Consider the following 144179-nt stretch of genomic DNA (forward strand, 5'->3'; position numbering starts at 1 on the left):
ACACTGTGATGGTGATGGCCCCAATGACTTGTCATCTAACCACATGGTGTGTGCATCAAAAGACCAACAGGCAGAGAACTTCTCACTGTTGGGGGACTTGAGCTCAGCTGAGTGCCTGCCGTTGATCTGTTGACACAGGCTACTTGGATTGCCATTTATCTGTCACTCCATATGTTCATCTGGATCTAGACCTGTCCACTGCCTCTTCAGCACACACACACACACACACACACACACACACACACACACACACACACACACATTTTACTTCTGCTTGCTGTGATCAACTCTTGAGTCTGGGTTCAACTCTTACCAGTTGCCTCAGTATCTCCAGAAGATGGGAGAGCTAGTTACCTGACCGCTGGGGAGCCTTCTTCCCTGTCCCTATCAGCTCCCAGTTCTGCCTCCCAGTCCTCTCAGAAGATCCTTGACTCTGCAGTGGCCTTTTTAATACTTTGTGGTCATTCTCTCTCTCTCTCTCTCTCTCTCTCTCTCTCTCTCTCTCTCTCTCTCTCTCTCTCTCTGTCTCTCTCTCTCTGTCTCTCTCTCTCTGTCTGTGTCTCTCTCTCTCTCTCTCTCTCTCTGTGTGTGTGTGTGTGTGTGTGTGTGTGTGTGTGTGTTTACTGTGTGGTACATAAGGTGTGGTCCAAGAATTAACATTAATAGTTAAGACAGGAAAAAAGAAGCTATGTTTGCCTCAGCAGGCTGTCAAGGAAATAGAGATTTGGCAAATTGAAGCCAATGAAACTACCTTATCTAATTTATTATTAGTCAATAAATTCTGATACTATGGAAGGACACAGACATATTTGCCTGTTTCTGACATAGCATGCTTATGACACAGACCCATTTTCATTGATCAATTTGTGCCTTGATTTTTTTTAGGATGTGGTGAGTGTTTGAATCTAAATTCACCCTATGACATCACTACCCAAACCTCTGATTCCACTAGGGCTATCCACACTGAGAAAACTTGAAAGACAGGGACCAGGACAAAGGCTGTAGCCCTCTAAGCACTGCAGTATAGTGCTAGAAAAAGAAAATGAGATGACACCAGGCTAGACCACAGAAGTGTATGGCCATACATAGATGCCATGGGTGTACTGAACAGGTATGGAAGCCAAGCCGGCTTTCTGGTCCTTTCTACTAGTGTCTTATTAGCCATGGAACCTTGAACACATTACTTGGTTTTAGAGTAGAGTTACTTTATGGTCTCTTCTGTACATCTTTTAAAATGCTATAATTCCATTGAAAACATATCATGTGTGAGTTTCAGACTTAAGCTAGACCTACATTAGAAACATAAAAATCTTATTCAATAATTTCAACTGACCTATAAAATCAGACACATCTTTGAGTCCTTCTTACCTGGAGTATTGGATGTAGACAATGATAACATGAAATTACCTAAGTGTGAGTGGAAAACATGCATAATGCTTGACTGACATAAAAAAAAAAAAAACCATCCCCAATGACAAGTGCCTGGTTACAAATCCAATTGACCTACCAATGAAAAAGGCCATGTTGAAAACTTTGACTGTGTCCCATTTAAATCAGAACATAGAGTTAGGACTTTCAGACTTCTATTTTTCCATCAGTGTGTGCATGAAGGTGAAGGTGGCGTCCTTAGCAAATAGGTGAAGTATTTTTATTAAGAATTGATTGTTGTGCTCTGGTTTTCATTTGAATTGTCACAGCAGACAAAATTGTGTGTAGAGGATCCATGAAAGAGTTCTAAGTGCCCTATAAATATAAGATGATTTGAAACTGTCCTGGTTTAATTTAAGGCCTGCAGCTGTTCCTGTGGAGAAGCATCAAGTTTCAGAGTTACAAAGACACAATGCAAATAAAGAGAGAGGGAGCCTCTGTCTCCCAAGGGGAAAGTAAGTTTAACCCTGTGCGTCCTGTGGCCCTGCTCCATCTACGCAAGGTTTGCTGCTAAGACATAAATCTCAAAGTATGTCATTTAGTCTGCTTTACTTCATGTTGCTAGGCAGTATACAAATAATGCAAAATATAAGATTAAGATGATTCAAAAGGTTGATATATTTATGACTGATAAATTAAGTGATCTAAATATTTTTTAAATAAAGACATTTAGCATCAGATGGTTACATTCACATAATTTGTTAAATGGATGTATTACCTTCCTTGAAAATAGCTATCATCATTTTAATATATGTAAAGTTGATTTACCTTCTGTTTCTTATGGTAACCACGATGTAAATTTCTTTCTCAAATAATAAAGTTTTTTTCACTTACAGTTAGACTTAAAGAAAGTGTTTTTCAAAGACAGACTGTTTGTTATTGGATAGTTTCCTCGTCTCTGGGTAAGAAAGGGAACCCTTAAAGCAGGGAAGCCCAAAGTCTGAGGCTGTGAGCTACTGCGATGTGATTGGGGTGAGGCTTGGCATCAGAGTTCACCAAAGAGGCCTGCTTACTCTTTCTCCTGCAAGAGAAAGATTCTTTTCCAAAAGTGGAGCAGGGTTCACATGTCAGGGTGCTGGCTTTGCAGAAACGGTTGGGATTCTGTGTGGCCCTGGCTTGGGTTTGGCACACCCGAGGGTATGGGCTGGAATTGGTTCCCAGTTTTAGGAGAGTCTGAGCGATTGAAGTCATGGGGTAAAATTAGATTCGCCTGTTGCTGCAGGAGGGGCAGAAACTTGAGCTGAGGGAGCCTTTTCTTGGGGCAGAGCCAGTGAAGTCAGTGTCCGCCTCGTCCTACACAAATGGGAGTTTAAATCTTTCCACCCCTGCAGAGCTCAGCCTCAGGTCTGGAATCAGTTCATCGGTGTGGTTTCTGAGTCGCTAAGGTAAGCAAACAGCTTGGATTTTATATGATTAATGTGTAGCTTATAAATCAAACAGGTACAAGGTTCCTTCCTTTTTTTCTCCCCCAGTGGCATAATGGTTAATAATCTAAAATAATGCTGAATAAATTCTCTCAGTTGTATTTTAATTATTAACACAGTCCAGTCCCCTCTCACGTCACCTGAGTCAGCCGTCCCAGGAGTTTGTGTGCTATGCAGTCAGCCTGGCTGTGTGGCTGACATTATACACTTGTCATAACGATGTGACTGTGTCACGGGATGTGGACTCTGACAGTTAAACAGAGCAGGTATACTCTTTAAAGTCATCTTCAACTCCACCCAAGCCTTTCTGGTAGACTGAGTCTGACGATCCAGACTTTCTGGGTGGTTTTCTTAGAGACACTAATAGGTGAAAATGGAGACAAAGTCAAGGTGCTTTGAGAATGAATAACACAAGAGCGAACTGTCAAGCCAGCTCGGGAACTGTTCCCGGACTGCTTCCCTCACTAGATTGGGAAAAAAAGAAAGTGTTATGACCAAACAAAAGCCATCCTGTGGGGTAACTATAAAGAGGAACGTGCTTTTGACTGCTCAGATTAGGCTTGTTTCTTGTGTTACTAAGTTACTACGTGGCGATTGGAAAATGTGAGTTACTTTTAAAGGAATGAAGGAAGCCAGGGAAGAACAACTGGGCTGGTTGAAAGATTAGCCCCAGGATGGGTGAGTCTGGGTTCACAGGAGCTACAAAGACCTGCCCTGTTTGCTTTTTGCCTCTTTTCTTGGAAATATCTAGATACAAGGAGGTCCACTTTGGGAGTTTCAAAACTAGTGGTTCAAGAGGAGTTAATTTTGTGAGTTCTAGAATGGCTTGAGATTTTCTTTTAAAGCCAAAGAGACAGTAGTGTCTCAGATGGTTAGGTCTGCCATTCTGAAGACTGCCAGGTTCCCAAGTGACCTTGACAAAGATGACAGTTAAATATCAAAAATAACACCCTTCCATCTTGTCCTATAAAAATACACTTCCTGGGGCTCAAGGTATAGTTCCGTGATCTAGTGCTTGCCTAGCATGGGTGAAGTCCTGGGTTCACAAGTAGTTAGATGATGATGATAGATAGATAGATAGATAGATAGATAGATAGATAGATAGATAGATAGATGGGACAATGATCTTCCAGTTATTAAGCTAAATGCAATTAACTGCTATTAAATGCAATATGAAAACTAACACACACGGACTGTAGACTACAGTGGTGCCAACTCCATTCAGTACTGTGTGGTAGGTGTTCTGTTTCAGCCCCTCCCTTCCCTCTGGCCAACCAAGACCCCTTGCTGCTTGCCATCCATGCCCAACTTCCCTGTGGCTTCCTAGAGAAAACAGACAGAGCTCTGAGACTAAGTCTGCCACTTCCGCATTCCTTCAGGCCACGCCTTCTTTCTACCTCCCCTCTTAGATCAGTATCTATGTAGCTCTAGCCTTGTCTGGCCCCATGACAAAGCCCTATCGTTCAACTCTTGAGTCTGGGTTCAACTCTTGCCAGATACATCAGCGTCTCCAGCAGACCTCTGGGAGAGCTAGTTACCTGACCGCTGGGGAGCCTTCTTCCCTGAACCTATCAGCTCCCAGTTCTGCCTCCCAGTCCTCTTGGAAGAGCCTTGACTCTGCAGTAGCCTTTTAAACACTTTGTAGGCATTCTGGTGTGTGTGTGTGTGTGTGTGTGTGTGTGTGTGTGTGTGTGTGTGTCTGTGTGTGTGTGCATAAGGTGTGGTCTGAGAAGTAGTTATCATAAGTAGTTAAGATTGGAAAAAAGAAGCTGTGTTTGCCTCAGCTGGCTGTCAGGGAAACTGAGGTTATTTGACAAAGTGAAGCTAATGAAATTGCCTTAACTTCAGTTCTACAGCCTTCTTATGACAACTGTAAAACCTGTCCCATCCTTTGCTATTTCTTCCCCTATAAACACTTTTTAATTTTGTCATGTTGTCATGTAAGGAATTTTCTAGGGAAGTCTGTACAGGAGTATTTTGTATTTTGCAAGGAGTAAGTAAAGTCCTGAGTGAATATGTATTGTTTGATAAGGGCCAGCCATGTCAAGGACCCTAATGCCTTAGACCCATGGGAAATGGCAAGGCCTTTCCAGGGTGAGGCTCCGGGGAATTGCAAAGCCTTGCCCTAATGGCCGCTGGGTGGATGTTGATACTGTGTGAAGAAGACGTCCACTTCTTTCTCTGCCTGCCCTAGCTGTTCCTACAGAGGGACTCCCTTTTCAGCTGTGTATAACAACTTCTTGTTTATCTGTGCATAATAACCCTGCCTCACTGTCTATCTGTATGCAATAACCCCACCCCCTGTGCCACTATAGATAATAAACACACTGAGCTTCTCCATCAGAGAGCCTAGCCCACCCAATACCAGCTTTCTTGTGTTCATGTGTCTGTCATTTCTTCATTCCCTCATTGTCCTGAGTCAGGGTTTTGGGACCCAAGCTGTGCAAGGACAAGGCAGTAATTGGTGGCTTCATAGAGCATTTCAGACTTCTCTCAATCTCCCTCAAAACACCTAAGTCAGCTGGACTTTAGGGTGACTGGTGTGCATGCAGCATAGATGAAAAAAAGAAAGAAAAAAACTAAACTAATTATTAAGTATATATTAGGAGGAATTGATGGTGAAAATCATTTTTATGTGATCACTATTTAAAATATTTTAGTATGAATGTAATATAGAAAGCATATTAATAAGTAAGATCTCTTATTTAATCACTTTAGTAAACTGGCATTGGAAAGACTTTTGATTAGCACATTGACTGATAATATCACCCTGTGTTACACAACCTTGATATTGGAAACGGGCTCACACAGCTGAGCGCGGGATCACAACCACAAGAAGCTGAAGTAGTCACAACCACAAGAAGCTGAAGTAGTCTTCCTCGTGCAGACAAGGGAACAGTAGGTACCCAAACATCACATACAGAAGCAGACATTCACAGAATACAGTAGGCACTGACTGCAATACGATGCAGAAAAAACGTTGGGAATCCCCTGTAACATGCTAAGAAGAAAGGTGCTTTCTATGCAGGTGCTTTCTATGATCTCACACAGAAGAAAACCATAGGCGTCTACCTTGCATTCACAGAAAGAACAGTGAAAGTGTCAGATCTTTCAACCACTGTGGGAGCCCACAGAGGTTTCCTGGTGAGATCTGAGCTTGCTTTACCCAGCAGGGGTATGGATATGCATAAGAGGATGGATTGATCACATGCGTGGTTACCAGATGTTTGGAAGGGTCTGCACTTGGCTAGGGGGAGGTCTTTTGTTCCACCCCTTGGCATTCCTTTAAAAAGCCCTTTAGAAGAGACAGAAGGTGGATAAGGACCCAGGCCCTCCGGAGGCTGTCCTGTGTTTCTGTCCCTCTCTCCTCTATATTTCTATCTAAATCTCTTATCCCTCACTCTTCAAGAGTACTCTGACAAAAAAAGTGGGAGTGGGTCCCCCACAAACCACCACACTCGGATTCCTGTTTCCAGATATACTTCGTATAGTATTAACCCAATAACTAGTAAGTACTCACAAAAACACAAAGAAAACAGAAGGTGCCCACTGTCATGTGATACAGGAAAATTAGGCATCCTCTACAATGACTCAGAAAAAAACAGAACAGTAGGCATTCACTATCACAGAGGGAGGCACCCAGTAGTCGGCGTCCACTATGGCCTGATGCAGAAGTGCTGTGTCCAAGCCCTCAGCAGTTGCCCGTAGCATTTTGTTACCACTGTTGCAGCCACTTACAACTTTCCTGTCCCCACGTGACGTATGTGCAGTAACTCAGGGGCCGATGCTTCGCATGCTGAGAATGGAAGTCAGGTTGGCAGTGAGTAACACCAGGTCGTGTTTAAGGCTAAGGAGGCCGAGTGACATGGTTTTCATCACGGCCCTTTAACACATGCACGTTGAGGTGACTTAAGTACTGTTCTTACCCGGTGGCTGTGCCGAATGGAAACGTTTGTGTGTCATTTGTGACAGTTCAGCCTCCTGTTGCTGAGGACTCCCACGGTCAAGCACTATGTGCTTACACAGTAAAAGCGTCAGGTTTCTGAGTGCGCTGACTAAAAACCAGGACAAAACACCGAGGGAAGTAGAGAATGGAGTTGCTTACTGTTGGAAACACGACACTGTGTTCTGAAATGAGCCTGTGGCTGAAGTGAACAAAGCCAGACCACAGCATTGTAAGCTAAAATGGTAAGGCAGTCAGCTGGGCCTTTGCTCTTCCCTCTGTCCCTTCTAAAAAGACGTCCGTTTGGGTTTGTCAGGGTCTGAGTGCTGTGTTCCGGTGACTTGGTATACTTCTCGAGGACCTTTTTTAAAAAAACTGCCATTTTAAAAGCCGATCCCACTATAAAAGAGCAAGAACAATTTTATGACCTTTTAATGTGGATGTGTTTGTGAGCACGCATACATGGTGCCCTTTGTCACTTGCATGCATGTATAATAGGGCTATCTATGTGCTATTCTGATAATCGGACCACTTGGAGAGAGTCCAGAATTATGACCCAGCAGCTTCTCTGTATTGAGGTAAATCAGATAGAGTGACTTGGGCAAAAATAAAGCAGAACTATCCCTAAAACTATTTGATCATTGAAATGTGGTCATGAATTTGGGACAATGATGGAAATGGAGTCATATTACTCGTTTTACTATGAGAAGGACTACTACATATATGTAGATGCACGTGCATATTTATAACTCAGTCATGTAAATCCATGTAGAGAGGCTGGCAGAAGTCACACTTGGAGTACATATTCACATTTCAGTCCTGTGTGGATGGAGCAGTAGAGGTCAGAGAGAAGTGATATTTTTAGACAAGCTCAGACTAACTTCAAACTCACCATTCTCTTGCCCAGACCTGCCCGAGCTATCATGCTCTGCTTCTGTGGCTTTTTCTGAGCTCTACCTTCCAATATACACATTTTATTTCCAGCTTGTCCTAGTTTGCTTTCGTGGTGGTCTGAATGAGAATGGCCCCACAGGCTCATATAATTGAATGCTTGCCAATGGTTGGTGAACTGTTTAGGAAGGATTAGGAGGTGTGGCTGGTTGGAAGAGGTGTGTCACTGTGGGTGGGCTTTGAGGTGTCAAAAGCCTATGCCATTCCCAGTCTCTCTCTCTGCCCAGTGCTTGTGTCTCAAGATGCTCAAGATGTAAGCTCTCAGTTCCTTCCTCAGTGCATGGCTGCATGCCTACTGCCATGCTCCCAGCCATCATGGACTCTAATCCTCTGAAACTGTAAACCCCAAATGGACTCTTTCTCCTTTAAGTGGCCTCAGTCATGGTGTGTTCTCACAGCAACAGAAAAAGTAGTAAGACATTTTTTTATTGCTGTGATACAACACGAAAAGTGTTTATTTGGCTTAGAGGTCCTAATCACAGTCCATTACTGAGGGAAGTCAGGGCAGGAACTCAAGGCAGGAACCTGGAGACAAGAAGGAAAACACAGAGGAGTGTTGGTTACTGGCTCACCCCCAGGCTCAGGTCCAGCCTATTTCTTCCCAGAGGTGGCCCATCCACAGTAAGCTAAACCCTCTCCCACATCAATCATTAGGCAAGAAAATTCCCCATAGACTTGCCTATAGGACAATCTGATGAGGCATTTTCTCAATTGAGAGTACTTCTTCCCAGATGACCCTAGTTTGTTTCAAGTTCATTAAAACAAAACAAAACAAAACAAAACAAAAAAAAACCCTTATCACTGCACAGCTATGTATACCCTGTCAGATGTGTGGGACTCAGTACACTCTGAAATTGTAAACTACGTAACTCACCCTTTGAGTTCTCAGACAGAACTGAATTTGTAGGTTTTCAAGACTGACTAGACTTTTTAACATACCCACCCCCCTTATGAAATCTTGGTGTTTGTTTGTTTGCTGTTTTTGTTTGTTCGAAAGTCTGGCCACATAGCTGAGGCTGACCTTGAACTCAAGTCCCTGCTGTCTGAGGTTCTGTGTAATAGGATGCACCCCCACACCTGGCTCCCTTTTAAAGTGATATGCTATTAACTCCTTTTGAGCATGATTCGTATGTTAGTCATCTTGGTGTACCTAACTCCTGGAAGTGTCTTGTCTAGAGCAGATATGTAAGCAAGGGCTGCTTGAAATACAGAATGTCATTGACCATCCTTTACTTAGTAAGACAGAATAGACAATTCATTCAACCATTTGCCGGTATAACAGGAATCAAAGGTGGGACCAGAGTGATGTCTCAGTGCTTAAGAGCATTTGGTGCTCTTCTAGAGATCTGGGTTCAATTCCCAGCATCCACATAGTGACTCACGAGCATCTGTAACTCCAGTTCCAGAGGATCCAGCAACCTCTGATCTCCATGGACACTGAGTGTATGGTGCACAGACATGCATGCGGGCAAGACACTCATACATACAAAATAAAATAATTTCTTAAAAAAAAAGAATCAAAGAATGTGTTAGATAGAATACTCATCTGTAAGTTTATTTTGCTTAAATAACAGAGAGCTATGAATTAAAAATATGGCAAATCTGATGTTTTTGTAAAAACACTAATGACTTATATGTAATGAATGAGCTATAAAAATACTGATATTTACATTTGAGCCATGCATTTAAAGTCAATAATAATTAGGCATAATACCAATATATTTAGAAGGATGGTTAACAGGGAGTATAATTTTTTTTTTTTTTTTTTTGGTTTTTCGAGACAGGGTTTCTCTAGAGTATAATTTTCAATGCTAACATAAATTATTTAAAACTAGTTTATAAAATGATTATTTTTTCAATATATATAAATTAAAGTGCAGAATTACTCCAAATCATTGAGTACAAGTCTGAAGTTCCAGAGTATTCACTCTGTCCATTGTTGTTGTACAAGGTTATAACTAGATCACAGAATGCTCTGTGTTTTCAGGTCAGTACAATCTCTTGTCAATATGAACTCCACTTTGCATGACCTTGAAGCACTAGGGAACGGCTGTCCTGCCCAGTGCTGATTAGAATAAATATCTGAAAGACACTAGCTGAACTTCCGGGGTCCCTTTCCACAGGCATTTGGTGTCAGTACCAACAACAAAATCAGCTCTTTAGGAAGACTATATTGTATGCTACCTGGTCATCAACTCACGCTTATCGGAGAAAGGCCTTGTTAACACAACGCAGCTGACATCAGCAGGTAACAGTTTAGGCAGAAACATTAGAGAGGCACTCATCAAACACGAGAATGAGGCGCAGTGGCTCATGCCTGTACTCCCAGCACTCAGGAGACAGAAGTCAAAGGACTGCCATGAATTTGAGACCAACCCAGGCCAGAGTGAGTTCTAGGCCAGCCTGGGCCACAGAGTGAGATCTTGTTTGTTTGGTTTTTTTTTAAAGTAAATAAGTAATACTGGTATAAATTTAACAGCAGGTGTGCTCAACAGCAAATGGAAATGGTTCAGGTAAATTCAGCTCAAACGAGGGAGAAATCAGGAAGCGGCCCCAAGCTCCTGACAGCACATGGGCTGGACTCAGGAAGTGGGCCTAGCTCCTCACTCATGTGAGAGAGACAGTTGCAAAGGTGAGGGTGACCATAAGCCCGGGACAGCTCGTGCCCAGGTTCCCCTTTCCAGGGAGAAGTGCCTGTGAGTGCAGTGAACCCATGGAGCCTCCTCACCACCTCTGCACACGCAAATGAGAAAATTCAGACCCCTCATGTTTCATTGTTCTATATCCAGTTTCAATTGAAACAAAATGCTCTGGGCGCTTGATCACATAATGTATTCAGCTTATTCAGCAAGTATTTACTGAGCTCATCCTCTATGGCAGATGCTGTTCAGCTGCCGGGACACAAGAAAGTGGCCAAACAGTTGAGGACCCGACCTTCTTGGGGCTCATATGTGGTGACTGAAGCAAATACAGAAAAACACCTGGATAAAGTCCACAGTGTCGCCTGTAGGGCTGAGTGATATGGGGCAAACTTAAGCAGGAAGGAGCATAGTGCCATCTCAGCTGGGTGATGGAGCAGGGACAGCCAGGAGATGAGAGGTGCCAGGAAGTTACCTGGGAGAACTGTGCAGGGGACAGCAGCTGCCGGGCAGGAATCACACTTGGGGCACACACACACATTCACACCTACAACCTGTTGGGCTGGAACTCAGGGCACGAGAGAATGCTGCTGAAAAGGAGTTATGTAAAGTGAGGTGCCTGTGGCTATTGGGATCCTGGGTTCAAAGTAAGCCCAGGCTAGGAATGAAAGTGTGTGTGTGTGTGTGTGTGTGTGTGTGTGTGTGTGTGTGTGTAGTGTGTGCATGTATGCATGTATGCATGTATGTATAAGCATGTGTGTGTATGGGATCCCTTCCCTTATACATGCATGCACATTAGTAAAAACGCTTCTGAAAGTGGAGTCCAAGGTCTGGGCCTCAATAAGAAGTCTGGGTAAAGTGGACAAGAAGAGAGCACAGAGTATCAGTTGCCGTGAGAAGAAAGCCAAGTGAGTTTCCAGAAGCCAAGTAGGAAAACATCAGGAAGGAGGTGATGATGATCCTAGGCCACCAGGCTGTATTTTGTTTAGCAGAGAGGAAACCACCAGTGACTTTGCCTGAGCAAGGCCAAAGGAGTTCTAGAGAGAATAGAAGACACAGACTTTAATGACACCAGGGCCAGTCACCTGGCTGGAGAGAAGACACACCCCTTAGGCCTGGCTGCTTATCAGGATGGCAATGGAACCCAGTCACATCCCTCAGGAGGCTGTAGGCCGTGGCTTCCGCCACCTAAAGCTGCTTCTCCAGCCTTGTACATCATAGTCATGGGTAGTCTGTCCACACTTAAAATACTGGACGGTTTGAGTTCCCCAACACTTCATTTTCTTTTTATTATGTGTGTGTGTGTGTGTGTGTGTGTGTGTGTGTGTGTGTGTGTAGAGGTATGTGTATGCAATATTGATTAAAATCTGAAAATATGGCCATTAGATTTTAAGTGAATTGGTCACATCCAAATTATTTTAAGTGACAAGTTAAATATCTTCCTGTGGTTGAAACAGTATGACATGTTTCAAAGTAATAGCATCTCTCTCTCTCTCTCTCTCTCTCTCTCTCTCTCTCTCTCTCTCTCTCTCTCTCTCTCTCGTTCTTCTTTTGAGATAGGGCTTTATGCAGTTGGCCTTGAGCTCACTGTGAAACCAAGAATTCCTTTGAACTCTCCCCCTGGAGCTCTGGGCTTACAGTGGTGCATGTCATACCCAGCTTCTGATCTCTTTTTTAAAATTATTACTTCTAGAAATTTAGGCCTGGGGTAAATGTGTTTTCTAGACTCATAAGTCAGCACTGACAACTAAGTTCTCCCTCCTCCCTCCGTCCCCTCTCCTGTCTCTCTGCCTCCTGAACTCCCCGAGAAGATGGTACGAGAACAGTACACCACAGTCACGGAGGGCACCCACATCGAGCGGCCCGAGAACCAGCATGTCTACAAGATCGGGATTTATGGCTGGAGGAAACGCTGTCTCTACCTCTTCGTTCTTCTCCTGCTCGCCACCCTGGTTGTGAATCTCGCTCTCACGATCTGGATTCTGAAAGTGATGTGGTTTTCTCCAGTGAGTATTGCCTTTTCCTGAGCATGCTCCTGATGTGCTGGATTACTGTCTTAATAGTGCATGGATAGAGGTTTCCTGTCTTCATCAGGATTTTCAGGAGATAATGGCGTCATTCTCTGACTCATTGTAAATTACAGGGTGTTGATTTTTTGGTCCTTATTGCATTTTATTTTTCATTAATCATTATCTCTGTAGGGCAGGAAAATTCTAATCTTGAATTTGTGGTTGATTGTGTCAAGATATCTTAATGGTCACTTGTAGAATATGTCTATAGGACTATATAAATCAGTTTCCTAATGTTGTCAATCCTATATGTTTAGCATTTGTACACTTGCTCTCATCTAATTAAATTACTGGAATGAAATATCTGAGGCGGGTATATATTTCCTTTTAAAGAAGAGAATTTTTGTTTTTCATTTAGTTTTTTAGTTTATTTGTTTCCTTTATTCTTGGTAATTTTATGCGTGTATACATTAAAATACAATAGTGTTTACCCCCATTTCCCCCTCCAATTCTCCCCATATCTCTCTTAACAGATCCAACTCCCAATTTTATGTCATTCTTTTTATAACTAATTCCAATGAGTGCTGCACGCATGTGCCAGGGTGTGGGGCCATCCACCGGAGCATGGGAAATCTAGCTACCAGTGGCCACATCCTAAGAAGAGTGATTCTCTCTCCCTCTGCAGTTATCCACTGCCATTGCTCCCCAGTAAGGGCTGTGGCCCAGAGTTCATCTACCCATCCATGCCAGAATTTGGACTGGCTTGGTCTTGGGCAGGTAACCACAGCTGCTGGGAGGTCCTGAGTGCACCCACCACATCATGCCCCAGAGAACTTTCATGGCTCTCCTCCCCACCCTCCAGCTCTTACGTTCTTCCTGCCACCCGTTCCCTGAAGGTCCCCAAGCCTTTTGGGGAGGGACTTTATAGAGATGGCCCATTGGGAGCTGACTGACTCAATATAAAAAAGTGGTTTGTTTGGCTCACACGTTTGGAGGGTTAAGGACTCAGGTTCAGCTCTGATGGGGACCTCAAGGTGCCTGGTGGGAATGCAAGAATGCATGTGTTGGGAAGAATCACAGCAGCAGGGCAAAAGCCAGCCAGACCAAGTGGGACCCAGCTGGGGCTTCTATCACCTCTCTCCTATGAGAGCTAACCAGGGCCTCCAGACAAATATTGCAGGTACAGGTTGCCATTGACCCAAGGGCCTTCCATGTGGACCCACCCTTAAAAGTCCAAAAGCTGCCACCCCAATTGTCAAGCTGCCAACACAGAAGCCCTTGGAGCAGTGGTTCTCAACTTTCTTAATCCTGTGACCCTTTAATATAGTTCCTTATGTTGTGGCGATCCCCATCCATAAAACTTTTTTTGTTACTTCATAACTAATTTTGCTACTGTTATGAATCTTACTGTAAATATCTGATATTTCTGATGGTCTTAGGTGACCCCTGTGAAAGGGTTGTTCAACCCCCATGGGGTTGCAATCCACAGGTTGAGAACCACTTTCTTGGAGGGACACACTTAAACCACGCCCAAGCCAGAGCAATGCAACATTTGCATGTTTTAAACACTCTGATCTGATATGTGGGAAAACACTTCAATATTCACAACAGAGTTAGTAAATAAAATACCATTAGTCTTAAACAATTTATTCTATTCTGAACATTTGCATGTGTTAAAAAACAATTGCATGATGTTATTTGCCTTGCTATTTTATGTACACTTTATTTTATGGTGCTGGGAGTTGAACTATAGGGCCTTTGCTTGTTGGGCAAGTGTTCTACTATTAAGCTATGTCCCAAGAAGTCCTTGTTTTGTGCATTTGGGGATGGGGTTCTAAAAATTAATGTAGAATACATTAATTTGGCAAGAGAGATCCAATGAGATAAAAATACTACTGCCAGGAACTTCACAGTTTAGTCATTATGTTTTTCCCAGGCAGCTGAGGGTATGATGTGTGCCCAGGCTCTTTCTAAGAATGATAGCTATAGACTGAGGTTCAGTGTGAAATGCACTCAACGAACCCTGCATTTTCTGTGTCCTTATTTCTGTCCTGCCATGGTTCCAAATACCATTACTCTTGTCATATAATAAACATTTGTATTTCCACATATTCTGGTATAATACTCATAAAATTAAAATTATAGCTTGAAAAACATTATTGAATAATTTAGTATAGAATACTATAAGTGTATTTACTATAAATATACTATAAATTATTACTATAAATAATATGTAAGTAGAGGTTACAAATATGAGTGTGTTTAACATTAGGCAATATAGAATATAATTTATGGGTCAGAATTTATAATGATAATATTTGTATAGCAGTATGATGGTACTGGTACCAATGCCCAGCATTTCTTCATGAAGATAGGACATTGGACATATATTAGTTACTTTTCTGTTGCTGTGATAAGACACCCTGACCAAGGCAACTTATAGGAAGAGTTGTAGCCACAGTCTAACTTCAGCTAGCCACAGAGCACTGAAGGTTGCTTTAAATGCTATCGTACACAGCAAAGCCTACACCAGATGCACAATATCACGTCACAGTCATGCAGTTTATAGAACTCATTTGTACAGATTTCTAAGACAACGCAATCTCAGACAAAGAAGACAGCAGTGACTTCAGGTCCCCCTCATGCAAGGCACAGCCTACACTCTCGGCCACAGTTGATGTATGAGATGGTTTTCCTCCTTCAGGAATTTGTTACTGACAGTGTGTGTGTGTGCAGGCTCTCTAGTGCTGATCTTACTGACAGTGTGTGCAGGCTCTCTAGTGCTGATCTTACTGTGTGTGTGCAGGCTCTCTAGTGCTGATCTTAACAGAATGAGATATCCTACCATTCACATTTGTGGGCTCAAAAGGCAAGAAATACAAAGCCCTAATCCACAAAAGGTGCTGGGCCCTAACCCAGAGGTGTTGAGTATCTCCTGGCCTTTGTACCTGCAGTGGAGTAACATTCACCACACAGCTTGTATGGGTGTAAGCTTGAGGCTTTGCTTTGAAAACATCATAGCTTTGAGACTACAAATTGTTTTCTAATTCATGCTTTAATTTTTTCTGTTTCAAAAAACTTAACATATAGTATTTCTGCTTTTAAATTTCATTTGGTTGTGGTAAGAAATATCAGATCTATTCATGAAATTTGTAGGTGTAAAATAGAGTATCATTAACAATAGATTCAGCACCTCTGTAGGCTTTATTCATGTTGCCAACCTGAAATTTTATGGAGATTTATTAATCAGTCCATTTCCAAGTCCTCAGCCCCTGTAAGGACAATTGCAGTGCTGAATCTCTTGAGTGTGACTGTACAGAGATCTCATTCATATGTGATGGTCACACCACATGTGTCCTTTTGTGTCTCCTGGATGTATAGTTTGTTTCTACATCTTTGCCACTCTGAGTGTTACTAAAACTAACATGAGTGCACAGACAACACCCCCACATCCTAAGTTCTATTCTTGTTAATAAATGACAACCTACCTGAAAAAGAAATCAGAAAACAACCTTATTTTCAGTGGCATCAGAAAGAATAAAATAACCAGTGAAAAACCAAGGAGGTAAAAACTTGTTCACTGCAATTGTAAAGCATCGATGAAAGAAAATTTAAAAGATACAAACAGATAGGAAGGAAATCATAGATCACATTCACGGTTAAATAATTTAACACACATGGGGCCTGGAATGTTGGCGAGCACCTGGTGTCCCGTCACTAGAAGGTGGAGGTAATGCAGGGAAACCCGAGTATTCACATTCCCAAGAATGAAAAAGAACCCATGCTTTACACCACACATGCAGAAGGCATCACACACACATTAAAGACTTCAGACTAAGGCTTGTAACTGTCCAACTCCTCGGTGTGTCAGGGGAATTAATAGGAAAGACTGATGACTGCTTTAGCAATGATTCCTTGTGTATGATCCTGAAAACATTAAAAAAAAATCAATAATAGACAAATAGGACTGTATCAATTTAAAAGCTTTTGCATAGTAAAGAGAAAGTCAACCAAGTAGCAAGACAACCCACAGACTGGAGAAAATATTTACATCCATACATACGATAAAGATAAAGATAAATTCTAAAATATATGAATAATTCTGGCAACTTGATAGCAGAAGTATTAACAAACCAATTTTGAGAATGGGCACAGGCCCTGACAGATAATTCTCCAAAGAAGCTACAAATGGCTAGTAGTATATGAAAAGTTTCTCAATCACTAATTGTCAGAAAAACACCAATTAAAACCACAGTAAGAGAGTACTTCACACCTATCAGAGTGACTATTGTCCTAATACAAAACAAAGAACACTTTTGTCCAGATTTTTTTTAAAAAGAACTTTCTTTGGGCAAGAATATGGAGAAATTGGAACCCTGAAACATGGTTGGTGGGTGTGTAAACTGGTACAGGCACTCTGGCAAGCGTTTGACAGGCCATTACGAGTTACAAACCTAACTACCACATGACCCAGACCCAGCAGTCATGTGGTAGTTTACCCAAGTAAATGGAAATTTACTCAAACGAATGGAAATTTCTTTTTATTATTATTATTTTATCTATACATAAGCCAATGCCCCTTCCTTATTAGGGTGATTGGTTCATTCCCAGAATCATTTGGGTAGGTACTCCCCCTACCCCTGCCCAGGAATTCTCTTTATTAAATTCTATTTCTTATCTTAACTTCCTAATTTTACTCATCTCCTGGTTTTGTTCTCTAGGAGTATATTCATGACCATCCTCTTGAATTCTTTGTCTGGAAGTTCTTCCGCGTCATTTTCATTGGCTCTATTATTGTGGGATTAGTTATTTTTGAAGGAGATGCATTGTCTTGCATTTTCATAGTTCTCTGTGCTGGGACTTACACATCTGGAGTTGGTTGGGTAGAAGTGCGTGTGGAGAAAGAGGTGATAACAGTCTGGTGATTGCTTGCCTGTCAGAATCTGGAGCTAGGAGAACTACAAAAGTATAAGCCAGGGTCCTAGGACAGGGGGCTTCTTGTCTACACCAGAGACTAGGAGCTGGAAGGTGGCAGAAGTTTAGGCTGTGGCTGAAGGTCTGGAGAACCCCTGCCTGTGAGTATCAGGAGCTGAGGAGGCAGCAGGTTAAGCTGGTGTTCAGGGTCTAGACACCACTTACCTAGCAGTGCTAGGAGCAAGGGAAGGGTGGAAATTTGGGGTCTGGGGACCCCTTGCCTGTTGGTACCAGGAATGAGTAGACACCAAAAGTTTGGGCTTTAATATCCCTTCTTGAATTCATGTGTGCCAAAAAAGTATTGTGACTTGTACAAGCTTTGGTTATGAAATGATAAATGATAGTGCATTCACCATTTGCAGAGAACTGTAGAAACTTGATCATATACCAACCAGTGTAGAATTCTCCACCTAAATCCACCACAGTAACCTCTAGTGTAGAATTCCCCACCTAAACTCAGTATAGTATATCACCCACATAGCTGTTAGTTAGAATACAGGGAAAAACACAAATTCCAAATTAGTGAAGTGATTCTTTTTGCTTTGATCAGTATAGTAGTGACTTGTTAATTATTCAATTATCAACTCACTGTCTTTACCTCACTGTGATTTAAGACTCCATCAGAGGAAAAAGAGAGAAAGTTAATGAACAGCAATGAAGGGATGGCTGGGCCATAACTCAAAGGTAAAGCATTACCTGATGTGTTCAAAGCCCTGATTGATCCCCAGCAAAGACGCGCGCTAGAGATCTTTTGAGGAAGGGGGGCACAGGTCAATAATCCCAGGGCTACAAGCCTGGAGGGTCAAGAATTCAAGACAACCCAGAACTACAGAGTGAGACTACTAAAAAAAATCCATAGTACCAAGACAAAATTAAAGGGAAATCAGTTAAGCTTTATTGCTGTGATAAAATACCATGACACCATGACAAAAAGCAACTTGGGGAAGAAAGGTTTTGATTCATCTTAAAACTCACAGGTCACACTCCATCACTGAGGGAAGTCAGGGCAGGAATTCAAGGCAGGAACTAAGAGGCAGGAGCTGAGGCAGAGGCCACGGAGGAGTGTTGCCAACTGGATTGCTCCCCATGGCTTGCTCAGCCTGCCTTCTTATACCATCCAGGCTGGCACCACCCACAATGGGCAGGACCTCCCATATCAATCACTGATTAAGAAAATGCCCCACAGGCTTGCCTACAGCCCAATCTTGTGGAGGTAGATTCTCAGTTGAGGCTTCCTCCTCTCAGACAACTCTAGCTTGTGTCAAGGTGATAAGAAACTAACCAGAATGAGGTCATAAATTGAAAACAGGATAATAAAGAGCAATGGAAGTTGAAAAAGACAAAAGTCTAGGAGAGATAGGCACAGTAGCAGTGAGAAGTGAATGGAATCTAGTAAGGCCGAGCCAGTTTCTGCCTAGCTTCGATTATGAAGGACCCAAATCACAGCATCTAACATGTTCAATTCTTAGAATTAAAACTTCATATAAGATCAATGCACACGATTACTGTTGGCTGTAAATACTTGGGAAATTATAACAACTGATGTCGAGCATTGAGATTCTGGAATATAACAAGGTAGTTAATACAAAAAATAAATCAATTAGGAAAATGGGAGTTAAAAAATAAATCAGTGTGTGTGTAGGGTAGCAGCTCAGTGGTACTGTGCTGGCCAAGCATGCAGGCAGTCCTGAGTTCAGCCCTCATACCCATCCCCTCACTACACATACACACACACACACACACACACACACACACACACACACACACCAGGGCAAGACAGTATTTTCTTATAGCAAAAGCCTTTAGAATTTTATAGTTATCAATATTTTCTCACACATGATTATTTTACAGCATTTAATGGATGAGGTGATATTTTGTTTGTGCACGTATCTGAGGATCAGAAGAAAAAGCCAGCCACTATATTAAACATAGAAGTCAGGCAATGGTAGCACATGCCCTTAATCCTAGCATTTAGGGGCAGAGATTCATCTGGATCTCTGTGAGTTCAAGGCCACATTGGGAACAGAGCCAGGCATGGTGACTCATGCCTTTAATTCCCAGCACTAGTTAACCACAGAGGTCTGGAGGTTTGTACAAACAGATGGGAAGTGATAGAGCTAGATTGAAAGAGGAAGTGATGTAGCTGAGTGGAGGGAGGAAGTGAGATGGCAGGGTACAGAAAGGATATAGACATGAGTATACAGGAAGTGGCTCTTTTTTTGGCTGAGGATTTCCTAGAGGTAAGCTGTAGCTGGCTTACTCTCTGATCTCTCAGTTTTCACCCCAATATCTGGCTCCAGGTTTTTTTTTATTATTCATAATACCGTTTAATGTAGTCATAAGAAGTCCTGCCAGGCCTTGGCAGTCCCATGGCCTGCTTATAAAATAATCATTGAGAATCTTATATTAATTATAACTGCTCGGTCATTAGCTCAGGCTTAATACTGACTAGCTCTTACACTTAAATTAACCAATAATTCTTATTTATGTTTAGCCATGTGGCTTGGTACCTTTTCTCAGTTCTGCCTTGTCATTTTGCTTCCTCTGTGTCTAGCTGGAGACTCCTCTCTCAGCCCTTCCTCTTCCCAGCATTCTCCTCATCTGCTTGCCCTGCCTATACTTCCTGCCTGGCTACTGGCCAATCAGCATTTTATTAAACCAGTGTACAAAAGCATTATCCCACAGCAGTTTAGCAATTCATCTTACAAATGGATATAACTACCGCAAAATAAGATTAAGGATACTGTTAGCTATATTAACCTTGAAAATTAAATCTGGGGAGCAATTTTATTTGGGAAAGGGGTACAAGTAATCAAAACAGAATTTACAATGGTAAGTGTGATTAAGTTTATATTTCTATAAAATACTCTGTTGGCTAGTTGTGTTTGTTGTTATTTATTGTTGTTATAGTTGACATTACCCTTTCTAAGAGGCTGAGAACTCCAGGTGGACTCATTCTTACATGGATTTGAAGCTAATTATTGTTAGTGTGCAGCAGCTGAAGATCTGCTACAAAGGACTGTGCAATTAAGAATCTATCATTGGGCAGCAGAGTGCAGAGTTTTTAGAGGCCTCTGTGGGCATTTCCTTAGATAAGTGTTTGTTTTTAAGTAGTTAGTGATTCTTCATTGGGAGCTAGGGAATGGAAATAGGTAACAACTTAATGATTTTTATTTTAATCTGAGATGCTATCACTTGGAGAGAATTAAAAAACACAGAAAAGGATGTAGATATACAGTTGACCTTTGGCTGTTAGTGAATGCATGGTGATCCTGGGCGGGCATCTAGATACTACATTTGAGCCAGGCATGGTGGTACACATGCTTAATCCCAGAACTCAGGGGGCAGAGGCAGGAGGATCTGGAACTCAAAGTAATCCTTGGGTGTATAGTGAGTTCAGGGACACCACTGACTACATAAGACTGTCTCAAAAAGCCAAGAATGTCTGTGTTTGGCATGGGAGTCCAGCTCAGTGAAGAGCACTTATCCAGCATGCATGAAACTTGAAGTGAATGCCCAGCACCCCCACCCCCCAATCATCTCTGTGTTTTTTTCTAAAATTCCACTCACAACTCTCAAAATCTCCTTTAAATTGAAATCTTCTATCTCAGTGTTACAATATCACCAACTGATCTAAAGCTGGATCCTTTCCCACCCCTGGATAACTCAGATCCTATACCCCAACATGGATGCCATCATAAGTTCCCTGATGGACTTTAATGATATTATTTGCTGAGTCAAAGCAGCTGAAATTGCAAAGGAGCTCTATATCATTTCCTTCAAGACTTAGCTCATCTTCCTGAGCTTGAGACCCAGAATAGGCAAAACTGCTCCCCATCCCAACTTAGCTACAGTTCCACGTAGCTAAGACTTTACCATCGCCGGGCGGTGGTGGCGCACGCCTTTAATCCCAGCACTCGGGAGGCAGAGCCAGGTGGATCTCTGTGAGTTCGAGGCCAGCCTGGGCTACCAAGTGAGTTCCAGGAAAAGGCGCAAAGCTGCACAGAGAAACCCTGTCTCGAAAAACCAAAAAAAAAAAAAAAAAAAAAAGACTTTACCATCATGGTAGGGAAGCATGGCAGCAGGCAACCATGGTTGCCAGAACAGAAAGATGAAAGCTCACATCTTCAATGGCAAACACAAGACAGAGAGAGGAAGTAAGTGAGGCAAGGCTATACACTCTCAAAGCCCCAGCCATGGTGACACACTCCTTTCAGCAAAGCTACACCTCCTAAACCTCCCCCAAACAACGCCACCTACTGGGGACCAAGCATGAACTTCCTGAGCCTGTTGGGGTGTGTCATTCAAACCAGCACAACTTTCTTCCTTTCTAGTGTACCTGATACAACGAAAGCTTCTGTGGTCCCTCCTGGTATAAGATAGATGATTTTATGCCCAATGTACTTTGCTCATGGATTTTAAGTAAGTGTTAGCCTCTTATTTTTGTGGACCCAGATTCCCAATCACATAAAACACTTGTTGCTTTATTACTGTACAAATGCAACACTGAATCCTAACTTTATCTGCACTGTTTTATAGAATCAATTAGATGATTATCATAAAGCCACTAAATACCTTTATATTGTTACAAATGTTTTCTTTTAAATGCCTTTATTTCCTTCTTAATAACCTACTTGGCAGAGTTCTAAGATGTCTCCATGATGTCCACCCACTGGGTTACAGCCCCTGTAGCCCCGCCCTTGAGTGTAGGTTGGTCTATGGTTTCCTCCATCCAATAGGAGATGGTGAAGGTGATGGAGCAGCATTCCTTCAGTTACCTTAAAAATATACCATGAAGGAGTCTGCAGGTGTAATTAGGGCTTCAAATCAGATGATTTTGAGTTCATGGGAAGGACTATTCTAGGTGGGTTTGGCTCTTGTTGTAAGGACTTTTACTCCTGTTGTAGGGATTCCTGTAAGGCAGCAGTTCTCAACCTGTGGGTTTCAACCCCTTTGGGGGTTGATTGACCCCTTTACAGGGTAACATATCAGACATCCTGCATATCAGATATTTACATTATGGTTCATAACAGTGGTGAAATTATAGTTATGAAGTAGCAAAGAAATAACTTTATGGTTGGTGGTTCCCACAACATGAGGGACTGTACTAAAAGGTTGCAGCGTTAGGAAGGTTGAGAACCACTGTTGTAAGGAGTTCTCCAACTGGCCTTGTGTTGCTGTGTTTAGAAGGTCCCTGGAGCAACTTGGCAGGTTCCTCTGCTCCCCACACAGGGGGGTGCTCAGTAGGCAAAGGGACTTGCTACTAAGTCTGGCAAGTTGTGTTGGATTCCTGGGACTCACAAGGCCAAGGGAGAGAACCAATTCCTGAAAATTGTCCTCTAACCTCTACACAGACACTGTGGGACATATGTGCCTATATGCAATCCATCCATCCATCAATCAATGTCTTTAAAATAAAAGAAAATCAGTAATAACAAGATTTTATTTTCTTTTATATGGACATGGGGTCTTAGATGTTTATTATAAAATGATTTGTTAAATCTTATATGCATCTCCCAAACAGACCTTTGTACTTTCAAAATGTTTTTTTAAAATGAATATTTAATATAAATACCTAAAGTTTCAGGTAGACATTTAAGAGAAATACAGAAAAATGAAAGGAATATATGGAGATTCATGTGTAATTTTAGTTAATCCAAGAGAAGCAAAAAATAAAGCAATGGGAAATTTCATGTCTCTTTTTCTTTAACAGATAGGAATGGGTCATTTGCATGTTACACAAGATGGACTTCGCCTGGAAGGGGAATCCGAGTTTTTATTTCCACTGTATGTCAAAGAAATATGCTCCAGAGTGGTAAGAAGGCTGTGTGTCACATGATTTGTGAAAAATAAGTAATGGTTAAGCACAGCAATTCATGGTATGTCCTATCTAACATATTCATGGTATATATGATATAACACATTCATGGTATGTCCTATGTAACACATTCATGCTATGTCCTATGTAACACATTCATGGTATAAGTCCTATCTAACACATTTATGGTATGTCCTATGTAACACATTCATGCAATGTCCTATGTAACATATTCATGGTATATGTCCTATGTAACACATTCATGATATGTTCTAGCTAACACATTCATGGTACATCCTATGTAACACATTCATGGTATGTCCTATGCAACACATTCATGGCATGTCCTATGTAACACATTCATGGTATGTCCTAACTAACATATTCATGGTATGTCTTATCTAACATATTCATGGTATGCCCTATCTAACAATGTGCTACTGGGCAGTAAGCCTTACTTTACAGAATATATGCTATGAAGATTTTATTCTTAAATGCTTCAGCTCTGAGTTCAGTAACCTCAGCAATTTATTCCATAGGAAAAAAAATTTATAATTAAAAATCTTTACTCAGAACAATTGACTATCATTGATGTTGTAGAATATTTGTTTAACTAAGTAAAGATGTGTTACATTTGTTTAATTATATAAAGATGTGTTGCTGTTTCACCTTGCCTGCCTAAGGCACCTGATTGGTCTAATAAAAAGCTGAATGGCCAATAGCTAGGCAGTAGAGGGATGGGCAGGGATGGCAGGCAGAGAGAATAAGGAGGAGGAGGCATCTAGGCTGGGCGAGAGAAAAGAGAACAAGGGAGAAAGAAAGGGAGACATCTGGGGCCAGTCAGCCAATCAGCCACCAGCCAGCAAGACACAGAGTAGGATATACAGAAGGAAAGAAAGGTAAAAAGCCCCAAGGCAAACATAGATGAAGAGAAACAGGTTAAAATAAGTTGTAAGAACTAGCAAGAAATGAGCCTAAGCTATGGCCAAGCATTCATGACTAATAATAAGTCTCTGTGTCATGATTTGAGAGCTGGTGGTGTCCCAAAAGAAAGCCTGTTACACATCGGTGCAAACAGCTTAAACAGACTTGATTCAGAGCAGTCAGAGCTCTTGGGGGGGGGGGGAGGGCTTAAGAGAAATTCCTGCCATAGAGACATTCTGCTTTACTTGTGCTACTTATACGTTTGTGAGCCTGAGATTCATCATATGCAGATCCAAATCAGTCACTATGAAATAATCATGAACTTGAAAAGCAAATCGAGACTTGCCTTGCCTCCATGGAATTTAAGAAAAAGATCACAGAGACTGAAGTAAAGATATCCTAAAAGAACCATCAGGATGTTCACCAGGGTCTCCTACAAGCAGCAGAGTGACTCAGCAGGAGAGTCCCAGTCCTGACACAAAGGGGGGTCCTAGAGAGGACAGAGCAAAGGGGAAGTCTCACCCATGGTTGTGTTGTATTGTTTCTAGGAATCTTGCTGGCAGAAGGGGCATTCAGAGGAGCTCTAATTCAGACTGATTCATGCATGGACCAGATGTGAAGTTTTTCCGGCAGTACACTTGCATTAACCCTAGTGACATTTAGGAGTGTTATGGACACTGTTGTGTGAGGATAAGGAAAGTTAGCACAAGTTTTTGTTAGTAAGAAAGTCAGGCATGAATAAATTAAAATGTGAGATCTTATTCTCCCCACCTCCCCAAGTCATGTTGGTTGATCCCTCCCTGTATTTAGGAAGACAACAGACAGTAGGACCCGGTGACTAAAGCCAGGTAAATAGATCATAGCCAATGGGACCTTCCAGAATGAACAGCTCTCAGTTTTATTTTATCAGGCTGTCACTTCCAGAATGCTTTAAGAAGAACAGGGAGTACAATTAGAAAGAAAGTCAGACAACCAATCACATATTAAAGGTTCACAATGTGGCATCAATGTCAATCACGACATAGAATTATAGAAACCATGAAGTGAACAGAGCTGTGCAGCAGTTTGTAACAAATATGACTCCCTACAATGACATGTGCAGAACAAATCTCCCCTCAGAAACCTGTGTGTGCCAATATGTTAGTTCTACTTTTCTGGGGAGCAGTTCTTTATAAAATCCTAGTGAGTGAGCTCCGTCATCCATCTGAAGAGTTTGCCATTCAACAGTGATCTGCAGTGATGAGCTGAAAGAATGTCTTCCTCACAAATGTAATTCAGTGCTCTTGCATCTGACTCTGGCTATGTAGTACCCTCAAGAGTAATGGGGCTGAGGGATGGTTCAGTTGGTAAAGTGCCAACTTCACAAGCTTGAGGAATTGAGTTTGCACAGTCATGGTGACCCCACTCTCAAGCTCACATTCATGAAGCACCATGAAACCCACATTACATACTTTTCAAAACTTTTGAAAGTTGTCTCTCTCCCTCTGTGATGGGAAACAGGGATTGAAGTCAAGTCATCAGGCTTACATGACAAGCTTTTATCTACTGAGACATCTTACCCACACAAAACTTACATATTAAAGAGTACCCTGGGATGTTCCAATGCATACATATATTGGGTAATGTTTAAATGAGGTCAAACATATTTCCTCCAAAGTTTAGCCTTTCTTTATTGAGGAAACATTAAAAGCGATGTCTTCTAGCCTTTGAAATATGCAGTGCATCACTGTTAACAATGGTCCCTGCTGCTCCCTAGGACTCCCCAGCATCTTCCTGTCCCTGATGAACTGTAACTCATACCCACTAATGACCTCCTCCACCCTCTCACCCCCCTCCATCCTCCTCCATCCTCCCTACCTTCTAAGTGACTGGCTTCTTCAGACTACACAGCTGAGGAGTCCTACAAGATTTGTCTTTTTCTGTGTTAGGCTTTCTCTTTTTATTGGGAGAAACCTTCACATTTTGAAAATAAGCAGTGTGGTGTTTCTTGTAGAATAGCTAACATTCTCTGATTTATCCCCCTCAAATGCCTTGAACATAAATAACAATGACAACAACTGTGAATGTCTTGGCAAAGATAAAACACTAATTAGAACCTATTTTCCTTGAGAACTAATCAACATGTTAAGAGCAGTATTTTCAAACATCATAAACTCAAAGGATTATTATAATCTTTTCTTAAAAGCCAATGCATTTATATCCTAAACATAATATAGTTCTGGTTATTTAAATGTTTTTGCTGCAAGTGTATAGGATCCAAGGATCTAATGTAGAAAGTATAAATGTAAATTATATACAAACATAAAGGTATACTTTGCTAATTTTGACAATCCTTTCCAGGACTCATCTCTGCTTCTGCAGTCAACTCAGAATGTGACAGTCAGTGCTCGCAACTCAGAAGGGGAGGTCACAGGCAGGGTGAAAGTGGGTGAGTCCAACAATCTTATATCAAGTCCACGGAGGGTGTTGAACAGATGGAGTTTCTTCTAAAGAATTGCAAGCTTATTTATAAGTAATAAAACATGAACTTTCTAACTTTCATATTGTGCATAGAGAACAGTTAGCACTGAGAGGCAGAGGGGCAGTGTGAAGGTTTGTACGTGGAGAGGGGATAGTGTTAAACCTGAAAATAGTGAAGAGAAAAACCAAATCCACAGTTACCTAATTAAAGCAAGCTTTATTAAACACTGGCCAGGACGATGAACACTGGTCAGGTCCATACCCAGGATTCCCAGAGAATGGCGCTGAATTGGGCTAGTAGGGTGCTCATAAGGCAAAAATCCACAAGGTTATGTACTTCCCACCTTCATCCAGCAGGGGGCAAGCATACATCCTGCCCTACTTCCTGTCTACATACCTCTCACCTATGTGTGTAGCTGGGCAACCAACCTTGTTTACAAAAGTGAAAACACATGCCATGTTATTTTACATGAACAACAGCCCCCAGCATTCCAAGAAGTTATCTGTCCTTGGGCAAGTGGAGCTTACAGGTTAGAGGCTTTTTTTTTTTTTTACAGATCCCTTAAGTACAGTAATTTAAACTTGAAACATAACTTGAGCACTCACATTTTCCCCTTGTGTTGAATCACGAGTCAAATCCTTGACTCTATAGTGGGTACCTATACATACTGAGATCTAATAACTATCAGTTTAATAGCACCCAAATGGAAATTTATGTATCTAGTTAAGGCATTAATGAGCAAAGGCCAACAGTAATTAGCAGAAACAGAAGGGCCAAAGGCTCTGTGATGGTCAACATCAGAGCTGCTGTGAGAATGGAAACTAGTCATTTTTCATCTTGGGTCCCCCCCCCTTTTTTTTTGCAAGGTTCCTGAGTGATTTGCATAGAAACAACAATTTCTATTAAAGTCACATAATAATGTATCTGTTCACTTTCTACTTCCTGCCCACTGATGCAATGTGACCAGTGGCTCTTGCTCCTGCCCCAGACCTTTCCTGCCACAATATCCTAGAACTGCAAACCGGAACAAACCTTCTTCAAATTGCTTCTGTTAAGGCATTTTGTCGCAGCAACAAGACAAATAACCAATGCCCTTTCTAAGACTGGCCCATGGGAAAACACACCAGCACGTGACGGCACCTGCTAGAACTTGGAGCCCACTCTTCTGAGCACCAAATCCCAGAGGTCACAGAACAAATTTTGAGACTAAACTACTGAGGCTTTTGTAGAAGGGAGAGTGCCAAACATGGAGAATTGGATGCTAAGCATTGCATCAGAGAAGGGGAAATTCTGGAATCTGAGAAAGGCAAAGAATGATGAAAGTACCAGTGCTGGGGCACGGTGGGAGACTCCAGTGGGTCTGTGGAGATGCCTCATTCTTCACAAAGAAGCAAGAGCTTGCCAAGAGGCTGGCCAGCATCCTCCCAGGCAGACCACCGTCCTCAGCCCCAGGAGAAGTCTAACCCAGGAAGGGTTCCAGAAACCACCTTATAAAAAGGGGACAAATTCAGTGGTGCTCAGTAAGCCCCACACGGAAATGCCCACATTGCAGTGTGTACCACAGATGGGCCAGGAAACAGTTAGGTACCTTCACCCAAGAATTCTAGGTTTGACAGGAAGACAAGACTAGCAATGTTCAGAAAGATCGGCTAAAGAGGGTCTGTGGGGAAGAAAAGAAAAATGAGTCTATTTTCACTCTCACAAATAAAGAGAAGAACATTCTCACACCGCATTGTCTCCAGAATCCAGGTGCAAAGAATGCTATGGGAGGAAAAGTCACTGGGGCCATGATGCATGCTTTTAGGAAAAACAAAACAAAAAACAGAGCTAATGGAATGACATAATAGATGAGTGTGTTTCTCATTCCCGGGATCATGCTGGCAATAATCCTTCATGTTTAAAAGTTGAGGGAGCTGGAGAACAGCTCAGTGCTTAAGAGCACTTGCTGCTCCTGCAGAGGACGTGTTTGGTTGCCAGCATCCGTATCAAGTGGCTCACAACTGCTTGCAACTCCAGCCCCAGGGCATCCTATCCCCTTGTCTGGCCTCTTTGGGAACTCACACACATGCTGTATATGCACAGGCACACACACACACACACACACACACACACACACACATACACACACACAAAACTTTTTTAAGCTGAAAGGCAACGTATTTTGGAAAGCAGTAAAAAATGATCCACAGGAATTTAAATGAAGGAGAACTTAATGTCTCAATGGACGTGTGTAAGGATGGAGTATGCACCATGTTGCTGTGGCTTGCAGAGATACCTCAGAACAAATATGGTTCTGGTCATGTGATGGCTAGCTTCATGTTTAAGATTGTAAAATTACTGTGCTTAAGAGAACTATAAAGCAAAATTGAATTTCCAAACATTAAGGGCTTAAGTTAAGGGTTGATTTTTGTAATTGCCTGGTCTTGTACAGTTTCAACAAAACTATTGTTTATACAAGGTAATAGGTCATAAGGTCAACGGCTGTTCCTGCTGCTGTGAAGGAAAGCTTGTTTTGCTCAACAGAACCGTAACTTAGTGGCCTTTGCCTTTACAAACCCCTGACTGACGTGGCTGACTTGGCTGGTGGAGCATTTGGGGATCCTTAGTCCTGGTTGTAGACCCGGTGCCAGTATGTAAAAGGAAGCCTCTTCTTTGTTAAAATGTATTCATGGCCAGACTGGTGGGTCTCTGAATGACCCTGGACCCTTAACAGTCACTGCAGCTTCCTCCTCAGCCTCTGCTCTGTTCCCCCTTTTCACTGCCTGTGGGGAGCCGGGAGTCCCCTGACCCTCGGTCTCACCCGACTTTGTTTTCATGGAAGTGAGTGGACCCATGTGCAAGGCCTTCCCTCGTTCTCATGTGGGAAGCAGTGAGAATGTACTGCATAAGTTGCCCTATCTTTCCATAATTTTTTTTTGTCACAAAATGCCACATTTCACTCAATAAGAGTCAATATTAATATAACATATATACAAGATGCTAGTGACCCTGGATCTCTGGGTAGGAAAATATATATATATATAAATTATCTAAAAGTAAAACCACGTTTTCTTAAGAAAAAGAAAATTTAACAAACTGAGGGCTTTAACTCCTAACTACATCTGCCACCCAAACCATTTCTACAAGTTTATGTATTATTATTGTGGTAGGGATGGGGAGATGCATGCCATAGTGTGCCTGTGGAAGCCAGTCATGTCCCGTGGTTCCGTAGTGACACAGCAGTTGTGAGAACAGGGAATCCACGCTGCTTACAGTAAACATCTAACACCCTGTGCTGATTGGCCCTGCAGGTGCCGAAATGGTAGAAGTCCAGAGCCAACACTTTCAGATCAGCTCTGAGAACGGCAAGCCACTGTTCAGCGCCGAGGAGCAGGGCGTGGTGGTCGGCACGGGCAGACTGCGAGTCACGGGTATGTGGAGACAGCCGGCTGCAGGGCATCCATAGCTCTGCTCTGCACTCTGCTAAGGAACAGCGTCTGGCTGTTGAAGTTTCTTCCCGGCATTTCCTTTGACATTCTGTTTGCGTCCGAAGGACGATGCCTTCCTCCCACAGCTTTGCCCACCTTCGTCTTTCTCCTTTATCTCTTTTCTAGTCACTGAAGCCAAGAGCTCACACATCTCTCTGTGTGGTTTTCGTATCTGTTTTCTCCCCCATGTGTCTACAGACAGCCTTTTGAATCTGGCTGATTCAAGAGTGGACTGGAACTCTCACCAGGTTCACCTTCAGTATAAAAAATTCTATGAAAAACATTTTCAGAACCTGTTGTTAACTTGCTTGCTATGTTTCTGGAAGTCTAGAGGTACAAGCAGACAGGTGTGTTTAAGCCACTTCCGGAATGTTTCTGCACTAATCAGAAGATCAACAGTAACATTATTCTCTCACACAGTGTTACCAGGAAGTAGACTCAACCCCTGATATACAATTTTATGTGATTTATGCATCACTTCCAAGCATGCTCGAAAGTGGTGAGCTAATGTTGCAGACTATGCCAAGGAAGCAGCAGCTTCCTTTCTTTCTAAAAGACACTAGGAAAGCCAAGATAAGAAATTGAAGCCAGTGGGCGGTGGGGGGTGGGAGGGGGAGGCACGTGCCTGCAGTCCAAACATCAGGAGACAGAGGCAGAAGATCATGAATTCAAGATGTGGGCTAAATGGTGAGACCTGTTTCCCCCCCCCCCCCCCTCTCTCTCTCTCTCTCTCACACACACACACACACACACACACACACACACACACACGCACACACACACACACACTCTTACCGATTAGTAAGTAAAAGAGCAAGTAGCTAAGTATCTGACATAGAATCCACTGGCTCAAAGTACATATGGTCTCTATTTCTGATGGTTTAGCTCGTCTGCCTTGTAATGATGGAGACACGACACACATTAGCAGGCACCAACTGGAATATTTTATGTGCTTACTTTCTTGGACTAGCATTACATCATCCCATCCTCATGGCTGGAGAGCTACAGTGGCCAATACCACACCTCCTACTCAGTCCTTGGATCCCATACGATTGAACCACCTCACTCACAATGGGCTGTCCTGTTGAGATGGCATGGTTGATAGTCAGGTAGATGTTATCTTCCACTTGGGATATTATCAGTTCATGACATGGTTATTAGAACATACCACCATTATGAGTCGAGGGCCACCTGTTTAGGACACATTGGCTTTCTTGACCTTGATGCTATTTCTGTACTCGCTGCATGCAAGTTGTCAGTAGGTCTGTCTCCTGATGTGTAAGAGCAAGTTGGTACCACTAGTCTATTCTTGATGGTGGATTAAATTAATGTGTGCAAAGTCAGCATAGCCCTTGGGAAAGTACCATTGTGCTGTAGGGTGTAGTGAAAAGAGTATAAGCCAGGTGGTGGTGGTGCATGCCTTTAATCCCAGCACTCGGGAGGCAGAGCCAGGTGGATCTTTGTGAGTTCGAGGCCAGCCTGGTCTACAGAGTGAGATCCAGGACAGCCACCAAAACTACACTGAGAAACCCTGTCTAGAAAAACCAAAATCAAAACAAAACAAAAAAACAAAAAACAAAAAAAAAAAACAAGAGAGAGAGAGAAAAGAGTATAAACAGAAACTTGGATTCTCCATCAAACCCAAGCCATCCATCACAGAGGATAAACCATTCCCTAGCCTGGGTTTCTTTCAGATTATGGCATTATAAGGGAAGCAGATGAGAAACCTGATAAGCAGTTGCAGTGGAAGTTAACTGTATACATCAGAACCACTTTGGGCGGTTGTTATGTCTGTATTTATTGTATTCAACCCTGGAATCTCTGGCTGGGTAGCACATCGGTTACTTCTCTTGCTCCCGGGACAAAGCATCTGCCAGAAGCACCCTGATGGAGGAAAGGCTTGTCTGGGCTCACAGTTCAGGAGATGCGGACCATTGTGGGAGAGAAGGCATGAGGCTGAACATGCTTGCTGTGCAGCTAAGAGAGCTGATGGACTGGCTTTACACATCTCAGAGTGTCAGCAAACAGAGAGAGCTCAGACAAGAGATTAGATGAGCAATAATCATCAAGATCTGCCCCTAGCAACCCACCTCCTCCTGCTAGGCCAACCTCCTAAGGCTTCACAACCTCTCCAAGCTGTGCCAACACCTAGAGATCTGGGAATTTCATGAGCCTGGGAGGGCATCTCACATCCAAACCATCAATAAGTAGGCTTGGCATAAGACTGAAGATTCCATTTCTAACCAGCTCCTAGGGGATGTCAGTGATACAGTTCCAGGGGCCACACTGAGAACCTCATCCCCACACTGACCTGACCAGAGTCGGTGGGAGAAGCAGCTGGTCAGTCGCATATAAATGCATTCTCCAGCATAACCTTCAAGCTATCCTCTTAAGAGACAATCTGAGCCCATGCTTCCATCCCAGGCACTAATTTCTCCCAAACTCCCCCTTCCCTCCAGTGATGCTAACCAGGGTATGTGAACCTCACCTCTAACAACTGTGTTCCTTCCCTGTCATTACAATATGGAGGTTCTTGTTGCCACAGTAACCATGAGTGGGGAATGAATGACCAGATCTGAGCTTGCTGAGCTTTCTAATGTGTCCTCGGCTTTACCCAACTCTGACAAATTGTAGAAAATTCCACAATTCTGGGATTTCTCTTCTGGGTGTCTCTCTATATTTATTGTCTAGTTCAGGCTTCCTCAACCTTAGTACTATTACCATTTGAGGTGGGTAGTGTTGGAGTGTAGATGGGGTGTACACAGGAAAACTAAATAAAACCATCATGCAATTATAAGTACGTTGAGAAGGTTATCACCAAAAGTTATCTATTCATAGTGACTATAGTTATGACCATGTTTTGTTAAATAGAAAATTTAGTAGGATATTTTCATCAACCTTAACTTTTCAAGATAAATTCTCATGGCAGCTTTTCTCCACTACTTCCTGTGAAAGTCCAGAGTTCACTAAAAAAATATGAAAACAGATGTATCTGGATCACCATGCCTGTTAGGCCCATAACCAAAAGCACAGACACTTTGTGGTATGTCCCCATGGACAGCTGACAAGCCACAGGCACAGGCAGTCATCTTTCTACGGAAAGGAATGAGGACTCCCCTGCAGTGGCTTAGGTCTCACAGACACACAGATATCACATGGGAAGCTGAAGGGTGCACCTCCAGGTTGACTCACACTGACTCCAGCTTTTCCTGAGTGCAGGAGCTCTGACATGTAATGCACCCTGCCCTTTTGTGTGACTTTCTCTGCAAACATCTATGTGAGGATCTCAGTAGCTTCTGGGGCCCTGGTACTGCCAGTCAGGTTGCCACAGTCTCCTCATCTCATTTATTTTTTATTTAGTTTGGCAATTGCTCTGTTTGGGCTTCCCTGTGTCACAGCAACTTCCTGGCTGCTCTGTTTGAATCGTTTTGTGTTTTTTGTGTCAGACAGTGTATGATGAGAGAGAAAGAACATCATCATATACTCACTGGCTGCAGTGAGGATCTCTCTTCAGTGCAATGCAAAGATATTGTATTTCCTGGACGGTGGTGTGCCTTGACTCATGTTGTAGAACTCTGACCTCTGGGTACCATTGAAATCAGAACAGCTGCAGTCACCCACGAGAGAGACCCACAAGACTGGGCGGATTAATGACTTACAGTTGTTAGAAAGAGAGACTCCTTAGTGGTGTAACTCCTTAGTGGTTGTCGATGAGTCAACCATGCACCTGGGACTAACCCCTTACCCACACTCCTGTAAATAGCTTCAGTAGACTCAGTGGTTCACCAAGCTAGACTTGGATGGAATGATTTCTTTGATACGTCATTGGGACAGATAGAAGTGTAGTTCCCAAGAAAAGTCACAATAAAGCCATCGTACATTTTAAGGCCAGTCTAATCATTACAGGGAAAATAGATTGTTTAGAGGCAAGAATCAAAGCATAGAGCCAAGTAGGGTGGTGGCTCGCCGAGGGGGTGGCAGTGTTCTGGAGGAAGTGGGTCATTCCCAATTAAGGTCTGAGATAAGAAGCTCTGTCAGGGTTCAGGTGGGTGGCAAGCATCTGGGGAAAGAATCAAAGGCGATGCTTGTTGGTGGGTAACAATGTTGTTCTGTGGGTGATGGAGAACCCAGGGGAAGAGAAAACACCACACAGCAGAGGCAGCCCGCAGATAATTCTTACGTTGAGGATCAGCCATGGGGATGTCACCTCAGCTATTGACTGTGCATCCATGGACACTTGGAACAGAAGCCTTGAGTGAGCACATGTGAGCATCACACACCAAATGAGCTATGAGAATGCCCATGAGGCCCCAAGTAGGAGAGTGGAGATTGAACGTGGGGGCAGGATTATCTCAGTAGCCATTTTCCTGGTGCCAGAAGAGCTGATGTTCCAGAATTTGAGTCCAGGAAAGATAGAAATTGTCCTTGGATGTCATCATGGAGGTTACTACTGTCTTAGAAAGAGCATTTTCAAGGGGGGAGTGAGGGATTCAAGGCAAGAAGCAATTTGAATTGCTTGCATTGTGAATAGAATGGGAGGTTATATAGATGCCATGCAGTGTGGCCATGATGGGAACAATGGAATTATTTTACATCATCTGAAAAGCCTGTGACAGTCCACAAATGCTCAATGAATGTATGGAATTGACCTTAATAAATATTGGGCAGCAAAGATACAGTGATTTAACAAGTGTCTGTGTGTGCACATCCCCTATTCAAATAGAACTGTTAATATTGAATTCTGTGTATTAGAGGAGTCTAAAAGGAACCTGTCAGGAAGAATGGAGCCACTTGAAGCCACCCGGTACTGGGCTCTGTCTATGAACTCCATGGTTGTTGGACTCTACTCCATGAACCGTCTCCCACCTTCACCGTTGTAATCAGTCTAGTGCTTAAGGCTTACTGCAGATCCTCCCATGACTATCATTCATTAAAAAATAGGTGGGCACATAGGTATGTCTGCAGGCAGGTTTTTCTGTCTCTCCTACCAGCTCCCAAGTCATGACACAGAGACTCATTGTTAATTATGAAAGCTCAGCAGATAGCTTAGGCTTGTTTCTAACTAGCTCTTATAACTTAAATTAACCCATTTCTATTAATTTGCTTTCTGTCTTGTGGCTTTATTACCTTTATTCTGTACTGTCCATGTTGTTTTCTCTGTCTGTCTGGCAACTTCTTGTGACTCTGCCCTTCTTCTTCCCAGTGTCCTCTCTGCCCTGAAAATCCTGCCTAGCTATTGGCTGTTCAGCTTTTTATTAAACCAATCTGATTGACAAATCTTGATGGTGTACACAAAGATTATTCCACAACATATGTGGAATATAGGACATTTACTTGATTGATGTGGGAGGACCCAGCCCACCACGGCAGTACCACTCCTGGACAGATGATCCTGGATTGTGTAAGAAAGCAGGCTGAGTAAACCATGGAAATCAAGTCAGTAAGCAGCTTTCTTCCATGGTCTCTCCTTCAGTTCCTGCCTCCAGGTTCCTGCCTGTGATGGACCTGGAACTGTAAGCTAAGAAAACCCTTTCCTCCCATGTTGCTTTTGGTCATGGCATTTATCAAAGCAATAGAAAACAAGCTAGGTCAGAAACTGGTACCCATGTGTGCCCTAGGCATGGGGTATGCCTACAGTGAGGGTAGGCCTGGTGATAGGTGAGGTCCACGCAGGGGTGTGTCCTAAACCTGGGATGGGCCCAGTCAGGGGTGGAGTCTAGGCATGAATGGGACCTAGGCAGGAACTGAGCTTTGGCCTGGCAGAACCTAGGCCAGGCAAAAGCCCTGGATAAATCTTAGTGGGTGTAATAGATGAAGCGCTACTGCTAAATTCTATGCATATGCCCATAAAACTTAAGGTAGGAAATACCTTGAATATAGCCTGAACGATGGATTTGCGTTGCCGCTGTGCCCAGTACAGTGATTACCCACTTGTTCTCACGTGCTCAGCGCCTGTGCCCTTGCCGCTTTGCTTGAATCCTCACCTGCAAACTTCGAACTTCACAAATGACTTTATCACAAGGTTTGCACTAGCCCCCATGTGCCGTAGTCCGCCCTGTTGCCTGAAGGTGGATAAGGAGCTGTGCTTTAACCACAGCAGGTTGACTTTCCAGCAACACTGCTCATTTACTTAGGTAATGAAGCCCCACGGCATGCAGATTTAAAATGTGAACGCTGGTCTCAAATGATAGCTAACGTAGGATATGACAGTGTGTCGGCTGCTCCATGTATCTCTGTACCGCACCCTGGGCACATTCTTGCCTGTGATCAAGTTCTCTGATAAATGGACTGAGAGAGATATGCTAGTTCCAGAAACACAAGGGGGCTATTTCAGATGTTTAGAATTCTTTTTTTTTTCTTTTTTTCTTTTTTTGGTTTTTCGAGACAGGGTTTCTCTGTGTAGCTTTGCGCCTTTCCTGGAACTCACTTGTTAGTCCAGGCTGGCCTCAAACTCACAGAGATCCGCCTGGCTCTGCCTCCCGAGTGCTGGGATTAAAGGCGTGCGCCACCACTGCCCGGCGTATTCTTTAAAACTGTTCTACTGGGCCTTAGAAACAAATGACATAAGACACACCTGTCCCCCCCCCACACACACACATGCACACACACATGCACACACACACACACACATGCACACACACACACACACACCAACTTAGTATTACTGGAAAAAAAAGACGGATGCAATGTCAATGTGAGTTATTTCTTTTTTCATTTTGATGACTAATATCATTCTCTACTTTTAAAATAAGCCTGTTAGTTTGCAATAACTTGGGTCAAAAAAAAAATCACACTCTGTTGATAAGCTGTCGTAGTGGCCTCAACATGTACAGGAACTGTTGTGCCCTTTTTCCCTGAATTTTGAACCCATGAACAAATTTGGCAAAAAGGAACACAGACAGCAGGCTGAGCATCCCTTACCAAATGCTTGGGATCCAGAGTGTTTGAGGTCCCAGATGTTTTAGATTTGGAACATCTGCCTGTGCACAGACACCCGAGGGATGAGAATTCCCTTGGGCTATAGCTTGGAAGTACTAATCTGTATTAGAGTGGGTTTCATGAGCTTGCGTTTTGACTGCAGCCCATCACATGGGGTCAGTGTTGGAACTTTCTACTCTCAATGGTTAAACTGATCAAAAACCCTGGATTCTGGGATTAGGGATGCTCAGCCTCTTGGCTGGACTGGCTGTTTAATTTGGCTGATTCCACTCCTTGTATTTTGTTCTGATGCATCTCTGGGCTTTGTTTAGGGCCGGAAGGAGCTCTTTTTGAACATTCAGTGGAGACACCCCTTGTCAGAGCTGACCCATTTGAAGACCTTAGGTAAGGAGTTTGTTTCCAATATAAACACACTTTCTTACAGCTATTTTAATTTGCATTTCTCTTTGGGTGTTGCCTTAGTTTCTTGTCTTGTTTCTGTGATAAGACTATCCTGACAAAATCAGCTCAGGGGAGAATAGGTTTATTTCAGCTCATAGTTTGGGAAGTCGGGGCCACAGATGCCTGAAGCAGTTGGTCTGATTGCACCTACCCACAATTAGGAAGTGGAGATGAATAGATGCCTTTGCTCAGCTTCCTTGATTCTTTTTGTACTGCCTAGGATCCACCCCAGGAAATGATGTCATGCTCAGTGAGCAGGTCTCCCCACCTCAATTAACCTAATTAAGATAAATCCACAGGCATGCTCACAACTGCCTGTAAGTCCAACTCCAGGAGATCCAATCCCCTCTGGCATCCTGAGGAAACCATACACATGGCAAACAGACAGACAAATAGGCATGCACCACCTTCCCCCCCCGCCCCCCCCCCCGCCCCAACAACTCTTCTTACTGGATAAGAAAGTAGGTGCGTGGGCTAGAGAGATGGCTCATCAGTTAAGAGCACTGCTGCTCTTTCAAAGGACCTGGGTTCGATTCCCAGTACCTACATGCTAGCTCACAACTGTCTGTAATCCCAGTCCTAGGGGATCAGATGCTCTCTTCTAGCTCTGAGGACACCTCACTAATATATGTGTACTCATACTCATGAACACACACACACACACACACACACACACACACACACACAATTTACAATAAAAACAATGTCTTTAAAGATATCATTCATTGTGGAACATTTGATTTTCTTTCTTTTTGTTTTTCATTCATCTCACTGATCTGTATGATGTGGGGGTGGGTGTATTTTAACGTAGGTGGGGATATTGGTGACTGACTGGGACCAGCAGGTCATTCGTGGGTGACAGGACCCTAAGGTGGCTGGCCAGAGATGAGAAAATAAAGAATATAGAAAAGTTGGGACCAGGAAGTACTGCATACACTGATGGTTTATGCCAAGCAAGTTAATGGGAAGTGCAGCCCCTTATATACAGTTGCCAGGAGGGTGTGGGTGGGACAGGGAGCAGGAAGCTGTCATAGGATGGGATGAGGTCAGCAGCAAGCTAATCAAGCAGGGTTGCACAAGGGGAATCCATCATATCTGAGGTATGTCACAGATGGAGCACACAGCAGCCTGGAACTGATAACTCTGGTCTCTTCAGGGAGAAAGGCCAAGTTCCCAGGGATGGAAACTTTAACTCCTTAAAGACCCTGGCCCCAGCCCCAGAGCAGACCTTGGCAAGTCTGTCCCTTGGCAAGGACACAGAACTAGGTTCCCTTCATCTTTCATGGGGGTTCTGAGAACACCTGGGATCTGCCTTGATCTCAGCGGGAGACCTTCTTCAGTTCCAGGGGCCCTGCTCCTTTTGTGATTCTGGAGAATCCAGAGCCCCTGGTTCTCAATGTGTGCCATCCTTGTTCTCTGGAGGTGCCAAGTCCTTTGCTTCTGCCCTCGGACTCCTTGGGAGATCGGGAATAGGATTCTGTGTGTCAGTGAACGTGGCTGGAAAAGCGTCCTTCATTTTCATGGATCTTCAGCTCAAGTTCCACATGCCCTTTAGGTGGGAATTACAGCCACAATCCTTGGTGGCCTCACCAATAGGAGTCACAGGTATTTCATTTGAAAATTGTGGCGGGTGTCTCAATATGCTGCCTGGCCTCTGCATCAGAATTTTAATTCTCACAAACCCCACTGCTGAGTGTTACCAAACGCATAGCTCAGTGAGCTCTCAAATCACCGTGTCATGATTTTGAAAATCTGATTCTTGCACTTGAAAGTTTGCAAAGTCCTCTGCAATTCTGTTTTATTTTATGTATGGGAAGTATTAAATCCATGGGCTTCACTAGAATGCCGAAGACTCCATGCCGCACTGGCCCCCATTGCAGAGCCTTCCCCTGAAGCCACCCCACTCCTCACCTCCAGAGTTTTAATGTTTTGCATCATACTGTATCTGCATTTAGTAACTGATCTTAGGGAACAGACCCATCTTCACTTCTTCACCAAGGCTGTAAAGGTCATGCGGGATTTGCCTGAAATGCAGCAGGCCTATAGGAGCTGCTTCCATGTTTTTCCTTCCCGGCAAGAAAAATGTAGGTCACAGCAGAGCACCAGTGACCCAGATGCATGGACAAGCAGACAGAGTAAGCAGGAGAAGATTCACCAGCACTCACACAAATGAAGCCAAACCGAATTAGACGAATCAACTCCATAGATGTCCTTTAGGGGTATGCTCACATCCAAAGCAAGATTTCAACATATGCAGGACAGGGATTTTACATGCTCTGATAACTGAACAAAAGTGAAATTTTGTCTTGTGTTATCCACAGTGATGGAGGGGGCAGGGTGCCGAAAGAGGGCAATGGAAGCGTAAATGATCAGAGCACGTTATATGTGTGCAAAATGTCATAACAAAACCCACTACTTTGTGCAATTAAGATATGCTAATTAAATGTAGGAATAAAAAACGACAGAAATTTCCAATCTAACATGTATCCATCTGACTTAAAAGTCTCTCCAGGGCTGGGGGAAAGGTTCAAAGGTCAAGTGCTTGCTCAGCGTTCATGAGGTCCTGGGTTTCACCCCTAGCACTGAAAAAACGCCACCAAATCCACTCCTAGGGCCTTTCTAAAGCTATGCCACACCTTCCTAATCCTCCCGTGGTCAGTGCTACCCCACAGCCGGCACCGTCCCTGAACGGCGCAGCTTTCCTGTCTGCTGTCCCTCTGACTGGTCTGAGTTGAGAGGTTTCTGTGAAATCAGGTTTGTAGCTGTGCGGCTGGACTGTCCACCAACAACTGCATTGTGCCCCCAGGTGGAATCCATCCTTTTCCAAGTGGAGGCAAACAAGACATACTTTCTGGCACATATATTTATGGTTTGTTCTTACGTTTGGTCCAACCCCAGGAGAGCCTGATCCACTGTACCAAGCCAGGTGGGGCCAGCAGGCATCCTGTCTCCTGAGCTCATCACTTCAGCATTTTCAAAAAAAATAATCTTCCCAGTTACCCTCGGATCTGGCTGAACTTAAAGAGACTTTGAACGGGGAGGCTGGGGAGACAGCTGTCAGTAAAGTGCTTGCCAGGAGGCAAGACAACTTGAGTTCAATCCCCAAAACTGCATAAAAGAATCAGGCACAGTGGCCTATGTGCCTGTGACCGCTGTGATGAGGAACATCCGAGGCATCCTGGCCACCCAGCCTTCCCTAACCAGCGAGCTCCAGACCAATGAGAGGCCGCGTCTCAGAAAAACGAAAAGTGAACTGTTCCTAGGGACCAACATCAAAGGTTGTCGGCTGGTCACCACCTACACGTGCACACATGCTCCCTACTGTGTGTTAAGAGTGTGCCATCATGAGAGCATACGCATGTGTACACACACACACACACACACACACACACACACACACACACACACATCCACACTAAACACATAGCAAATATTTGTCCCTAAATCTGTCTCCCTTTCCCTTCCCTGGGAGTTTGTCCATTAACTAAATACTATCATTGTTTACGCTGTCCACCAATGGCAGTTCCCTCTGCAGGGCTGTCTGCACAAGATTACAGCCATCTGCCGACTGTACCCGGGGACAGAGCACACTAAGTTCATAGGCTGTCACTATTGGGATGCTTATTTCTCTGCTATTCACTGTGTAGGTTAGTTGTCAACCTGACACGAACTAGAGTCGCCTGGGAAGAGGGACCCTCAGTGGAGAAACTGCTTTCATCAGACTGACCTGTGAACAGTTTTGTGGGGCATTTTCTGATTGATGATTGATTCGGGAAGACACAGCACACTGTGGGCATGCCATCCCTGGGCAGATGGCCTTGGGCTATGTAAGAAAGCAGACTGAGTAAGCCATGGAAAGTGAGCCAGTGAGCAGCCTTTCTCCATGGGCTCTGCTTGAGTCCCTGCCTCGAGTTCCTGCCCTGGCTTCCCTCAGTGATAGACTGTAAGCTGTAAGCTGAAACAAACCCTTTGTTCCCCTAGTTGCTTGTGGTCAGTGGTTCATCACAGCTATAGAGAACAAACTAGAACACTCATTTTTTCTGGATGTATGAGTATAGAGCACGTCAACATTCACGAGTGACATCAAGTTTCTTGGAGAGTCTGCATCCCTTGTTAGCTACCCTTTCTATATTAAGCCATGTGCTGAAGGTTTGTGTGGTAGTTTATTTTCCTCCTTCAGTCTGTTGGTCCTCCCTGGCCCAGAACTGCTCACCTGGAGCCATCCTCCCACCTCAGGCTTCTGAGTAGCTTGAGCTCAGAAGCATCTTAACTGCTGTGCCCCCGCTCAAGGGTGGCTTTTAACATTTTTTTTTCCTCATTTCAGATTAGAATCCCCAACCCGGAGTCTAAGCATGGACGCCCCGAGGGGGGTTCACATTAAAGCTCCCACTGGGAAAATGGAGGCCCTTTCTCAAATGGACATCGTCTTGCGGAGTAGTGACGGAGTAGTGAGTACAGTGATGGAATTGTGTGTGCTGGTGAGGCACCTGAGTGCCGCATCCACCAGGGCGTCAGGATGTGAGCCTTCTGCTGGCTTGTACTGAAACATGACGAAAGGGATAGCATGGCCAGTGTGGGAAGGACTGAGTCAGATAAGGACTGGGGAAGGTTACAGAAGATTAGAGTCACACCATAATGAGCTCACTTTCGTACACTTGCATCTGCAGCACCAAGTCACTCATTATTTTATGCTGTGAAAAAGTGCTGCAGACTTTTGGGACATGCAGACACCAGACCCAAATAAACACACAGACACTTACATTATTTAAACTGTTTGGCCTAATGGCTCAGGCTTCTTGTTAACTGTTCTTATATCTTAAATTAACCCATTTCTATTAATCTATAAGTTGCCATACAGCTCATGGCTTACCAGTATTTTATACCTTGCTTCTCATGGCAGCGGCTGGCAGTGTCTCCTGACTCAGCCTTCCTGTTCCCAGAATCCTCCTCTCTCTTTGTCCCACCTATACTTCCTGCCTGGCTACTGGCCAACTGGCACTTTATTTATTAACCAATCAGAGTAACACATTCACAGCATACAGAAAGACATCCCCAGCACCAATTTTTGCATTTCCTAGTGACTCAGTGTTTCAGAGCATGGCTATGATTGGGGTTATGTACAAATGACAACTGGCCCCTGTTGTTGCCCAGAGCACTATGCTTGCTTGCACAGAATTTAGTGCAAAATAACATGAACGAAGAAAAACAAGTATTTTTCCAAAGATCAACTACAGTACGGTTCCTTTCTGGGGCTCAAGTCCATAATGACAGTATAGCAGATCCACCCTACACCGTGATTTGTAGAACTTTTTTTTATTAATAATAGAAGGAAAAGGCTCAGCTTCAGTCAGTGGGGAAACCAGGCATTCCAGGCTACCTAAAGAGTCCACAGTGAGGTGACAGGTTGGAGCAGAAGCTGACTGTAGTCATTATAGTGCATATTGCACAGATTGAGAGCTTGCTTCTATGTTCAAATAATGCATAGGTTCAGGAAGTCTCTTAAACAGACCCTCCAGAATGTCCTTTTGATGTGTAGGTAGAGCTGTGTGCACTTGTGCTCCTGCTTCCTGGGTGTGTGTGTGGAGTGTTGTCCTAAGTCACTAGCACAGTGGGGGTGCATGGTTAAGCTCTCTCTCCCCAGCTCTGCCCCAGGCTTGCCCCAGGGACAGCCAGCAGAAACTGTAAAACACAGTACAAGGAGTGCAGGGCACAGGAAAACCCGGAAGCCTGGGCCCTGTGGGTCACCAGTCCTCCAATTCAAATAGGGATTTGAGTTCTGGAAAGTTTGCCGGCCCTCTGTGCCTGTCTCCTCATTAGACAAATGTGGGTACTGTTTGCTTAATCGTGTCTTGTGGTCTGAAGGCACTAGTGTAGCATTTTGAAATGACGTTCATTTAAGATGAACAGGAAAATGCAGTTAGGATGCACCTAAAGACGGTCATGAGAAGCCACTCTGGGTATATGGACAGAAGCCAGTCAATGATCACCCACAGGGAAGACATGAAAGTCATCTACAAACTGAAACTTAGGAGCTTATGAGACCCAGAGCTGGCAAAGTCAGAGATGAAGTCAGGGATTTTGAAATCTTAACATGGAGACACGGTGTTACCACACACTGCACAAAGCTTCAGTTGCTATGGAGACAGTGTCACCACACAGTGCATAAAGGTGCAGTTTTTAAATGGTCATATTTCCTTCTGTGAATCAGGCAGCATTTTTGCAGGCAGCACACAGTGGGACCTCCAATTCCAGTTGCTGTTCCCCATGAGTAGGAGCTGGACAGAGGGAGGACAGATGTCTGGACTCCAGCCTAACATGGCGAACAGAGAAACAGTGTGGGCTGTCAGTGGAGGAAAAGAAACGACTGGACAAATTAACCTACTAACTACAAGACAGGAGAGGGCAGAGAGGCCGGGGTAACAGCCTCCCGGGAAGAGCAAGCACTCGAAGATCCCCTGGCATGGCATGGTGCCCACTGGGTTGCCTCTGCTCTGCTGCTCTGCAAGGCCACACAGTGCAAGGCGTCTGTCAGGCAGCTAGCAGTGCTCTGACAGCCCATTAGGAGATGGGAATTCTGGACGAGAGCTATAGGAATCAAAGAGAGCGCTAAGCCGGCTGACAACGAAGACACTATGCCAACCTCCAAAGCACCGAAACTTCTTTTTAATGAGTGAGTGTGGGAGGAAGCGGCAAGCTGCTCAAGGCGACTGTTCTCATGTCCTTAGCAGAGTGGTTCCCCTGCCTCATCAATGGCTCTTTCTTAGGCTCCTATTTAACAAACCCGGTGGTTTCCATGGTGCTTGCCCTGGCTTCAGTCTTCAATTCAGGTCTACTGCATTCAGCACTTGGTAGAAGACAGAAAGGTTTCAAATAATGGTAAGAGTTTAGGGAAATGGCTGGCAGCTAGTAAGGTGAATTCAGTTATCTCTCCTAGGAAAACAAATCACAGATAAAGTCAGGATAAAGTCGGACATCCACAAGCAAAAATAAAGATGATCCCATTTCTATGGACTGTTTGTTATCCCAATGGGAAGGAGACGATTTAGCATAAGCTCCATGCGATCACAGTATGAACTGGCATAACAATTCAGTCAGTTTTGTCAGATAAGTTCAAAAGCCATTTTTTTTAGGAGTGTGTAGTTGGTTGTTTTTACTCTTTGCTCTTGGGGGCCCTCCACCCAGCTCCCAAATAAATACATGGAATCTTATTCTTACTTATGAATGCCCGGCCTTAATTTGGCTTGTTTCTAGCCAGCTTTTCTTAAATTATCCCATCTGCCTTTTGGTTCTGGGCTTTTATCTTTATCTATTCTATATACCTTTCTTTACTTCTTACTCTGTGACTGGCTGTATAGCTGGGTGGCTGGCCTCTAATGTCTTCCTCCTCTTCCTCCTCCTCCTCCTCCTCCTCCTCCTCCTCCTCCTCCTCTTCTTGCTCATCTTCTCTTCCCAGATTTCTCCTCTTACTTATTCTCTTCATCTGCCAGCCCTGCCCATCCTTTCTCCTGCCTAGCTATTGGCCATTCAGCTCTTTATTAGACTATCAGGTGTTTTAGACAAAGTATCACAGCTTTAACAAATGCAACATAAAAGAATGCAACACATCTTTGCATCATCAAACAATTATTCCACAACATCAATGAGTATATCTTCAATTATATTTCACAACAGGAGGGAAGTAACCCAGAATTGAAAAGCAATGTAGTTTGCTGAACCAATTGTAAAACAACTGGTCAGTTTTCCCAGCTGGGGAGTAGAAGAAAATATGGCCTCTCTCCACATTGGAGGAGCATGTCAGCCCAGCCTGCACAAAGAATGGAAGAGGTCATTTTGAGAGGACTCAAGTACAGGCAGGACCCAGCTGCTCGGTACCCAGCCTGCTTTCAACGGGAGGAAACTATCTTTCTTAGAATACGCTGGGAATTTCCCTTGGTGCTGCCTGTTCCTCCTTCCTCATGTCTCACTTTCTCCCAAACAGCTGGTGCTTGATGCTGAAACTGTGGCTTTGCCCAAGCTGAAGCAGGGGACACCGGGTCCCTCTGGCAGCTCTACGGGGTCCTTTGAGATTTGTGTGTGTCCTGATGGGAAGCTGTACCTGTCTACGGCTGGTGAGGCCACCACCTGCGAGGAACAGAGCCACGTCTGTCTCTGACTGCTGCTACCTCTTCTGCAGAGCACGAAGTCATCTTGATGAGCCGAGAGCTGTGGCCTCAGCCTTTGTGTCCATGGCAGCTGGCTGGGAGCTGGAGGCTCATTGCTAAAGCACTTGGATGCATGAAGGGGATGGGTGTGTGTGTGTGTGTGTGTGTGCCGAGGGAACTGTTGGGCCCAAACTGCCTGGTTTCAGAATGGCACAAAGAAATGTCAAGAACTTACTCACTGGATTTTCATCTTTCTAGCCTCCCTCCACGTCTCCCATGTTGAACTGCTGTCTGGAAGCAGCAGTGTATAGTGCTCAGCTATCTCTTCACATACATACAGCTGACTGGTGGATTCTGAAGTGCCCCAACTCTGCACAGCCCTTCCTTAACCTTAAACCTCAAGTGCTCCCTTCAGCCAAGTATAGTGTGTGAGGTTTTACCAAGAGATCTCCAGGGTTTGAAGGGAATTTGAGATTGATGGATTTTCAATAGATAGTTAAGGAAAGAAACCACACAAAATTAGTCATGCTTTTTATATACATACCAGCGAGCAATAAAAATGACATTTTTTTTTTCAGACCAGAGTTTAAAAGTGTCTTACTTTCTTTAATCTCACAACTCTTCAGGGTAGGTACTAATTTTCCTCATGTTATTTGTGACAAAGACTCAGGCCAATCAGTCATAAGGTAACTTATAAGTCACAGGGTCCCAGGTAACTACTAAGATTAACTCAAAATGTGACCCTAAATTGGCATGGCCATTTTCACTTGGAGAACTGATATACTCACTCCACCCCAAACTCCAACTATGGCAGCTGTATGCATAGATGTATAATGTTAATTTGACAGATTTAGAAGGTGCCAAGGGCTTTTGTCTCCAGGATCAAAGGGAATGATAAGCCTCTACCTTCCAAGCCTAGTGCTGACTTCCACAAACAGGGGAGGCTGGGTGCAGTGGCATGGGAGCAGTCATGCAACTTCTACAAAGGAGGCTGGGTGCAGCAGCATGGGAGCAGTCATGCAGTGTGTGAATGCATACAGTGCCCTGCTGTGGGATGTTCTGTATGGCAAATGTGTTGCTGATTAGTCAATAAATAAAACACTGATTGGCCGTTGGCTAGGCAGGAAGTGTAGGCGGGACAAGGAGGAGAATAAAGCTGGGAAGTGGAAGGCTGAGTCAGAGAGACACTGCCAGCCACCACGATGAGAAACAGCATGTGAAGATGCCGGTAAGCCACGAGCCATGTGGCAAGGTATAGATTTATGGGCATGGATTAATTTAAGCTGTAAGAACAGTTAGCAAGAAGCCTGCCATGTCTCTCTTTAAATCAAGGCCAGCAAACAGAAGCTGTGATCCAGAGGGGGCCAGGCTGTACCTGTGCTGGCAGCTGAACTTGGTAATGTGTAAGAGTCTCCCAGGTCTCTTTTCCAAGGCATGAGGAGGATACAGAGAACAGATGCGGCTTGGTACCAGGAGAGGCCATTGGTGAAGGTGCATCCTTGATTGCAGTAGAAGTCTTAGTATTAAGGGGTCATAGAGAGAAGTTGAGGTTTGGCAATATGTGGCAGGGTCAGGGTCCCTGAGGAGAACCCAGCAGAGGCTACTGATAAAGGTACAGTTCAATTGTAGCAGAGACCCCAGAATTTTGGAGATGCCAGTACCATGAGACAGCCACCAAGGACAGCAGCATATGTGGAGTGGGGCCAGGCTGAGCCTAGAAGACAAGTCACATGTGCTGTGGATGGCAGAGCCGAGAAGATGGTTACACAGGCAGTGGTTTTATAACCCAATGAACACAACAGAATTCGGGCTCTACCTGCCATAGCATCCTGTGTAACGGGCACTATGGTGGTTTGAATAAGAATGGCCCCCATAGGCTCATACATTTGAATGCTTGGTCATCAGAGAGTGGCACTACCTGACAGGGATTAGGAAGTGTGGCCTTGCTAGAGGAAGTGTGTCTCTGGGGGTGGGCTTTGGGGTTTCAAATGCCCAAGCTAAGCCCAGTGGCTCTCTTCCTGCTTCCTGTGGATACAGGATGTAGAATTCTCAGCTACTTCTCCTGCATCATGTCTGCTTGCATGCTGCAACTTCCTGCCATGATGAGAATGGACTAAATCTCTGAAACTGTAAGCCAGCCCCAATGAAATGTTTTCCTTTATAAGAGTGGCTATGGTCACGTTGTCTCTTCACAGCAATAGAACCCTAAGACAGAAGTCACTGACTAAGACAGACACAGTTTTCTGAAAGCTGCCAAGTTCTTATGATAGTGCAGCGCTATGCTGGCTGAGCCCTCCCTCAATCCACCCATGAGCTGTCTTGAAGGCAGAATGCCCAACGTATGGTTTTCAGTGTATCTGTTTTGTGTGGGTTTTGTCCCTTCCCTGACTTAAATAACAGTGGGTCTAGACTGGCTTCAGTCACCCCCTACATGTTTTAAATTTCACTATCTATATTCTTATAGCTTGGAACACAATGAACTTTGCATCAAGTATAAACCAACAATTTAAATAGTGTGAGCACTGTGTATGAAAAGCACACTGTTAACAGAGTAGAGCACAAGTTCATTTCTGGCTTCTTAGAGGCTATGGCTTGTGGTATCCTCTTTTCCCTCACAGTCCACTGGCCACCAGTCCACAAGGTCAAAGGGGCAGAAGGGGCAAGAGAGAACTTTGTATGGACTAAACACGGGTGGAAATAGCCTTTCAAGAGATAACTTCAGGGAGACAGCTCAACTTTATTCCAGAGTGAGGGGATATAAAAAGGATGGGGACAGAGGCTAGGGCATCACCTAATTTGCATTAAACAGCAAGTTCCTATCATGAGGCTCCTAGCTCATGTCTAATTACCTTATGGGCATTACGGGGAAAGCTTCTGCAGGGAACTGTGTCAAGGGTCACACTAGAGATATGTCAGGCATCCAGGCCTAGAGACATTCTCCAGATAACGTCAGGTAGAGCGCAGGAACATCCCCCCCCTCACCCCCCCCACCCCCACCCCCACCCCCACCCCCGCCGCCCAGGGTGGAGAGAGTCCTCCAGTTGTCCAGTTGCTGAGCTTGGAGAGAGCTGCCAGGCCATGGTAGACTGCAACCTCTAACCAGCAGGGCCTCCCAACAATGGCTTTGTCTTCAGAGGTAGGAGAGGGCATTTCCTGAACCCTGTTCCACTATTCCCTACGTACACTCAATGATCTTTAAACGAAAGTTAACTAATTTGGCTTTAGAAAGTATGCAGATTAGTTTTACCATGTTGCTAGGTAAACCATACCAAGCTTTGGTCTGAGACAGACAGGCTGGAATGCCCTCACCATATCCTCAGATCTAACACAGGGGACACCTACAATGTGCTCAGAGGGTCTGTGTGATAGCTAATCTTGGTTGTCAACTTGATTACATCTGGAAGCAACTAAAACCCAAGTAGCTGGGTACACTGTGGGGGATTTTTCTTGGATTATTTGAGGCAGAAGACTCACCCTGAATTGTGATCATCTGTGATCAGAAGACCCACCCTAAATCTACCACATCTTCTGGTGGTAGCCCACATAAAAGGACACAGGAGGAAGCTTGTATTTTGTCTGCTTACCCTCACTCTCACTGGAATGCTAGTCTATCCTGACCCATTCCTTTGCTGGTGCTAGAATCTACTTCTTTGGGATTTCAATGTGGATTGAAAACTGGCAGTTCTCTAGGACCTCCCAGGGACTCCAGCATCAGATTGGGACTGCTAAGACATGCAGTCTTGGGACTGAACAACTACTAGATCACTGGCCTTTCCGTAGGAGAGAGCCATTGTTGGACTACTCAGACCACAGCCTGTAAGGCACTCTGATAAATCCCTAATATACAGGTATATATTAGTTCATTCTATCAGTTCTGTTCCTTGGAGAACCCTAATACACTTCTTTTAAATAAATGAAGTATAACCTTAAGTCATGTTAAGACAAATGAGCAACAAGTTTAGAAATCAACGTGTTGAGAAATTCTATCTGGGGATTGTTCCTCAGCTTCTACTCAGCCCTTCCAGCCCTTAGGTGGACCACTGGATTCTAGACTTCTGCCCAGTTACCAGGCACTGCCAGGCAGTGAATCTCCTCATATACACCCTACTGGTTCTGACTAACACATGATAACTAAAATCTAGCATGACTGCCATTTTCTCCCAGAACTAGAGCTGTATCATGGTGTTGTATAAGATTTCAAGAGCACAGCTTATGAGCAGTGTTGATGGAATAAACGTCACCCATCCCCAAGTCAACTAAACATCTTACTGGAACAATTCTTGGGCTCAACACCCTTGCTCTCCTCTCTGCTGTACTGACTGCAGTGCACAGACATGCCTGGTACAGCCAGGACACCCATCCTTGCTGGGTGCCCTGTCTAATCCCGAGAGAAGGCCTTACTTCTACCCCATCTTAACCAAGAACTACTCTGAAGCACCTGCTTCAGGCATTCAGTTTCCATTATTGTAAAGAAAAAGAAAGGAAAGGAAAGGAAAAGAAGCAAATAGGTATTTAAAAGCTTAAGCTAGTAAAATACACAATTTTATTCAGGGCAGAAATTCTTTATTCTCAAACTCTAAAAATATCCAGGGGGAAAGACTTCTCAAATATGCTTGCTGCTGTTGTCAAGTTAGTGTTGAAAGCTGATCTCAATTCTGCAAGGCTATTTATGAAGACTTCATAGTCAAGTTAGGGTCGATATTCACAGGCTTACTGCAGAGGACTGCAGGGTATTGTCAAACCCCATGAAGATGTTTCATTAAAAGCATACATGATCTCACAGACCTAGAGAGATGGCTCAGAAGTTAAGAGACCTGGCTGCTCTTCTAGAAGACCCCGGTTCAATTCCCAGTACCCACATGGTGGCTCATAACCACCTATAACTCCAGTTCCATGGGATCTTATTATTCTGGCCTCCATGGGCACTGCACATACGTACGTGGTGCACAAACAGACACGCAAGTAAAACACCCACACACATAAAATAGTAAAGTAAAATAAAAATAAATCTAAAAAAATTAAACAACCAACCAACCTAACATGCTCTCAGATTAGCTCATTGAAGTGAAAATCTGAAACACATCTGAACCCAATACTTCATATAAGGGATTATTAACCTGAGTTGTTTGGTTTGTTTTCAACTAGATCAACTATCACAAAGGCCAGATAGAGTTTTCTGTGTAATTTTAGCATTGAAAGTTCTAAGTGCTGAATCTAAGCATCAAAATAACACACACTTTTTAAGTAAAGCAGAATTGGGTAGGACCACAACTGAATGTTTAGCCCTCAATCACTTACCTTCAGAAGTCTGGTGCCTGAGGCACAAACCATTTCCCAAAAGTTAGGGCTCAGATGTGAACCAGCCCCAAACACAGGGCTGTTCTGAAACACAGGAACTGTCAAGAGATGCTAGATATGGTACAGTTATTTCCAAACCCACCCCAACAGATGTATCAACTAATTCTGTTCCTTACAGAGGTGAAGCAAGCTCTTAACTAAATCAGTGAACACCTAGTAAGGCTGCATATAGTGTGCACTTTCTATCAGTTAACCACAAGAAAACCTAACATCTCAGCATGAAACACACAGGACAATGCTATCCTGAAACTCACAATGAACACATATAGATGCACACCAAAACTCAAAACATGGGAAACACTAAGCTAGATTTCCACAAATTGTATTTCTCAAGAAATCACCCGAGGCTTCAGAGATGCTCAGCAGTCAGGAGCAACTGACTGCTCCACCAGAGGACCCAGGTTCAGTTCCCAGCACCCACATGGTGGTTCAACATCATTTTTTAACTCCTGTCCCAGAGGATCTGATGCCCTCTTCTGGACTCTAAGGGTACTGCATGCATGTGGTATATGGACACATCCAAAACACCCATATACAAAAATAAAAATAAAATCTCAAAACAAAAATTATAAAAAAATCAAAATAATTTTCTATGTATATTTTTATTTATTAAAATTATGGCATTTAATATTAACAGCAGAAAATATTCATGATTCACATCCAGAAGCAATTAACATTCCTTATTACAAATGAAGTAAAAAAAAAATCTAACATGTTCTGTATTTAAGCCCTTAATTGCATAAAATATATTTAAGCATCATTTACAGCCAGTGCACTTATATAAGTTATTATTTCTTTTCTTTGACATTATGCAAAAGGATATGTTAAATATGTATGTTAGGACTTTCAAACATCATGAAAACTCAATGTCAGTTCTCAGTCATTCATGGGGGACAGAACACACTCATAATTCCCTTTGTAAACTACTACATATCATCTCAACAATTTGAGCAATTTTAATGTACTTAAAGTAAAAATTTTAAAATTCCCACTAAGTGCCATATTGAAAGACAGGTTTTTTTTTCACTGCAGCACCTTTAGACAACGAAAGATTGCATCCTGTTCAGCCACACTATACAAATTATGACATCTGTGGAAAATATGTACACAAAACATAATGCCAATGTTCTTTTGATAAATGGCATGTTGGTAAGCAGTTTTAGAAACAATATCTAGTAGTAGGAACCGGCACTCTGAGATTTCCATAAGTTATCTTCAGGAATCAGGAAGCCTGCAAACACAAGTATAAAAAAATCAAAATAAAGATGTAAAGTGCACCCAGTGCACTCCGAGGCCCATCTTCACACTCGTAGTCAAGTAATAGTCAGGATTAAATACTGTACCATTTTAAAATATACAACTTAAGATTTGAAACTGCAACAAATTCACAATCAGATCCAGCTGATAAGAAAATAATGCATCTAAAGTGTCTACTTAGAAAGTGATAAGCTCCAAAGACCGTTCCCCTCATATGTCCAAATTAGCATGTCCAGTGTTTCTGTAACTTCAAAAACATGTTTAAAAACAAAATTACCTTCCTCCTAACTAGAGACACGTGTAGACTCTTATCTAACAAACTGCTAAGCTTTGGTTACATAAAGTGCAGCTCAATAATGTGCCATCCAACTGTTCAAATACTCCTAGGAACTCTGCAGTTCACTGCCATCTTCAAAATCCGTTTTCAATTCTGTTAAGGTTTCTATTAGGAGCCATACAGCCTCAAAATGTTTCCAGAACATTCTGCCATGTGCTTCACAACTCCCAGGCACTGGCAATGAAGCTGAATGAAGTACAGAAATTCGTATTTGTGCTATAACACATCAAGACCTGGCTCTGCTTTTTCTCTTTAAATACTTTCATACCTTTTGCTGTATAAAATTCTCAAGTTTTATGATGATGCAGGCAGTACATTCCATCACCCTCATGGCAACCTCAGACGTGAACCTGTCGTTGGGGATCTGTGGGAAAGGAAGCAGGTCAGGGTATCTAGTTTTCAAGCTGTCCACACCATAGGCTTCCAGTGTGTGCACATCGTTTGTCAGCCCTTCCAGCTGCTGACTGTACTCCTCGATCTTCTGTGCAAGTGCAGTTGGCTTGACATCTTTGTCGGACTTCCCCCTGACAGCATAGTCGGCCGCAATCAACGCTAACTTGGTGGAAAGGTAGCACTTGAAGCACACCCATTCGTTGGCGTTCTTGTGAAGGTCATTCCTGGCAGCTGAGAAGTTTGCTCTGGCTTGTCTTAGCCATCTCCGGGCTTCCACCGGATTGCCCACAGACTTGAAGGTGGGAGGGACAAAGAACCTCTGAGAGTATGTCTGTCCAGCAGAAGGAGGGCATTTTTCTTTACTTTGCTGTTGCCTTTCAGATTTATGGCTTGTGGCTTCTTGATTCCATGAAGTATAAAACCTTTGAAAAGAGTACTTGTCTGACTGAAATCGGGATGCAGATGTTGAAAACGTTCTTCTTGAAGCTCTGTCTGCATTTTGATCCAGAAAAGCCTGTTTTTCTAATCTGTTGATTTCATTCTGCAGATGTTTGAAAACCTCATTAGCAATATCATGATTCTCTGGATTTTTGTCAGGGTGCCACTTCAAATACAACCGTCTAATGATCTTCTTTCGTTCTGATTCTGGAAGCTTCCAAGCTTGCTCCACCACAGACGTCACTTCTTTTAAGATTTCTGGTAAAGCATTTACCTTGAGCTTTTTGGGGGAGTGGTGTTTGGAGGAGGGAGACTTTTGGCTCTCTCTGCCAGAGAAAAGAGGAGGAATGCTTCTCAGACCAGGAGTCAGGAATTCAGTGGGGCTTGTTGGCGTGGTGGGAGCACTGTCTCTGCTCTGAGAGCTTTCTTCAGGCCTTGAGAACTTGTACAGATCGAGAGAGCTGACTATCTTATACTCACTGTAGCCAATGTCAATCTGATAGATCTTTCCTAGGAAACTAGTATTGTCAGAATCTTCTCTCTCAACTTCTTGCACAATAATTGCATATGTGTATGTTGGCTGGTATGACCCATAGATATCTCCACCTTCAGCATCCACAAGGTACCCAACATATTCTCCAGGATAAAAAACATTCATTGGATCCATAAGCAGTGTATAATGGATCTCAGCAGGTATTGGCGTGCCAGGCATGGGAAGTTCCAGCTTTGATGGCTCAGAAGAGTCGTATTTTACCCCTAAACTGTCAAGTTTCTCGCTGATCCTGTAAATGTCGTTGCATCCCAGCATAGCAATTAAATACGATGTGTCAGAAATCAAGTTGTCAGTTGCTGATTTAAGTGTCATTGCTAAGGCTAGCAGGAAGTTGATGTCTTTGCTGTCTGAATGCTGGATGTAGAGCAAGATGACCGCGTTGCCAAACCGCTTCAGAAAAGCGAAAGTTTCACTCCTGCTATGGGGAATAGGATTAAAACCTTTAACCCGTAATGTTGTCTGAAGCTTTTCAAAACAGGACACTTTCAGCCCTTCTCTTAGAGCTTTGCAAAGTCTGATGGCTTTTTCTTCATTGGCCAGGAAAGCATTATCATTTTCATGTTTCATGATTCTAATGAGTCCTGTGATGAACTGCTCTGAAGACAAGAGAAGCTGCAGTCTTCCCTGAAGAGAGCACAATGCTCCAAACTGGCACACTTTGGGAGTCTCTTCATCAAGCTGCTCTTCAAGTATACTGCTCAGCAGACGTGGTCGAAGCTTTTGAGGAAAAAGCATTATCAGCTTTGTGTGGAAACCGTGGTCTTTCCCTAAGTAGCACTGGCTAAGATCAACTAGCATTTGCACGCCAATATTGCCTTGGATTCTACTTTTATAGTGTGGTGCATCATCAAACACCAAGATGCTTGATTTCACCAGCCTACCGTCCTGGCTCGGAAGGTAGAGTGCCAGGTCCCGGGCATTCTCCAGATCGCTCCTCACCTTGACTGAATCATTTTGTAGACTCCTGAATAGACCAGAAACCACTCTCTTAACTGTGCGCATTTCATTAGGATCTAACTGCTTTCCTTCAGAGTTTTTGAATATGCGGCTTAATACTTCAACATATTGCTTAGTTGAGATGATATCTTCAGTGCCTAAATGTTTGAACAGCTGATGAAATGTGCCAAGCTCTAAAGGCAGCTTGTACAAATAAGGTTTAAAATCAGCTTCATATTCCAGGTTTATCACTACTTCCTCAGGCTTCAGAAGTTTCCAGCCATCTTCGACCATCACAAAAGCAACACCCCGAAGTTGAAAACGGAACTCCCGCTTTTCTGCACTGAGAAATTCATATATACTCCTTAGGACCTTTGCTCTAGTTTTTACCATTTCTTCATCCAAAGTTGTTATGTTGCAAATGTTTCTGCAATTATTAATGACCTTATCAAGAGGGGGGTCCAAGTTAACATTAAGCATATTTAAAACTTGCTCAAGCTGTTCCTGTGGACCAAGGTCACTGCCTTCTTGTTCTTTGATGCTCAAGGGTGTGGCTTTCTCTGGAAGAATAGGGCAGGATGTCCACAGCAGCTGGAGCACATCACACTGCTTGAACTTTGGATTCACTTGTGCTCCATTGAACTTTATGAGAGGAAGTGTTCCATTTACCTCCTGGTACTGAGGGTGAAATCGAATGTACTCAGCAGGGGCCCGTTCAGGACACAAGAATGGTATTAAGGATAATTCCTTTAGAAAATTCCCAGATAACAAATCCATTCGTTCTTGGAATATGTGATGGAGAAGGATGTCAACTGTATTTTGCAGTGTTTCTTTAGACCAGTTTTCTGTATTTGCTCTCACACTGATTTCCTTAGCAAACTGTAGCAGCTGCTGCTGGGAAAGTATGTACTTTAGTCCAACATTTCTCAAGAATTCCACCCAGGATGTCATAAAGGCAACTTGATTTTTAGGTTTTATTACTTGTTCTAATTTTTTAAAGAACTCTTTAGGAATAAACAATTTTTCAGGAAGCATAACTTCAAAAACTCTCACAGTTCTATCATAGAAATGTTTTGCTTGTTTCAGTCGATTGTTGGCATCATGGATAATCAATAAGCTTTCTAGTTTTTCAAAAAGTTGTTCTTTAATCTCTGACAACTCCTCAATGCTTGACAGTCTATTCTTCAGATAGATCAAGTGCTCTAATTTTGCCTCGTAAGAGAGATTTTCAATTTTTGGCAGAAGGTGTTTCAAATACACCTCCAGATCATCTACTGGCACACAGCCAAGCACCTCATACAGTTCTTTTAAATAGACCTTTTCTTCAAGAAATGCAGATGATGATGACTGGGTCCATTTTTCCACTTCAGCTGAAGGGATACTTTTGGTAAGCACATAGCATGTTCCAAATTTTGCAATGCTCATATAGCGGCCACTGATGGATTTGTAGCATGGAAGAGACTTTAAAATTTTTATGTCATCTTGGGACATCAAGTGACTCAAATTACAGTTGAAATACATTAAAAGTGCTTCAAAGTCATTTTCCACTAGTTTTTCAGTCCTAAATGTTGAAGTTTGAACCATATAATGTACAGCCTTCAAGATGCTTGTGGGACTATCTATGTTTGCTGTGTGACTTGACAGCAGAGGAACTAATGCACTGTCTTTAGAGCAGATTTTGTTCAAAGCAAGCTGAATACAGCCGGCTTTCATTAGAGCGTGAAACACCTTATCGCTCTGAGCATTTGGGAAAACGGCAATGTGCATGAGGCTCAGAGGAATCAGCACATCTCCCTCAGGAACAACAAGCTGACTGGCTGACACAGTGAACTTGGTTCCTGGAAGCAATGCCCAGTCTTTGAGGATGTCAACAATGACATCAAATGCTGGCTTGGGTTCTTCCTGATCTTCTGTGACACTTACGGATTCACTGATAAAATGCCAAGCGTTCTTAAGCCAAGATTCACTGGCAAAATTGTCTTTCCACTTTGTACAGTTTTTGGTCTTATATTCACGAGGCAACACAGAAGAGAGTAAGTCAGCAAAGCTGGAAATGTCAAACACTTTTGCAACTTTGCAGTTCAACAAAACGCTACTGTATTTCAAGTATAAGGTGTTCATAAACAAGTCTTTACGTGATGGAATTAATTCATGGTATGTTGTTAGAAACTTGGGTCGTTTACCATCAAAAATCTGCAAAACGCTGTCCAGTGTGATGAGCAGAGGCAGTCCCTCAACTTCAAACTCACTTTCTTCAGCATCTTTAAAACAGTAATCAACTAAAAGTTTTAAACTATGAAAAAGTTTTAGGTTAGTTTGCTGAAGACGGCAAGGCAGCTTCCCAATATGGCAATTAGTATCAGGAGAAGAGAAAGTCATTAAAAAGGACCTAACATCAGCAGGAGTCACATAGCTAACAGGAATGTCTGCATCTATGAGACAGTGGTAAAGATTGGCAGTTTCATCACAGTTGTAAACCAAGTTGAACCCAATTTCTAAAAGCAGGTGCTTTAGCCTGTAGACATTCTCTGCAACTGTTTTTCGAGTTGTGATGTTATAATCTGCATTTTTAAGGTGCTGTAATTCATCCTGTAGTAAGTTATCAAAAAATGGTCTAGTTTTATTCAAAGTAGACATATTGATCCAAGTAATTATAACTGCAGAGTGCAAATCGGAGCCATCAATATTTGGAGCACGAACAACAGGTAAAAGACGTTTCATGTCTTCATGAATGCAACTGTAAAGTGCTTTTACTAAGCAATATAAATCTGGCTGCAGATCAAGCCTGTTAACTGGAAAGAAGGACAGAAACTTCTTTAATGTGTCCTTTACAACATGAATGGGTGTGTTCTGTAAAACTGATAATGTTGGGTCAGAACCAGGGAAATACCGTTTTTTTAACTGGATTAGTAATTCAACATATGCAGGCGCTATTAATGCTGTCATTAAACTATTATTCCAGTCACTTCGAACACCAACCCCATTATCATCACGCCACAAGTTTCTTCTGGCTGAATCTAGAGCAAAGTGGCCATTCACATGAAATGGCAGCCCTGTTTCCAAAGAGAGAGGCAGAAAGCAGAAGGCCCTGTGGGGCTTTTTATAGTTGTGAGTAATGCAGGCAGCTACTCCACCACGTGGGAAGAGAGTGATATCTTGGTTCTTGTGAGCTGATATAACACTCTTGGATACTTTGTCCATACTTGAAAATCCTGATCTATTGCAGATCAGCCATGTGGTCAGATTTCCTTCCGAATCCTCAGTATCCATAGTGTAGGTTATCTGTTGAACTGGTATGTCCTTGAGCTGCCTCTTTTTAGTAACACTATCAATTACAGATGCGTGGAATTGCTTCCTTTTCAATCGGTCTCCATCAGTGATCTTGCCCTTTACTGAATAGAGCACATTCAAACCTCCTGTGGCCTTATCTATTTCACAAATAGATATTTTTTCCATGTGATTGAGAAACATCAGAAGTTCTGCCCCATCAGAGCGCAATTTGTCCAAAAGATTCTGGACCATTCTGTCTGATGATGGAACTGAGGAAATTTCTGAAACTTGTGCCATTTCTGCATTACGCAGAGGGAATCTAAACATTGTACAATTGTCCAGTTTAAAGTGGTTTCCCAAGTAAAGATCCAGAACATCTGAGAACTGGGTTCTAAAGTCTGCATCCAAATCTCTAAACATACGACCAGGACTAACTGATGTGGCTCCTGGTGCATATCTGGCATGGGGATCAAAAATACACAGGATATCATTACCAGAAATAAAAGAAGGGCAGTCTGTAATGTGATACACGGAATTGAACCCAATTCCATATTGTCCCGTTTTGCAAGGATTTCCTTCTTTGGTGCCTTTCCCAAGATTCTGAATTCCTCTAACATCATCTTCTGTGAATGGCTGGTTGTTGTACACACACAGTGCTGGCCCTTGCAGTGGGGCCCACTTATCATCAAATATTCGGTCAACAGGATGCTGTCTAGGATCAAACACAAAGCAGATTTCCGTGGCCTTTGCATCATCAGCATTTTGAAGAAGCTCTTTCAGCATTTCCTTTTCTGAAGGGTAGGCATTGAGTATGCTCTTAATTCTGCTGGTCAGTTTTTCTTTCTGCCCAAATTCTGTGCCCAGAGCTGTGAAACAGACGTTGGATGCATATCTCTCTAAGGCTTTATGTCTCTTTGGTATTGCTCCTAGTTTTACAGCTACTTCCCGGGGTATGTCAGCATGGCAATACTTAACAGTAGAATCCTTTACTTTTATCCAGGGACAGTCATTGTAGCATAATGACTTAGCAGGAAGGAGCAGGAGATTAGTGTCTGGCAGTAATATTTTGCCATAATTTTTCTCACAGAATTCTTGTCTCTTTTCTCTAATGAGACTCCAGATTCCTTCACTGACAATTCGTCGGCAAAGCTGAAAATTCTCTTCTGTTATTTGTTTTTTCCCTCTTTCTTGATCAATAGTCTCTAAAACTAGGGCAAAATCTTCAACTGTAAATGACTGCCGCACACCCACACTTTCAAAAAGTTCACGGAAATTATTTTTATACTTGTTAGGTAACTGATAAAGGTATGGTGCTGCTTCAAAATTCAAATGAAAAGAAACTTTTTCTGACTCAACATATACATTCTCAACCAGAATGAAACGAAATGGTTTTAGCTTTTCAATAATTGATGCCTTGGCCATTTCATTCTGCATCATTGCTTCATGGAGATATTTGTAGCAAGCATTGGTGATATTTTCCTGATACAATGTAATGCCATCATCAACTGATTTTGCAACTTGCTTCAACTGGTTTATTACCAGATCAACTGTTGGCTTCTTTAGTAAACCCAAAAACTCCTTAACGGCCAATGACACTGAACCACAGCCTCTGAAGGAATGGGAATTTTCATTGAGAATTGGTTGCAAAAGACAGACTATATCTTGATGTTCAGCTGTGTAAAGGTCAGTTGCTGCAAACATGGTTTCAGGCTTAAAACTGTTCCCTTTCCATTCTAAAGAAAAACCTGCTGGCTTTGTTAGAAACGGGAGGAAGGGAATTGTTTGGTATTTTGCAGCAAAATCCTTTGCTCTAGGATCCCTTATTTTTAGCTTCTCATCAATAAGGCTTAGGAGAATACTGCTCCTTAGACAGGCAGCAGCATGGTCACTTTTATTAATCTCAGCTACTGACTCTGCACGCTCTAGCATGTCATCCCATAAAATATCATCTTTTGCCATGCCTAACTGAACTAGCTTAATCAAAATAATAGGATTGAGGTAATCCTGTGTAGAGCCATAAGGGAATCTCCCATCTTTAGTATCAAATAGCTTTGCAACTCGTCCTTCGGGGTGGATCAGTCTTGATGGCAAAACCAAAGGATGGCCCTCCAAGGAACAAGGAACACATGGGGTAACACGAAGAATTCCTGAGAATTCATCAAGTTTTTCATTTAGGACAAAATTCATTAAAGGATCTCTCAGTTCTGCTTCAATTTCCTGGATATTAGGAAAAAAGACTTCTGAAAAAAACTGTTTCTCTGAAAATGTATTTTCAAGCAGTATCTGTCTGCAGCCAGCCTCTTCAAATCCTGCTTTTACTGAAGAAGGAAGCTCAACAGCGCAGAGGTTTTTAGAGCCTGTTTTCTTGAGGTACTTCAGAAATATCTTGAAGGCTGCTGAACCAACATCTTTCCTTTGCAGTATAGAGTCATCTAGAAATCTCACATTCTTCATGGAAACCCAAGTAGAACCATCAGAGAAGACTCTGGTCAACTCCTTCCCCTTCCCATGAGCTATATCTTCATAAAATCCTTGACAAATCACAGAGAAGTCATCATGAACTAGATCAGGATCAGGCCACACAGCATAGTAGGTATAATCAGTCAGCTCACCACCAGTGGCGAGGTCCCGTAAGACACTGAGGGCTTGTAAGTAAGCTTTCACAATGACATGCCTCATGAATGTGGTATTCCATCGCCCTTTTGTATCTGTCTTCCAGATTTCTTTCCTATTTGAAGTAACAGCAAAGCACCCATTGATGTGAATTGGCAGCCCTGTTTTTATTCGTAGAGGTAAATAGCAAAACACCTCTCCTATGTGTGGTTTCACAGTCCACTTCTGCTCCTGGATTTCATGTAGAAGAACGCCTACTGCCCCACAAGGAACCAGCCCTAGTCTTTTTCCACTTTCGCTCAAGGAAAACTTGAGAGCCTCTCCCGTATCCATGCAGGTGCATATAAGCCACGTGGTGCAATCTACCGTCTTCTGTGGCAACTCGTCTGATGGCTTTTTTGACTGGCCAGACTTAGCCATTTCAAAGAGAGTAGCTGGGTCATCATCTGGGCCTCTAAACAGTGGTGACTGTAAGTCAGCAATCCTCCTGAACACATGGTGAAATTCTTCGACTGTGATCTGAAGAATGCAAGATGACTTTGGTACATCGGTGGGAAGCTTCTTGTTGCTGCTGCTGCAAGTCTTCATGAGTTTAGCAGCTTCTTTTAAAACACTCAACACTGGTGCACTCAACGCTTTGGAGGGGCAGGCTTTTTTCTTAATGATGACTGTATCTTGTGCTAAGCTAGGGTTGGTTTCTTCTATCTTCAAGTATTTCAAATACATTGAGTTTACACTCTGGGTGAAAATGATAAGTCTGTGCCCACAAAGGCTAAATTCATCCACTAGGGAGTAAATGTCTGCAGTGTTATAACAGGTACTGCTAACTTCACTCACTTTTGCTTCCTGCTGTGTTCTAAAGGACAGCCGGAAAAGAGTTCCATTGTAGCTGTAAGGGGCTTCTACAGCCAAAGGTAACTGACAGCCAAATACATCTATAAATGGTTTGAACTGATTTGGAAATTTCCTAAGTCTTTTCTGCTGTTTACTCCAATTAATTTTGATTCCAGGATTAGATCTATCTTTTATGTGTTTACTGATATGATTTATGTTCGGATCAAACATAATCATAAATTCTCGGCTCATAATGATGGGAATGTCAGTAATGTGGTACACCGAATTAAATCCAAGACCAAATTTCCCAACTTTGTCAACTTCTCCCCTTTTTAAAGATTCTCCTAACCTGGTTATGTTTATAAAATCTGAATCTGAGAATTCAGAATTGTTGAATGACCACAAAGCAGGTCCGTGGCAAGCTGCCATCCCTGGGTCTAGGAGATTCTCTCTGATGTCCATATTTCTTCTCATATCAATCATGAAACTGCATTCTGTAGCATTTGCATCATCAGCATTTTGGAGCAGCTCTTTAAAAATATCTGACACAGAAGGGTATTCTTCCAAAATATTTTTGATCCTTACAGTAAGAGGCTCTCTTTGTCCTGACTGCTCAAACCCCATGTTTTCGGGGTTGATCAGTCTTGTACTAAGGCAGGGAACTTTTAGCCACTCTGCAGTTTTCATGGGTATGTCCTCATGTACCAAAATGATTGGTTCCACTGAATCTTCAAGTAAGTCATTGAGGTCATCAACTTTGATGTCACAATAACAGCATTCATGAATTGGCTTCATGACAAGTTTGGAAGGATTTTTGCTATGATAAATTGGAACTGGTGTATTAGGGCTTGCTGGAATCTGGTTGCTATACAGCCATCGCATAATATTCAACATAAGATGAAGATTTTGTTTACTTTCTTGTTCACTCAACTCCTTGTCACTTGTGAGATAAACCTTCTGAATGACCATGGAAATATGATCTGATGTCAACTCCTCTATTGAGCCACAGGCCTTAAACAGCTGGTGGAATTTTGCCATGGTTTTAGGCACATTATATAAATAAGGCTGAAGATTCAGATCGTGAATTGGTTTTATCACAGCCTGGGCAAGAGGACAAAAGTTTTTGCCAGTCCAAACCCATGGAAATTTCAAGGTTTTAAAAGAATCCTTCCCTTCATTCAGATGATCGTGCATGAACCCATAAATTTCAAGCAAAATATGTTGGAACTGATAGTAATCTTCATCGCTGAAGGTTTTTGAAGTATACCAGTCAACAACAATTTTAAAGTGTTTTAAGACAGCACTGATGCTAGGCTTTGTGAAGATGCCTAGAGCCTTCTCCAAGTTTACATGGACACTTTCCACAAGAGGAAGTGAGGAGCCCACTAGAACTGCATGTGCTGCATCACACATATCTGGGGGTGCACAAAGATTACAGAGATCCCCTTTCCAGACTAAGGAACCTGGATAATTTGGAGGCCTTTCCTTGCAGGCTGGGACCCATTTTATTTTCTTCAGTACCGTCTTCCCTTCAGAAGACTGTAGGAGTGTATGGTTCTTATTCAAGACTAGTAAGAGCGTTTTGGCTTTCTTCAGGAGAACATCTTGATTCTGACAGGAACTGACTTGTAAAGCTTCAATTTTTTTTGCCACTTGCACAACATCTTTCTCTTTCAGGCTGGCTTCATTTTTTAAACCAATCTGTCTCAAAGAGTGAAGGATATCTGGTGAGGTAAAAATTGCAGGTGGGAAACAGACTTCCTCTTCATTATAAAAGAGATCCCTTAGTACCTCTATATCAGGATCAAAGAGTTCACTGGCTGTTACCACACGCTCCTGTGACATAGGAATGAATTTTAATGGCATCAGCCAATCAAGCACATTTGGATTCTCATTTTTAAGAGAGGACAGATTCTCAAGGATCCACAGCATAAGATGTGTTACCTCTTCCTGTGCATAAAACGCATTTTCAATATCTTTTAAAACAAACTTTAAACAGCTTGTAGTCTTTAATTTTTCAATTTTCAACATGTTTGCCAAACGAATGGTAGCTTCATCACTACTATCTATCACTGAAAGAGACAGTCGCAGGTCTGCTGGAAGTTTGGCAGTATGATCCAAAACTTTACATCCTTTTAATTTTGTGTAAGAGGAAACCCCTTGATCAGATGAGTGATTAATTCTTTTGAATATTGTCAATTCTTGAATTATTCTTTTCTCTTTTTCACTGGTATCAGTTAAGCTGGCCAGAAACTTCCTTAGAGCATCCTTGTGGGTTGGAAGCAATGACGCTATTTGGTTACATAACTTCTGCAGTGGTATCTTCTCCATTATCTGCAGAACAGCACTCGGTAGTGGTGAATGGATGTATTTTTTAACAAGTGGATGCTGAATAGAGGTATCTAACCTTTTCAGGACAATCCCCCCAAGTTTTTGTACAATATCTGCTAAGAATTCTGGAAGCTGAGCTTCAGTTTCATTATCTAAAATGACTACTGATGGGATCCTGAGTCTAATGAGTTCCACACACGTCTGATCTTCATCCAGTATAGTTCTGGGAATAAGTGGCATCTCATCAAATAAAGTCAAATCCTCGGAAAAGTGTATATAGAGGTTCTTCCAAACCATTTTAAGCCATGAAATGGACGGGTGATGTTTGTCTTCACTGAATGGATACCACTGAACCACCAACTCTCTGCCAGGCCAGAATGTATTCATTACTTCTTTAATAAGACGTGCAAATCGTTCTGGATTTAGAAGCTGCAGCTGAGTACATGGTCTTCCTGTAAACCACACACAGAAATGTTATGCACAATTCTACTTTAAATTCTTCTGGTCTCACAGTTAAGATGGCACTAGAAAGCTGTTTTAAGAAAATGCAAAAATTCAGTATAACTAAAGTAATTTTAAAATAATGATAGTCTATACAGAAAATAATACTCACAATAACCTCTAAAAGAAGTCATTTTCTCTACAAAGTGCTTATTTTAAGTAAATATAAAAATACATAAAATGTGTATGCAAAAGAATCTAGTGTTCTAGAGATGGAATCAACATGAAAAACAATGTTTAGCTGTCCACAAGTAAAAATACCAAACAAAATGCAGATAAAATTTACATATTTTTCATTTAATGGGTAAACATTGATAAGCAGACACAATACAAATATCTTTGGGGGTTGTGTACTTTCAGCACCTCACCTGCATGACTGTAGGAAGAAGAGGAAGGCTCAAAGTCAGAGCAGAGGCTGCAGTCTCCACTCAGAAGCTAACACTTTCTGAAACGCAGGTGGCAATGCCCTCGTGGACTTTCCTGTGAGTCTCTAATCACACATTCAATTGGGTATCAGCTAATGTCTTAGAGCCTTGAACTCACTCATCTGGAAAGCAATGGGAGGAGGCTCTACCCACAGACTGTCCTATACACAGCACAGTTACCTTTGGCCAAGCTTGCTGTTTATTAAAGTGTGCTCTCTAGAACCAGGGATTTTGTAGAAATGCTTCAAGGCAAACAAACTGAACATGGGGGGTGTTGCTGTAAGGGCAGATATTTCTTCCCACCAAAACGGCTCTATTTCTGAATGCTTGTAAACTAGGAGAGTAACAGAATTTCCCCCTTTGGGGGAGGGGCAGTTGCTTATCTTAATAGATTGCCTAGAAATGAACATCCCTTTAAAGTGTATTTTATATGTCAGAGTATTTTTGATATTTAACATCAGTAACAACAAAATAGAAAAGTATACCTGTAGGTATGTATTTGCCCATATAGGGAAGTAAAAGCATCTCAAAATCAATTATGTGAAAACTAACATTTATCTTTCCCCTATGTACAAATGACTTCTAGATCCTTATAAGCAATTTTGGGAAACACTGTAACAAGAGGTATACCTCAGGCTCTTGGGGCTTTTGTATATAACTTTTTTTTTTTTGAGAATGTCATATGTGAGGTGCTTCAGAGGCCTTCTAACGGAGGGCATGGAGACTCGTGTGTGAACATTAAAAGCTGACTGTCTTCAGTACAAAGCAGCTGGAACTCAGGACTTCAGACTGAAGACACTGTATTCACATCATTCCCACCCTCCCCTCCTCCACTCTAATACTTTTTAATCAAGGAAGGGCATCTTTGTTTCAAAGGCTTTACTCTCTACTCCAAAATTACCTCCATGCTATTTTCAAACCACTGACCTAGAAATCCCAGCAAAGACATGCTTTTGAAACTTTAGGAGAGTGATAATACCCACATTCAGAACATTTTCAGTTTCTATGTCATGTGACAGAATAATTAAAGTAATACTTTAAAAATTAAAATGTCAGCAATACAATCAATGTAGTTTCTTTGAGCTATGGAGTGAATTAAATTTAATTTTATAATAATGTTTCTTAAAGTGCTTACAGACTAGAATTAACTATAACTGAATATCCAAGTTATAAGTAAAGCAAAGACATAATGTTAAAGATATAAAAATGTTGAAAATTCAAATTCAGAATACCCAGAAAGCAAAATCTTAAATATGTACCATGTATGTTCTATGCAAATTGCCATATCACATGCATTCTATAGATAATCCTGCCTAATATCCTAGCATAAAATTTGGCAATTTACAAAACATACTTACCTTTAGGAAAAATACTTGATATGAATGTATAAATAAAATGTCAAGACACACACACCTCACAGATAGCATGCAACTAATGCGTCAGTCATGCTCAACTGGAAAAACAATAGAAGTAAAGGAGAGAGAAAATGTAGACAGGCACAACTCTAAGTGCATTAGCTAATTCAAGCGGAAGTCCCAAGTTCCAGCTACTCTGTAATAAGACAGTTAGCTGTTAACCCTGAAGAATAAATGTTCACACAGTAATCTCCATGCCCTCCACTAGAAGGCCTCTACAACACTGCTACTAGGATGAGCAAAACAATTTGTGGGCATTTTAATAAATGACTTCCGGGCTTTGTGGCTTTCATAATTATCAGCAATGTCAAACACATCTAACTATGCTTCTAAAAAACTGTTCCTAGGGACAGCAAACTATTACCAGGTACATTCAGCTTTAGCTTAGGAAGAATTCTTGTGCATAAGTTTGGTCTGCCATAGATGAGTCCATCTCTTAGATACCAGAAACAGTATCGATAGAACCGGTCTCTACTCAGAGACTGTACTATTTTTGTTTCCATTTATTCACATGTCTGTTCCTTGCTGATCTGAATAAATGCAACATGGTCAGAAAGCAGAAGTATCAATGAATGTAAAAAGTCTCTTAACAGTGATGATTTAGTTCCAAATGCTTTATGTAAACTCCTCCAGAGGTGCACTCTACTGGACAATACTAACTCAAGGCACTGGGTACATGGCAGTTCTTTTTGCTTTTCGGGTACACAGTGGCAATGGCAGCTTTGATAGCTGGTGAGTTCTAATAATGCACCACTGTAAGGAAGATTCAAGTCCTTGTAAGCACAGATGAACAGCAGATTTCCAATTAAATGATACAATCTATATCAGTCACATCTTTAAAAGAAAAAAAAAAAAGAATGAAGAAAAAGACCCGTGTGGGGAGTTGGGGGAAATAAAGGAAATAAAGGAAAACATAGCCTAGTGCCTGCCAGTCAGGACTCCACCAGCACCCAAGTCTAGATGTGGTGCTATAGGGCTCTGGGCCTTTCAGAAGCATCTTATTCTAGCTCTAATGGTGCACTGGTTCCCAGAACGTCTGCATTGATACTCTGCCACTGACATCTTGCCTTTGGCCTTTGGTTGTTTTTCTTGTAATACTGAGCACTGACTACAAGGTCTCAGACAAGCTAGGCAAAACCCAATTCTCTTTTTATTTTACTTTTCATAGATTCTCACTAAGTTGCCCCAGGCTGGCCTTGAACCCACTTTGTAGTTCAGGTTGGCCTTGAACTTATAATCTTCTTGCCTTTGCCTCAGGAGCAGCTGGTATTACAGGACTCTATTATCAGGCCTGGCTTGGACTTGAAAAGGAGATGCAGCAACAGAGATTCAGTAACCAAAATGGGACAGTCCCCAGGGCAGGCATTAATAGGGTAGCTACATATATCGAGATTTCGCTGCCTCTTCCACTATACTTTCGCAATACAAAGGCTATTGATAGAGCATTAGATACCTTTAATATAAAGTGAAGCCAAACTTAATATTTATGAAAATTGTCACTCTAATAACAATTTAGTGTCTAAACTAATTATATATATATGTATATGTATATATATGATTATATATGTGTGTATATATATATCCTGCTTCAAAGGATATGTATAAAAACAATTTCTATAAATCAAATCTTACATCCTTTAAATTTCCAAGTAAAACATAAACTTGGGAAAATAATACAAAAATAATAATAAGGATATTTATTAAAGCAAAACAAAAAGAGTGGGCAGTCAATAAAATGACACACCCAGCACTGTAAGATCATCTAACTGTCCCTAATGAAAGCAGACCAGCCACTTTCGTGCTCCTTGTAGCTAGACAGGGGCTTCCTACTCCCACCAGTCTGCACACTGGGCTACAACTCAAACAGTTCCCAGAATGGACCCCCTCCTTCATTTCTCCTCTGAGCATTTGTGTGTATAACAGAAGTGCATTCATGCCACACTCTCCCATTTAAGCAGTGAAAATACAAATTTCACGTGTGTCTTTCATTTGAGACTAAATATTTATGAAATGAAGGTTTTCAAGTCATTTAAACATGTTTTTATCAATGTTTGCAATAACAAAGGCCTATATTAGTAGTTTCCTCTCTCCTTTAAGTTATTTCCAGCAGAAAAAAGAATGGTTGACATAATTTCTAGCTATTTAGGTTAAAAACAAAACAAAACAACAACACAGGATTCAACAAACCAACAAATGACAATAAATCAATCAAGTTTCAAATGAACACAACATTCAGTCAGTGATCCTACCTGAGTATCCCCAGAGAAGCTGCTGTGCTAGAATATAATTAAATCCATTCTTAGAAAGGCCAAAATGTTCAATATTTCACAAGCTCACTACAGAAGTTACTCTACATCTTAAGGCAATGCTGTCTGCAGAACTTCCACATAGCATTGTGCAAAGGAAACAGCAAAAACAAAGCTCTAAACAGTATACGCATTTAGAATTAAAGATCTATTCAGATGCAAATTAACCCTAAGCTTTCTAAGAACCAAGACTTGGTTCAGAAAGTAGTGAAGAAGGAGAGTGCATGTGCTTATAAGCACAAAACACACTGCGTTCACAGCTAGCTGCAAGCTAACCATGGGCTTTTCACAAGCTATCATCGAACAGTCAAAGGGCCTAGAGAAGAACTGAGAAAGGGAGAAACAGAATGTTTATAAGTCCTTTAATATCTATACAAAGTAAATTTATACTTAATTCTCGGTTTAGGAAAAGGAAAGGGGTGAATTTATCAAACAAATTCTACTGCTTGCTTATGATAACCACCAATAATCACAAAGTCCTAAGAATTGCTCCTGTGTACAACTAACCCTTCTATGCCTAAGGCAAGTCATTTATTCCATCAAGTACATCACTGCACCTTTGTGGAACGTTTGTGCATTGGGGTACCTTGGACTCAATTTCAAGGCTAAGACAGGGACTGTAAGTCTCATCAAAATAATTACCTCATTAGCAGCATTTGTCAGTAAGGCAATACTAAGTGTTAGATTGCTAGAAATAAACACCTAGACATGTCTTCAGACTTTGTTTGTATCTAATGAGGAAGGCAGATTAGATAAACGATTACAAGTAACTATACAAATGCAGGTGTGTGGTGCTGTGTTGTTCAGTGTTATTGAAGCACGCATAGACTGCATGAAACAAGAGATGAATGGGGGGAAAATCAAATGCCTGTACCTAATGGAGAAAAATAAATGTTCTTTAAATATGAAAATGATCAGAAAAAACAAAACCAATGAAGGATATGGGTAACAGCAATCACTGATTTAGCATTCCTATGTACCAGGCATCTTTATAATGCCCAAAATAAAATAGAACCAGGTAATAAAGAAGCCTCATGGACAATGCCAAAGATTGGTTTTTATTTAATTAGAAAAACAAGAAGCCTTTAAAAGATTTTTGATAGAAGGTGGAAAGACAATGTTTTAGAAAAGTAAGTTCTCATAATGCTGTATACCTAGGGAAGTAAGAAAGGCTGCGAGAGATACCAAGGTTCTGCCTGCATTTCAGGGAGAGATGCAGTGGCCTGGATACAGGTGAAGGCAGGCTTAGAACATTCTTCCTAGCACACGGTCCTTTTCCCCAACAAGTAATTATGGGTGTGGTAGGCCCAAACATCTCCACAAGTCTTCTGTCAAATATAGCTGTCTGTATGCCAGAGGCTAGCAATTAAAAGTTCAACATTTTCTGAAGATTTGTGTATTGTACATACAAGGTCATCATCTTTTCAATAAATAGTGTATATAGTGATAAAGTTGTGTCAGAGTCATCATTGAAAACATGCTGCCCCTGAGACATGAAGGCTTAGTCTTTGCCCTGTGTGTGCCACACAGAATTCAAAACACCCTCCCTGATTTGTCACCCAAGTCAGCAGGCCCAGTCCATTCTCAGCAGTACCACTGCATGAATGGCAGTGTTGATTCACATCCACATCCTATGCAGTTGTGGTTTTTTTCATCTATTAACTAATTTCATTTGGCACAATGCTTGGTATACACAGGAAACTGAAACATTTAAGAACAACTTTTGAGTCACTAATTGTAACAGAGCATGTAAACTCATCTCATAAAAAGTATCTTGAAAATTAAGAAACATGTAAATAGGATCCTAGTTCTACTCCATTGGGAATTTGTCTACTCAATTACTTTTTTGCTAGTTTTTTTTTTTTTCATCTAAAACCCATTTACTGGCAGACTTTTCTAACTATTCACTTCTCACCTAATTTCTGATAATCATCCATTTACTCACGTAATTTAAACCTCAAATAATCTAATTCGCAAATAAAAATGAAAAAGAACAAAACTGGACCTGTGGCTCCAACTCTGCATTCCAAGTTATCTAAATAAAGCCTTTCATTTCCTTGAGCGTTTCGAGGGGAGATAAAGACAGAGGCTCTGCTACCTAAGGGTTGTGGAGAGCAAACAACAGGAGATACTCATCATAGATGATGCCTCTTACCTAGGGAAGGGAGAAGGAACTAAGACAAGGCCTTGGACTTGAAGCCCACTACCAAACCCACCATGATATCATCCAAAGCCAGACAGAGCTCCAAGACCACTCCCCCATGCTACTACCCACAGACCTCTCCAGGGCCTGCAGAATCACATACTGTGTGGCTCAAGGGATGCCTCCAGGACTCCTCTCCCATACTTGGGCAAAGACTCCATCCACTAGGAAGCATTCTAGGAAGGCTAGGCCAGAACTTCACTCTGGAGTTCAGTGCTGGGTCTGCAATAATAAGACTCAGCCCCAGGCAGAAAACAGATGTCTCAGAGAGCCTTCCAAACACTGGGCAGAGATCTGTACAACAGGAGGACAGACTAACATTCTAGCATGCTCCACTGCCAGCCTTATAGCAGGACTTCTTCCCAGCTATCTTTTATTTATCTATTAATATCTAGCTCATGAGTATCTCCCAAGCTTTCTCTGTGGTTACCAGATGCTGGGAGAGTGGGGGATGGAATGTGTGGGATAGATAGAGGTTGGTCAATTAGTACTGTTACAGGTCAGATTAAGAAGTTCTGGGTACTACTGCATAGTAGGGTAACTAAAGATAATAATAATATATTGTATGCTTCAAAAAACTAGAAGATTCTCCATCAAGAAATGGATAGAGGGGTTAGGGATTTAGCTCAGTGGTAGAGTGCTTGCCTAGCAAGTCCAAGGCCCTGGGTCCTGGGTTCGGTCCTCAGCTCCAGGAAGGGGGGTAGGGGGGCAGGGAGAAATGGATAGAAGGGAGGGAAGGAATCCATGTTAAAATAGCTCAAAAGCAGTTCTTTTCAAATGCCCACCACCAGAGCCACAGCATGAGGTTCTCGATGACACTAGAATGTCTCCTAACACATCTTTTTTTTTTTTTTTAATTTTGGTTTTTCGGAGACAGGGTTTCTCTGTGTAGCTTTGCACCTTTCCTGGAACTCACTCTGTAGCCCAGGCTGGCCTCGAACTCACAGAGATCTGCCTGCCTCTGCCTCCAAGTGCTGGGATTAAAGGCGTGCACCACCACTGCCGCCGGAGATTTTTTTTTTTTTTTTTTGAGCTGAGGATGGAACACAGGGCCTCAAGCGCTCTACCACTGAGCTAAATCCCCAACCCTCCTGACACATATTCAACTGAACAATTCTCCTAGGTTGAGTCATATGAACTCAGGTTATATGTCTAAAATGGACGTTTTTAGAAGAAATCTTATAGAAACCATTTATAGTTTTATAAAGAGGGTTGTTTAAGAAAAGCACTCAATGGCTAAAATACCTCGGGTCTGGGCAGCTTCTTTTAAAGCAGCTAGAAGGTGAGGCTTCAAGTTCTCCAAAATAAGTCTTGCTTCAAGACCTGGGAAAAGGGACCTAGAACGTGAGAGGTGCACAGCAGTTACAATTCTAACAATCCTAAGGTTAAAAGAGTCCACCATATAATTTCAAGTCAGTAAAACATGCTATTTCATTTTACATGAATTACAGTATACACATCCAACTATAACATTATCTAGGTTTTGCTTTAAAATATGAGGGTATCATACACCATGTCAATTTAAAAACAGTCTAAATACCTAACAATAAAATAAATTTTATTCCATAAAATGTCAATATCTAGCCTCAGCTATAAAAACTTAGTTGCTAAAGCCAAGTAGGATGGTGCACATCTGAAAGCCCAGCATCTGGGAGTCGGAAGCAAGAAAACTGCTTTCCAGGCTTGTCTGGGCTACACAACCACACCCTGTCTAAGAAATACAGAGAAACAGTTATTGCATATATTATTCTAATTAAAATGTCATCAAAATAACTCTACTAACTCATCTTACCTCTATTAGTAACATACAGTAATTGTTTTCAGTTTTGTGACTGAGAAAGAGCTACTAGAATAATTGTTTTTTAGACAAGCTATTACTATGTTGTCTTGGGACTCCCAGGCTCAAGTGGTCCTCCTCAGGCTCCCAAACAGCTGGGACTACAGACACCCAGCTTTTATGTAATCTTTTAATTGACAAATGCCAGAATGCCTTTTCCTTTTACAATATAACATTTATCTTTTAACATCTCATGAAAAGCCCTCCTAACCACACAATCCACAGATACCTGATGGACCTGGCAGTCAAGGACTCTGTGGATGGGACAACCCCCCCACTCCCTCGATCAACCAGTGTCTGAGCCCCACTGTATCTACCTTGGGAACTCTTCTGAGGTGATGTAAACAACATCTTGATCAGAGACAGACGAGGAGAAGGGGACAAAAGCCCCACTTTGTAAAGGCAGCAGCTCGAGCCCAAGCAGCTCACTGTAGGCTTGATCAGAAAGCACGAATTCTAGAAGATGAAGCTTCTCTTCAGCACTGCCCAGGTGTGCACACTTCCTCAGAACCTGCCGCACCCACGCGGGTGTCACCTTCCTCACAGGAGTCGCACTGGAGGTAGCAGAGGCTGCACTGAGCTGAAGAGCAGCAGCCAGGTTCCCTGGTACCTTGGCAATCTGCTTCCCTGAGCTCTGGAGGTAGTGGAGCACAGATTGTGTGTATTCTAAACTTTCATCAAGTTCTGAGAAGTACGCCTGCTCCAGCTTTACCCACTCACCACTAATGGAGTAAATCACCGCATGCTGCAACAGTTCACTAAACAGAGGCCCCAACACCGGCTGCCAGTGTGCCTTGACTTTGCCGGCCTCAGGCCAAAGTTTGTAGACGGCATCAACCGACAAGGGGAAATCAGAACTCTTTTCTGTCTCCAGGCGTTTTATTGCATCTAGGATCAGAGTAGCATAAGCTTTGGGAACAACATTCACAATAAGGAATTCATTCCACAAGGCTGCAGGGTCTCTCCATTGGTCCAGCTCTCTCCATTTTATGCTCCTGCGGTTGTCAGTCAGGCCAAAGAAGCCACTGATATGGACTGGAAGCCCTGTTCTGCTTTCCTCACCAGGAGGCAAAGGAAGAAAACAAAATGCTTTTCCTGAGAAATCAGATATTGCTCCATTTTCTTCATCATCCCTGCCCGATAAAGACATCGCTAGTCCAATGATTGGCACAAATTTCAATTCATCAGCCAAAGAATCCAGCTTACTACTCATGCCTCGCCCACCCACACTGTTACACACCAACCAAGACGTCTTCTGGGCATCCTTTGTACTCTCATCCTCTAGAACTATGTTTATATGATATGTTACACAGGTGACACTGTTGCTCGGGATCTTTTTACAATAGTTGCTTATGGCTGTTCCCAGAATCTTGATCGAATTTGGCCGTTCGTGTTTCAGGGCCTTATTCTCACTAGCAGTCACCCTAAATACCAGTTTTTCTGTCCCATCAGCCTCTCGGACATGTAAAGATACAGCCTGCACACTCTTCAGGAAGAGCAGCACTGTGTCTGCATCTGCCCTGAAAGAGTCAAACAACTCCAGAACCTTCTGCTTAGTGTAGAGATTGCTGCTAAGCTGAGAAGGCTGTAAGCGAAGAGGGAAACGGAAAAATGTCCCTGGAAAGCTGCCATTTGTAAAGGTTTCCTTGGTGCTTCCAAAAACGCCAATGAAGGGGGCAAACTGATCTGGAAGCTCATTTATTTCTTTGCTGTCCTCTTTGAGATTCCAACATTGGCCTGATTCATGGGGGCCAAAAAGTGTTTGATGAGGATCTAGCATTCCTATCTGGTCACCACTAAAGATACAAGGAACATCTGTAAAAATAAAAACCAAGGCATAACCAACTCAGAAATCCAATGAACAATTATAATTATAGCCATAATAAAATGATAACTATCATCAAAATATTACATAAGAAATAGTATGATACATAAAATTCTTCAAAAACAAGTTACTTAATACTTTTGAAAGTGAGGCATAATGGTTTCTGGTTTGAGCCAATCTAGTAAGAGCCAAAAACTTCCATGATTTTTGTGAAAATCTGTGCTGTATCTTTAAATACTCATCAAGTGGAAGGTATAAACACTATTTAGATATTTATACTCAGTGCTTACTGCCACATAAGCCCAGTTAGAAAGAAAAGAGTTGCAATTTATGTTCAAAATTAAAGAGTCTACTACTGACTAGACAATGCAGCTTGCTCCACTGCCACATAGCTCAGCAAGCACAGACCCCACAGTGAGTGAGAAATGAACTTGCCTGGGGAAGGACTCACAAGGTATACAGCTACAGTTCTTAAAATCCACACCCTATCACATGGCCTCTAGACTGATGTCAACTGCTTCTTCTGTTCCTCAACTAAAGACTAAACTATAACTAAAGTGATATTTCAACAGTGTCAGATTTATTATTCTGAAAGAAACTTTTATCCACGATACTACTTAAAGGACTTCCCATGGGTAATTCTGATGTGTTTTGTCTCCCATGCAGACTTTAGCCCCTAATCTTCACGCTCAATGTAACTCCAGTAAAGTCTGTCACCTCTTTAATATCTGTGGTTGTCAAATGCAAGTTCAATTGTGACTATCACCAACTCCTAAATTCTTATGTATCTTAAGTAGCAAATGTTATATCCATTAAATCCATCAACAGTGCAATCTAGGATCTGTTTGTCGCTAGTCCCTTTACACGGTGCCACATACCTATACTGAAATCAGATCAGAGAGACTCTTGATAGTGTAAAAGCATGACCTATGGTTTTCTCAAGTCTTCAGATTGCTAAAGAGCCTTCCAGCAAATGGTCCCCATCAATGTGCTCACTGACAACTAGGGGACAAAATGGCACTGAGGTGCACACACAGGACAATTGACTGCTCTAAATTCCTGCATGATAGTCTACACTTGTGCAATCCTCAACTGTGCTTCAACATTTATAAACCATCACTTGGAGCTCTGAAGATGAACTTCCAAAAGGTGAATACATAAATACAACATTAAGATTTGTGTAGCGGGGGGCTGGAGAGATGGCTCAGAGGTTAAGAGCACTGACTGCTCTTCCAAAGGTCTTGAGTTCAATTCCCAGCAACCACATGGTGGCTCACAACCATCTGTAATGAGATCTGGTGCCCTCTTCTGGCCTTCAGTCATATATGCTGTATATGTAATAAATAAATCTTTAAAAAAAAAAAAAAAAAAAAAAAAAAAAGATTTGTGTAGGGGGCTGGGGAATAAAAAAATAAAAAAATAAAAAAAGATTTATGTGCAACATCTACATTTTAGTATATAACAATATAATTTTAATATGCAGTAAATTAATGTAATACAGTAGATTTACTAAAATTTATCTATAGTTTAACTGAGTTTACTCCCCACTTGCCCACAGCCAATACTGCACCTGTTATATGGTAGACAGAATTAAACCCAATTCCAAATCTTCCAACCTTCAAAGGATCATCTTTTTTCCTGCTTCTTGCTATTTCTTGAATGCCATGCCAATCCTCTGGGGTGAAAACCGCATTGTTGTACACATAGAGAGCTGACCCTAGGTATTGAAATGCACAGGCAGATACTCAGCAAGAAGTATGGTCAGCTCTGTTTTAAGAGCTTCATCCATACCAAAACAAAAAACAAAACAAAAAAAACACAACAAAATAAATAACAACAAAAACTTATTTGATGAGAAAATAGAGACAAGTGAGTACAGTGACTAAATTTTGCATTATTATTCCAATGGTTTTCACAATAAAAACAAAAACAAACTTGGTAAAAGCTAACAACCAGAGAAATATATTGTTTGTCAAAAATCCTGAAAGAAGAAATTAAGAGAATTACAGAACTTAAATACCAAAAAATGCAGATCAAACAAGGATATCATCACAGGGTACCACACTCTGTTTAAACTCTTCTAAACAGCATATTTAAATTATTCTTTGTAGAGGGAATTTCTTGACAATGTGTGCAGGGTACATCAGATTGAGAATTGTTATGTGCTGTTTGAGCTCCCCAAGAAGCTGGCTCTGGGATCAGTGCTGCCCCCTTCCATTTTAGCCCCAACAATGCTTCTGTCAGGGCCTCTTGTGAGGATGGTCTGAGGCCCCCCTAACTCTCTGACAGGGTGGGATAAGAACAGCAAAACAGAGTAAAAACGCTGTGTCCTGGAGAAGAGCTGGAAGGCAAATGTTTCTAACCAATGCTACTACTGTTTATCCCTTATATAAAAAAGGTTTGAAGTGGGAAAGAGAAGCCAGTTCCACTGTGAAAAGCTCATCCATGGAGAGAGCGTTCAGTGGGGAATTCCAGTCTGACTGTCTCAACTTCCCTAGTCATTTTCTGTTGGATGTTGTGTCCAGTTTGATGATGTCAGCTCCAGCAGTTGCTATTTGTTCTTTTACTTGGACACCCATGCTGAGGGGAGACTCTGCTCTGCCTGGGACTCTCTGTTGGGAACTCCAGCTGGCTGCCCTAAAGAAGCTTCCTCAGTGGATTTCTGCTGGATGTTTTCAGTAAGCGACCTGGTGTTTTGCTGTCTGTCTGTCTGTCTGTCTGTCTATCTATCTATTGTCACTTATTCTTTTACTTTTTTATATACACTGAAAAAATTCATCCATTTAAAATTGAAATAGATAATTGAAACATTATCTATGGCAAGCATAGATAATGTTCTAAGACATATAGAACAATGTACTAAGGAAACCTACAACCAAAAGAGATTTTGTCACTGTATTTTTCATAAAGTAGAAATTAATCCCTTACTAATGTTAATAATCATCTTATAAATATTTGGGTTGTATGTTTTTTATTTTGCTTTACTTGATTTCTATTCATGGTACTGATGGTGTAATTTAACAAGTCATGAATGTGGTAAATATTTAAATAAATTATTTGGAATTATAATGCTATCTCCAAAGTGGTTTATTTAACAATATATTGTATGTACAATTCTGAGTAAATACTTCGTCACTCTCTTTTGAGCCCTGTTTTCAGAAATCCTAACATTCTCTAAATAGAGGCAACTATATCAACTCATTATTCTTTAAATATGATCAATGTTTTCCTTTGAAAAGTTGCTTAGGAATAATACAGACACAATTAAGCACAGACTCTATATATGTACCCTTGGACCTGTGAAACCTCCATGCTAACGAACTATATGGAGATTCCCAGTACCCAAAGAACATCTCCTTATGCTTTTTTAAAAATGGGATGTTGGCCTGGTCTTTTTTTTTTTTTTCTTAATTAGTGCAACTGCTATCTTTATAGTAGTCAAAGTCAGAACATGAAATTGGTCAAGGCTGAAAAGGCTATTCTGAAAAGGACAAGCAAACAGCTGTGAAAAAGTACTCAGGAGTCAAGGGAGTCTAGTGTCACCAGATTCACTGTTACCAATTACAGCCACAGGCTCAGCGTCTTCATCTATCCTGAGATAAGAGCTTTATCTCCCCACAGAGGAGTGCTAAGGATCCACTGTGGTATTAATAAAGGCTCACCACAGCACACACCATAGAGAAGAGCCCTTAAATTATTAGCTATTTCTATTATGATACAGTAAGTCTTCAATATAATATCAATCTTTATGTTATATCATATGTATATGCAAAAATAGCAGTGTGACTTGTTATTATCTAACAGCTAACCACAGCTCATTTAAAATGGCATATGCTAAATACTGTATGGTTCTGCCTGCTCCCTCTTCACTAAAATACCAGATATAGAAGGAAAGATCACAGAGCAGGCCCAGGATGACCTTCTTGCCAGAATCTAGAAATAACTATGTAACTTTAAGATCTATAGAAGGGAATTAAGAAGTTCTCAGTTACCAGTACTCCCTCCTAGAATCAACAGGAAAGATAAGAGCTCCTCAGCTGGGGTGGGACTTCCTGACCACCTCCTCCCCTCTCTATCCTGGAACACCATCAGGTTGAGCTTGCGCATGAAGTCATGGCTGTTGTCAGTTCATATATGAATGCCTGTTGTGTCCAAAAGCACTGTTTTACAGTCTCTGGTTCTTACAATCTTTCTACCTCCATAGGAGGCGCGGCTTTAGAAAAGCACTGGAGGAACCAGACTTGTTAAAACAAACGGGCCATTTTCTTCAAAGGAAGATGATGACTGACGCCTGGTCACCTGGAAAGCTGGACTGGATGCTGTTCTATGGAGCTAGTCTTCTGGAGTCCCCCAGATCCTGAGCACTGTTCAGGCCCTTATCCTGAGCTTAGTCTCTCAGTGAGTAGAACTCATCCTTAAAAACGAGGTTCCATGTACTCTGCGTCCTCCACCAACAGAGTCTATCCTTATGCTTATTACAAATGCTTCCTCCTTAGGCCCTTGGCCTGAGCTCTATCAGTCAACAGACCTTTCTTATTCTACAGGTCATAGGTGCTTTGCTACTTTGCTAGGAGTTTCTATGTAGCTATATCTAAAGCTTTGTTGTGATCATTGTCACATGGAAACTTTTTTCCCAAAGTTTTACTGTTTAAGAGAAATAAAGCCTAAAGTCAGACTCTGGAAGTTCTGACCCATTGCTTAGGAAGGGGGTGGATCGTTTCCCTCCCAGCCATGACACTTACAGGGTCCCCAACTCCACCTACTCTGAGATGACCCCTGAGCCATGGAAGGAAGGGGTGTGACTGTTTAAATCTTTTGGTAGCAGTTGTGGTGGTGGGATGTAGAAATAGTAAGTGAAGCTCTAAGCTCTGACTGACCTGGAACTCACTATACAGATCAGGCTGGCCTTGAACTCAACAGAAATCCACCTGCTTCTACCTCTTGAGTGTTGGGACTAAAAGTGTGCATCATTACACCCAGCTATTTCAATATTTTTTAATTAAGATGGGAAGCAAAAACACTTAAAACACGTGGCAGAATTTTGAAGCAAAATGCCTCTAGGATCTCTACATTCTCACTGGCACAGTACCCCAGGATAGTGAAAATAGAATGCCCCTGGCATATGCATAACCACCATCACATCTAGGACCCTGTTCTCTCCTCAGAATAACTACAAGAAAAACTGCCCTTTCTGTCACTAGTTTGTGGGCAGGGTGGATATGGAGATCATGCCCAGTGTGCCACTGCCTGTGGACTGTGCAATGGAGAAGGCTGTGTAGGACCAGGACTTGGCCTACAGTCCCCTGAATGCAAATCGAACACCAATCTAGGAGGCTACATTAAATAATAAAATTAGAACCGAGAAACTCCAAGTTAATCCTCTCACCACTGAATGTACTAGCCTCTAGAGGACTGCACTAGTCAGCAAGATGGCAGGACTCAGAACCAGGGTGCAAGTCTCCTGATATTATATCATACACATCTCCTTTTACAGATGAAAAGAAAGTACCACAGTCAAGTCTGAAATCTGATCAGAATGACTGTAGCCATTACAATAAATGCTAAATATTCAATTAACAACAATGATGATTACCTCAACAAAACATCATACTGACTTAAACTTCTCTAAAATATATCTAAGAAAATGAGTTAAGACTTCTTAACGCATTAAGTATTCACAATCATCCATCAATTTCAGAGCTGAGCTGAGTAAGTTATGTACATGTTTTTCTACATGTCAGGGTGCAAGCAAGCTAGCAAGTCTACAGGTGATGTTCTCTTAGACTTGCCCTCTCGTCCCCTTCTTTCCTCCTCCTATTAAGTCTGTGTCCCGACCCACAGCAGAAGGGCAGCCCTGAAGTAGAAAGCAACATATGAAGCACAGCTTCTTACAACTTCTTTCCAAATGCCGAAGAAACGGTATTTATTTAGAAGCAGTGTCCTTTATCTTAATCATAATATGAAGTACAGGCTGACTGAGAAGAATGGAAGGCTATGTGAGTACACTGTTAGCCACTTTATTTGTTTGTTTGTTTGTTTATTCTCTAAAGACACCAACTGGCAGAAACATGTTCTACCAAAAGTAGAAAAAAAAAGACACCTGAATTAAACATGCCAAGAAGTATAAAGGATAATTATACTGTTCATCAAATAAAGTATTGTAAATCATTAAAAATCACCATTAGTACAAAAAATAATCCAAATTATTCTTACCCTGATATTGTGCCATATCCTTTGACCAAAGAGTCTCTGTTCCATATTGTGTTTCATCATATAAAAATTTAACCTCTGTGGCCCCAGCATCTTCTGCATTCTGAATTAATTCCTAACCATGAAATACACCAAAAAAAAAAAACCCATTAATACAGTAATCTACTGTCCAACTTTGTATTTACCTACAATATCTAAACTGTAAGTATGTTAAAGTAAAGAAACCTCACTGTCTCCATGAGGAAAGTTAAGCTCTGTAAGATTCCTATTGAAAGTAGTTCCTACATACACAGGAGTTGGGAAGTCTGTCCTAGCAATTCACACCTGCAAGTCAGCTCTGAAGTTGCTACTATCATTTAGCCTCTAAGTACAAATCCTGGAAGTACGGACAAATCTACACAAAGCCTTGTTCAAAGGAAAGTACTCTAGTTCAAAGATCTATACAGATTATTCTGAGATATCTTATGCTTGGACAGCTTCTAAAACTAGACTACTAGTTCTCATTTGTTTACCAAACTTAAATGCTCCTAGAATAAAGGATATCTGATGGTATTAGTCTGCATGTACCCAATAGGCAATATTCTTGACAGCCTGACATGCCTGAGACAGAAAGCATCTAAGTGAGGAAAAGTATTCATAAAGGGAGTAATACTGATCATTTGTTGGATTGTAGGTGAGTTGGTGGGTGCCCAGACACTTGTGATATAGAAAGGAAAGTGTAAGTAAGCATTTCAGTTCTAACCACCCCAAATACCTCTAAATACCTAACAGACCATTCTGGTCAACTAGAAGGGAGCTACAGCTGAAATAAGATTCAAGTCCTAGAGAAGCAGCCACAATCAGCAAAAGTTGAATGGAACTCTGGAGAGCCACCCCCAGCTTATTTTTCACAGCCTGAATACAGTAGGGAGGAATCATCAGATGATAAGTTCTTGAAAAGATTCCTACTTAAAAAACAAAGCAAACTGAGGGCTACTGCTTTAAATAACTGTATGGGTAGTTAAAAAAACACACACATACACAAATCACTCTGTATTATCAAACTCATCAATGTCTGACTTTGGGGAAAAGAACTTTTTCATCTTCCTGGAACCTTGGAATCACTAAATTGAAGAGCACTTAAGCTGATACTAAAGCAATGCCAACAGGACAGCCTCTAGAAGAGTACAAGTGTGAAACAAGTTGGGGAAGAAGACAGACTTAAAAAAGCTAAGCTGGGATTGGGCTGACCAGGTTCATCAAGTACAGCCAAAGGCCTGGTGGGTGGGTGCTTCGGTGTAGCTCAGGGGTACAGTGCTTGTCTAGCACATGGAATACCCTGGGTATGAACCTCAGAAACAAAAAATGGGAGGGCTAGAATGTTTAGACCAGCAGTCATACATCTAACCCTGAATACAAACACCTGAACATCCTCTAACTACCCACACATCCATTAGCAGCTATGGCTCTTATTTACACCGCTGCCCATTTCTCATAGGTGTTTTAATGACTGAGGCCTCATTCCTTCTCTGTTTAGTCCAAGAGAGTCTTTAAAAATGAGCAAGCTGTGGACAGTAAGGACTAAATGGTTGGCAGAATATGTCAACTTACAAAAAAATAAGAACACTTCAGAGATTAGAATTTGTTTTCATGATGTATGTGCATGGAAGCAGGGATTAAGAAAATTAAAAAACTAAACGTAAAACACTAAGTTCCAGTGTTTTACTACCAATTGTAGGTTGTACAATAAGTAAAGATATAAAAGAGCTCCCCTAAGGCTGTAACCCTTAGGGAATTACTTCCAAGTGAATTCTGGGATGTCCCTAAAATCTTGCCTTAGCAAACACCATAGAAGGTGGAGGTTGAACTGCAGGCAATTCTGAAGAATCCCTACAAAGTCTAGCACTGAAATATCCAAGGAATAGATACGCTATTGAACTGGCTACAATACAAACATCACAAAAAGAGCCAAGGAGGCCAACCACAGGCCACCTGCCACGAACGTTCCTGGAAGCTCAGACTCATTCCTAGCAAGGGTCCTACTCACTCACTTCTGACCCAACTCCTGTAACCACAACTGAATCCTTACTCTGAATTCATGTGGGCCATTCAGTCTTCCTCAGCCACATGACAACTCCACAATCATACCCTTCATTTCTCTAGCAATCAATATAAAAAACAGGTTTCAAATTAGCCTTCTATGAACCATCCTGGTAGTCACACTGAAGCTGCTCCAGTGTCCCTGATGATAGCACAACCTTTATTCTATCTGTGCCTATCTGAGCATGACTACATGGACTAATAGACTTTAAAACTTTGCTAAGCTGGAAGAGAAATAAGGGCTAAGACATTGAAGAGAATAACAAGGAAGATGCATAATAATTCATCTACGTACATTAAGGAGGTGTCTTATTAAACACCAAACCTAATTTTCACAAAATCTTCTTTCATCGCCTTTTTGTGGATATTTAATTTTTGTTTTATTAATGAGTATATTCAAACTTAAAGAACATATCACAAGGTAGTCCATAACTCTAGCACTAAGACTGATGTAAAAGTCTTAAACTGACATGGTAGTTTAAGATTTATCTCACTTGGTCAGAGAATGCTGCATTTGCTTAGTAAAGCCAGGTCCAGACACAGAAAACCTCTAAAAAAGGTACAGTATGTTTAAAAATGTGCTTTGATGATAAAAAAAAGGGAAAAATGGGCATAGACAATCAAAAAAATGAGTTTGAGGTCAGCCTGAACTACACAGAGTGTTCCACTCCATCCTGTTGAAATATATTTGAGTGTGTAAAATATAAATAAACAAGTAATTGTCCTATTAAAGTAGACTCTCTCATAAAAACAAACTTCTAAATCTAAACCTCTAACATGGACTTGTGTTAGGCTGCTGAAGTACTGGTTGCTTGGTTGGTTGATGGCTGGTACAGGACAGCAGGGCTCAGTACTCTACAGAAGCATTCCTAGAGGATACTGTGTCTAGAGAGAGCATACAGTAGCTTAGTGTAGTCCTCTACCCCCACCTTCCTCCCTTCATGCCAACTGTCTTCTCAAATCTATTCTACTCAGCTATGCACTGTGGCCGTGGAGGCACAGTGATCAAATCTAGATCAAATGTAAACACTCAGTTATTTGTCCCGAAAATAAACCACAGATAACCTACCTTAAGGATCTGTCCTCCTTCTGGATACCTTCTTAAAATATCCTTGAGAAAATCAACAAGCGGAGGAGTTGTTTGACCAAATCGACCTAAAATGCAGAATATATTTTAAAAAGTTTAGAAAAACAAGATCTCCTGACTTAGCACCTGTTTGTGATTTGGATTCTGCCACATGATTTCATGTATGGCACTACAGAATCCTAGGACCAAAATCTACCGCGTTAAGCAACTCAATAGAAAATAAAGCCAATTAAGTGTTATCAAATCTCAAGATTTTTAACTAAATGACACATTAGGTTCCAAAGGATTTTTCCAAGATATTCTATCGCAAAAGGTTAATTCAACAGCAAGCAAGCAACACGATGGTGGGATAAAGGTGCCACCAATAGCTGTTCATTGCTCCCCTGCTGAAAAACAAGCCAGAAGTAATGACACTTATTGCCACATTCTCATTCCTCTCAAACTCAACTGGTAATCTGCCGGGTGGTGGAGGTACACACTTTTAATACTTAGGAGGCAGAAGCAGGTGGATCTCTACGAGTTGGAGTCCAGCCTGATCTACAGAGTGAAATCCAGGAAAGTCAGAGCTGTTATACAGAGAAACCCTGTTTCAAAAAAAAAAAAAAAAAAAGAAAAGAAAAGAAAAAAGAAAAAAGAAAAAAAAGGAGCAGGAGGAAGAGAAGAGGAGGAGGAGAAGGAAGAGGAGAAGAAGAAGAAGAAGAAGAAGAAGAAGAAGAAGAAGAAGAAGAAGAAGAAGAAGAAGAAGAAGAAGAAGAAGCGGAGGAAGAGAAGGAGGAAGAGGAGGAGGAAGAGGAGGAGGAGGAGAAGGAGGAGGAGGAGGAGGAGGAGGAGGAGGAGGAGGAGAAGGAAGAGGAGGAAAGCTGTCCAAATTGCTCTATACCAACTAACCAGGCTACTTCAGATAGGTAGGAGGAAGGTGTAAAGAGAAAGATGGAGGAAAAAAAATTCCTTAAGAACAAGCAATTTTTAAAATCTACATAAAAATAAAAAGTAATAAATGAAAAGTACTTACACAGAGAAACCATCACCATAGGCTGGACATAGAGTATTCCATAATTCAGACTTTAGAATATTTGCACTTGTTAGTGAGATATCTTAAGGATGGGACCCAAGACCCAAAATGAAATCCATGTATTTTTAATACATACCTTATGCCCATAGCCTTAGGGTAATTCTATATAAAATTTCTAGTGTGCCCGTGTTTTTACTATAAATTGTCATATGAAGTGAAGTATTGAATTTTTCATTAATGCCATGTGCTACGCTGAGATGTGCAGTGGCTGACATGGCAGTTTAAAATTTATTTCACTCGGTCAGAGAATGCTGCAGGTGCTTAGCAAAGCCAGGTCCAGACACAGAATGATGGGAACCATAAGCCTAAGCCACCCTTGACACACACGCTGCCATATTTAGATTTCTCTCCTCTTTTCTTAGATCTAGGCCTTGCTTAAGTCTCCATAGTAGCAGAACCTCTTCCCACAGATACCAGAACCTCTTCTCAGATATCAGGTGAACAAGCTGCAGTTAGGCAATTAGGCAGTTAGACAAGAGTAGATAGATAACCCTCAGAGCAACATTCCCTGCTGGCCGAACAGCCCATAATTAAGTCCCTTCCTGCTTGCAACCCCCAGTACTAAGTCCCTTCCTGCTCGCAACCCCCTTTGCCTACTTATATATGCCTTGAGAGAAAAATAAAATTTTGGAGCTTGATCAGACGTCCTGTCTTGCTCTCATTCTTTGTGTCTCTTGTCCCTCTCATTTGCCAGCCCTCCCTTTAGGTCCCCGTTGAAGACCCCACTGGCAATAGAAAACCTCTAAAAAAAGTATAGTATGTTTAAAAATGTGCTTAAATGCTAAAAAAAGAAAAATTGGTACAGTCATAAAATATAGTTTAAAAATAATAAAGTCTCTAAAGAAAAAAATAAAGTAATATAAAAAAATCCATGCAAAAATGGAAAATACACAAGGTGTCTGGATCCTATATGGTGTTTTGTTGACTTTGAATTTTTTAAATGCTAATGTACAAAAAACAATAGCTGCTGAGAGACATTGGATTATAGAAACTGCTAAATAAACCAACCTATATATTTTAAGACTGTCTTCACTTCAGAATGGAATTTAAAAAATATACTGCTTTGAGGGAGAGGTTATGCCTCTTTTTCCACAGGAAACAAAAAGTTATGGCTCCCTTAAAAGTTAATAGAGATTAGATCTGATCAGGAGAGACCTCCTGAGGATCTTGGCTACAGACTTGAAGAAAAAAGCAAAAAAAGACTACAGGACAGGTGACATATATACTGACCCCTCTACTATGGGAACAGCTCTGAAACTGGATGAGACATGAAAAATCTTGTTGGCTACAGAGTCTTCATGACTTATTATCCATGCCATCCTTTCATATGGCATGAATAGAGGTTTGGTTATACAGTCCAAACAAACTTATAAAGTTAACATGTCTTACTATAAAGTTAATAGATGCCTTTTACCTGCTCAAACATAAAACAAAAAAAAATAATAATAATCTTTAACTGACTTGTGCACACTACACATTCCATACCTGTGTTAATACAGATATCTATGTCACCATTAAAAGTTGTTTTCAGAAAAAAAAAAAGACCAGACACCAGTAAAGACAAGTAGCCCAGGTAATCCAGTCTCTCAGAATGTTTCTGTTACAGTTTCCTCAAAATTCTGAAAACACATAAACTTCTAATGGTGACATAGAAATGCTGTAGGACATTTGTACACTGTGTGAAGATGTATTTTACTGTGATCGGTGTAATAAAAAGCTGAACAGCCAATAGCTAGGCAGGAGATACAGGTTGGATTTCTGGGGAGAAAAAAGAAGAGGAGATTCGAGGCACACAGGAGATTCACACACCCACTGAAACACAAGGTACAAGATGGAAGAGAGAACATAGATTAATATATATGGGTTAAATTAAGTTATAAGAATTAGTTAGGAACAAGCCTAAGCTTTGGTCAGAGCTTTCATAATCAATAAGTCGTCCCTGTGTTGTTCTTGTGAGTTGGCAGCCCAAAGGAAAGTCCACTACAGAAGTACATACCAAAAGCTACAGTTACTGAATGCATGAACTTGTATTTTTGGTTGTGAGCCTAGCCTTTAATGGCTGAGCCATCTCTCCAGCCCTGAATGCATGAACTTGAAGGTCAGTATACACCCAGGAAACTATCAAACACCATTATCACTACCACACCTATCAATCAGCTCCAAAAGTTCTCCCAACTCCCTTTCGTTTTGACTTTATTCCTTTTGTGGAAAAGCATTTAAGATCTTCCTTATTAGCAATTTTATTTATTTGTTTGTTTGCTTATATATTTATTTTTAACTCAGGGTCTTGCTAGGTAGTCTAGGCTGGCCTCACACTCAAAAGATCCTCCTGCCTCAGCTCCCTATGTACTGAGATTCCAGGCATCCACCACCATGTTCCACTCTTCTTAGCCAGCTTTACATAGTACAGCACAAGCACTAGTCATCATAACTGGGATCCCCAGATCTCATTTGTTTTGCATAGCTGGAATTTATACTCTTAGACCAACACCTCTTCATTTCACCCTCCTCTGCTTGGCCACCATCCTCCTCTCCGTGTCTGCAATAAAATAAAATCTTCGATGGACTGAATTATGGCATATGCTTCTGGTAAAGTCAACATTATACCTCCTCCGCTCAAGCCTCTTGATTGAAGGTTCACAAAAACATGACAGGTTTCGGAAGTCAGATCTCCAATCTTGATCCAGTCTGGTAACTGAAAAAGAGAACAGAAAATGTGTAAGAAGCAATATACAACATCCAATACTGTCACTTCAAAACCTTACCTCAAATGATTTTCATTTTAAGTAACGCTTGTTAATCATTCTAACAAAGAAATAAGTTGCTCTGAAGGGAATGTTTGAAAAGACAGAACAAAATGCTAGTTAAAATATTTATGTAATAAATACATTATTTAAATTTAAGAGCTAGAATTTTTCTTTAAATAATTATAAATAAAAATACACCTATTTGTCCTCTACCATACAATTCTTCCCTCCCTCTCTTTTACAAGCTAGGCAAGTATTCTTCCACTGAATCTACACCTTCAACCCAAATCATCTCAAATTCAGTTTCAAATATGTATAAGATCCTTAACATAAGCAAAAACACCTTTTTGATCAATGCTATCAAAATGTATTTGGTGTGCAGCATAGGTCCAGGAAACTGCAATAGATCAAAGGACAAAACTGTGGCATATTAATATGTATGGCAATTTTCTTGGGATTAATCTATGCAGCATTCCCCTGAATTAGCAGCTTATTTTTAATTTTTTTCAGTGGTATCCCATAGACTCATGTTCCTAGGCATTCCCTTTGGAAAGCATTATTACAGATACCCCAATAGGAGGGGAGTAAGCTGTAAGCTCCCTGAAAAATGCCTCAGTGCTTGCCTCCCTGCTTCTCATAAAGGCAGGTATAAGATGAATTAATTCTATGACCCACAGAGTAGACTTCAAAACCAAATTAGCTTGCTTTCCATCTGGGTCCACTTTTCCATCTACCTATATGATCTACCTGCACTGACCTATTCAACAGTCCAAAGATCACAAACATGACTCCAAAGCTTACCTGGAGGACTGCTTTTCTAAGGTACACTCACTGACAGGGCCAACTGTTTCCGTGTACGAAAACTGGACCTGGGGAAAGGTGAGCTCACTAGCTTTCCCTCTAGCACCAACTCATCTTGATTTCACAGTTCAGCCAACAGTGTCGGCACCTACAGTCACTCGGGGGTGGGGGTGGGGGAGCATCTCTCTCCAAAGCTCCTCTGCAGTTACTTCGAGGTCCAAGCACATCATCTCCAGCCTCTCTACCCTAACTCGCATTTCTCCACTCCCTGCAGCAGCTGCTTCACGTCTCCTGGGACTTAATAACCATCTCCCATTTGATCTCCTTACTTTCTGTATGTAATCCTTCTTCTGCTCCTCTCTTTGGGGATACTGCTAATGGCCTTGGCTATAAAGCATGCTTACATCCTATACCTGCTGAACCTGGGAACTAGCCTGTGAAAACTAGTGCATGTCTTGCACAGGTGCTTAAAGAAACATAGGTGAGAATATTGACTGCCACTAGCAAAAAAAAAAAAAAAAAAAGTCCTTAGAAATAACCCAAATGCTATGATGTATTTATATAGCAAAACAACACATGTTAATGAATACTAAATAGCCAAGCTATATATAATTTAGATGTATATTAGTAATGAAATATTGAGTGAAAAAAGCTATCCAGTTCATTACATGAAGAATGATAAGCTACTTATAACAGGCATAACCAACAAAAGTAAATGGAATATTATTTGGGTAATATGTTTAGGTTACACATACATATGAAATACAAACATATACATATACTCACGCCTATAGAACTATTAAGACAACAACCGAGAGGCAACAGAATAGACACAGACATGAAGGAGAAAGACAGGCATACAGGCAGGGAAGAGCCACAAGGATGTCCATAACAGCATCCACGGGTGATCATTCCACTGGTGAATTAACCATCTAATTAATTACTAAAAGAAAGTAATACATAAACCAATGATCATTAGTCCAGTTTAGGATCATAAGGTGCACTGAAAGAAAAAAATGCCAGAGCAAAGGAAGAAAATCTTACTAAGAAGTTTCCAGGTTTTAAAGAGAATCAGTTGTAAGAAACTAAACACCAAATGTAAGTGCAAGTCCAGCCAGACAACCGAGGGTCCAACAATAGACAATCTGGTAGACTATAATGTGTGGCTATCACAGGCATCCTCCTAGAGAGCAATGGGGCAGAAGAGATGTCCTCAGCAGTACTATCTCTTACGGAGTGTGCCACGATCTGGGGGCTTGTACAGGCCCTCTCCCTTCTCTCCTGGATACTACAACAAAGCAAAGCAATGTCCCTATTCTCCCCCACATGCAATGTGCCCCTATTCAAAGTGCCCATCTCACTGTTTTTAAAATGATTATAAAATCATTAGAATCTTAGTCTTGCCAGCTTCATTCTCCCTTACAAACCTCAGAGACATGCATCTTCCATTACTAGCAAACAGTAACTCTATCCAAATTATTAAACACTATGATAATACAACTGTTCAGTAGATCACCCAATACCTCTTCCTTTTTTCCAGTGTCAAAGACATAGGGTGATGTTCAGGGATCACAAGCTGGGGTTTGGGGAACGGGGGACTGGAGAGGGACACGACACACTTGTGATGACTGAAAAGCTAAATCACCATCTACTATCTATTATCATCTGCTGCTCACCCAGAAATATTCACAATTTAGTAATGTCAATCTAAAAAGTTCTGAGCAGCATGGGACCGAAAGGTAAACTCCACCTGTGGAAAGAATGCCAACACACAATGCCTTTTCTGAGCATAAAGTGAGGCTGTAGTTATAGAAGTCACAGAACAGTGTCTGGAGGACAGCAGGGAGTAGAGGTCATAGAACAGGGGATACGAGCTCAGCTGGTCCACTCCTACAATACACCTTTTCCCAAATACAGAAAAGGAGAGGTGCTAAGCATCAGCCATGTCCTAGAACTCTACCTCCAACATGGACCTCTCATTCAGTTTCAGAGTGGCACCTGTGAGTTGACTTTCATTGTCTTTAGACTCACAACCCTGAGAACTGGCTAGACTTAAAAGTGGGAAAGCAGAAACTAATACATGAATTTTGCTCTAGTTGCATACACATGGCAGCAACACACAGGATCTGGGTCACTCATTTCTCTGTTATGTGCATTTTCCTAGCTGCTTCTATGTCTCACCATCAGCTGAACCACACATAAAAGCAAACCAACTGCCATACTTCCAGAATGAACTGCCTCTGTCATCTGCTAAGGAACCCTTGGTGTTCTCATCTGACTCCAGACTCGCAAACATGCTCTTTTGTCTTATTCTCCATCCACTGTCCATCCTTTAGGTCAGTGGTTCCCAACCTTCCTAATGCTGCAGCCCTTTAATACAGCTCCTCATAATGTTATTTTTGTTGCTGCTTTGTAACTAATTTTGCTACTGTTATGAACTGTAATGTAAACATCTGATATGCAGGATGGTCTTAGGCAACCCTGTGAAAGTGCCACAATTCTGTCCTTTACAAAGTATCCTGTATAGCCTTTCATTTCCTTATTTATAGTGTGTGTGTGTGTGTGTGTGTGTGTGTGTAAGAGGGGGGGAGATGGGGGCACACTCGTGGAAATCAGAGGACAACTTTGTAGAGACAGTTCTCTCCTTTCACCTTTACATGGGTTTCGAGGATTACATTCGGCTGTCAGACTTGCACAGCACCGAGCCATTTCACTGCCCCTGCCCCAAGCTTTCAATTTCACCTTCACAGCCATAGCCTAGAAACCCATGACCTCAAAGCAGATGGACAAAGATATCATTCACCCTCCTAACCACCCAACCCAAACAACGTGACCACTTCCAGCAATCACTCAAGCTCTGAGCTTTGCAAGGCACCTGCAAACAGGCACACTTCCAAAGGCAAGAGCCACAACTGAGTCAATTGAGCATATGCATCGAGGAAACACAACGACGAAGTAGGACCGGGAGTAAAGTGGACACAGACGCGGAAGAGTAGACCCACAGAGGTGGGCAAGGCATGGAGGTGACACACATAAAGAAAGCAATAACAGTGTGTGCTTCTTTATGGTTCTGCCTCAACTCTTTGGACCAGCCAATGTCTGCGCACCAGCACACACCTCGGGGGAAAATGGTAAGGAACGACCTATCTGTACAGGTACATAAAAACAGGTTCATCAGAAATCTATGTTTAAGTGTGCTGGAAATCAGAAAACTGACCCAGGCATATAAAAAGTCAAGAACCATACTGGAGAGTTCTGAATCGAACAGCATGGAAATCCAACTAGAAATGTCATCCATGTCGCTCGTTACTCCTGCAATTTCATTTGACACTAAAGTCCTGGAAATGGTGTTCTTTATCAAACAAGAAAGGAATGGTGTTAGAATTAAAGAATAAGATGATTTTCAATAAAAAAAATTATTTAAATTTCCCATTCAAGAAAACCGTAGGATTTGTCCCAACATTTAAGACATTTGAACATGTGAAATGTTGCTATTTTCCAAAGTTGTGATCTACTAAGACATTCATTAGCACTTCAGAAGTTTTAGATTTTCTCCTCTAAACAGCAGTTTGGGTATTAAATAACGTCTGAAGTTCCTTTTCAGCTGTAAATTTCTGTGATTCAAAGAAATTAGTGTAGAGTACTTGCCCAGCACGTGCAAAGCCATAGGTTTTAGCTCCAAAACCACAAAGAGAGTGGGAAAGGCTCCAGAATAGGCCGTTTTTTAAACAGCATTCTTGTTAAATTTAGGAACTGAAACATATGAGTGATGACTCCGTCCCATCAATAGTGATGTCTGTGAATATTTAAAAACTCCTCGGTTCACAATGACCACCAAAAACAAAACAGAACAAAAACGTTCGTTTTAGGCAGTGAAGATTCACAAATGTGGAAACTGTAAATGCAAAACAAACAAGTAAAAACCCCACAGCTACCCGCAGGCACATGCTCCTGCCATTCTGCTCCAGCTCTGCACAAAGCTCCAGTGAATCATCCGAGCATCAGTCTTCCGTGACAGACAGGAGCCGGAGAGTTTCCTGCCGCCCGCGTGCGACTGCGCCCATCTCCGGGGGCAGGCCCGGGGAGTCCACCTACCTCCCTGTCTCCGCGCCACAGCCGCTGCTCCGCCACCGGGAAGCCGGTCTCGGCGAAGATGCTCTCCTTGAGGTCCCGCGCGGTCGCGGTGGCCGGCACCGCCACGGTCCTGCAGCCCACGCAGCCGCGGAGCACGGTCACGCGGACCCACCTGCGACAGGCAAAGGGATGGTCAGCGGGGTTCGCGCGCGGCCGGCCCGCCCGCCCTCCCTCCCTCCCTCCCTCCCGGGGTCTCGGTCACCTGTCCCCCATGGCGGGCTCCCCAGGCCCGCAGGCCGCCGCCTCACGCCCAGCCCAGCCGCTCCGCCAGGCCCGCCGCTGGCCCCGACGCGGGGATCCTCATGGCGTAGGCCTGCCTGCGCCGCCGCAGCGCTCTGCCGCAGCCCGCAGCAGAGGCAGAGGAAGGCGCCGCTGCGGAGGAGGAGCGAGCCCCGGCGCGCCGCGCGCTCCCGACCGCCAAGGACCCGGCGGGCGTGGCCCGCGGGCACGCGCGGCCCCAGGACCGTTAGCTGGCGTGCGGCTCCTCCGCGCAGCTACGCCTTCCCAGACGCGCCCTGAGGGCCGCTACTGTTCTTGAAGGAGCCTCAGGCCCCGCCTCAGCCCCGCCCACCTCCCCGGTGGCCAAGGACAGCCCCGCCCCCGCTCTCAGGCCACGCCCCTCCCAGACACACCCCGCCGACTGCGGCAGTTCTGAGACGCAAGCCCCGCCTTGGCTCCGCCCCTCTCCGGGGTGACTAAGAACCGCCCCGCGCCCTTCGCCAAGCCACGCCCCCCAGGAGCGTCCGCAGATTACAGCCCTTCTAAGGAGCCTTGGGCCCCGCCTCTGCCACGCCCTCTCTCCCAGGCTAGTCTCTTAAGGAACGACTCCACCGGCTCCGCCAGGCCACGCCCCTCTCGAGTCCGGGACGCACCGAACCCGACATCTGAAGAGTCGCCTGTCCCTACCTAGCCCAACCAGACTGAGTAGCTGCACAACCCCACAGGCTACGCCCCACCCCGCCCTGTCCACCCTGGACAGTTAATTGACAGCCTTCCACCCCGCCCACCTGCCAGGCCCCGCCCAGTCCGGCCCAGCCCCCTTCTGCGGGGATTTCAAACTGTGGAATTCGCAGGAAAAGAGACGTATTTCCCTGGTTAGAGTTAACTCTGAGGACCAAATATTTCTAGGCCTTCAACTCTAAACTGTCTATGCAAGAGTCTCATCTCCAAACAAGAGAGAAACGCTGAATTGCAATATTGTTTTTCCTGTTTGTTTTTTGAGACCAGTAGTAGGACGAATGTTTCAGACGTGGAGAAAACCATTCCTGTAAACCTGGTACTGGGGAAGCTGAGGCAGGAGGATAGCCCCGAGTTTGAAGTGAGCCTGTGCTCTCTAAAAACCAAAAGGGGGTGGAGGCAGCAATTCATACATTAGCTTTGCTGCAGGCAAGAGAGCCAGAAGCAATACAAGAGACTACACATAAGATATTTTAACAGCGTAAGTACCTAATTTGGGTAGCATTATCTTGTACTTGGTGGCATAGGTCTCCTTCAATCACATCTGCAATACCATGGAAGTAGGGATGGTATATAATACCATTATATAATAGGGTGACCCCACAGCTTTAACTTAAGTTGCCTTGTAATTAAAAAGAGGAGACAGCTTCTATGAGTACCAGGTGACTCCCTCCATTTATTCTCACAGATCTTGATGAATATCACAAAACCAAACCCCTCATCTATTACAGCAACGCAAAAGCTACCTGGTGAAATAGTAAATGGGTGGCTGTTATTTGAAATATTCTCACCAGAATAAAAGCTCCATTTTAGAGTTAACCCTAAAAAGTCGTATTGATTACCACTTCTCTTTGCTTCTCTCAATATGGTCAGAATTCATCATCAAGAGTAAAAACATAGACTCCCCTGAGAGCTGTTCAGTTCAGCTAATGGAGAAATGATGCCAGTCAAGATTGCCTTTTGCTATTGGAAGGAGTCAGTTTCATCAACTAGAGAAAAATACACTAACACAGCATAAAGATCCTACCAAGAAACCTCAATATTTTGTTTTTCAATTAGATAAGCCTGTACAAGTGAATGCATTGGGTTATCAACAAATAGAAAACAATAAGGGTTTTTGTCTATCAAATAAGATCTCTTTTTCTCCCCCCATTTCCCCACTCCCCAAGCACCATGCTCAGCACCTATGACCTGTCACCACCCGGACGCCAGGACAAATCTTCAGGTTAAAAGACTTCAGAGTTTAGGGTACACCTTCTATTCTACCTTTCCATATGCTCTTTCCCTGGTCACCAACAGGATGTGGTAACAACAGAACTCAGTGGACAGCCTGAAAGGAAGGAATGACCTCAGCCACCAGGCATGCCACAGAAGCAGAGTCAGCCTGCAAGGATGCTGGTCAGAGGGAGCTTGAGCATGTAGGGCAGAGTGACTTGGGGATACATCTCACAATGTTATTACTCACGGGAAATGTGGATCTAGAACTCAGGAGAGGTGTCAGAGCTAGCAGTGGACTCACTAGCTTCTTCAGATAACACTGATACAATGTATGGAAGCAGCTGTCATCCCAACTGGATACACACCTGAATGACAAGGACGCCCAAGGATTGAGACAAAGTACCTAAGCAACTGTTTGAGTAGACACAGTTTCAATTTTACCAGAAAGAGTTCTGGACATGAACATGCTGGTGGTTACACGATATCATGGCTATAATACCATGGAACTGCACAATTCAAGATGATTCTGAAAGTAAATCTTAAAATATATGTACCACCATATTAAAATATAATACTTCTGCTGGGCAGTGGTGGGTCACACCTTTAATCCCAGCACTCGGGAGGCAGAGACAAATGGATATCTGTGAGTTCGAGGCCAAACTTGTCTATATAGTGAGTTCTAGGACAGCTAGAACTTCTCTGTTACACAGAGAAGCCCTGACTCAAAAACTAATAATAATAATAATAATAATAATAATAATAATAATAATAATAATAAAAACAAAGCAGAAAAAATAAAGGATGAAAACAAGCCATATAGGCCTCCATGTGCGCACACATGGACATGGACAACGCATATGCTATTGAGGGGAAACCACCTTTAGTGAAGACCTTTATGGATTTGAAGAGTAAAATGATTTTCACAAGTTGAAAATCGTGCATCTTGGAAATAGTAAAGACAAGCCAGGAACTCAGGCCTGATTTCACCCTGCAAGCTCCTCCCAAGCAGGAGAGAGTAAGACTAATGGGAATCATGGAAATCCTTATTTTAATAAGCAAGGAAAGTAACTAAAGCTGCTAACTTTATGCTTACATTCCTAGTCAGGAAGAGAAACAACAGGCAAGTCGGCAAAGACAGATAAACCCTCCCTGTAACGTCAGGTGACAGGTCACAGCATTCAAGACAGTCAGCAATGGAGGTGAGTGGTTGAAGTGGTCCACTCTGAGACGAGCCTTTAGTTAGAGGCCTGAAGGAAACAGAAGTTACGCAGGTTCATGCATGAAGAACGGGACCCAGAGACACCCAAGTAGATGACACTTTCACACTTGCACTGGTTGTATCATCACTTCCTCCCCTATAAGCAACTCTGCTTTCTTTTGTTCTCTGTCCCTTCTTGCCACATAAACAGATTTTTAATTGATATCTCTCTTAGTTAGATTTCTATTATTGCGATAAAACACCATGACCAAAAGCAACTTGGGGAGGAAAGGGTTTATTTCGCTTACACATCTTCATCACAGACCTTCATCAAAGGAAGTTAAGAACTCAAGGCAGGAACCTGGAGGCAGGGACTGAAGCAGAGGCCACAGAGGAGTGCTGCTTACTGACTGTCTCTCCGTGGCTTGCTCAGCCTATTTTCTTATACACTCCAGGACCATCTGCCCAGGAGTGACACCACTCACCATGGATGGAGCTCTTCCACTAAGAAAATGCCTTACAGGCTTGCCTTCAGGCCAGTCTTACAGAGGCATTTTCTCAACTGTGGTTCCCTCTTCTTAGTAACTCTAGCTAGTGTAACATGACCAAAAAAAAAAAAACCAGCCAGTACAGTACCTATTTTTTTTATCAAAAACTTCCCACAGCATGAAGCAAGTCATATCAAACAAGTCCTCAAAAAATAACACGAAAGGGGGATGTAAGAAAGAGAGAAAAAAGTAACAGAGGGAAAGGAAGAGTAAAAGAAAGGAATAGAAAAGGGGAAGAGGCTGGGGATGGGGACAAAGAGAAGATGGGGGAGATGAAAATGGAGGGGTAGAAAGAGGAAAAAGGAGAAGGAAGGGAGGGGGAAAGAAGAAAGGAAAAGACAGGAGGGGCAGAGTGTGAAAGAAAAGAGGGAGCAGGAAAAGGAGCATAAATAAAGAGAGGGAGAGAAAAGAGGGAGGGAGACAAAAGGAAGGCAAAGGGGATGTAGTGAAAGAGAAGAAGGGTGGGATGAGGAAATGGAGGGGAAATCAGAGAAGGAAAAGAGAAATGGGAGATGAAGAGAAGGTAAGAAATGGGGGGAGATGACAATAAAGATGGTGAGAAGAAAGAAGAGGGAGGACTGGGAAGCACAGAAGAGGGAGGAAAAGAAGGAAGAGGAAGGGAAGAGGAGAGGAGAGGAAGAGGAAGGGAAGAGGAAGAGGAAGGGAAGAGGAAGAGGAAGGGAAGAGGAGAGGAAGAGGAAAGGAAGAGGAAGAAAGGGAAGAGAAAGGAAGGGAAGAGGAGGAAGGAGAATAAAAGGATAGAAGGAAAAGGAACAAGAATGTGAGAGAGAAAAGGAAAAGATGAAGGTCTAAAAGAAGGGATGTAGGAAGGGAAAAAAGAGTGGAAATAGAGAAAATGAGGAAGAAAAGAAAAGAGGGATGGAGAGGGAAGAAGAGAAAGGATGAGGAAAGGGGAAGAATAAAGAAAGGTTGGAGGAGAAGAAGGAGAAAGGAAGGAGAGAAAGGAAGAAGAGAGAGTAACAGGGAAAAAAGAAGGGAGAGATGATGAAAGAAAACAGTGGTGGAGGGGGAAGAATGGAAGAGAGAGGGACAAAGGAAGGAGGGAAAGGAAGAAAATGAGGGAGAGGAGGAGGAAAATAAGAGAGAAAGGAAAAGAGGCAAGATGAAGGAAGGGCAAGAAGGAAGGGGAAAGAAGGAGAGGGAAGGGTAGACAAGGAATAGAAAGGAAAGGGAGAAAGAGGAAGAGAAAGGGGTGTAAGGGAAATGGAAGGGGGAGTAGTGAGTGAAAAAGAGGAAGGAGAGAGAGAGAAAGGGAGGAAGGAGGGGCAAGGGAAGTATCTTAGTCACTGTCCTATTGCTGTGAGGAGACATCATGACCAAGGCAACTTATGAGAGAGAAGGCATTTAATTGAGGCTGGCTTACACCTTCAGAGGGTTAGTCCATTATCATTGTAGTGAGGAGTAAATCAGCAGGCAAGAAGGTATGGCACCAGAGCAGTAGCTGAGTGCTCATGCATGGTCCACAAGCAGGGGGCAGAGTGAGATGGAGAGAGAGAGAGAGAAAGAGAGAGAGAGAGAGAGAGAGAGAGAGAGAGAGAGAGAGAGATTGAGCTTGTCATGGGCTTTTGAAACCTCAAAGCCCACCCCCAGTGATACACTTCCTCCAACAAGGCCACACCTCTGAATCCTTCCCAAATAGTTCCACTAACTAGGACCAAGAATTTAAAATATGAGGCTATGGGGGAAATTCTCATTCAAACCACCATAGAAAGGATGAATGGAGAAGGAGGGAAAAGGAGAGAGGGAAATGAAAATAAGGGGGAGGCAGATAGAGGAAAAACAAATCTTGGAGGGAAAGGGGGAAAGAATGAAGGAAAGAAGGGGATTTTTAAAGGGGAGGCAGAGGGGAAATGGAGGAAATAGGGGAGAATGGAGGAAGGGGGAAATGGAGGGAAAGGAAGAAGGGAGGGAAGAGAAATAGAGGAAGGGAGGAAGGGGAAATAGAGGAAGGGAGGGGGAAAGGAAGAAAGAAAGGAAAGAAGAAGGAAGGGAAGGAGGGGTGAAAGGAGAGAAGATGAGGAGGAAGGAAGGAAATAGAAAGAAAGAGGGAAGAGAAATGAGAGAGAGTAGATCTATGGAGGGAAATTGGAGAAATGAGAGGAAAGGGAGGCTAAAGGTGAAAAAGGAAGGGATTGTCAGAAAACATGAAGGAAGGAAGGGAAATGGGAGAAAAGAAGGCAGCAGAAGGAGTTGGAAGAAGAGAAGAAAGGGGAAAGATGATGAAGAGGAAGAAAGGGTACGAATGAATTAGGGAAATGGGAGGCAGAGAGGGACAGGAGCAGCGAAAATGGAGAGAAAGGGGAAGGAAATGAGTAAGGAAGGGGGTGGATGAGTGGAGGGAAAAGGGAGCCAGGGGAGAGAAAAATTGGAAGGGCAAGAGAAGGAAAGAAGGAAGGAACGGAGAAGGCAAGAAGAGGGAGGGGAGAAGCAAGGGCAAATGGAAAGGATTGAAGGGAGGGAAGAGAGAGAGAAAGTAGGGAAATGGAAAGAAGAATGGGAGAGAAGGGGGAAAGAAGGGAGGGAGAGAAATGAAGGGAAATCAATGAACAAAGGAGGAAATAGTAGAAAGGAGTAAAAAGTGCAGGAAGAGGAAAGAAAGAATCAAAGTAAAGGGGGATGAAAGGAAGAAAAGAGAGGAAGGAGGAGAAGGAAGTAAAGGAAAAGGAGAGAAAAGAAGGGAAGAGAAGGAAAGAAAGAAGGGGAAGGAGAGAAAGGGAGGGGAGGGAGGAAAGAAAGGGGTACAGAGGAAGTAAATAAAGGAAGAAAAGAAGAAAGGAAGGGGAAGGAGGAAGGGAGGGAAACAGGAAAGAGGAGAGGGAAATGAGGAAAAGGGGGTGAGGGAAGGGGAAAGAATAGTGAAGGAAAGAGAAAGGGAAGGGGGAAGGGAAAAGGGAAGGGGGAGGGGAAGGGAGGGAGGGAAGGGAAGGAGGGAGAGAGAGGAAAGGGGAAATGTAGGGAAGGAAAGAAGGGAAGGAAGGGAAATGGTCATGAAAGGTGGAGGAAATGGGGAGGAAGGAGGTATAAATCAAGGAGGAAGAAAGAAGGGAAATGAGGAGGAAAGAGGAGGAAGGAAGGAGAGGGGTGTAAAGGAAGATGAAGGAAAGGGGTGAAGGGAGAAGGGGAAGGGGAGAAGGAAGGTAGAGAAAAGCACAAGAAGGAGATGATGGGAAAGGAGGAGAAATGGGGGAGAGAAGGGGAAGGAAAGAACGGAAGAGAAGGCAGGAATGAAAGGAATGGATCAGGAAGGAAAGACAAGAGGACAAGAGGGAGGGAGGCAGGGAGGGAGAGAAGAAAGAGAGGGAAGGGGATAAATGAGAAGGAGTGGAAATGGGCATGAAGGAATTGAGGGAAAAGGAGAGGAAGGGAGGAGGGGAAGGGGAGGAAAGGGAGAGGGAAAGGGGGAGTGAGGAAAGGGGGAGGAAGAGGAAGAGAAGAAGGGGGAAGAAGGAAAAAAACAAGTGGGAAGGGGAGGTAGAAAGGAAGGAGGCCCTGAGGAGTGGCTTTCATGGTACCAGAAAATGCCATGAAAGCGTCCAAAGGAGGGAACAACCAACAATCCTACCCAGCTAACTAACTAACCTAGCTAACTATTCTAGCTAGTGAAGTCACAGTTACTGGAGGAGACTCTACAACCACCAATTTACTAATCCAATATAATCCCTAATGACAGTCTAAATATTTGTCTTTATACCCACAGATAAATGCAGTCTTCGCCCCTTATCAAGGAAACTTCTCTTTGCCACAGACAGAGACCATTACAGAAAACCACAACCAATCAATATGCAGAGCTGTGGCGCCTGGGCCCAGTGGATACATCTACAAAACACTCCAGCACCTAAGGCTCAGGGAACTTGGTGGAAGGGGGTGGGCAGAAAGATTGTAAGAGCCAGAGAATCAGATTCTGCTGTGAGATTGTGTCTCCTAGTAAGTTCAGAAGCCACAGCCACAAAGTCTCACCAATATGACTGCCCAAATGTGAGCCGATCAACACACATACGGAACTACTGGGGGCGGGGGGGGGGAGCCCAGGCGGCCTGAGCCCTACACAAAGAACTACAGACAACTGAGAAAAGCTGGCAGTGGTGGTTCTCCCCAGGGAGGAGCACACCAATCGGTTGCCCAGTGGCACAGTCAGCCCTGAAAACATACACACAAGTAGCATTATATGGACTGAACAGGTTCTACTTAGGAATGTGTCTGTGTATATACAAATCTATACGTGCATGTAATAACAACAAAAAAGAGACCGTGGATGGAAGGAAAGGGGGAAGGGAGTATGAAAGAGTCTGGAGGGCCGGGTGGTGGTGGCACACACCTTTAATCCCGCATTCGGGAGGCAGAGGCAGGCGGATCTCTGTGAGTTCGAGGCCAGCCTGGTCTACAGAGAGAGATCCAGGACAGGCACCAAAACTACACAGAGAAACCCTGCCTCAAAAAACCAAAAAAAAAAAAAAAAAAAAAAAGAGTCTGGAGGGAGAGAAGGAAATGTAATTATAAAATTATAATACCAAAAATAAAATTTAAATAAAAAAGAGAGAGGGAAGAATTGGGTGGAAGATGGCAATGGGGAAGGAAAAGGAGAGGAAAGAAGAGATGAAAATCGGAGAAATAAGGGAAGGAAGAAGGAAGGGAGAATAAGAGAGTGAAGGGGAAGGAAGGAGGGAATCGGGATGGAAGGAAGGGAAAGAAAGTGGGAGGAAGTTGGGGGAAGGGGAGGAAGAACAGCGGGGAGAAGGGGAGAGAATATGGAAATGGAAGGAGGAGGGAGATAAATGGAGGGAAGAAGAGGGAGAGAGGAAGAAAGAGAAACAAGTGGAAAGAAATAGAAAGGGTGGAGGGAGTAAGGGAAAAGTGTTGGAAAGGAGGGAAAGAAAGCAAAGTGTGAAGAAGAAGGGAAAGTCACAGGAAGGAAGGGGATGGAAGGGGAGGAAGAGAGAAGTGAAGGAAGGAAGGGAGAATGGAGGGAAAGAAATGTATACGAAGGAAGGGGAGGGAAGAAGGGAGTAAGGGGGTAAAGAATGGATGGAAAGGGAGAGAGAAAAGATGAAGGGAGGGGGAAGGAGAGAAGTGACAGGTGCAGGTGCGAAAGTGTGGGGAGAGGGAAAGGAAGAAAGGAAGGAAGAGAGGGAGGAAAAGGAGGAAGGAAGGAAGGAAGGAAGGAAGAGAGGGAGGAAAAGGAGGAAGGAAGGAAGGAAGGAAGGAAGGAAGGAAGGAAGGGAAAAATAGAGGAAGCAGGGAGGTCAAATGTGAGAATTAAAAATGATACCAAGGGAGGGAGAGAGAAAGGGAGAAAGGGGAAAGGGAGATAGGAAAAAAGGAAAGAATGCAAGTTAGGGGATATGAAGGAAGAAGGACACAAGAGAAAGAGAGTAAAGAAGGAAAGAAAAGGAAAGGGAGGGGGAGAAGACTGTCCTAGTTAATTTTTTTGTCAATGTGCCTCAAGCTGGGATCATCTGGGAAGAGGGAACTTCAATTGAGAAAATGCCTCCATCAAATTGGCTCTTAAGGAAATCTGCAGGGCCGAGGGGAGGGTTAGGAGGGAGGAAAGGGGGAGAGAGGGAAGGAGGAAAGGAAACAAGAATAAAATGCCCAGAAAATGTAGAAACATTTAAAAAAAGATTCAAAATAGACATATTTCTTCTGTTTGGAATGAGGAGGAGAGTGACGCCCAGGGTCTGTGAGTTGAGGCTCACTGCATGTCTTCATGACAGAGAACCATCAACAACTCTTACCCTCACCGGTTAGGTAGAGACAAAAATGGAAGAAATTGTTGTTCCTTTGCTTAATGAGCCAGTACAAGGCTATTCCCTTGAAAATAAGAAGTGAGGATGTGCTGCAAGATGATTTGAGGTTCAGGAGGTAAAGACTTGCAGTTCAAGTCTGATGACAGGAGTTCTATTCCCCAGTACCCTGCCAAAGGAGAGAGCCAACCCTGCATATTGTCCTCCGGAATCCACACATATTCCGGGAAATATGCTCCCAACATATATAGTATTCCTTTTGTTTGTTTGTTTGTTTTCGTTTTCCGAGAGAGGGTTTCTCTGTGTAACAACAGCCTTGGCTGTCCTGAAACTCACTCTGTAGAACCAGGCTGGCCTCAGACACCCAGAGATCCACCTGCCTCTACCTTTGCCTCTGCTGGGATTAAAGGCTTGCGCCAATACCAACAGAGTAAAATAGTATCTTTTAAAGTACAGATATCCTGCTAAGTCCTAAGAACGAGAGAACGGTGTCAGCCACATGGGCAAAGGGAAAGCCCTTTAAGGCAAGGGGCGGCACCTATGAACCATGAAGGCCAAGAGCCCACAGGACAGGGCAGCTCTGCATAGGAAGGACGGGGCTTGCGCAGGAGGGCTGGAGACTGGGCCCAGTGGAAGTTTTGGGCTGATTTCTTGAACTTGCTTTCCCATATCCATCCTGTGTGATGGCCCTCCCTTGTATAAGTCCCTGCCTAGTGAGATCCAAACTGGCAAGTGCTGATTTTTCTCGCATGCCCAGCAACTGTGGGAAGGCCACCCCTCGGCCCCCTCATAACCAGAGACTTGGTGTATGTTAAGCCAGTCTCTCTTTTTGTCCTAAAATATCCAATACCAGTTAGGGAGGGTGGTTCACACATGTAATTTCATCACTTGAGAGGCTGAGGCAGGAGGATTGCTATGAATTTGACATTTCCTTGGGTTATGTAGTGCCAGGCCAGCCAGGGCTATGTAACCATAAGCTGGTTTTTTTTTTTTTAAAAAAAAAAAAAAAAAAAAAAAAAGAAGAAGAAGAAAGAAAAAAGATTGAGGCTAGCCTGGGGCTGGAGTGAGAAAAAAAGAAAAGAACCAGAGGCTAGCAGGGTTCAGATTTACCCAAACTCAATGTAAGGAGCAGCAGAGTCTGAGGAAAACAAGAACTTTCCCAGCAGCCTCCTGCTTCTTCTGATTGGCCAGAACTGGGTCACATGATCAACTATAGCTGCAAGGTCTGCAGCGGAAGTGGCTGATAGCTTTTCAAGCCTGTGTAGCAGACAGAGGCAATGGGGAACGCTCACTGAATCATCCAACTGTTCCATTTACAGTGCTGCTGCAGATGGAAACCCCCAGGGAAAACACTTTCAAAGTGTCTACAAGAATATCAGATAGTAGTACCTGGAACACTGTCAAAGCTGCCTCATAACATAAAACACGTTTTCAAAGATGTCAGGGAGGGAGGACTTTTCACGCTGGTGACTGGGGCTCACCTTGGGGCAGAACCTTGGCAGATCACGTTTTTCTAACTTTTTTTTTCTGGAATGACACTTCAGTTCTCTGACTAGAGCAAATCCAGCCAAAGTTATCAATTCCAAACTCCCAACTCCTTCAAAGATCACTTCTCCTCACTCTGGCCATCTCCACTCTGGAAGGAGGCAGCTCCCAACTCCTTCAAAGATCACCTCTCCTCACTCTGGCCATCTCCACCCTGGAAGGAGGCAGCTGTCCCCCAGGCCAGAACCAGAGAGCTGGGAAAGAAAGGGTAAGGCTGCCCCTACCTGGCCAAGACACAGAAGGTTAAAATAGATCCCAGGGATAAACACCGTGGGTAAAGTAACAGAAAATATCCACATCGATTAGGCCACTCTGATATGCATGTCATCTGTGAGGACACCTATAGAAAAAAGCACTAAGATGATGTTGGTGACTTTGGAAACACAGCTTGCCCAAGGTCATGGGCAAGGGAATGACTTCTCCATAAAAGGAAATTATGAATAACTACTCCGGTTCATTCAACTTACTTAGCCTCATTATGTAACCTCTGCTTAAAGTACAAAAAATTGAGATGACAATCATAATAGAATCCCACTCAGTACAAATTTGTTGCACAGAATATCAAATTTTCTGCCTGCTTCAAGTTTCTTTATGGAATATTAAGTTTCATATTCACTACAAATCTCTGCATGGAAAAATCTCTCTATAGTCAAATAACCTACTTCATTGAGGAATTTTTCAAACTGATGTGTATTCCTGTATAATATTAGTTTTTGTTTTTAGGGATGCATTATTTGACAAAACACCAGACAAAGTTGACTTAAAGAAGAAAGGGTTTGTTTTGGTCCATAGTTTGAGGTTATAGTCTGTCACAGACGTGGAAGCTGGTCACGTGACATCCACAATCAGGAAACAGAGAGAAATGAATACTGGTGTTCAGCTCGCTTCTTCTCCCTCCCCTTTTTATTCAGTCCAGGACTCCAGCCCATGGCAACGCGCCGTCCACACTCACGGTGAGTCTCAGTTCCTCAGTTAAACATCTCTGGAAACACCCCCACAGATACACCCAGAGGCTTGTCTCATAGGTGGTTCCAAGTCCATTCAAGTTGACAGTGAGGACTAACCATCGAGCACAATGTCTTCTGTCTCTTTAGGGGGAAGAATTTCACATGTATTTGTTCCCGCAGGACTGCTTGTGTGTACAAGGTTGTATGGACACAAGTGTGAGCGTGCTTTGGAATGTGGAGATAATTGTCACTGTTGTGTTAACATCAGAAGTCTTTGGGACTCTAGACCATTGTGAGCTGTTAATACTGATAGAAGCAAATTCAGGGCCAACAGTGGGACTTAAAACCATCAGTACCAGATGCAGTTGGTACATGTGGGTGAGAAGAGGCCACATGGGTGTCTCCACGAGTCCTTGCCATGGGCTGCAGGGGCAGCACCCAGACCCACGACGACAAGGCAGGGCCAGGTGCTGCCCAGTTACAGTGGCGATAGTTCACCTTGGCCAGTGTGCAGCTACGCCTCTGACTTCTCAGTCTCCTCCCTTCCTTCCCTCGGGTTCTAACCTTGGTGTGTGACCACTCGCCATCACAGCTGTCCATCAGACGACTGCTTTTCAGAGAACCAAGAAGGGCCCCCTTCTCTCAGGCAGGCTGGGCCCCTGCCAGGTTTTCCTCTGTGCTGGCCTGCGACATTCCCACCCCTTCGGCTCTGCCTCCCCACAGCCCTGCCATTCCCCATCTGTGCCACGCACAGCACGGTCAGCATCTCTTTTCTCTCCCCAACAGCACTTTCTGGATGAATACTCAGACATAAATGCCCACTCGGACAAACAAGCTTGAGTTCAGCACATGACTCCATGCAAAATTGTTGGGCAAATCCAATGTCCACACAGAGGCATGACTGAGAACTGCAGGTGGTGGTGGCTGGGGTCTTTAGGAAGATGTGGCTTCAGAGAAAAGCCAGAGTGGACTATCACACAGAACCAGAGTCAGCGACCTGATTGGTCCTGTAGGTCTTGGTGGTCAATCGCTGCTCCACACACCAGCTTTCCAGCCTGAGCATGCCCCCAGCTCTCTGAGCTCAGCCTACCACAGTCACCACGTGTGTCTCCAGAAGTCTCGACTATCCAAGCACGTTCTCTTCACACATGTCGGCCTTATCTTCCAGAGGGCCCTTTTCACTCCCTCACCAACTTTTGTCTACACTTAGGCATCATTCTTTGACTGACAGTCAGAAAGCTGCTTCATCACACTATGAAAATCGGAACACCCCCCAGCACTTGGGAGGCAGAGCCAGGTGGATCTCTGTGAGTTTGAGACCAGCCTGGGCTACAGAGTGAGTTCCAGAAAAGGCACAAAGCTACGCAGAGAAACCCTGTCTTGAAAAAAACAAAACAAAACAAAATCGGAACACCCCCAGTGCAATCTCACTTCTTCCCAAAGCTTCCTTTGAGTCTTCTTACCCTCTCTTCACAGCTGTCCTCAGATGTGTGTTCTTCCGTTTTTGTGTGCACCATCCACGAGGTTGCTATGTGTTCCCCCAGAGCAAGACTGGCATGTTCAGGCCCGAGTGTTCCCTTGGCAAGCACTGGAGGGAAAGGGGGTGCAGATGGCAAGGCCTGATGTGCCCTAGAGCCTCAGTCTGCTTGTGGTTGCCGCCACAGAACACCACAGACAGAATGGACTGAACTACACGCTCCTCACCGTACGGAGAGCTGGGAGTTCAAGGTCAAAGGACAGGTAAGCTAGGTCTTGTCCTCAGCTTAGCCTCATAGCCTCTTTGCTGTGTTTCTCTGTGGCCTCTGTTAGGAGGGTACTAGTCCCATCATGGACCCACACCCTTACGAACTCATCTAAACCTAATTACCTTCCTCAAATACCCTACCTTTGAATACTACTGAGGCTGGCAGGTATTAGGAAAAGCTTTGTTACTTGTGACCCCCCACACACTGTATCAAGCCACATGCTTGACTTGAATAATGGAAATAAGCGATTCCCCTTAGCAACCTCTTGATAATACCCATTTCTACTCAAACATGCTCCTGGGTATATCTGGGACTGGGAGACATGGGGCAGATCTGGCCTAAACTGACTGAGGATACATGCTCAGGAAGGCAAACTATGTCTTCTGAATGAACTCTTTAAAGATCCTCTGTTTACCATCCTATGCCTATGAGAGGTGTACATATAATAAAAATCAGGTGCACCATGGAAGGTGATAAGTCTTTGCACCCCAAAGGCCTCTCCACCAACACAGCAAACCAAATCAGACCAAATTAGAAAAGCCCTGGTTTAATAGGTAAAGCATCCCGGGATAACTCCCCGGCCCCACAGAGAGGAGACAGGGACGAGACTGGAAGAACCACTGGATGCAGCTTATATACCCCATGGGAGTGGTCTTGAACCTTTCTGGGGGAAGAGCTGTGTTTGGCGGGCTTTGAAGGGGTAGGTTTAGGAAAAGAGATAGGGGAGGGGAGTTGAGGTGGATCTTCTACCAGACTCCTTCCAAACAGAAGGGACATGCACAATTAAAAAAAAAAAGTTATGTAACCCAAACTTGCCAATCAAAACAGAGAATCATCAGAGCTACACTCCTAGAAATCAGCTCCTCCTCGTCTTAGATTCCAAAAATGGAATTCTCAATGATATCCAAGGCCCTTGAGTATTCTCTCACTCAGGAGGTTCAATGCCTTTCTTGGCAGTGTATCTAAAATATATGCTTTCATTTCACTCTTAACAAAACTTCTTGCTGCCTCTCTCTATCTCTCTGTCTTGGTCTCTGTGTCTCCATCTTTCTGTCTCTCTGTCTACCTGCTCTGTCTGTATCTCTGTCTCTCTGTCTTTGTCTTTCTGTTTCTGTCTGACTTTGTCTCTCTGTCTTGTGTATGTGTGCGCACGTGTGTGTGTGTGTGTGTGTGTGTGTGTGTGTGTGTGTGTTTCAATTCTCTAGACAAAGCATCAAGAATCAGAAAACACAGAGTCCAGACAATGACCTCCAATAACACTATTACCTTAAAGGCTTGAAACACATAAATTATAAAGAGGCACAAGCATTAAGTCAGTCCACAACACCAGAAATGCTCAATAAACATGGCTGAACAACTGGCTGGATTACTACCGACTGCTGCCCGCATGCTGTACCTCCTCACACAACATGCTGAGGGATTGTGTCAGGATCCTTTTCCCCCTTGAGCGCCCTGGTGGAAGATCATAAACTGGCAGAGCTCTGTGGGTTACTGAGTAACACAAAGATGACCGTGAAAACTTTTCGCCAAGTGAAAAATCCAGTGATGAATGGCTGCATTTGTTTATATGTTCAGAATTGGTCCACAGCAACCAAAAGCAGATGGTTGTCAGAGACCATGGGGATTGGGAATGACATGTGGGTGCTCGTGAGTTTGGGGTTCCTTTGCAGGGTGGTGAACATACTCTAAAGTTAGAGGGTGGCAATAGCTTTTGTGATGTTGTGAATAGTCTAAAAAAAAAAAAGACCCTATATCCATTAAAATGACATTTCATAGTGTGAAATAACACCTGAAATAAAAGAGAAAGAAATAAAACCCGTGACTGCTGTGAAAGCAAAGACTGACCCCAGGCTACCATGGGCAGGGTCTTTTGGAACAAAACATTCTAACTCAGCAACACTGGCTTCTCTGGGGAGCTCAGTGGTTGGTGTTGGTGGTGATATTGTTGTTTAAAGCTGACTTTCAATATTCTCAGTCCACTACCAGAATAGTCAAACACAGGCATCTTTGCTCTCTCACGAACACAAAGCAAGCTACAACAAGCCCATCTATCTCATCAGCACACTGGGTCCTTTCAGGCTTATGTCCTGCTTCTCCCAGTGTCTTCCTCTACTTCTCACTCCATGCTGGTCCCCAGAACATCCAGTTCCCCAGTTTTCCTACACAGCCTTTGCATACATCCCTCCATCAATCTCGGTCATTTCTTCCAACTCAATGCAAGTGTCCTTGCAGGGGATGCCTGACGCTTCAGGAGGCATCACCCGGAACATCTTTCTTTTTCTTTCTTTCTTCCTCTCTCTCTCTCTCTCTCTCTCTCTCTCTCTCTCTCTCTCTCTCTCTCTCTCTCTCTCTCTCTCCCTACTGTTTTGGGTCATATTTCCTCCCTAGGTGGGATCTGTCTCTCAGGCATCAGTACCAGCAGCAGTACCTTGGCTGACCCAGAGGACCTAGGCAGAATTCTGGCAGGCCAACTCACTCCCTAGTAAGCCAGACAAGGGGCCGGACTTCCCTTGTCCTTGTGCTCATGTAGACACAGTCAGTTAATGTTTATTTTTAGTCTCAATAAGCGTGCCTTGGGAAATGAGGTCATGTTCCTGAGTTAGCATTCCTGCCTTTTCTACTTCCAAAGAGGGGCATTATGAATTCCCTGGAGTGCTGTGAAGTCATCTTAAGATAGGATGGTACAGACTTTACATGAGGCTTTTGACTATACCGTTAATTTTAATGAGAGCTAGTTGTTTGGATGCCAAAAGTCCTGAGTAAGCCATGACTCAAGCCCCCAGACTTTGTGGGGTGACACATCTCGAGCTGTACTGGCCTGGGAATATGAAGCCCAAGTGTGGTTCTTGAACTTATGATGGATGCTGATTAAACAGCCCCCTCCGAAATTATTACTGGAAATACAGGACTGTAGTGAGCTGGCTCCACAGGACTGGAATGAGCTGGCTGTAGTAGGAATGTGTTCAAATGAACAATGTATCATAAAAGAGTCTCAGCCCAAGGTGTCATCATAGAAAAGTCCTTCCATCATGAAACTGAGCACAATATAGAAAGGAGTACAGGCCAGGAGTCCCACAGCCACCCTCCTGCTAGCCTTTCTCCTGTCTTCTAGACGTCCCCATGCTGCACGATCATACCGCTTCCTAGCGGATATGACCAAGGAGGTGGCAAGTTCCATGTTCTCCTCTCACTCTGGGCCTCTTCCTTCCCCGTCTCTCTGGCTGGATCATTGACCAGTTAACACTAACATAAAAGTAGGCAAGAGGGTCTTGAGCGCCTTACGCCCTTCATCTCAGCTGAGCCTCTTTTCCCAGCATGCCCTGCTCTTTGCTCCCACCCCTCCCCAGTCCTGTTGAGTTCAGTAAACTCTGTACATTGTACACACTGGCCCTCTGCCGGGGAAACCTAAATTTTAGGTTTCTTTAGGAAACCTAAAATGATGGTGATCCTAGCACCTCCTCTGCTTTGTGCGTGGGAGACAGACAATCCAGTAAACAGAACTGCCACACAAAGTCAAGTGCAGAGGTCCAGGAAACCTACATAAATGCTCAGCAGCTCTTCAATGCGCAGAGGGTGTCGTCCACTAACAGGGCTGTCCTGGGCCAGCAGCTACTGTCCTGAAGGCTGCTTTGTATCTGAAATGAAATCTTTTCTGTCTTTTCTTTTCTTCCTGCATCGTCGCTCTTCAGAGCCCCACACTGCAGAGCCCCATCTGGGTGTCATGTTGTCTCATTGGTTCTGACTGTGAGTGCCCTCATCAAGATCAGGCTTCAGTTCCTCAATGTTCCTCCTGCTCAGGGGCAAAGTATCCCTCCAGAGTGGCTCTGGCATTCCCTTCTGGGAGTGTGTGTGTGTGTGTGTGTGTGTGTGTGTGTGTGTGTGTGTGTGCAGGCCCATGGGTACACATATGCATGTACAATCAGAATTGACATTTTTCTCTCTTCTTTGAACCATAGGGTGAGATGGAGTGACTGCCATTAACACTTGTCATCCTCGGTGGCCATGGCAGTGCCCTTCAATCACGGCACACAGGGAAGACAACAGTCACCTCTCTCCGAAATGTTTGTGCTTCAACAAGAGGTTTTAGTTTCTACTACTGTGTGGAACATGGGGTTCATACTTTATAGGTTTTCTGCGCACTTGCTTCTGGAGTCACACTGTAGAGGTGTTCGTTTTCATCAGTAATTGAAATAAGATACCGAGAAAAAGGCCCAATGAGAGTGAGAGTAACGTGATACCCGCTGTCAATCTGAGCGTTCAGCGCACAGCAGACCCTTCCTATTCAATCTCAAGATGCTCTGTAGACAACTTGTACCTACTGTACAATGAGGTATTCACATTTTACAGCCAATAAAAGAGAAATTCACACATTTGGGGTTCAGTTAAGGGAAAACATGGCAATAATCAGGACAGCTCTCATTTTTAATCACTGACCACTCAATATATTCCAAATCCTCCACACTCACATTGTCATATTTAATTCCCAGAAATCCCTGCAAGGAGGTGCTGTCATTACAGGCATAGCTAAGGCTCAGCTCCCAGTGTGAAGGAGTGCTTGTCTCAGCTTCCTGGCACGTGCAAGTGTGAAGGAGAACCTGGAGCCTGGGAGGGTCCTGTCTCTCCTGTGTTGTGCGGCTTTCTACTCTGAGGCAGTTGCTTACACTCCACTTAGGTTGCTGGAGACCACAGTCAGTGTTCTCTAGGGACAGCAGCATCCTAAGGGCTCTCCTTAGGGCTAATGACAATTTAAATTCCCAAGAACACCACACTTTTATAGTCTGGCTGGATGTAGATAGCATGAAGCCCTCACACATGCTATAGAAAGCATGTCTACAGTTTATGCCTTACAAGAATTACTTGGGACCCGAAGTGTTTGAGATCTGGGGGTTTTCCAATTTTGGAATAATATAGGTGGCATCTATAATGAATTATTTGGGGATGAGACCTGAGTCTAAAGAGGAAATTCATTTGTGATTCAGATGCATCTTATATATATAAGCTAAAAGGAATTTCACAAAAATTATTTTTAGCACGCCTTCCTCCGACTGTTACCCCAGACCCTGAAAAAAAAGGATTTTATAGCATTTTACTCAGGATTTTATAACTTTTTGATTAGAGATTATCGACTTATACTTAATGTAGGATAAATGTACAAGTAGAGATTACAAAATAGAGATATTCAGCAAAAATCTTACCTAAAAGATCTTACAACTGCCTATTTCTACTCAGCTAAGCGACTTGTCTAAAAATACGCTCACCTCTATCTTTGCTTTAAAATAGCATATCAGAGAGAATCCCAAGAGTGTAAGTTGATTAAAGATTCTCCGGTCAGAAGTCATTAAAAAAGTAAGGTTATTTATGAAAACAAAAGGCACCTGTTTTTGACCTCTCTCTTTTTTAAATTTCTTGCTTATGTTCACAACAGAGATTTTTACTGTTGGTGTAGAAGGGTCTTGTTTTGACGGCTGGGGATCAAGCTGAGGGCTCTGTGGTAGGCAAATCCGTACTGCTCAGCTACACCCTGGTCCCAGCTACGGATGTCTCAAAATGATATACCAACGTGAGATGTACGCCATTTCTAAATAGCTGACTTCGTCAAGAAGCAGATCAAGGTTCCTAGCCCATGTCCTGCAGACCCGTTGCCATAGTAACTGGAAACAGTGAATTGTGGAAACCACACACACAGAATTACAGACCTGAGGAATCACAGATCTGAGGAAAAGGAGGGCACAGGCCACCACCTTCCCCACATAACCGACGGGGGCTGTACAGTGCGTGCGTTTGCTGTCTCAGAACAGGTACAGCCGTTGGCCGGCATCCACTAGAGAAGAAGTCAGTTAGAAATAGGTCAAGGGAGTTTCATTTATTTATTTATTTATTTATTTGTTTGTTTGTTTGTTTATTTATTTATTTATTTTTGTTTTACTAAGGAAAACTGGGGATGAATCTGTAAAAAACCAGGATGACTGGCTCTTTCACTATCACCGCACTGGACCGGAAGCTCCGCCCCCAAATCCCATCATTTACTCACTTCCAAAGCAGTTTCTCCACAGGCTCTCACTGTTCATATTAGATAGTTGTAAAATACAAAAGATGTCTATTTTTTCACTGGTGACTAAAATAAATGTTTCTGAAGCACCAAGAAGAAGATTTCGAATAGAGGATGCAAGCTACAATGCTTCAATCTGTATTTTATTTAAAACTCACTCAAAAATAAATCTGTCATTGTTTACCACCATTTCCTTACTTATTATAAACATAATAGTTAAGTAATTTACACAAAGAACTCACCGACAAGCCATCAGTTAGGAAAGAGACTACCGCTCGGTAAAATAATTGTTTAATTCACAGAACCGCTCAGAGACCAGCTGATGCCTTTAGTCACCCTAACCATTTCTTTCTGCTTTTGGCACATGGCTGGTGTTCAACTGTTAATCCGAGACTGAGTGTCTGGGTAGGGGGATGGTTTGGTGCAGTGGTACAGCTTGTGGGTAGGGTCTCTGTAGTCCATTTGGGGACAGTGGGATTCAGAGACTGCTGTCTGTGAGCATGAAGTGCAACTTGACTTGACTTTAGTGACCAACTATGTAGCTGATGTTTTAAATGTCTATACAAACAACCTTTTGTAATCAGACAGCTCTTTAGAAGGATTAAAAAACTGTGATCATCAGTCACTTCTTTTCCAATATTTAAAAGTAAGAAGAAACCACTAGCAACCGGACATGGTTTAATCAACCAACTGACTGGTTCCAGAGTGTCCAGTTTATCATTAGAGAACCTACCTCATGAATCTTGTGGGCTAAAGAGGTGTAGTTTTAGTAACATCCTTCAGGGTTCTCTAAGGGATCCTCAGGAAACACCAGTGGGATTTGCTTTAAAACTCCTAGTAAGAGCTCCCTTTTGTGAGCCAAGGAATTGAGGAGGAGAGAACGTAAGAGCTGAAGGGTGGGGAGAAGTGCCGTGAGACATGGCCTTGTGGCCACAATATGACCAATGCACTTGTGACCCCACTGCAGCTGTGGCTACCTGCACAAGAGCAAGCCAACAGCATCAGTCACATTCCAAAATGAAGCACTAACTGAGCCGGGGTGGCGGCCCATGCCATTAGTCGCAGTGCTTGAGATGCAGGAAATGACAGATCTCCATGAGTTCAAGGCTACCCTGGTCTATATAAGTTTCAGGCCAGCCAAGGCTACATAGTTAGATCCTGTGTCAAAAAAAAAAAAAGAAAGAAAGAAAGAAAGAAAAAAATTACTTACTGCAATCAGTGGGTTTCAAACTTTTTTAAAGGAGGACTCAAATAAAGGTGAGGCGAGAACATGTTGGGGTAGGAGTGTCCAGGGGGAGTTGGGAGTGGATATGACCAAGATATACTGTATACATGTGTAAAACTGTCAAATCACACTAATTAGTAAAGTGTAAATAGATGATTCTCTGAGTGTTCATGTCTTCCAGTGACCTTGGTCAGTAGATGGAAGAAAGGACAGTCGCTATTCTTCTGAGGTAAAGGACTGAAACTGTCACTACCCTAACTTAAAAAGCAACAACAACAACAATTGGTGCATGTGTATGATGGGTTTGTAGTACATGATTCTCTTTGAAGAACACACCTATTCGCTCTTCTTCTCCACAAAGATAAATGAACAAATAAATTCATGGCTGAAATCTGTTCTTTCTGGACTTTGCATTTAGTGTCTTTTCTCTTCCTATGTAACCAACATTAGAGCTCCTCCAGCACCCCCACCCTGTTCTGGGGGATGGTGGTGTCAGTGAAGGAGAGAAGAGCATTTCCGTCTTTTGTTAAAACACCAAGTTGTTTTGTCTACACTTTCCAGGTCTCAGTAACATGAAAATCTTTTTTTTTTTTTTTTCATCCTCTCCACAGTGATATAGTTTTCCTATAAAACCTGTTCATTTGGTCTGGGAGTTACAAACTGTACAGGCCTTGGCATGGCTCTCTAAAAAGATCGGTGTCCTTTTTTGTCTACTAATTGCCTTATTTATGTTTGTTTGGGGCTTTTTGATAGAGATTTTTGAGGAATATCTTGACTTTGGGTGGGTTTTTGTTGTTGTTGTAGTTTTTGTTTTGATTTTTTTGTTTGTTTGGTTTGGTTGTTCGTTTGTTTGTTTTGAGATAGGGTCCCACTCCATTGCCCAGGCAAGCCTAACCTCACTCTGTAGCCCAGGCTCCCTTTAATCCCCAGTAACCCACTTGCATTGCCTCCCCAGTGCTGAGATTACAGGCATGAGTCACAGCACCTGCCCCTGTTTTTCTTATTATCATATCGTTAAACCAAACAGCATAGCACAAGTGAGATTAACTTGCATTAAAGAATCACAGAGAAATCATTTTCCCCACTCCTTCGTTACTCAGTTTGGCTCACCATTTCTAAACAGGATTCCTTCCCCCGGGGGAGTCAGTGAATGAGTTCATTTAAAATCCCAGTGTTTTACGCTGGGAAATACATGCATTTTTCATCATTCTCACAGAAAAGGTATCTGTTGAATTTTCAGTGGCGGTGTGCATAGTTGTGGAGATGGATCAGCCAGTAAAGGTTCTTACTGCTAAGCCTGAGGATCTGAGTTTGATCCCTAGGATTCACGTGAGAGGGGAGCATCAACTGAAAGCTGTCCTCTGATCTCCAACACCATGACACGCACATGCCCACACACACACACAATCAATATGTTTAATAAAAGAGAAAAGACCGGGGCTGAGATTGGACTCAGTGGGTTCCCAGCACTGACCAGGGTAAAGATTCCAGCACCCTAACTAAAACGGCCGGTGTGTTTGTGTGAGTTATCAGCCCACACTCAAGGGTTTGCTGTGAACTTACCCTGGCTCCACAGAGTCCCTTCTCCAGTTTGCAGCCTCCCAACAGGAGCTCCTCACACCCCCAGGTGACTGCCATGCAGTTTGAGAGTCCCCACACAGCAGTGCCTCTAGGCACGTGTGTTCCAGGAGCCTGGTCATGGAGACCAGGGCACTGTACATTGTCTGAGACTTGCTTTAAAATACAGACGTGCAGAGGCAGAGCTTCAGTGGGAGATGAGTGTGTGGGTGCCCCTCGAGAGGAGGTGAGTGGGTGGGTATATCTTGGTAGGAGGTGAGCATGTGGGTACCCTTCCATAGGAGATGAGAGTGAGGGCATTCCTTGGTAGGAAGTGAGGGTGTGGGTGCCCCTCAGTAGGAGGTGAGCATCTGGGTGGCCCTTGGAGCATTTTTCTCTTTTTCTCTAGACATACCTAAAGCTTTTCAGGGTAATGTTTGTTTTTTTCAAAGAGGTGAAGAGGCACCAAGAACAAGCCCAGGGCTCTGTCCAGTCCCCCTGAAGGAGCAGTGTATCTCTGCTATACATGGCCTCTCTACCCTCCCTCGTCCAGCTAGCCTTCAAGGACAGCAGGGACACTGGGCATTTTGTTAACTGTAGACCATGGGGTCTGAGAAAGTGATTCATGAATTCACTGCCCAACACCCACCTTGGGCTTTATCATGGCATGTCTTGGATCTTCAAGTCAAGGTGACTGCCCTTCTCCAGGAGCCTTGCTCTTCCTTAATACATCTGGGCTTCAAGTTCAAGTTCAGGCTGAGCACCCTTTATCTGAAAGGTTTGGAATTGGAACTATTTCTGATTTGGGGTATTTTCAATTTGGAAACACTAGCATCTACACAATGTGCCTTGTAGAGAGACACAAGTTGTACTAGTTTGGATTAGTCAACTTGACACACACTAAGGTCACCTGGGAGACAGGAACTTCAATTGAGAAAATGTCTCCATCAGATTAGCCTGTGGGCCTGTCTGTGGGGCCTTTTCTTGACTAAAGATTGATATGGGAGGGCCTAGCTTGCTGTGGGTGGTGCCATCCAGGGGCAGGGGTCCTGGATGGTATAAGAAAGTAGGCTGAGCAAACCATGGGGAGCAAGCCAGTAAGCAACACTCCTCCGTGGTCTCTGCTTCAGTTCCTGCCTCTGGTTCCTGCTTTGAGTTCCTTCCCTGACTTCTCTCAGTGATGAATTATGTGACCTGGGAGTTGTAAGATGAAACAAATCCTCTCCCTCCCCAAGTTGGTTTCAGTCAACATTTTATTGTGGCAACAGACACCTACTAGGACATAAGTTTAAACTCAAAGTCATTTATATTTCAGATATTTCTCATGCAAATCGACTGGCTGTGATTTCACGTGGTTTTGTTTTGTTTAGTACACTTGCATTTTAACTCCACACGTGAGATCATGGGGTATTTTCTATTGATAATGACATTTCAGATTTCACATGTTGGATCAGGGGTGTTCAACCTGTTCAGCTCCTAGGCCTTGTCTCTAGAGGTCCAAGAGGTAAGAAAGCTCAGGGATGCTTCCTTGTGGCTCATTTCGGCCTTTCCCTATGCGCCATGGTTAATCCCACTCCCATTCTGGGGGTGCAGCCTGAGTGTCCACTCAACATCCAAGGGACAAGGGGAACAAAGTCACTGTTCCTTCTCTGGTCATGGTGACAGAATGTCTGGCAGAAGCTCCTTAAGGAAGATGGGTTTGTTCTGCTTCATGGTTTCAGTCAGCCGAGGCTGGAGTGTGTACCAGCTCCGCCTGCGGCACCAGACCAGGAAGCAAGAAGCTCGGGTGGGAGCCAGTGGCAGACAAAGCCTTCGGTGTCTAATCCGGCACCTCACTTCTAGCTGGGACACACACCCCAGAGGTTCCATAACTGCCCCAAACACCACCACCAGCCGGGTCAGGTATTCAAACTTGAGAGGCAGCAGTGAACACTGAGCACTTACACTGTGACTCACTGTTATGACAAGGAGCCACAGGAGGACAGGCACTCACCTGTGTGGTGTCAGAGGGCCCGCTCAGTGGGACTGTGGGGATGATTTTTGTCACAGTGAGGAAATAGTCACTGATTCATGGCCACAGCACCACAAATGGCGAGGCTGAGATCCAAAGCAAGCAGGGCCAGCTTGGCTTACACCATTACATGACACTGTTTCCCCTCCTAGAGGTGGAAGGGTGCTTACAAGGAGTTTGTTTTCCACTGTTTGGAGGTGGCTGTTTCTAAGGCAAAGAGGAGATATGGGGACAGGGCAAGTCCCACATTCCTCTTTCCTGGGACACGCAAGGCAATGGCTCTGAGCCTGGGACAACACAAGGTGAAGCCACAGTGCCCAGGAAATGAGGGACAGAGACGCAGAAAGACAAATGTCACATGTGTCCTCTCACATGCAGAATGTAGATGTAAGACTTATACACATGAAAGCAGAAAGGGGACCAGAGGGACGGGGACGAGAAAAGATGTGGGAGAAGCGGCTATGATAAGCTTTCATGGAAAATGCTACGATGAAACACATTATTTTCTATAATAAATACATAGTAATAAAAATTACTTGATAAAAAATAAATAGTGGGCAAGACTAACTTCACATGGTACTACCACAACGGCCCTGGCCACTGTGCCCCCCCCCCCACACACTCACTACAAGTAGCTTTGGGCTCAAAGGCTCCACTGAGGACATGGGAATGACATCTTGCCAGGACACCAGCTGCAGAAGCATGGCATGGACTCCAGGGCCAAGGGACTCAAGTGGAAAGAACATGAGCAAACCTATCCCTGAGCCCTTGTGAGCTATCCCTGCCCCGAGCACACCCAGAAATAGATGGGAGAAAATGAAGCAGATGGCAGAGGCAAGGGGCTTGGGGTCCTGTCACTCAAGAGAAGCTTTGGAGCCAGCCAGACATGCAGTGCACACTAATTGTCCTTACTTGTACCCGTGAGCTTCTGCGACCTAGGAGGTATGGAATTATCTTGAAACCATTGACCCAGGCTTGCCCCAGCACTGGGCACTGCTCCTTGACCATGGCGTCAAGCCTGAATGACTTCTATGCCTGTCCTTCATCAAGCATGCTGGCTTGGCGTGGTGTCCTGGCCTTCTGCTGCCCACCTGATCCTCCCTGTCTGTACTTGTTTCCAGACACTAGAACTGCAGATCTGCCTGCCGTCCTGAAGACTGTTTCTGTCATCTGCATATTTGTTATTTCCATTTGTGGATCATACAAATACATATTTACATATATATATATACATATACATATATATATATATATATATATATATATATATATATATATATATATATATCCGAATCCTGACACAGAAACACCTAAAACTCTTGAATCTTGCTGAGTAATAGGAGTGTATTTAGTTATTCACAGTGAACTTTGAGTATAGATGCAAAGGTGACTCTTAGTGACCTCAAGATGGAGGCTTGTGGCCAGAGGAACAAATCACATCATTAAGTCCCCCTCTCCTCCCCACCCCTAAGAAACTCCAAGAAGAAAACATGGGATGGAGATCGAATGCAGGCACCAATGGCCAATGACCAAGTCATTTCAACGTAATGGAAGTTTAATACAAACTCTGAGGCAATGGAGCTCAGGAAGTTTGAATTTGGTGAATGTGTCAAGGTTCTGGGAGGATGGATGCTCAGAGGGGGACAGGAAAGATCCATGCCTGCACCCCTCACCACACCATACCCTCTGCATTTCTTCTAGTTGGCTGTTCCTGGAACATATAGAATATATAGAATCCTTTATAATAAACTGCAATCTTAGGGAAAGTGCTGTTCTCAACACCAAGTTATTTCAGCAGATTATGAAACCCAGGTTCAGGGGCAATCTTAAGCATCCTCTAATTTGCAGTTGGTTAGGCAGAAGCCTAGGTGGTCTAGGATCCCATTCTTCAGTAGCTGACATCTCAAGTATGTACAGCCTCGTGGGACTGAGGCTTTGATGTCAGGGTTTGTGTTAACTCTGGGTTGCTAATATCAAAATTGAAGTGTGGACTATCCAACTGATACTGGAGAATTTAGGGGATCATAACCTGGTGCTGAGACTCTTCTTAGACATGTCAACATTCTGATGCAGACAGGGTATGGAGATGTGTTCTCTTTGGAGAGACTGGCAAGTGGGCCAATACACAGCCATTGTGTGAGTATCTCCAATACCCACCCTGCTGGCTAGAGCCGCAGACTTCTTGTCTGGAGTGTTACATCTTGTAATGGGCTCCACAACTTCTACCTCTGCTCCCTCAACAGACCAGCTACAGGGACACTTTGAGAATGGTTCCCTTCTCCATCACAGAGACTCAGGCCTGGTTACTGGAACATTCTTCCTCACACAACTTATGACCAAATCTCTTTTTGCCTCAGTGTTTGCTCAGATTTCACCACTGAGACTCAGCAAGTGTCTCCCTTTTGTTCTATCATAGCCTACATTGTATAATTTGTTGTTTTTGTGTTACTTTGCTTTGCCCTGTGCCCTTGTTTACTTTCTATTGATGTGATGAACACCATGACCAACTTAGGATGGTACGGGTTGATTTGGTTTACATGTCCCAACCACAGTCCATCACTGAGGGAAGTCAGGGCAGAAACTCAAGTAGGAGCAAAGGTGGGAACTGTACAGGGGTGCTGCTTAGTGGCTTGCTCCCCATGGCTTGCTCAGCCTGCTTAATTGTACAACCTAGGGCCACCTGTCCAGTTGTGGCACCACCTACAGTGAGCTGGGCCCTCCCACATCAATCATTCAATCAATCAATCAATCAATCAATCAATCAAGAAAATGCCCTACAGATATGCCCACAGGCCAATCTGATGGAGGCAATTCCTCAGTTAAGGTTCCCTCTTCCCAGGTGTCTCTAGTTTGTGTCAAGTTGGCGAAAACCAACCAGCATACTCTGCTAATATGTAAGATTCGTAAAAATTGGTGTCTGCATTAGTTTTATTCCTACATATAATACATGGTGCATAACCCTTAATCTGTGACAAGTAAATGCATGGTTCTGAGGACAGAGCTGGTCTAGAAAAGTCCCAGCATGCTGGGGTCCTGGGATCAATGGAAAGTCTGGCTTACAGGGATGACCTACAGAAAAACAGGAGAGGAGGCTGGGAATGCCTCTGTGTGAGTCTGATGGGGTGCTCTTCTTGACCAAATCCAATAGCTCTTTGACCAACTACAGATTGACCGCTACTCAACAGGCCCCATCAGTAGGCTGTCTTTGTCCTGTCTAAGGTCAGTCATGGCAGGAATTGTTCAGTTAGTTCAGGGAGAATTCCCTGGTCTAGAGAGACTCATCACTCTGCTTCCTGCCTCAGGAATTCCATGGAGTCCATTTAACAAGGATCCCTTCATGATTTTTCATAGCTCCTCCCTCTGCCCATTGGCTGGAATGCTCAGTTGTCTTCACACGTAAGAAGTCGAGCTGACATCCACCTCTATTTTTGAAGTCTTGGTGCCTGTCGCTACAGTCTTAAATAGCCTTCCTCACCCATGTAACAAGGGCCAGAAACAATATGCTCTTTAACACACGTGGTACCGTGACTTGTGCAAGATCATGTTCATCACTGGGCTCTCAGAGCCCTTACCCAGGACCCCAGATGCACATTTTTTTTAGAAACCTTTGCCATCTTTCCTGACTGACTGATCAGCAATAGATGGGAAACCACACTCCTGAGCCCCTGCTCCCCATGACAGCCCGTGGAAGTAGAATGCGGAGTAAGTCTCCTTCCCACAGTCCTGAGTGGAACACTCTAGAGACTGTATGGAGTCTTGGGCAGATAGAGGCTCCATCAGAGTCCCGAGCTCATGGAGGCAGCTGGGCTTGTGCATAGAGACAGCTGGGTTGGTGTTCCAAGTATCTCTGTTTGCACAGTACCCTTAGTTAATACAGGAACCCCTCTGAGGTCTGAATTCCACTCCCCACCCCCCACCCCCGTGGCCTGTGTACTCCATGTTCCTACCCCTCTCACTAAAGTGTCCTTCTTGTGTCTGATTTTACTAAGGATGACTTTGTGCGCCAATGACCTCCTCACACTGCCTCCTCTCAGACCTGTCCCTTTCCAGTAGCTGTCCCCACCCTCCTTCACACTGAAGTCTTCTCTTCAGTTCCTTCCACTCCTCTGCTATTCTCCTATTCAGATCCCCACTTCCTCAGCCCACTCCACAGACACCCTCCCTCCTCTGCCAGCCCCTCCATTCCCCATCATCACTTGAATTTGAGATCACTGCCACCAGGGGTTCTCAAAGGACTCAGAGACCCCCAAAGCTAGGCATCGGGACAAATAGCATCTCCAAAATGCTGTCCATGAATAACAGTAGAAAACCAAGGGCTTTCTCTGGGAATGTGACGAACACAGTTCATATTAAGATGAAAAGTGGGGTGAAAAAGGGAGCCTGCTGTGTCACACAAGCCAGTGGCTGTCAACTGTTCTGCTTGCCACATGTGGATAAAGACTTAGAACGACTGCTGTGAGCTTTATCTGCACCTGTGCGTTTACGTGTGTTAGACATGCATGTTTTTCTACTTCAGTACGTCATTGCCAAATTAGTTTATGAAACCCCTTAACGAGATGTTGTTAAAAACTGGCTTAGCAACAGTGAAATACATGGGTGAAATTCCCAGCTCCCTAAAAAAATAGAAGTGAATTCAAACGTTTTTCAGGTTCAAATGATTTAAGCAAATTTTTAATAAACAAGGCCAGTTTGGAATTACGGCTTTTGTAAAAGTGGGTATGTTTTCAGTTGTCTGTATTAAGTTTAACACAAGGACTGTGCTTGCATTTACTAGCCAATAATATGACAAAGTGCTTGAAATTATTTTTAAGGGGATGAAGAGATGGCCCGGTGGTTAAGAGCCATCTTAACCTTTCAGAGGACCTGAGTTCAGTTTCTGGAGTTCACACGCTGTTGTTCACAGCAAGTGGTAACTCAGAGAACCCAACATCCTCTTCTGGCTTGTGTGGGTACCTGTACTGATGTGTGCATACACATACATATACATACACACATCTACACAATTAAAAAATAAAATAAATCTTTAAAATTAAATTATGGATTTAACTTAGAACATAAAAGATGAATTTTGTTTTACTTTTGAATTCACTTCTATTTTTTTTTTTTTAGGGAGCTGGGAATTTCACCCATGTATTTCACTGTTGCTAAACCAGTTTTTAATAGCACCCCATTAAGGGGGTTCATAAACTAATTTGGCAATGACGTACTGAAGTAGAAACACATACATGTCTAACACACGTGCTACTACACAGACATCAAGAGCAGCGAGGAAACGAACCAAAATGGACGCATTTGCTATCTTCATGTTTTTTTTTTCTTTCTCTCTCCCTCCCTTTTGTTTCTTAACATTTGTCTGACATACATACGCTGTGTACAGTAAACCAGTAGTAACCGGGGTGGTAGCGAGGGTTTCTAGGTTATCACATGCCTGCTGAAAAGGTTCCAAAACCTCTTTGCAACTTACAGCCTTAGAGCTGTGATAGGCAATTTCTAAATAAAACACATCGCTGCTGACACACTAATTACTACGTGCAGGTTTCTGTGGGTTTGGATTGTTTTTATATTTACGGAGACACCAGCTATATCTTAGTCTCTTGAGAAATATGAAACCTTGTACTACAAATTAGCCTGCCTACAAAAACTGTGAGATAGTGTTGGGGAAAAAATTAGGCAACTTGCTCCATAATGTTGGCTAACGGTGGGCAATTCACAATGTGTACAACCTAGTTGGTTGAAAAGAATGAAAAAGGGTTACCATGGAGCTGCAAATAGCTCAGTCCATAAAGTGCTTGTCATGCAAATGTAAAGACCTGAGTTTGCTCTTCAGAACCCATGTAAAAAGTCAGACATGGCAGTGCCCACCTATAGTCCCAGATCTGGACCCCTGGTGCCTGATGGGAGCATTGTCTACTCAGCACACTCTGAGCCAATGAGAGCCTGTCTCAAAAGAAACAAGGTGGATGGCTCCTCAAGAGTAATGCCTGAGGTCACACATGTACACACACAAACACATAGGTACATGGGCATGCACACAATAAAAGGATTATCAGTTGTTGAAAGTTATAAATAATTTGAGGCTGAAGAGGTGGCTCAGCAGTTAAAGAGCATGTGCTACTTTTTCAGAGGACCTGAGTTCAGTTCCGAGCAGCCCTGTTGGACAGCTTACAACTGCCTCTAACATCAGCTCCAAAGGGATCTGATGCCTCTGGCTTCTGTAGGCACCTGCACTCGGGTGCACATACCCCTCACACACACCATGTGGGTGGTAGGACCCAAACCCAGGTCTTTTGCAAAAACATCTTGTGCATTTAACCATTGAGCCATCTCCCGAACCTCTGGAGAACGGTTTGTTTGTTTTTCACATATAACTGTTACCTCCTTTTGAATCTTTGTTATTTTGGTTCAGTAGACAGACAAGAATTTCATCACAGTAACCTAGGATCCTATTTAGTCACATATTCAAACAATTTTTTTTTTCCTTCCCCAAATTAGATCCCAAATGAATGTAGATCTCAAACTGACCTTGAGATTTCTGGAGGAGCAAAGCAACCTCTCCAAATGTGTTCTTTTGTCTTATAAAATGAGTGTTCACTATTATAAGACTAATAAAGGTTTATTTGGCATGTTGAATTGAGTACAACATGTGATCAAATCTTCTAAAAAAAAAACTCCTAGCTTTCTCTAATCTAGACTATATTCATGTGGGGAGGTAATACAAATTTCACAACTCTGCAGAAGTTCTACCACAGGCCTAGAACATTTCTTTTCTGCAACACGTCAGGGCATCGTGCTATTCACTACAATTCTCATCATTATTTGCAAATGTTAGGTGCTGCAGAAATAACATTATTCTCTTGTTACATAATCTCTGCTCTTTAACCACAGCAGCCCCAGTCTCTTGTCGTCCACTCAGAGATGCTCTGAACACCAGCAGAGACATGAGGGGTCTGCAGCCAGTAAGCTGAATGAAGTGGATGCACAATCGTGTATGTAGACGTATATGTATGTGCTCACACGCATGTGTGTATGGCTGGTCACTGACACTTTTTAGTGTTTAGTAAAGTGAGAGTTCTAAAGTATCTACAGCCTATATAATGTCCTTCTCTGAAAAAAATACACTCAAATTTAGTTCATCTTTCCTTAGTTCATCTTTCCTTCTAGATATAAATAGAATTTATCACCTGTGAGTGACTGCAAAACGGCCTACATCATTGGGATTTGTCCTGATGATTGACAATTTGTCGTTAGTGTCAGGACCAGTGAGTGCTCTATATAATTACTGCAGATGAGATTTCTCAAAACAAATCAGCCAACTGTTCAGTTAAACAAAAACAGTTCACTTTTCATTCATCTACTTCCAGACTTAAGGGGACAGGTACCGCTGTGGAAGTACTTGAGAAAACCTCTGAAAATCTGCAGAATATTGCCAAGAGTGGTGAAAGTTATGCACACACCTCTGGTGGCTAACGACAGCATCAGTAATGGTAAAGAGATTCGTTTCCGGTGATTTCTCTGGGTTCTAGCAAACACAGATGATAGTTGAATGTGCCGGTTGTTTGATGGTACCCATATATATTCATACGCTTTAAAAGCAACCAAGTGTCATGGCTCAAGTGTGATCCCAGCACTGAGTGGGGGGTGTGGGGGACACAGGTTCAAGGCCAGCCTGGAATGCATATCAGGATTCAGTTCCTAAATGCTCCCGGGAAGGCTAGGGAACAATAACTGTGCTTCTGTTTAGTGCGCAGTTTTCAGGAGCTGGTAGAGAAACACTGCTGCTGTTGTTTTCTAATCCTCTTAGTATTTTAAGTTTGGAAAATAAAATTTGAAAAGTCTTTTAATCTGTTGATATCACTATGTAAAGATGTGAAGTCTTTCTTGTTTTTAATGGTACTAAAAATTCATTTTTTTAACATCATCCAAATAAAGAGTAGCACTCTAAGCTGGTGGAGGTAACACACACCTTTAATTCCAGGACTCAGGCAGCAGAGGCAGGTGAATCTCTGAGTTCAAGGCCAGCCTGATCTACAGAGCCAATTCCAGGACAGCCAGGACTATACAGAGAAACCCTGTCTCAAAAAATAAAAAAAGGAGACAAAACAAAACAAAAGAGTAGCACTCTGTTACATGCTTAGAGAAAAGGTATGTTTATATATGTATTTGTACACATACATATGTATGTTTATAACAGTAATCATCAAAGGAAAAGAGGCTATTAACATGAGGGGGCATGGGAGGGGGTTGAGGAAGGGTAGCTGGAAGGGGCTGGAGGGAGAAAAAGGAGAGGGAAAGTGATGTAATTCTATTTCAATGTAAAACATTCAAAAAGAGAAAGAGCACATATAAATTTCAATAGTAATAGATAAACACATCATTTTGTCCAAGTCCTTAAGCTTGTAAGATCAGGCATAGACTCATAAAATAGCAGCCCATGAAGACAGCAAGACAAAGGTGCCCTCTACCCTCTACCAAGGCTAATGACCTGAATTTGATTCCTAAAATCCACATGGGAGAAAAAAAAGGCAACTGACTTCTAAAATTAGTCCCTCAACCTCCACACTCACGAGTGCACACACACATAAATAAATGAACAAATTATCGCTTAAAACATTAACTATTTACCTAGTCTCCTGGGTCTCCATGATCCCTTCTTCAGGAACAGCTGTCCTTGAAAACCACTGACGTTTCGCGTCTCCTTCTGCTTAAGGCTGGTGTGTGTTTCCTTTCAGTGTGCACTCCGAGCGAAGCTCTTCCTGGCTGGTGAAAAGCCAGTTTCCTCCGGCATCTGTCATCATCTGACATCAGAAAACATTGTATTTTGTGCCTGTGTTCTGTATGCTACTCTGGTCTGATAAGGTCGAGTTTTTTAAAGCAGACCAGTATTAGGTGGTTGGGAGTTTCCGGCTTTCCCCAGAGGCAAACTTAACTTCTTCTCATCAGAGGCTCTTCTTTATTCCTCGTGGGAGGTGCAGGGTGAAGATGCTGTAGTGGTTCTGGGTAGGGCATGGCCCACCCTCATCTCAGGAGATAGAAAATACTTGCTGTTGAGAGCACTTCTCCAAGCTCATAAACTACAGGCATTTTGGCTTTACCTGAAGGACCCTGAAAGAAAGGAAAAAAAAGGTAAAAAATAAGGAGAACACAAAATGTGAGCACTGAGAACCCAGCCTGCATGAAAGACGGCCAGGTCCTTGGCTTCGGCGACTCATTAAATATAAAGTATCATTGTGCTGCACCCCTGCCAACCAGCATGACATTCCCCCTGTCCCCAGCCTCCCAACAAGACACACACCAACAAACACACACGTGTTACTAGATACAGAGGCCTCTGAAATAGTAAACGTATCTATCAACCTAGCTCATGTGTTCAGTTTCCCTGATTTCTTCCTACTGTGAATCCTACTTCTCATACAATGTACCTTCCTTGAGGAACAACAGTCTTTAAAATCCAAACCTACAGCTTAACACAGACAATATCTCATGTTTGAAAGACAAATATTTTGTTTGTTTGTTTTGGTTTTTTGAGACAGGGTTTCTCTGTGTAGCTTTGCGCCTTTTCCTGGATCTCGCTCTGTAGACCAGGCTGGCCTTGAACTCACAGAGATCCGCCTGCCTCTGCCTCCCGAGTGCTGGGATTAAGGACGTGCGCCACCACCGCCGCCCGGCTGAAAGACAAATATTAAGCTAGGTGGACAGTTGAGTGAGTAAAGTGTCTGTTGATCATGAAGACCTGAGTTCGGATACCCAGGACCCATGAAGAAAAGCGTGGACATGTGGGAACCTACATATAGTATACACACAGGCACACACCATACACACACACCCCAGAAACACTTGTCTTAGAAATAGAAACTGTGCCTGTTGCCTACTAGTCCTTAAAACAGCCTTGCTTTTTAAGAAATAAAAGAGAGAAATGACAAACTTCTGCAACGATGATGAGTCAGGACACCGGAGACCAAATTTTCTATTTATACAAATGTCACGGTTAGGAAATGCTTTGTAACTTCAAAGCTTCCTTAGACATGACCGTATATAAGAGCTATCTGAAGGGAGGTGGGATTGGTAATATGTTAAGGAAATTTGGAAAATAAGTGATTTTGTTGAAACATATTCCAGGAGGAAGGGGACAACGGGCTGAAGCTGTAAAGAATCAGCTCCTGGACCTTCCACTTGTGCAGCCCAGCATCTTTATTTATTTCCTCCTATTGATGATGCTAATGATAGAACCCAGGGCCTCATACATGCTTGGCAGGCACTCTTCTACTGTTATGTCCCAACCCACCAACCTTTCCACTGGAGGAAACGTCTGCAGTAATAACCACTTATGCTACAGTGAGTCACCACAGGTTTTTGGATGACCAATAAAATCTAGAAAATCTCAAAATACAATGCAGTCCCATCCCTGAAAACAAATTCTTAGAGATTTGCTGTAATTACATTTTTTACAGGGCATGTTGATTGGCGTTCATCAAAGCCAATCAGTGCAATTTTCAAAAGCTGGCCGAGAAACCGTTTTTCTTTCCTTAAATAAAAATGTTTTTGTTCCTTAATTGTTTATTTTAAACGCAACCATAACATAGAGCAGGCTCGGGCCTGCTAGAGTTTGGAGCTGACTTGCTCCCTCTACAACACATGCTGAAGTTTCATCCCTGATGCAAAGCCCATAGAGGGAAGAGACTTAACCCAGCTGTGAGTTCAGAGGGGCCTTTGGGAGGTGACGAGGTAAATAGCAAGCGTAGTATGCCCGTGATTGAATGCTAGAGCTTTTATCAGAAGAGGAATAGAACATAGGAGACTCATGCACTCCTTATCTCCTCCTACATGACGGCCTGAGCAGCCTTGGGACTCTGCCAGGAAAAAGCAACAAGGTCTCACCAAATGTGCCACTTGACCTTCGACCCAATCTGTGAGGTTCGGTAGACCTTTTTCTTCATAATTTACCCAGCCTATGGTGTTGTGTTGGCAGCAACAGGAAATAAACTGAAGAACCCTCAGCTCCAGTAAATGTATTCTGCATGGAAATACTCTATCTCTATATGCAGAAACGCAGTACCATGTGCCACAAACAGAGAGCATCGAAAACTAACTAAAACGAATGCACAAGGATCTGTACATTTGGACTGGATACACATGCCCTCCAAAGACAGTCCTCACATGTGGATTCATCATTAAAAATTGGGAGCAGTACATTTATGGGACAACTTATGGTCTTCAATGATTTTATTTAGAAGAAAGAATGATTGAAGACTGGGTTAAGTTTTAATTTCACGAGCTGAGAAGTAGGGTCATGGAATTAACTCCAAAGAAACGATGAATGGAGATGGGAGGGTAATCAGTGAAGGGGGAGCACAGGGGCTTTGAGAAACAGCACCTGTTGGTTCTGGAAAAACACTACTGCCGTTGGCGGACTCCGTGAGGGCTGATCACAAGGAAGCAGGAAGTTAGAGTAAATGTGGAGGATGAAAACTGGGCCAGTGCACCAGAGCTCCATCAGAGAGGACCAGTTCCCTGGGAACAACAAATCATTTAGAGGACCTCTTGCCCTCCCCTACCTCCCTCAAAGGTAAGGGAAGCCATTGGTCCCTGTCATTTGAGAAAGAACAAAACATCACACAGCCTTCTGGAGCCTTCACACCACTTTCGAATTCTGCAGTTTCTTTGTGCCTAACTTTCCACATCTGTAAATCAGGGCTGTGTGCCATCCATGAGCAGTGTCTCCATAAAAACCAGAACTGTGTCTGAAGGCACCCAGCAGTGCAGGCAGTTTGTGCAAATTCTAGATGCCACTGTCTTTGCTCATGTACATTACATTACATGTACCTATGAAATGGCTTCTGTCTACCAATTCACACACTTTCCCCAGGCCCAAGCAATGGGTGCCCTGAAACAGCCGTGGGGGAATGAGGCTGGACACTTCTCCTGGCCAGCTGCTGAATCAATCACTCATTTGGCTCCAAAATCTGGAGCTTCCGTCCACGATTGAGATTAGCACCGTGTCTATGCTCTGATCTCTTCGCCTTCTCAGCAAAAATATCCTATTTTGGCAACCTGAGCGTCACGGCAAGATTTGGCACTGTGTGGTTTCATTTGAGGAGCAGGAGGAAAGACATGCCAACTCTACTCTCTAACTGATGCAAAAGTGTCTGTGAATTGCTCAGCTTGAAATAAACAACCGTGAGTCCGGGGGTAAGGCACAATCACCAAACAACTAGCCAGGATCCCTTAATCCAAAGCTGTGCTTCAGTAGAGGTGAGCAGAGAATGAAGTGTGGAAAACAAAAGGGAAGTAGACTGCAATCAACTGAACTGAAGCAGCAAGGTCAAAGCAGACCTCCTAGGAATCAGAACAGACACCTGGCTGTTACCATGGAAACGAGAAGGGCCTTCCCACAAAAAAAACGTAAGTAGGGCCACCTTAGTGCTTTATCCTATATAGGATTCTGTGAAATTCCAGGGCCTTTTGAATAGACCTGAAACACTTAGGGCCAAGGGAAGTGAAGGCTCTGTGGAAGGACGTGGGTGGGATGCAGTGGCTGTCTCCTCCTGAGGCTCTTCGTGGTGCTGCAGTACATCTGGGCAGCCACAGCTCTCTGCAGTTTAACCTCTCAGAATAGCCTCAGGGCCCTGGAAACAGTTGTTTAACCCATTTATAGCCAACAGGCATAGCACAGCACCTGGCCCCCTCCTGAGAGCAGGGTACACATTCATTTGTGGATGAGAACTGAAAATCCACACTGCCAAACAAAGTCACAAGCAGTAAACCCCCAGGCATGGCAAACACTTGCCCTGGAACGTCTTCAACACAGAAACAAGAAGCCGCATGCAGGCAGACTTCTAGCCCTCCTCCTCCTCCACTGATTTACCAAGAGGGACCACCCCATCCTCTTAGGTCAGAGCAGAGCATGAGTCAGCAAAGAATGAACAGGCTTGAAACAGAATCTTTGCAAAATGGAAAAGTCACATGAATTTACCCTCCGAATCAACAAACCAAACCAGGATCTAGCACAGTAGGTACTGTCTGTGTCACAAACGGCAGTACTATGGGCCATCGGCTGTAGAAAAGGCCATGGTCACCACAGCCAGCTTCGGCCTCAGAAGCCTCTGCAATCAAATGCAGAAACAAAACGCATTCACCCACCACCACAATGGGAAGCTGAAGGTGAAGGGTACTCAGTGTGCACACATGCACACAGGGATTTCCTTGGAACACGCACAGTTGTGAAAACACCCTACTTCAGGTCACAGGAGAAAAACACCCAAGTGTTTCCCCTGGAGTTCTGAAGCCTGGTGTGAGAACCAGGCCTTTCTCTTTTCCTTTGCTGCCAGTTCCTCAAAGCTGTCTGGCTCCTCTCAGGCTTTCTGGATCACCGATACAGGAGGCATTCAATAATGTGAGCAATTCAGCCCGTTGCACCAATACGCATATAATCAATCTCTTTTCCAGGTCCTAAGAACAAACGCCTAGTTTTATATCTTGAATCAAGTTCAAGTTGATCCCGTGTCATCGTGTTTCTGGGTCTTGCACTGGCCAAAAAAAAAAAAAAAAAAAAAAAAAAGCCGTCTATACTCACAGATAAAATTTTACAGAAACGTAACTCGGAAGCAAACTGGATGTTATATGGATAATATCTTGGTAAAGCTGCTAAGAATAATATTAAATATGGTTGAAATCTACTAAATTTGGCAAGAGTTGATGAATAATTATGTGCTTTTGGAAGACATAAAGAATTCATTCACCTTTTAAAAAGCTACCTTGTTGGAGAAGCCTACCACCGTGTGCCACCATGCCAGGGGCTTAGGCACCTGTGACCTAATCTCCAAAGTGGGGTTGTTGATCTGTTCTCAGCTGCATTTCAAAAGCCGGAAGCCTAGAGTGCGACTGCATTAAACACCAGAAACGCTATGCAATATAATAATGAGTTGAACAAACATGTCCTTCGGGATTACAATTTTCCTAAAGCAGTCACTCAACATAGACATTTCACAAAACACTGATAAATAAAAATCAAGGGGGTTTTGATAGGAAGCTGACATAGACTGAATAGAATTTATAGACTGAGCTTCAAAGTATAACAAATTCATAGCTTTAAGGGCAAAGCAGCTATTGTTTAATCTGACAATTAAATTTTTGCTTCTGCAGTATTGTAAGACGTAGAAAATGAAAGTTATAAATATATGTATACCTAGTCAAGTTTCAATTTCAGATAGTGACTAGTATTTTAGCGTGTGTACGTCTTATCCAGTATTTCCTTTGTTTTACTGGGAAATTTTAATGGTTAAGTGTATCATCATGTTAAACAAGGGGAAACATTAAATCTACTGTTGTGGAGATGTGCACACAAATTCCAGCTACATACAAGATTGGCATGCCCGCTCCCTTCTAGTACTCAGTAATTTGATGAAATAAAGATGCTTATGAAATTTAAACCACCACTTCTAAGGTGACTGACTTACTTTAAGCTTTTGTCTTTTTGGAAAAAGTGAAAGACTATGTAGACTACGTAGACTAGGTAGACTAGAAGCAGAATTTTTTAAACAAATGTCTGGCTGGGCACTACATTGCTGTAAGGGAACCAAAGATAGCTCCACCCAAACCTGGCAATCACTGTGATCTCAGGCTTCCTATCACCCTAAATCCTACGTGCAGCGGGAAAACACCACACCAAGAACCAGAACTTGGGGTTTGAGTATCTAAGAACTCGGAGATCTTCAGCAAGAAAAGCTACACTGAATCAATCTCTCCCTTTACATGTAAGAGTGTGCTGGGCTTCTATTGCATTTTGTATTTAAGCTGGCATTTTGTAACCTACGGAATGGGGCTATTGAGTCATTTCTCATTTTGATCTCGCAAGTGAAAAGTATTTTATTTGATTATTTCTGAGACAGTGAGGAGGGTCCAGAAAGAGCTGTCCAGATCATATACTTAGGACTCCAACGAAAGTTAGAGTTTCTCCCCCAAACCTTTTATCTTAGCGATGAGGATAAATGGTTTTCTGATGAGCACAAAGAGAAGTGAACAGAGCCAAGGCCACACTTTCTGGTCCCCGATCCTGCGCTTCTTCCAGTTTCTCTGTGTTCCATCTCTCAGGGAAGGGTACAACATCTCCCTCCTAGACACTGGAATCCAGCACATGTTAAGCATAGAGTTTAAGGACAAATAGCAAAGAGAAAGGAGGAAGACAGACAAAGTAGAAATTAAAAAGTTATAGGATTGGCAATGCCTTTAAAGAGTGAATGGCCTCTGGGGCTGTCCAAGATCAGAATAGCAACAGGATGTATTCTGACTTCCAATTTGGCACATTTGATCACATTTAACTGTGCTTACTTGGGTTCCTGATGGACATGGCCACTACAGTCCTTGCTACTGCCACCATGATGTGTTTAGGGAGAGATATGCAAGAGGAATCAGCCTCCTTCTCCCCAGAGAACAGTCCTGTGGCAGTGAGGAAATTTCAGCATTACTTTTATAGGTCAAAGATATAAAGACAGCTTGGTAGAACAATGGATAGCATTTAGCCCAAAGCAAGAGTTTTTAAAGATGCACTCAGCCAAAAGTCCATTTCTAAATTCAGTTTTTGAGGGAGAACTAATATACAAAGTTATTTGGCTTGTTTTATAGATGAGTAGATAGACATATGTGTGGGTGGATGGATGGATGGATGGATGGATGGAATGGGAATGAATCAAATACTAACTAGCCACACTCTGCCTAGTCCAAGCTAGCTATCTTCGCAAACATTTGGTGTCTCAATGATCCCACCGTCCTGTGAGCAATGACCATCAGTGTCTTGGACAGAAGGGAAACAGAGACTGTGACTTCTGAGGGGCTGTGGCATGAAGATCAGTTGAGCGGACGGTTGAGTCTGGCAGAAAACAAAGGACACCTCCTGTAAGCCTTCTTTGTTCTTCAAAAGCTGTGACTGGGTTTTTCTTCTTATGTGAAGAATAGGAAACATCAGAGCAGCATCCAGCAGTTCTTACAGCTCTACTTACAGACTGAGCAAAACAGGAGGGGCACAGGAAGACAGAATAAGCTCGCTTGGTTCCTGTGAAAGAGGAAGTCTTGAGGATCATAGGGGGGAAACTTGGGCAGCCAAAAGCCAAGAGAGATAAAGGATAAAGAAGAAAGTGGCAAGACAAAGGAAAGAAAGCTGGTTGGTCATCAGTGAAACTCAGGAGACAGGGGGACACCCACATGGCCCTAATACACATCTGGCTGCTGGTGGGCAGTTTACAAATTTGTCGTAGGACAAATAGATGAGACTGAGTGTGAATTACCTGGGTTGGTGCAGAAATAAAGAGTTTCCCAGCAATGCAGGTTTGTGACAGCTTGTGCTTGGAAAACACCTGGAATCAACCCTGACCCTGTCTTTGGCTGAAATGGAAGAGACTTTTTCCCATTTTCAGAGACACAGGAAGGAAGATTAAAGCCAAAATTATCCTCATATTAGGCTTGAAGGCAACACTCTTGACTGAGATACTGACCTTGTTTTAAGGAAAACGCAGGCAAGCAAAGAGGACAGCAGAGAGGGAGAGAATTTTGCTAAAATTACAGAACTCTTTCTAAGAATTTAATTATTTACTAGAACGAAAGAAAAAACGAAAAATGGTTTTCACCAAAAGGCTTTCGGGTATCATTATATAAGGTAACCGAGAAACGGGCTGGTTAAGAACCCGCTATTAAAATTAGGGCGCATACAGATTAAGCAATAAACTATTCTGAGAATACCACTGTGTAAGAGTCCGGACCCCACTCTTCATTACAGCAGTGGGCCCATTGTGACCACCCTCTACAATATGCAGTGGAAATTAAAAAGACAAAGCCTGCAGTCAGAGCCCCTCTGGAACTAAGACCAAGAGGCAGAGCGGGAGCCGCCCCACCCGAGGGTGCAATGGTAAGTCACAATTCCTCACCGGTGCACCGCGGCCGGCGGCGCGGAGCTGCCCTGTCCTCCCCGGGGCACAGATGCTGAGTACCGTGGTCCACAGCCTCGGGCTAGCAGCAGCTGCAGGGGCGACTGCGCCGCCCGGCTCCACCAGGACACAGCGTCCAATGCAGCCGCTCCTAGACTAGACGCACCGGAGGGACCCCCAGAGACTCGGGGAGGCCGTCATCAACCCGGCCGCTGGGCCTTTGTGTGTCTTTCGGACCATCAGCAGGTCCCAGCGTGACCGCCACTGCATCCAGTGCAAGGCCAGGAGAGTGCGGCAGTCACAGCTCCCCCTACCTAGCTGCCTTTTTTTTTTTTTTTATTTTAAAGAGATAGAACCAGATCAGCCTCAGATAATGCCATAATGCCACAGACGCAGTGTTATGGGTCCCTGAGGTAAAGAGTCACGGTGGAAGCTTTATTTTCTTTGGTTTGCAAAGATTAATTTTAAGGAAGTCACGTGGCTTAAAACAAAGACACTCCCACAGCAGCTGGGGGACCCTGGACCTCTCACATGGGCTTCCTCAGCTTCGTGAAGAGTTCTGAACACAGTGTCCAGTCTGAAGATCCTATAATATGCCTAAAATAAAACAAAATGCTGCCGTGGTGATGCTTGTCTGTAATTTCAGCTCTTGGAAGGTGGAGGCAGGAGGATTAAGAACTCAGTCATTCCCACACAGAGTGAATTCAAGGATAACTGGTCCCAAGATGGATGGATGGATGGATGGATGGATGGATGGATGGATGGACGGACGAACGGACGGACAGACGGATGATAGGTGATAGCTAGATGATAGTACCATATTTGCAGATAGAACAGCACGCTGTGTGTTACATCCCATGGTGCCTTTGTTCACTGTTACATGTGGATATGTGGTTACAAATACCAAAAAAAAAAAAAAAAAAAAAAAGCATTCACTCAAAATGTGCTGCACATTGTAAAATGTTCTACAGTTGTAAACTGGTGCCAATGTTAATTGCTCCTGTCAATGTAACAGTGAACACACAGTGGGCATAAATGTCTGCTTCTCACAAACCAGGGCATGGAGTTCCCAAAGCACCCGGCTTTGTGTGCTGATCTGCTCCGCTGTCCTTGGGTGCACTGTGTTCTAGTTATAGCATCAGGTAGAACATCCTGCTGCGTCCTATGAATGGGGAGTGTAGACCAGCTAAAGCTCCAGAGATTGGAAGGTCCTGTTTGCTGTGCCCTTGGGGAAATTACCTAAATTCAGCTCTGCCAGCTCCAGACTGTACCGGCTCAAATGATATCTCTGGGGAGAGGCTTCAGAAAGGGCACTCTTGCCTTGCCGTAGTCTGTCCCTTCCCACAGGGCCACTGAAGATATCAAACTACCAGCACTTCTTCTACACCATGGCCACTGGCTGTTGTCTCCCTTCTATCTACCGCAAACCTTCTCTCAACCGTACCTAGGAGCAGCTGCATTCTCTTTATTCATTCACAGTCCATCATGAAGCGGAAGCCCTGGGGGTAAGGGTTTGAGACAGCTGCTCCACTGGATCTGCAGTCCTAAAGCTGAAAGCAGTGGATGAACAGTGATGAGCTTTCTCCTCTGTGTGCAGTCTAGGACCCGAGCCCAGGGAATGTTGCCACCCACTTCTAGGGGTGAGTCTTCCCACCTTAATTAACCCAACCTACATACCCCCACCCCCCAGAACACAGGCACACAAAAAGCCTTGTCTCCTGGGTGATTCTGGGTCCTGTCATGTTGAGAGTAAACACAATTGAGTGAATATGGCTCTGTTCTTGGAGTAGGACTATGTGTGGAATGCCCCCATGGCCCCTACCATAATGGACAACCCTGCACATCATCTACTGTTACAGAATATTTGATTACACTATGAACCCTGAGATTGTGTTATTTAATGGAAAAACCTGTTTCTAGTTGTGGTGTGGTTCAACTTTATCACACCCTTTTAAAAGATTAAGTAAAATCAAACATAGATTGAGAGGCAGGGCAAGCAACCAGTTCTCTCTCTCTCTCTCTCTCTCTCTCTCTCTCTCTCTCTCACACACACACACACACACACACACACACACACACACAAAGCCATAGAGAGTGGGAGGAAGTCAGGAAGATGGATAGAGAAACACACAGAAAGTAGTGAGGAGGGACTTTTGAGTTGGATGGTCTATTGTGGTTTGGGATAGCAGAAGAGAAGCTCTCTTTTGTGGAAGGCAGCGGAAGAGGAACTCCATCATCCTCTGTGCCCTCTGCTGGAGAAGTAGAACCAAGTCTCCAGTGATTCCATTTCTGGTGTCGCAGATGGAAGACAGCGCTGCCCTACATCTCCCACCAGCAGGTGTAAAACAGCCTGCACCTGCCTCCCGATGCACAGAGGGGCCAGCTTTCTCAATGTTACAAGCATGTGTTCTTTGCAGATGACCACTGAAGAAGCTAATTTTGAAAACAGTGTCAGATAACAGCAACAAATGTGCTGTTCTCTGGGATTTTGTTTTTTCTTTTCTTTTAATGGAGGACACTCAGTGTCTCTACAGTTTTGTTCAAATAACTGTAAAACCTGGAAAAGCTGTTGCTGCCACTGGAGTATAACACTACCGCTCTTTTACACACACACACACACACACACACACACATACACACACACATACACACACAATTTGAATTTTTGAAATTTTAGCCATGCTGTTAACTTGGGCAAAACACATCCCAATTTACCATGTTGTGTTAGCATTACATAGAAATTGATAACCATATTGGTCTTGAAAATTTAAACTTATTTTTCCCATTTGTCACCATGCAGCTCTGAGTATGTGAGATACTGTCTACCTGAGGTTTGATTACAGAAACTAATAAAGTATTCTTCAAATTAAAAACATAAACGCACTGGATAAGGAACAGATTATTTATACCCAAATACTCACACTTGATTTTACTTTCTGCTCTAGTTTAAATGTCTTTCTCAAAACTTTATTGGAAAGTGAATCTCTGTGTGAGTGTTTAGAAAATGGGAAATTACTCCAACTACTGTGTTCGGTCGGTGATGCCTTAGCAGAGACTAAGGTTCAGGGAGTCCAAAAAGATGGGGGGATAACCCAGTGGATTTGTGGCTTTCTGATAAGAGGGAGAGAGAGTTGAACTTGTGTACTCTGTCTTGCTGTGTGCTGTTCTGTCACTATGGAACCCTGCAGAGTCCCCACAGGCAATGGCGTGACAGCCTGCCTTCAGGTACCCTCACATTCAGACCCACGGGCCAAATAAATCTTTGTTCTTTACAAATTATTCCACTTACAGTAATAATCAGCTATGGTGGCAGGAAATGGACCAGGGCACTCCCTCTGAAACTGTGAAGGAAGCAGTTGTCGCTTCCCTGGGACAGTGGCTTCTGGTGGTCCAGGAGCAGCTGCTTCAGGTCACACAGTGACATGCGTCAGTGAAACCCTCTACAAATGACTCCCCGGTGAGTGTTGTAATAAACTCATCGGTGAGTGGGTGTCTGGAATGTAGAGAAGACACCCTTCAGAAAACACCAGCCAAGGCCGGAACACAGCAGCTGCAGAATCACGTGAACCCTGAAGGAGAAGCCATTGAGAAACCGGGCCAGGCCAGCCGAACAGGCTCAGCCTCCCCTCTGCACCTGCCCCAGCCCTGGCCCTTCCCTCTTCAGTCTGCTCTCTGCTCTGGACTCCTTTAGCAAACGTCCTGAGACCCCTTAGTACCGAGAGAAGTAAGGCGGGTCCCTGCCCCAGCAAAGTCCGGTCTCATGAGAAAGGGGGTCTCAACAGCAGCTGTGGCCTCTACAACTGTACATGTTTACCAAGTGCTGGGGACGAGCTACATAGAGGCAGGTGACAGGAAAAGATGGTTAAATATTCTCAGGAGTGGTTTTCACACACCAGAATATTACTCAAATACTATTTCTGTTTTCAAAATTAATATTCATTTCATTTGCTACAAGATTTAAAATCTGATTTTCCTTTAATTTGTAATCCAGTTTATAAATCTTATTTTAGAAAATGAATAGTCGCCCTCTAGTGAGTTTCAGTTCTCTACTGACAAAACATTTGCAATTAAATGATAAACAGTTCTACCTCATAATGTAAAAATGCAACCATCCCTGTAAGCACTATAGTTTAATAAAACCTCCCTGTGTACTTTAAAAAAAAACTCATAGGAATCAGATAAACATGTGATGCAAGTCACAAATGATCTTCAATGTGTATTGTTTGAGTAGAAATTGAACACACTAGTGTGAGTTTGTTCGGCAGCACCATCGGGTTTACATGAATGTGCCAGTTTTAAAAATATTACAACTTTAAACCTTACAACTGTAATTGACCCTTCACATCTGTGGGTCCCACATTCATGAAGTCAATCAACTATGGATCAGAAATATATACAGGGAAAAAAATCTACTGTGAACGTGTCCGAAATGAACATGCAATGGTGAGCACGTACCCAGTGAACATGAGCACGCACATAATGAGCGTGTACCCAGTGAACATGAGCATGCACATAGTGAGCGTGTCCACAGTGAATATGAGCATGCACATAGTGAGCGTGTACATAGTGAACACGAGCATGCACATGGTGAGCGTGTACACAGTGAACATGTACATAGTGAGCATGTACACAGTGATGAGCATGCACATAGTGAGCGTGTACACAGTGAACATGAACATGCACATAGTAAGCATGTACACAGTGAATATGTACATGGTGAGCATGTACACAATAATTGTATCCACAGTGAACATTACACAGCGAGCCTATACACTGTTCTTTTCTTCTTAACCATACTCCCCAAATAAGACAATGTAACAGCCTTACAGCTCATTGGATTTTCTCATGACTGATAAAAACATCTGACAGCGGCAACAAGGTTGCCGTGACTAATTTTGCCTTGTGAGAATTTCAGAGAATACAGTCCAGCATGGCAGGAAGGCATGGGGCTGGGGTGGCTCTGTCATCATCGTGGGCGCTTACAGCACAATTTGTTTCTTGTCAAGCTGATAATAATATTAACCATCATAGCAGGATTAAGAAAAGAGGTGTACAGCTGACTTCAGCATCCCATAGGGTCCACCTGGACCAACCAGCAGACAGCAGGAAGCCTCCAGAGTGCTGGCGTGGAGTCTCCACCTAACGCAAGCAGCACCTCTCTCTCCATACACCCTGCACAGTGTCTGCTCTTTAGCTGATCAGAATGTCAGACACAAACTCAGTTAGGTGAAGTAACATCTAGGGGCTGGACATATCCCCGAGTGAGCAAACACATTGGTTAATGGGCTAGACCAAGCCAAAGCCCACGTGTGTGGGCTGCACAGACATCCCTTTCCATGGATGGTGTAGTCCATCTCCTCAGGGCTCAGTCTGGTGTCTGGGGTCAGAGGGCAATTAATCTGGGTGTGTGGAGCCTCTCAGCCCAGGTCCCTGTGCGTTTCTGTGTGATCCCATCAAGATGAAAATTTACCTCCAAGAGGGTTGACCCAGTAAGAAAACAATTTTGCAGCTGCAGCCATTTTAAATGAGAGACGTGAGCTTCTGCAGATACTAGTATCTGCGATGAGTCCGTCTCCATTGGAAATTGTTCTTAAGACACCATACATGTACAGTTTATTTTACAGCACCAATATGAGACAGTCGTTGGGCTTGATATTCGGAAATATTTCTATAATTCACATCTTCCTTATTTTATATTCTTTGTCAGCTTGACAGGATTTAGAGTTACCATGGGAACACATCGCCCAGTGCGTTTCTGAGGGAGTTTCCAAATACATTGAACTGAGGCAGGAAGACCCACCCTGAACATGGGTAAAGATTGATTGTTAATACTGAACCCACACAAGTCCTCTTTAAGTTATTGAGTAGATGGGGCTTACAGAATTCGGCAGAACTCTGTAATCACCCACAAATAGCACCACAGATGACAGCTGATACATAATCAGCACCCATCAGCCAGATCATTAGATACAATAGATATAGTGAACTTTTGCTAACATCTTCCTTTTTTGCGATGTCTCAAGCATGGTACATATAATATCTCATTAGACACTTCCAGCTCTGTGAGGCAAGAATCGCTCCATTTTGCTGAGTTATTACAACCATTTATTACAACAATTGTGAGGTTACACAGAAGAATTTTAATGGAAATCATCTTACCTTGAGCTTTGTATATTTCCTTATATTTTTCATAACTTTTGGGGAAAGTGTGATCCAAAATGAAAGTTGCCAGAAAGTTTATAAACTCACTTGAGGGGTTAGTTGCTTTCTTTAACCATAATTTTGGTTTTAGTGAACTTTTACTATGAACAAGAAAGCAGCAGATGTTCAATGAGTTCAAGTTAACAAATGTGAAATGCATTACCTCCATGCTATCTTTAAATTTTGTTTTATTATTAATGTGTGCTTATGTGGGATGTGATGGGGACAGGTGCGTGCCACAGTGCATCTCTGGAGGCCATAGAACAACTTTGTGGAGTCAGTTGTCTCCTCCCTCCTTTATGAGGTTTCTAAAGATTGAACTTGGGTTTTCAGGCTTGCACTGCAAGCTCCTTTACCGGGTGAGCCATCTTGCTGGCCTCTTGTGCTATTTTTATTAATGTTTTTAGTAAGCATAACAAAGTAACAGACTCCCTTTTACGGTGTGTATTCCATTATACCTGTGTGACTCCATTTTATGATGAGAATGTTAGTGAACATGCAGGTGAAGGACCACGTCTGAAGTCCAGCCGTGAGGGAGTCCAGGTCCCCTTCAGCTGCACAGTTTTAGCACCCTCACTCTCCACGGCCTCACTACACAGCTTCATCATTAACACTCACAGTTGTGCTCAAATCATAGGCAATTTTAGATACAGTTTTAGAGATCTGAAAAATACATTTCTTAAATGTTATTTGAGCATCAATCACCAAAAAGCAGTTGGTGCAATATAAATAAAGAGAATAGGAGATTTGGAGACAGATGTGGCTGTGTATGTGGCCACATCAATCCTTTATGCCCCGAGGCCCACTGGCTTTCTCTCTCTGAGCTGTACTTCTCTGGTGGTGAAATGGGATAAAAATACGAACTTTCAAAGGTCATCTAATCTGTAAAGCTCCTGGCTCAGCCTGCTGCTGTCTCTTCCTCTTCTTGGGGATACAATGAGATTGACTGACATCCTTGCCCAGGTTATGTGAGCTTAGTGGATCCTGCTTGTAGATGCTCGCCGTGGCTGGCCAAGCTCTGCTTGGTACTTATAATGCTAATTCTTCTCTGACCTGCTGCTGCAACAACTTGATTTATTTTATTCTGAATGTCCAGGTCATTGCTTATCCCAAGGTCTTCTTCTCAAACCAGCTAGGCCATGGCAGGTCAATGCACAGCATCCTTGGAGCAGAACATCCAGCCACTGAAAGACAATTCAAGAATTTTTAACTAGAAGGCAGGATGGAAAATTCATTTTCCAATTTTGGAAAGCACTCTGGTCATTTTTATTCTAAATTTAGAACTCGTCTCAACTGTGGGACTCCTAAGACTGCAGAATACTAGCAAGGCAGGTCCCAAGGAGCTGTGTTAGAGCAAGAAACAGTGTAGCCCAAGATGGCAGTCCCAGGGTGCCTGACCAGCTTGACAACCCTGGACGGTGTGTGTGTGTGTGTGTGTGTGTGTGTGTGTGTGTGTGTGTGTGTGTGTGTTGCTGAGGGTGGAATCCACGCTAGACAAGTGCTCTACCATGGAGTTGCACCCGAAGAACTGCCTTAAGCTCTGTAATTCTGTTTCCTCATTCACTAAACAGCAATTGCAATGGTGCCTCCCCTTCCTATGGCAACCAGAACTAAGAGGCAGGGCGCTAGGCTCAGTGGCCATGGAAGCCTGCCTGTCTTCTCTGTCTATGGTTAACATGTACTCCGTGTAAGCGCAGTGAAAGCACCAAACAGGACCACTCCATGGTTAGAAAGAAAAGTGTATTGGGGGTCCAACTGCCAAGGCTGTCTGGGTGCGGGGGTGAGGCAGAGATGGTGGAAAAGCAAGTGGATTTTATGAGACAGTCAGCAGGGTGGGGTCTTTGAGCTGATACAGGCTGCTTGGGTTGACCCAGAACTAGATGCCCTTGTCCATGGTAGTTGACCTTTGGGGAGGATCAAGGGACGCTCTTGGCAAACAGAAACCTCCTTTTAGCCCCCTCTTTACCCAATAACAACCCCTCTGTTTACCTGGCCAAAGTCTTTCTGTTTAGGACATTACCACCAGCACTGCCATTGGGGGCGGCTTTGGACCTAACACTCAGGAAAGCAGTCTCACTCCAAAGCAGCAGCAGGTGTCTGCTGAAGAGAAAGTGTGTTTGACAGACAGCGCATCAGGTGAGAGGCAACAAGTCCTCCAAGGCTGCCTTGAGTCTGGTGTCAAGAAGCAACTTGGACCAAGACTTAAAGTCATCTTTCCTAAAACCCCTAACGGTCTACTGAAAATGAGAGCTATGTGCACAGTAAGACCGAGGAAATCACTCTGAAATCTCCTCCACTGCTTCCTTTGATTTTCGTGGGGAGTAAGTTGAATACCTCTGCTGGTTTAAAGGGTGGTAGTTTAAATTACTGTGTGTTGGGAAATCTTGGCATAGGTCATGTTTTTCTCAGATCCCAACTTGGTGTGCCCTCTGCAAGGAACTTTCTGTAAGGAACTTTCTGGCATGTGATTAATTAGTTAAAAAATGTAGTTCTGGGTACTTTCATGGATTATTATTTTATATCCTGTGCAGAAGGGTATATCATCTTTTAATTCAGTATGATACCCTGTACATAATGCTTTTGCATACTTAAAAATAATTGTACTAAATATTAGAAAACATTCATACTTCTTGAGTATGAGCTGTGAATGGATGCCATTATTCATTACTTTTCTAATTTTTTCCCATTTATTTATTTATTCATTTAAGAGGGGCACATGTGTGCCACAGTACCCATGTGGATAACAGAGGACAACTTTGTGGTCGGTTTTCTCCTTCCATCCTGTGGGTTTCCAGGATCAAACTCAGGGCCTCAGGCTTGGCACCAGGCAACATAACCCATTGAACCATCTCATGGCTCGAAACCCAGAAATCATAGAAAAAAAGACAATGCAAAGTTCTTTCACTTGCATAGCAAACAAGAGTGGATACTGAAGGAAGGGATAGAAAACTAAATTCAAAATACATAAAAAAGGAGAGTATATAGAATATGATGAAGTAAAGTACAATATAATACAATGCACCAGAAGAGTCTGTGTGGAGAACAGTATGCTCGTGACACTCTGGCTGATGACATCATGTGAACATGATCTTAAAATGTGAGTTGCATTCAGTATCTGCAACATATAGTAAATACACTATTACTCATAAAAATCATTCCAAGTCAAAAATAATAATACACTAGCTGACAGAAAGAGAGGAAATTTTAACAGTGGGAAGAGAAATGTCCAGTGACTGAGACTCAGTCTTAAACTTTTATAATCTAACATTAGAGCAGGGTGGGCCAATGAGATCCTATGTTTACCTAAGAGAGAAAAAACTGTAAATGTCATATGCATCAGAGGAGCAGGTGTGCACTATGTGCTCCAGCCAAAAGAACATGGGCTCCTTACAGACTGAGCATGTGTGGTGGGTGCTGGATCTCTGATGCATACTGCATGGGACTAGGGGCTCCACCTGCAAAGAGAATGTGGCCTCTCCATAGACTATGCCTGCCTCTCCCAGATTGTGTGTTCAAGAGGTGCCCTGTGTCTGATGCTCAGCTGTGACCCTTGAATCAGGTTTGGGAAAATGATTGGATTTTCCCTGTGGTGGCATGTTGGTAGTGCCTGGCTGAATGTTGCCAGTCTCCCAGGCCTGGTTAACTGACTGCAAAGCGGCCCCTCTTCATGTCCACTGCTGGCTCCTGAATTTTCCAATGGTGTTTTGACTTTAGGGCTGGGTGCCCAGGGGATGGGGCCCTGAGGAGGCAGAAGCCTCTTCTCTGTGCTGGTCCTCCACTCA

General features: G+C 43.1%; 2 protein-coding genes and 1 long non-coding RNA gene across 3 annotated transcripts; 2 read left to right on the top strand and 1 right to left on the bottom strand.

Annotated features, from left to right (window-relative positions):
• The first annotated feature begins 2549 nt into the window (after window positions 1-2549).
• Sgcg (sarcoglycan gamma) lies at window positions 2550-45708 on the top strand. The gene is made up of 8 exons (XM_059274382.1): window positions 2550-2813; window positions 12197-12391; window positions 23082-23183; window positions 26451-26538; window positions 29862-29981; window positions 37289-37361; window positions 41743-41866; window positions 45397-45708. The coding sequence occupies exons 2-8, from the start codon at window positions 12197-12199 to the stop codon at window positions 45568-45570; spliced, it is 876 nt and encodes a 291-aa protein (XP_059130365.1). The 5' UTR covers window positions 2550-2813; the 3' UTR covers window positions 45571-45708.
• A 5794-nt stretch (window positions 45709-51502) lies between these two features.
• Sacs (sacsin molecular chaperone) lies at window positions 51503-87534 on the bottom strand. Its single transcript, XM_059273528.1, has 7 exons — window positions 87447-87534; window positions 83750-83835; window positions 80605-80716; window positions 75962-76108; window positions 72884-74381; window positions 71975-72066; window positions 51503-64331 (listed from the first exon to the last, which is right to left on the bottom strand). Exons 3-7 carry the CDS (start codon window positions 80618-80620, stop codon window positions 52774-52776), a joined length of 13311 nt encoding a protein of 4436 aa, XP_059129511.1. The 5' UTR covers window positions 80621-80716; window positions 83750-83835; window positions 87447-87534; the 3' UTR covers window positions 51503-52773.
• Window positions 87535-112124: 24590 nt separating this feature from the next.
• LOC131920141 (uncharacterized) lies at window positions 112125-112679 on the top strand. The gene is made up of 2 exons (XR_009381515.1): window positions 112125-112239; window positions 112372-112679. It is a non-coding gene; the product is annotated as an uncharacterized LOC131920141 (long non-coding RNA).
• Window positions 112680-144179: the final 31500 nt, after the last annotated feature.

This window comes from Peromyscus eremicus, chromosome 9 (assembly GCF_949786415.1).
Source record: "Peromyscus eremicus chromosome 9, PerEre_H2_v1, whole genome shotgun sequence".
Taxonomy (NCBI): domain Eukaryota; kingdom Metazoa; phylum Chordata; class Mammalia; order Rodentia; family Cricetidae; genus Peromyscus; species Peromyscus eremicus.

Bases quoted from the DNA above. Each gene is read 5' to 3' on its own strand.
- Sgcg (XM_059274382.1), top strand. From the start codon at position 12,197: ATGGTACGAGAACAGTACACCACAGTCACGGAGGGCACCCACATCGAG. The intron at 12,392-23,081 runs GTGAGTATTGCC...TTTCTTTAACAG, and splicing joins AAGTGATGTGGTTTTCTCCA to ATAGGAATGGGTCATTTGCA. The intron at 41,867-45,396 runs GTGAGTACAGTG...TCTCCCAAACAG, and splicing joins TGCGGAGTAGTGACGGAGTA to CTGGTGCTTGATGCTGAAAC.
- Sacs (XM_059273528.1), bottom strand. The intron at 74,382-75,961 runs GTGCAGTATTGG...TTATTTTTACAG, and splicing joins TTCTGTCTACCATATAACAG to ATGTTCCTTGTATCTTTAGT. The intron at 64,332-71,974 runs GTATTTTAGCCA...TGTGGTTTACAG, and splicing joins AGAAGCTGCCCAGACCCGAG to GAAGACCATGTACTCAGCTG.